Raw genomic sequence first — 144,179 nt, forward strand, 5'->3', positions numbered from 1 at the left:
TCCAAAAGAGTTGCAGAGGTACTACCTCCCCATCGCCCCTATGACTGTGCCATTAATTTGTTGCCGAATGCTAAGCTTCCCAAGAGCAGGTTGTACTCCCTGTCACGTCCTGAGACTCAGGCTATGGCAGAGTACATTCAGGAGAACTTTGCTAAGGGATTTATCAGACCTTCACAGTCTCCATTTGGGTCGGGGTTCTTCTTCGTGGGTAAAAAGGACGGTTCGTTGCGACCCTGCATCGACTTCAGGGAATTGAACCGTATCACGATTAAAAACTCATACCCACTGCCTCTCATTTCGGTCTTGTTTGACCAGCTTCGTACGGCCACCATTTTTTCTAAGATTGACCTACGCGGTGCGTACAATCTAATCCGAATAAGAGAGGGGGATGAATGGAAGACTGCCTTTAATACCCACTCAGGGCACTATGAATATTTGGTGATGCCTTTTGGGCTCTGTAATGCCCCGGCAGTCTTCCAGGACTTTATGAACGATGTGCTCAGGGAATATTTGGATAGATTCTTAGTTGTATACTTAGATGACATCCTAATCTTCTCCCATTCCCTGGAGGAACATCGGAAGCATGTACGCTTAGTCCTCCAGAAACTCAGAGACCACCGGCTTGGGGCGAAGCTGGAGAAGTGCGAATTTGAAGTTCAGCAAATCGCATTTCTAGGATATATTATCTCTCCAGAAGGTTTCCAAATGGAGGGTTCCAAGGTACAGGCAGTCCTGGATTGGGTGCAGCCCACTAGTTTGAAGGCGCTTCAGCATTTTCTGGGCTTTGCGAATTTTTATAGACGATTTATCGCTGGATTTTCGTCTATAGTGGCGCCCTTGGTGGCACTCACTAAGAAAGGGGCGGATGTTGCTCACTGGTCTTGTGAGGCCAAAGCGGCTTTTGCCCGTCTCAAAAGGGCATTTGTCTCGGCCAAGGTGCTGCGACACCCAGATCCAGAGCGTCCTTTTGTGGTGGAGGTGGATGCCTCTGAGATGGGTATTGGGGCAGTGCTCTCTCAGATGGGGGTGTCTGATAATCGCCTTCATCCCTGTGCTTACTTTTCCCGTAAATTTTCGCCTGCCGAGATGAATTATGACGTGGGTAACCAGGAATTGTTGGCTATTAAGGATGCACTCGAGGAGTGGAGACACTGGCTTGAGGGGGCTAAGTTTGTGGTCTCAATTCTCACCGACCATAAGAATTTGGCATATTTAGAGTCAGCGAAGCGCCTCAATGCCAGGCAGGCACGATGGGCTTTGTTTTTTGCTCGCTTTAATTTTTTGATAACATATCGCCCTGGGTCAAAAAACATCAAGGCTGATGCGCTCTCGCGGAGTTTTGCTCCAATCAAGGAGACCACCGAGGAGCCATTGCCCATTGTGTCCCCATCATGTATTAAAGTGGGCATTACCCAGGACCTCTTGTCATTAGTCCTTAGAGCACAGGAGCAGGCTCCTCCAGACCTTCCGGTAGGTCTTTTGTTTGTGCCTCCTAGGTTAAGACAGCGAGTGTTCCTGGAATTCCATGCCAAGAAGTCGGCAGGTCACCCGGGTATTGCCAGAACTCGGGAGTTGCTATCTAGGGCGGTGTGGTGGCCCTCGGTGGCTAGGGATGTGGATCAGTGGGTTCGGGCATGTGACATCTGTGCCCGAAATAAGACTCCTAGAGGGGTTCCTGTTGGCCCATTACATCCACTCTCTATTCCATCTAAGCCATGGACCCACATTTCAATGGATTTTGTGGTGGACTTGCCCAAATCCTCGGGGATGACAGCCATCTGGGTTGTCGTTGACAGGTTTTCGAAGATGGCGCACTTCGTTCCATTGGTTGGGCTGCCATCGGCCAGACGCCTGTCAGAATTATTTATGCTGCATGTTGTGCGCCTCCACGGGTTGCCACTTGATGTGGTCTCAGTTTGTGGCCAAAATCTGGAGGGCATTTTGTTCCGATCTCCAGATTTCTGTCAGCTTGTCGTCAGGCTACCATCCGCAGTCTAATGGGCAGACTGAAAGGGTGAACCAGTCCTTGGAGCAGTTCCTCAGGTGTTATGTCTCCAAGTGTCAGACTGACTGGGTTGCTCATCTGTCCATGGCGGAGTTTGCCTATAACAACGCGGCTCACTCTGCTACAGGGATCTCTCCCTTCCTTTGTGTGTATGGGCATCATCCTAAGGCCAATTCTTTTGACCCCCTGGACTCCACGCCTGGTGGTTCCTCTGTGGTTTCGGTCCTTAGAGGTATTTGGAGGAAAGTGAAGAAAGCCCTGGTGTCTGTGTCATTAGTGACCAAAAGGGTTTTTGATAAGCGGAAGAGACCCTGCAGCTTCAAATTAGGAGACTTCGTCTGGTTGTCTACCAAGAATTTGAAGTTGAGACAGCCATCTCATAAGTTAGGCCCCCGGTTCATCGGTCCTTATAAGATCACTAGGGTTATCAATCCGGTGGCATTTCAGTTAGATCTACCCCGTTCTTTGGGTATCAATAAAACATTTCATTGTTCCCTTTTAAAACGGGCGATTTGTAATCCTTCTTCCAGTGGAAGACCTTCCCCTCTTCTGATACGTGGCCAGAGGGAGTTTGTTGTTGAAAGGATTCTTGACTCCAAGATGGTTCGGGGTCGGCTGTCATTTTGGGTGCACTGGAAGGGGTATGGCCCGGAGGAGCGGTCGTGGGTGCGCAGTTGTGATCTTCATGCCCCCAGACTGTTACGCTCTTTCTTCTCGCAGTTCCCCGATAAACCCGGTGGTAGGGGTTCTTTGACCCCTCGTCAGAGGGGGGGGGGGGGTACTGTTAGGGTCTCCTGCTCTGTGCTGCCACGTCGTCATGGCAACCGGGAGACAAGTGCTAGCAGAGTATCCTGAGCGTAGCTGATACTCCGGTTCGGGTCTTTTGCTGTGCAGTGGTTACAGGCTCTGTGCACGGCAGGGGATCCGGTGCTGGTTTTTGTGCTCACAGTCTGTGAGGTCTGAGTGGGGCGTGGACAGCACCTACTATATAAACCCTCTTCTCAGGTTAGGCAGATGCTGCTGAATCTTTGTTGGTTAGTCAGTTCCTGAAAGCTAGCTAGTACTGTGTAAACTTTGTATTTGTTTGTTGCTTACTGCAAATAGGCCTTGGGATTTGGTATTACACTCTGCCAATCCAGACCTAGCAGTAAGACTGGAGTCAGTTGTTTAACCTGCTGGGGTTCTTTTGCTACTCTGTGAACCTAGCAAGTTTGCGGCTGTATTCTCAGACTTGCCTGCCAAAATCCTTTCTCACTGTGCAAGGTGTTCAGGTGTTAGTTTAGTGGCAGTAAACTGAACCAGTGCACTGCAAGTGAAGACTAGGATTGTGGAGACTCTCCTTGTGTCTATTATTCCATCTCTGACCAAGGAGTTTACTGCCACACCCGTTGGTAACCCTTTAGGGTTTTGCTGTTGCCCTTAGCAACAGCATTTCGGGTTCTCTACGTATTAAATCACAACATCTCGCTTCTTTCCATCTGAGCATTCCTAATACTAGGGAGACACCCAGTTTCTTAGCCTTTGGGCTTCTCTGTTCACTTTGTGTTTATTTTGTTACCCTATCACCTTCTGTGTATGTAATGTCATATTCCCCAGTCTGTCTGTGAGTTCATTTGTTTTGCATCCCTCTCCGTTCAGACACCAGTACATTCCTGCTGGCACTGGTGTGCATAACATATTCAGCAGCCTAATACTCCTGTTGAAATTTTGTGGGAATATGGAGCATACCCCTCAAAATACTTTGCAACAGGTGGTCGATCAGGTGCAAGTCCTGACTCGACAATTTAATGATTTGTCCATTAAAATGCACACCTCGCAGGCCGCTGGCGGAGCTCCCGCAGCAGCAGTACCTTCAGGGGTTAAGGAGCCGAAAGTAAATCTCCCGGATCGTTTTTCTGGAGATCGCTCGCAGTTCTTTTGTTTCAAGGAGAGCTGCAAGCTATATTTCCAGCTTAGGCCTCAGTCTTCTGGGTCGGAGATTCAGCGGGTGGGCATAGTGATTTCCTTGCTACAAGGAGACCCACAGGTCTGGGCATATGAGTTGCAGCCTGACTGTCCGTCGCTTAAAAGTGTTGATGCTTTTTTATGGCACTGGGCATGTTGTATGATGACCCTGACAAGACGGCCTCAGCCGAGGCTCAGATTTCGATCCTTAAGCAAGGGTGAAGGCCAGTTGAGGTTTATTGTACGGAGTTTCGGAGGTTGGCCCATGATACCCAGTGGAATGACCCAGCCCTGAGACACCAGTACCGAAGAGGTCTTTCTAACCAGTTAAAAGACCAACTGGTACAATATCCCTTGCCTGATAGCTTGGATCAGCTCATGCAGTTATCCATTCGGGTGGATAGACGGCTGAGAGAGCGCAGGCTTGAAAGGGAGACCGAGGTTTCCTTCTTTTCCAAGGGAACCTCAGACTCTGAGGAATTTTCCGAGGAGCCTATGCAGATTGGGGCTACCCGCCTCTCCTCGCGTGAGAAGACGCGGAGGAGACAGCAGGGGTTATGTTTGTACTGTGGGAATAAAGGTCATGTGGTAGTATCATGCCCAGAAAAGCCGGAAAACTTCAGGGCCTGAGGGTGATGGGAAATATCCTGTCAGGCCAGAAGTCAGAATTTCCCAAGAAGACTTTTATCATTCCGGTGACCTTGAAGATCCTCGGTCAAACTGTCAAGACTGAGGCCTTTGTGGACAGTGGGGCCGACGGGGTTTTTATGGACCGCCAATTCGCCCTGAAACACTCTGTTCCCTTAGTACCCTTGGCATCGGAAATTGAGATTTGTGGGTTAAACGGGGAACCATTATCCCAGGGTAAAATTACCTCTTGCACTAGCCAGATTTCTTTGTTTATTGGAGCCACACACTCTGAAAAATTGTCCTTTTATGTGACTGTCTGTACTTTTGCCCCATTGGTGTTGGGGTTACCCTGGTTAAGGGCCCACAATCCTCAATTTGACTGGGTCTCTGGGGAGATTCTTAGTTGGGGTACTGATTGTTTCAGGAGTTGCTTGAGCCTTCCAGTCAGGCTTTCGCAGCTAAGTTTGCCAGGATTGCCAGAATGTTATGCAGATTTTGCGGACGTGTTCTCCAAAAGAGTTGCAGAGGTACTACCTCCCCATCGCCCCTATGACTGTGCCATTAATTTGTTGCCGAATGCTAAGCTTCCCAAGAGCAGGTTGTACTCCCTGTCACGTCCTGAGACTCAGGCTATGGCAGAGTACATTCAGGAGAACTTTGCTAAGGGATTTATCAGACCTTCACAGTCTCCATTTGGGTCGGGGTTCTTCTTCGTGGGTAAAAAGGACGGTTCGTTGCGACCCTGCATCGACTTCAGGGAATTGAACCGTATCACGATTAAAAACTCATACCCACTGCCTCTCATTTCGGTCTTGTTTGACCAGCTTCGTACGGCCACCATTTTTTCTAAGATTGACCTACGCGGTGCGTACAATCTAATCCGAATAAGAGAGGGGGATGAATGGAAGACTGCCTTTAATACCCACTCAGGGCACTATGAATATTTGGTGATGCCTTTTGGGCTCTGTAATGCCCCGGCAGTCTTCCAGGACTTTATGAACGATGTGCTCAGGGAATATTTGGATAGATTCTTAGTTGTATACTTAGATGACATCCTAATCTTCTCCCATTCCCTGGAGGAACATCGGAAGCATGTACGCTTAGTCCTCCAGAAACTCAGAGACCACCGGCTTGGGGCGAAGCTGGAGAAGTGCGAATTTGAAGTTCAGCAAATCGCATTTCTAGGATATATTATCTCTCCAGAAGGTTTCCAAATGGAGGGTTCCAAGGTACAGGCAGTCCTGGATTGGGTGCAGCCCACTAGTTTGAAGGCGCTTCAGCATTTTCTGGGCTTTGCGAATTTTTATAGACGATTTATCGCTGGATTTTCGTCTATAGTGGCGCCCTTGGTGGCACTCACTAAGAAAGGGGCGGATGTTGCTCACTGGTCTTGTGAGGCCAAAGCGGCTTTTGCCCGTCTCAAAAGGGCATTTGTCTCGGCCAAGGTGCTGCGACACCCAGATCCAGAGCGTCCTTTTGTGGTGGAGGTGGATGCCTCTGAGATGGGTATTGGGGCAGTGCTCTCTCAGATGGGGGTGTCTGATAATCGCCTTCATCCCTGTGCTTACTTTTCCCGTAAATTTTCGCCTGCCGAGATGAATTATGACGTGGGTAACCAGGAATTGTTGGCTATTAAGGATGCACTCGAGGAGTGGAGACACTGGCTTGAGGGGGCTAAGTTTGTGGTCTCAATTCTCACCGACCATAAGAATTTGGCATATTTAGAGTCAGCGAAGCGCCTCAATGCCAGGCAGGCACGATGGGCTTTGTTTTTTGCTCGCTTTAATTTTTTGATAACATATCGCCCTGGGTCAAAAAACATCAAGGCTGATGCGCTCTCGCGGAGTTTTGCTCCAATCAAGGAGACCACCGAGGAGCCATTGCCCATTGTGTCCCCATCATGTATTAAAGTGGGCATTACCCAGGACCTCTTGTCATTAGTCCTTAGAGCACAGGAGCAGGCTCCTCCAGACCTTCCGGTAGGTCTTTTGTTTGTGCCTCCTAGGTTAAGACAGCGAGTGTTCCTGGAATTCCATGCCAAGAAGTCGGCAGGTCACCCGGGTATTGCCAGAACTCGGGAGTTGCTATCTAGGGCGGTGTGGTGGCCCTCGGTGGCTAGGGATGTGGATCAGTGGGTTCGGGCATGTGACATCTGTGCCCGAAATAAGACTCCTAGAGGGGTTCCTGTTGGCCCATTACATCCACTCTCTATTCCATCTAAGCCATGGACCCACATTTCAATGGATTTTGTGGTGGACTTGCCCAAATCCTCGGGGATGACAGCCATCTGGGTTGTCGTTGACAGGTTTTCGAAGATGGCGCACTTCGTTCCATTGGTTGGGCTGCCATCGGCCAGACGCCTGTCAGAATTATTTATGCTGCATGTTGTGCGCCTCCACGGGTTGCCACTTGATGTGGTCTCAGTTTGTGGCCAAAATCTGGAGGGCATTTTGTTCCGATCTCCAGATTTCTGTCAGCTTGTCGTCAGGCTACCATCCGCAGTCTAATGGGCAGACTGAAAGGGTGAACCAGTCCTTGGAGCAGTTCCTCAGGTGTTATGTCTCCAAGTGTCAGACTGACTGGGTTGCTCATCTGTCCATGGCGGAGTTTGCCTATAACAACGCGGCTCACTCTGCTACAGGGATCTCTCCCTTCCTTTGTGTGTATGGGCATCATCCTAAGGCCAATTCTTTTGACCCCCTGGACTCCACGCCTGGTGGTTCCTCTGTGGTTTCGGTCCTTAGAGGTATTTGGAGGAAAGTGAAGAAAGCCCTGGTGTCTGTGTCATTAGTGACCAAAAGGGTTTTTGATAAGCGGAAGAGACCCTGCAGCTTCAAATTAGGAGACTTCGTCTGGTTGTCTACCAAGAATTTGAAGTTGAGACAGCCATCTCATAAGTTAGGCCCCCGGTTCATCGGTCCTTATAAGATCACTAGGGTTATCAATCCGGTGGCATTTCAGTTAGATCTACCCCGTTCTTTGGGTATCAATAAAACATTTCATTGTTCCCTTTTAAAACGGGCGATTTGTAATCCTTCTTCCAGTGGAAGACCTTCCCCTCTTCTGATACGTGGCCAGAGGGAGTTTGTTGTTGAAAGGATTCTTGACTCCAAGATGGTTCGGGGTCGGCTGTCATTTTGGGTGCACTGGAAGGGGTATGGCCCGGAGGAGCGGTCGTGGGTGCGCAGTTGTGATCTTCATGCCCCCAGACTGTTACGCTCTTTCTTCTCGCAGTTCCCCGATAAACCCGGTGGTAGGGGTTCTTTGACCCCTCGTCAGAGGGGGGGGGGGGGGGTACTGTTAGGGTCTCCTGCTCTGTGCTGCCACGTCGTCATGGCAACCGGGAGACAAGTGCTAGCAGAGTATCCTGAGCGTAGCTGATACTCCGGTTCGGGTCTTTTGCTGTGCAGTGGTTACAGGCTCTGTGCACGGCAGGGGATCCGGTGCTGGTTTTTGTGCTCACAGTCTGTGAGGTCTGAGTGGGGCGTGGACAGCACCTACTATATAAACCCTCTTCTCAGGTTAGGCAGATGCTGCTGAATCTTTGTTGGTTAGTCAGTTCCTGAAAGCTAGCTAGTACTGTGTAAACTTTGTATTTGTTTGTTGCTTACTGCAAATAGGCCTTGGGATTTGGTATTACACTCTGCCAATCCAGACCTAGCAGTAAGACTGGAGTCAGTTGTTTAACCTGCTGGGGTTCTTTTGCTACTCTGTGAACCTAGCAAGTTTGCGGCTGTATTCTCAGACTTGCCTGCCAAAATCCTTTCTCACTGTGCAAGGTGTTCAGGTGTTAGTTTAGTGGCAGTAAACTGAACCAGTGCACTGCAAGTGAAGACTAGGATTGTGGAGACTCTCCTTGTGTCTATTATTCCATCTCTGACCAAGGAGTTTACTGCCACACCCGTTGGTAACCCTTTAGGGTTTTGCTGTTGCCCTTAGCAACAGCATTTCGGGTTCTCTACGTATTAAATCACAACATCTCGCTTCTTTCCATCTGAGCATTCCTAATACTAGGGAGACACCCAGTTTCTTAGCCTTTGGGCTTCTCTGTTCACTTTGTGTTTATTTTGTTACCCTATCACCTTCTGTGTATGTAATGTCATATTCCCCAGTCTGTCTGTGAGTTCATTTGTTTTGCATCCCTCTCCGTTCAGACACCAGTACATTCCTGCTGGCACTGGTGTGCATAACAGTCCCTGTATAATTGAAAAGGGGTTCTATATAACCCCTGTCTCCTATAAGGGTGTGGATTATTGGGTCGACCTTAAAAAGGTCCACATTGTCTAGGTCAACCCTCGAAAGGTCGACATGCGCAAGGTTTACATGGTAAAAATGTTGACATTGACAAAAGGTAAACACAGGAAAGCTCAACACAGGAAAATGACAACATGACTTTTTTTTTAATTTCTTTGGAATGTCCTTTACTCTGTAAAATGACCAGGAACCCCAATTAGAGCACCACATCCCTTTTGCATGGCTTACTTTGCTTGCCATGCTGCGGGCAGGTTACTATTCCCAATCATAGTCCACGTGGATGATAAAGTATGAAGAGGTTGAAAAATGGAAAAAAATGGAAAAAAACTCATGTCGACCATATAATGTGTGTTATGGCGACCTTTTGACCATGTCGACATATCATTACAGACCCCTCCTATACTTACAAAATATAAATATAAAAAACAATAATACCACTGCTCAACAGCCATTTTGCCTCTAACATCATACATATACAGGAAACCACCGCACTCACCATACCCAGGAATGGGGTGCACACCTGCACTCACCAAACCCACATTGCTTAAACAATATTATCCTATTATACCAAAAGCCCACCCCCTACTAGGCTAATTTACTTTAAACCTGTGTCAGCTGCTTCCTTGGTGGTAATTTAGAAGGTGTTGGTGTCTGTTTCACTTTTAAAAGCCATTAGTTAGTTGGCAGATGAGCTTTATACCTTGAAGCATATTTTCAATTTGATTTAGAGATGAGCAGGTTCGGTTCTCAGAGAACCGAACCCTACCGGACTTTGCCTTCCGAGGCTGGATCCGAGCCAGGCTCGGATTTTTCCTCTTGACTCAGAAACCCGAACGCGGCAAAACGTCATCATCCCGCTGTCGGATTCTCGCGGGATTTGGATTCCATATAAGGAGCCGCACATCCCCGCCATTTTCACTCCAGTCTCGGAGAGTGTATAGAGAGGACGTGTCCTCAGTGTTCAGTGTCTGTGTGTTGGGGCGGGAAAGTGGGGTGGCAAGTGTTGTGCTGCACAGTCCATTCCAGTGTAGTCACTCAGTGCTGCATCAGTCCAGGCAGTCACAGTGTTGGTGTTCTCTGCTGCCATATATCCAGTGTAGCTGTAAAGTGGTGCTGTGTTGTGCAGACCAGTGGTAGTGTCCTGTGTCATCAGTTATTCCAGTGACGATATATGCTGCTGCTATATCTCCACTGCTGCAGTATAACAATTATAACAACCTGTTGGGCTGCATCAGACCAGTGGTAGTGTCCTGTGTCATCAGTAATTCCAGTGACGATATACGCTGCTGCTATATGTCCACTGCTGCAGTATAACAATTATAACAACCTGTTGGGCTGCATCAGACCAGTGGTAGTGTCCTGTGTCATCAGTAATTCCAGTGACGATATATGCTGCTGCTATATGTCCACTGCTGCAGTATAATAATTAGAACAACAATGTGTTGTGCTGCATCAGACCAGTGGTAGTGTCCTGTGTCATCAGTAATTCCAGTCATTCCTGTGATGCATATTGTCTCATATAGGTTCACTACGATATGCCGGTGGCCGGGCTCCCGGCGACCAGCATACCGGCGCCGGGAGCCCGACCGCTGGCTTACCGACAGTGTGGCGAGCGCAAATGAGCCCCTTGCGGGCTCGCTGTGCTCGCCATGCTACGGGCACGGTGGCGCGCTACGCGCGCCACACTATTTATTCTCCCTCCAGGGGGGTCGTGGACCCCCACAAGGGAGAATAAGTGTCGGTATGCCGGCTGTCGGGCTCCCAGCGCCGGTATGCTGGTTGCCAGGAGCCCGACCGCCAGCATACTGAAGACCACCCGTCTCATATAACTCCCCCCAAAAAATGGAGAACAAACATTTTGAGGAGGAAATAGGAAAAGATCAAGAAGAACCACTTCCTCCTAGTGTTGAAGCTGCTGCCACTAGCAGTGACATAGACGATGAAATGCCATCAACGTCATCTGCCAAGGCCGATGCCCAATGTGATAGTAGAGAGCGTGTAAAATCCAAAAAGCCAAAGTTCAGTAAAAAGATAAATTTAAATAGTCTGAGGATAAACGTAAACTTGCCAATATGCCATTTACGACACAGAGTGGCAAGGAACGGCTGAGGCCCTGGCCTATGGTCATGGCTAGTGGTTCAGCTTCACATGACGATGGAAGCCCTCATCCTCCCGTTAGAAAAATGAAAAGAGTTAAGCTGGTATCACAAATCCCCAAGCAGAGTCCAAGTGTGTCGGCGGTTGCGATGCCTGACCTTCCCAACACTGGATGGGAAGAGGTGGCTCCTTCCACTATTTGCACGCCCCCTGCAAGTGCTGGAAGGAGCACCCACAGTCCAGTTCCTGATATTCAATTGAAGATGTCACTGTTGAAGTACACCAGGACGAGGATATGGGTGTTGCTGGTGCTGAGGAGGAAGTTGACGATGAAGATTCTGATGGTGATGTGGTTTGTTTAAGTCAGGCACCGGGGGAGGCACCTGTTGTCCTTGGGACGAAGAAGCCCATTGTGATGCCTGAGCAAACTACCAAAAAAGCCACCTCTTCGGTGTGGAATTATTTTTCCACAAATCCGGACAACAGGTGTCAAGCAATCTGTTGCCTCTGTCAATCTGTAATAAGTAGGGGTAAGGATGTTAACTACCTAGGAACATCCTCCCTTATACGTCACCTGCTTCGCATTCATCAGAAGTCACTGTCAAGTTCAGAAACTTTGGGTAAGAGCGTAAGCAGTCCACTGACACCTAAATCCCTTCTTCCTCCTGCACCGAAGCTCCTGCAAGCCACACCACCAACTCCCTCAACGTCAACTTCCTCCTCAGTCAGGAACGTCCATAGTCCTGCAGGCCATGTCACTGTCAAGCAGTGCCGTAACTAGACATTTTAGCGCTGTGTGCAAGAAACAGCATCCGCGCCCCCCCCCCCCATGTTAGTTATGGACATAAAAAATAGGGGTGAGGCTTCATGGAGCATCCATTAGTCACATAACTCCGCATGGTAGCACCCGTTACTCACACTACACTGCACAGTAGCGTCTGTTACTCACATCACTCTGCATGGTATCACCCATTAGTCACATTAAACCTCATGGTAGAGTACATTAGTCACGTTACGCAGCATGGTAGTTTCCATTAGTCACGTTACGCAGAGTGATGGCGTCCATTAGGGGCAATACACAGTGCGATAGCTTCGGTCAATTTCATTGCACAGCACTGTAACGTCCGTCGGCCACATTACACAGCACGGCAGTGTCCGTCGCCACATTATACAGTACAGTAGCGTTCATCGGCCACATTATACAGCGCGGTAGCATCCATCGGCCACATTGCACAGCATCTGTCGGCCACATTACACAGCACGGTAGCATCCATCGGCCACATTATACAGCACGGCAGCGTCCGTCGGCCACATAACACAGCACGGCAGCATCCGTCGGCCACATTACACAGCACGGCAGCATCCGTCGGCCACATTACACAGCACGGCAGCATCCGTCTGCCACATTACACAGCACGGCAGCATTCGTCCGCCACATTACACAGCACGGCAGCATCCGTCAGCCACATTACACAGCACGGCAGCATCCGTCGGCCACATTACACAGCACGGTCGCATCCATCGGCCACATTATACAGTACGGCAGCGTCCATCGGCCACATAACACAGCACGGCAGCATTCGTCGGCCACATTACACAGCACGGCAGCATCTGTCGGCCACATTACACAGCACGACAGCATCCGTCGGCCACATTACACAGCACGGCAGCATCCGTCGGCCACATTACACAGCACGGTAGCGTCCATCAGTCACATTACACAGCCAGCAGCATCCGATAGTCACAGACAGCAGTACTCAATGTGTGTGTGTATACACACACACACACACACACACACACACACAAACATACAAACACATTAGATTAATCTATGTGCAGTTTTTGGAGTGTTTTGGGTTTTGTTTTACAAATCTTTCCACTGTATTGTACACAGTGATTTGTTTTAAAAATCACTGAGACACATTCCAGGGATGAGTAAGATAGACTGGCCTTGTGGTTAATGTTATTTAGTTTACTGCCCGAAACAGTAATAAACACATAATGGACAGTAAATAATACCTACATGATAAGAGTCTGCACAGGGACAGATAGGAGGAGAGAGACTTCACTCCTGTGAAGCCAGCAGCAGCCGTCTATGAGATGAGTCATCTCCAGTACCCGGCAGTGTTTGCACAGTGCTAGAGCAGGAGGAGGGGGGCGGACTGAGCAGAGGGGGACTGAGTGTGGGGAGAGAGCTGCGCCGCTGCCTGCTGTGACTAATGTAATGTATATTAGCAGCGCTGCCTCCGGCAGGGAAGGTGCCGGGCACAGCGCTACTAATATTACATTACACTACAGCGGGCAGTGCTGTAGCTGGTGAGGAGAAATTAGTGTGGAGCGGATGGTGCGCCTACAGCCTAACTGCGCTGTGTGCGAAGCCCCCTTCGCACACACGTAGTTACGGCACTGCTGTCAAGACTGAGGAGTCCTCTCCTAACCGGGATTCCTCCGTAGGATCCTTGAGTGTTATGCCTGCTGTTGCTGCCGCTGATGTTGTTGCTGCTGGTAGTCGATCGTCACCCCAGAGGGGAAGTCGGAAGACCACTTGTACTACTTCCAGTAAGCAATTCACTTTCCAACAGTCCTTTGTGAGGAAGATGAAATATGACAGCAGTCATCCTTTTGCAAAGCGGATAACTGAGGCCTTGACAGCTATGTTGGTGTTAGAGGTGCATCCAGTATCCACCATTAGTTCAGAGTCACTTAAAGATTTGATGGAGATAGTGTGTCCCCGGTATCAAATCCCATCTAGGTTCCACTTCTCTAGGCAGGCGATACCGAGAATGTACACAGACGTCAGAAAAAGAGTCACCAGTGTCCTAAAAAATGCGGTTGTATCCAGTGTCCACTTAACCACTGACATGTGGATGAGTGGAACAGGGCAGACTAAGGACTATATGACTGAAACAGCCCACTGGGTAGATGTATGGCCTCCAGCAGCGGCACCAGTAGCAGCATCTTGCAAATACCAACTCGTTCATAGGCAGGCTACGCTATGTATCACCGCTTTCCATAAGAGGCACACAGCTGACAACCTCTTACGGAAACTGAGGAACATCATCGCAGAATGGCTTACCCCAATTGGACTCTCCTGGGGTTTGTGATATCGGACAATGCCACCAATATTGTGCGTGCATTACATCTGGGCAAATTCCAGCATGTCCCATGTTTTGCACATACAATTAATTTGGTGGTGCAGAATTTTTTTAAAAATAAGAGGAGTGTGCAGGAGATGCTGTCAGTGGCCCGAAAAATTGCGGGCCACTTTCGGCATTCTGCCACTGCGTGCCGAAGACTGGAGCACCAGCAAACACTTCTGAACCTGCCCCACCATCAACTGAAGCAAGAGGTGGTAATGAGGTGGAATTCAACACTCTATATGCTTCAGAGGATGGAGGAGCAGCAAAAGGCTATTCAAGCCTATACATCCAACTACGATATAGGCAAAGGAGGGGTAATGCACCTGACTCAAGTGCAGTGGAGAATGATTTCCGTCTTGTGCAAGGTTCTCCAACCCTTCGAACTTGCCACACGTGAAGTCAGTTCAGACACTGCCAGCTTGAGTCAGGTCATTCCCCTCATCGGGCTTTTGCAGAAGCAGCTGGATAAATTGAAGGAGGAGCTAAGACAGAGCGATTCCGCAAAGTTTGTGGGACTTGTGGATGGAGCCCTTCATTCGCTTTGCCAGGATTCAAGGGTGGTCAATCTGTTGAAATCAGAGCACTACATTTTGGCCACCGTGCTCGATCCTAGGTTTAAAGCCTGCGTTGTATCTTTCCAGCAGACACAAGTGTGCAGAGGTGCAAAGACCTGCTGGTTAGTTAATTGTCAACTCAAGCGGAACGTGACCTGTCAACAGCTCCACCTTCAATTTCTCCTGCCACTATGGCTGCAAGGAAAAGGATAAGATTTCCTAGCCCACCCACTGGCGGTGATGCAGGGAAGTCAGGAGCGAAAGCTGACATCTGGTCCGGACTGAAGGACCTGCCAACGATTACTGACATGTCTACTGTCACTGCATATGATTCTGTCACCATTGAAAGAATGGTGGAAGATTATATGAGTGACCACATCCAAGAAGGCATGTCAGACATTCCGTACGTATACTGGCAGGAAAAAGATGCAATTTGGAGGCCATTGCACAAACTGGCTTTATTTTACCTAAGTTTCCCCCCCCCCCCCTCCAGTGTGTACTCCGAAAGAGTGTTTAGTGCAGCTGGTAACCTTGTCAGTGATCAGCGTAGGAGGTTACTTCCACTAAATGTGGAGAAGATAATGTTCATCAAAATTAATTATAAAGTCCTCCGGGAAGACCTTGACTAGCACTTGCCTCCAGAAAATACACAGGGACCTGTGATGGTGGATTCCAGTGGGGACGAATTAATACTCAGTGAGGAGGATGTACACGGTGAAAGGGGTGAGGAATCGGAGGATGATGATGAGGTGGACATCTTGCCTCTGTAGAGCCAGTTTGTGCAAGGAGAGATTGATTGCTTCTTTTTTGGTGGGGGCCCAAAGAAACCAGTCATTTCAGCCACAGTCATGTGGCAGACCCTGTTGCTGAAATTATTGGTTTGTTAAAGTCTGCATGTCCTGTTTATACAATATAAGGGTGGGTGGGAGGGCTCAAGGATAATTCCATCTTGCACCTCTTTTTCTTCTTTGCATCATGTGCTGTTTAGGGACTAATTTTTTAAAGTGCCATCCTGTCTGTAACTGCAGTGCCACTCTTAGATGGGCCAGGTGTTTGTGCCGCACAATTGTGTCACTTAGCTTGGTCATCCAGCTACCTCATAGCACCTCTTTTTCTTCTTTGCATCATGTGTGGTTTGGGGCTATTTTTTTAAATCTGTCATCCTGTCTGCCACTGCAGTGCCACTCCTAGATGGGCCAGGTGTTTGTGCCACACACGTGTCGTTTAGCTTAGTCTAGCCTAAAAACAATATTGTGAGGTGTGAGGTGTTCAGAATAGACTGGAAATGAGTGGAAATGATTGTTATTGAGCTTAATAATACTGTAGGAGCAAAATTACCCCCAAATTCTGTGATTTTAGCTGTTTTTATGTGTTTTGTTTTTCAAAAATCATCCAGATCCAAAACCAAACCAAAACTCAAAAGGGTGGTTTTGGCAAAACAAAGCCAAAACCAAAACACGAAAATGGAATTAGAACCAAAACCAAAACACAAAACACGAAAAGTGCCCGCCGCACATCTCTAATTTGACTCTGATGTGATAGCAGTGGCCAGGTTTTTAAAAGTCTAGATGATAGAGTAGGACTTGCAGTGAGATGGGATCCTTTGATGTTGGGTTGCATGCTTAAATACATTGTACAATTCATGAACTAAAACCCCACTATTTATTAAGTAATTTATTTATGTACTGATGTATTGAGGTGAGTGACCTTACTAAGGCGAGAGCTAGGCTCTCGGTATTAAATATATATATATATATATATATATATATATATATATAGTACTGTGCAAAATTATAGCCAATGTCATTAAGAACTATCTACAGCATAAAAAAGAACAAGGAGTCCTGGAATGATGATATGGCCCCCACAGAGCCCTGATCTAAACATCATCGAGTAGAACTAAGCACACCATCAAATTACCAAAAATGTTTTCAGAGCTATGTGCCTCATAGAGAAGGGCTGTCTGTTCCTGTACCTCAAATGTGTGCCAGTGAATTTTTGGTAGTGCAGTGTTCATAGTTGTTGTGATGGCATGAAGCCATCTCACATCTGGTCTTCCGCTTTCTTGTTGGCCTTCAGCTTTTCCAAGTATAATGTCTTTCTCTAGGGATCCTGTTCTTTGTATGATGGATCCAAAGTAGGAAAGGTGTTAGGGAACTCCACCCCTGTGTATGTGAGACCCCTATAGCCAGTGAGAGGATCTTTTGCCAATAACAGCTGCTCCTGTTTCTTTAGAGCTATATGCGCTCATCGGTACTTGAGATGCCACCTTGACTTAAACCTAGGGGCTCATACAATAGGCTGGAGACCACGAGGTAATAAGCCTGGAGTGTAGCAGCTGGCAAGGCAATAGTTAATTGCAGGCAGACTTTATACAAGAATGATAACTGCAGACAGGCTTGACAATATATGGTTACTGAAGATTGCAGGACCGAATATGCACTTGTTATAGGAAATTATAACTGAAGGGATTAGATATTTGTTGCAGCAAGTGAACACAGCCAAGCAATGGTTAACTGCTGGAGAAACAAACAGGTGCTGGGTCTGTAATGATTGAAAGTAGAGTACTGGCAGCATGACCCTAGTTGCAGAGAGACTAGCTGAATGGATATTGTGACTAGGCTGCAGTCTGCAACGATAGACAGGATGCAAAATCAGTGACTGGCCTGTGGCTGAAATACAGGTTCAGATGTTTCAGAGACACACTAGTTTGCTGCAGCCTTGTGACTACAGGCATGGTTGGAGTAGATGTACTATGAACCAGAGCTGGCAGGATATAATCACAGAGACTTGACAGGAGCCCAGACTTGGATCTGGACCAGACATAAGAGTAACTGGAGGGACATTGCAAGACAATAACATGGAGCAGGTGTAGACACAGGATGGCAGTTACAGGGCAGGATCCAGCAAGGCATGGGTGCACGACTGGCAGGGACAACACACAAAGGACTGAGGCAGGATACAACAATGCAGGTAAACAGAGGCAGGGAACCAGGACTTATGAACAGACAGACTGGGAACAGTACAGGGTACAGTGACCATGTGATGAACTCACTAGTTGCAGGAACTATGTAATATCACCAGCAGGACAGAACTGACCAGATCCAACAAGGCATGGGTGCAGGACTGGCAGGAACAACACTCAAAGGACTGAGGCAGGATACAGGGATGCAGGTAAACAGAGGCAGGGAACCAGGACTCAGGAACAGACAGACTGGGAACAGTACAGGGTACAGTGACCACGCAATGAGCTCACTAGGTGCAGAAACTAGGTAAGATCACCGGCAGGGCAGAACTGACCAGAATCCCTTAAGAAAGGGAGAAAAACTAATCACAGGAGTCATGTAATGAGCAATTCCACACAGGTGTGCTGCTGCACATAGCAGCCAGCATCCTACTTGCTAGGAGACAGACAGAAATACAATACCGCTGACAGTGAGCACTTCATTGTACTGGTCTGTCAGAGTCACATGTGGGGGTTGCATGAATAATACCTCCATAAACTATTACTGCAGCAATTGCTGAGGCTGAGTATAACTGGCCATAAAGTTCTCATAACCCATTGTAATCAAGCAGCTTTCAACAGTTTTTCTATTACTGTTAGGAGAGGAGTCAGTGTCTGTGCTAACAATTATGGTGTCATTATATATCATATTACGGTATACATGCTTGTTTTGTACCACACTCTGTAGTATAATGCAGATTATTGCTATTCCAACACAGGGATGAGCTCAGTGGCAGATTATGCTGCATTATTAGCACTTGGTACAGTTTAGCATTAATGTGCACAGTGAAATCACATCTGAATAAATGCAGTATAGGAAATGTGTTTGCATTCGCTGTTATAGGAAGGCGAGCATTATGCCTGATTTTCCAATGAATTCGGTATCCATAAATTAGTCAAGATCACTAAGGGGAAGATGTACTAAGCCTTGGAGAGTGATAAAGTGTGGAGAGATAAAGTAACATCCAATCAACTCCTTATTTACATGTTACAGGCTGTGTTTGAAAAATGACATTTACAGTAGGAGCTGATTGGTTGGTAGTTTATTTCTCTCCACTTTATCACTCTCCAAGGCTTAGTACATCTGCCCTCTAGAGTTGAAGAAGATACAGACACACCTCTTAGGAAAATTAGCTTTCAATAATTTTTTTGTCAAAGTGATTAGAAAATCCATTTGCCCTAACCCCTTGGCCCAATCTTATAAGGTTTCAACTTCTTCTTGCAGACTGGTTTTTTAATTCAATGTTAAGCAGTTGTTATTAAAATATAACATTTAACACTACAAAAGTAATTAGTGGTCCAAGACCATAAGATGAAGACCCTGATTGTCTCTTTAAAAACAAATAAACGAAATAATGGTCCTTAACCTTTTTGGGTTCAACATTTCTGTACTTCACGGATTGCCTTGTGTGTAATTCCTTCACTCTATGAAAAACTAAACACGATATTTGGAGAAATATAAAAGGCATTCTGGACAGTGAGTAGTGTGATCTATAGACAGTGGATAAATTCTGTTATTTTATTATGATATTTCTGGACTCTGCATAATGTATTTTCAAGTCTTGTAATTATCATAAGAGCCATATGGTGGCACTGTGTCACCTTTCTGAGGATTAGTGATTACTGGCAAACATGGGAAGCTTCTTGAATTAAAGATTTGGAATAGAGAATACAATTTTATATTGTTCATCATTTCTAGATTTCTTATGATAGATTATTATTCTTTGTACAAACCAGCAGTCAGTGAACATATTTAGTAGTAAATAATAGTTTGCAAAGCAGCCATTTTGCATATTTTATAAGTGGCAGACATTTTTAGTTGGTAATAATTAATGTATGTGTTGCCATTTTTAAACAGTTTTTGATGAGTTTAGTATTACTTGATACCCTGGGCACACCATGTTTAATTAATGAGCAAGTTTTGCTCATTAATAAACCAGCATGGTCCACATTAACCAGCATGGTCCACATTAAGCCTGATGAAGTCACATCAAAATTGATTGCTGAGATGATATGCATAGGTAATTATGTATGACCTGATGGCTTTCTGCTGTAGTAACTCACAAAGTGGAAAGCTGCTCAATCAGATTGTAATGTCACTCAGGTGCTAAAAGGGGAGGGGTAATTCTGTGTAGGAAAAAAACTGTGTTCCCTAATGCACACCGAGTGAATAATATTTCTACATAATAATAGTCAGATAATACGGAGATCTTAGTTGCGTATATCTGCAGATATAGGGTTAAGCCCCCAGGCCGATCGACAAGGCTTCTCCGTCACTGGGGGTCCCTAATACTAGGTATGGGCCGGGGGTGCAGGACCCCACGATGTCGGCACAGGTCAGCCACCCCAGGTCAGCACACAGGTGAAAATTAATAAGGGTTAATAAGAAGCACAGAAGTGCTATGTAAGTGGTGTGATTAAAATAATGTATACATAGTGATAGGAAAAATAATAAGTGTTAATAAAGTGTTAGGGTGTGCCGACCTGAAGCAGCCCAGCCATACCGACACAGGGGCCACCGCACCCCACACCCACCCCATAAATAATTACAAATATATCTGGGTTAAATTCCCAGTGTAAGGCCAATCAGATTGTAATGTCACTCAGGTGCTAAAAGGGGAGGGGTAATTCTGTGTAGGAAAAAAACTGTGTTCCCTAATGCACACCGAGTGAATAATATTTCTACATAATAATAGTCAGATAATACACAGAATTACCCCTCCCCTTTTAGCACCTGAGTGACATTACAATCTGATTGAGCAGCTTTCCACTTTGTGTATTGTATATAGAGAGGCATAAATGGGTCAGCATTAGGAGGGATTGCTGACTCCAGAAGTGCCATAGGGGAAGCCAGGGGTATTCCCAGGTAAGCTGGCTCTCAGAGGCTGTAGGTGCCATTACCATGTGGCCTTACACTGGGAATTTAACCCAGATATATTTGTAATTATTTATGGGGTGGGTGTGGGGTGCGGTGGCCCCTGTGTCGGTATGGCTGGGCTGCTTCAGGTCGGCACACCCTAACACTTTATTAACACTTATTATTTTTCCTATCACTATGTATACATTATTTTAATCACACCACTTACATAGCACTTCTGTGCTTCTTATTAACCCTTATTAATTTTCACCTGTGTGCTGACCTGGGGTGGCTGACCTGTGCCGACATCGTGGGGTCCTGCACCCCCGGCCCATACCTAGTATTAGGGACCCCCAGTGACGGAGAAGCCTTGTCGATCGGCCTGGGGGCTTAACCCTATATCTGCAGATATACGCAACTAAGATCTCCGTATTATCTGACTATTATTATGTAGAAATATTATTCACTCGTGTGCATTAGGGAACACAGTTTTTTTCCTACACAGAATTACCCCTCCCCTTTTAGCACCTGAGTGACATTACAATCTGATTGAGCAGCTTTCCACTTTGTGTATTGTATATAGAGAGGCATAAATGGGTCAGCATTAGGAGGGATTGCTGACTCCAGAAGTGCCATAGGGGAAGCCAGGGGTATTCCCAGGTAAGCTGGCTCTCAGAGGCTGTAGGTGCCATTACCATGTGGCCTTACACTGGGAATTTAACCCAGATATATTTGTAATTATTTATGGGGTGGGTGTGGGGTGCGGTGGCCCCTGTGTCGGTATGGCTGGGCTGCTTCAGGTCGGCACACCCTAACACTTTATTAACACTTATTATTTTTCCTATCACTATGTATACATTATTTTAATCACACCACTTACATAGCACTTCTGTGCTTCTTATTAACCCTTATTAATTTTCACCTGTGTGCTGACCTGGGGTGGCTGACCTGTGCCGACATCGTGGGGTCCTGCACCCCCGGCCCATACCTAGTATTAGGGACCCCCAGTGACGGAGAAGCCTTGTCGATCGGACTGGGGGCTTAACCCTATATCTGCAGATATACGCAACTAAGATCTCCGTATTATCTGACTATTATTATGTAGAAATATTATTCACTCGGTGTGCATTAGGGAACACAGTTTTTTTCCTACACAGAATTACCCCTCCCCTTTTAGCACCTGAGTGACATTACAATCTGATTGAGCAGCTTTCCACTTTGTGTATTGTATATAGAGAGGCATAAATGGGTCAGCATTAGGAGGGATTGCTGACTCCAGAAGTGCCATAGGGGAAGCCAGGGGTATTCCCAGGTAAGCTGGCTCTCAGAGGCTGTAGGTGCCATTACCATGTGGCCTTACACTGGGAATTTAACCCAGATATATTTGTAATTATTTATGGGGTGGGTGTGGGGTGCGGTGGCCCCTGTGTCGGTATGGCTGGGCTGCTTCAGGTCGGCACACCCTAACACTTTATTAACACTTATTATTTTTCCTATCACTATGTATACATTATTTTAATCACACCACTTACATAGCACTTCTGTGCTTCTTATTAACCCTTATTAATTTTCACCTGTGTGCTGACCTGGGGTGGCTGACCTGTGCCGACATCGTGGGGTCCTGCACCCCCGGCCCATACCTAGTATTAGGGACCCCCAGTGACGGAGAAGCCTTGTCGATCGGCCTGGGGGCTTAACCCTATATCTGCAGATATACGCAACTAAGATCTCCGTATTATCTGACTATTATTATGTAGAAATATTATTCACTCGGTGTGCATTAGGGAACACAGTTTTTTTCCTACACAGAATTACCCCTCCCCTTTTAGCACCTGAGTGACATTACAATCTGATTGAGCAGCTTTCCACTTTGTGTATTGTATATAGAGAGGCATAAATGGGTCAGCATTAGGAGGGATTGCTGACTCCAGAAGTGCCATAGGGGAAGCCAGGGGTATTCCCAGGTAAGCTGGCTCTCAGAGGCTGTAGGTGCCATTACCATGTGGCCTTACACTGGGAATTTAACCCAGATATATTTGTAATTATTTATGGGGTGGGTGTGGGGTGCGGTGGCCCCTGTGTCGGTATGGCTGGGCTGCTTCAGGTCGGCACACCCTAACACTTTATTAACACTTATTATTTTTCCTATCACTATGTATACATTATTTTAATCACACCACTTACATAGCACTTCTGTGCTTCTTATTAACCCTTATTAATTTTCACCTGTGTGCTGACCTGGGGTGGCTGACCTGTGCCGACATCGTGGGGTCCTGCACCCCCGGCCCATACCTAGTATTAGGGACCCCCAGTGACGGAGAAGCCTTGTCGATCGGCCTGGGGGCTTAACCCTATATCTGCAGATATACGCAACTAAGATCTCCGTATTATCTGACTATTATTATGTAGAAATATTATTCACTCGGTGTGCATTAGGGAACACAGTTTTTTTCCTACACAGAATTACCCCTCCCCTTTTAGCACCTGAGTGACATTACAATCTGATTGAGCAGCTTTCCACTTTGTGTATTGTATATAGAGAGGCATAAATGGGTCAGCATTAGGAGGGATTGCTGACTCCAGAAGTGCCATAGGGGAAGTCAGGGGTATTCCCAGGTAAGCTGGCTCTCAGAGGCTGTAGGTGCCATTACCATGTGGCCTTACACTGGGAATTTAACCCAGATATATTTGTAATTATTTATGGGGTGGGTGTGGGGTGCGGTGGCCCCTGTGTCGGTATGGCTGGGCTGCTTCAGGTCGGCACACCCTAACACTTTATTAACACTTATTATTTTTCCTATCACTATGTATACATTATTTTAATCACACCACTTACATAGCACTTCTGTGCTTCTTATTAACCCTTATTAATTTTCACCTGTGTGCTGACCTGGGGTGGCTGACCTGTGCCGACATCGTGGGGTCCTGCACCCCCGGCCCATACCTAGTATTAGGGACCCCCAGTGACGGAGAAGCCTTGTCGATCGGCCTGGGGGCTTAACCCTATATCTGCAGATATACGCAACTAAGATCTCCGTATTATCTGACTATTATTATGTAGAAATATTATTCACTCGGTGTGCATTAGGGAACACAGTTTTTTTCCTACACAGAATTACCCCTCCCCTTTTAGCACCTGAGTGACATTACAATCTGATTGAGCAGCTTTCCACTTTGTGTATTGTATATAGAGAGGCATAAATGGGTCAGCATTAGGAGGGATTGCTGACTCCAGAAGTGCCATAGGGGAAGCCAGGGGTATTCCCAGGTAAGCTGGCTCTCAGAGGCTGTAGGTGCCATTACCATGTGGCCTTACACTGGGAATTTAACCCAGATATATTTGTAATTATTTATGGGGTGGGTGTGGGGTGCGGTGGCCCCTGTGTCGGTATGGCTGGGCTGCTTCAGGTCGGCACACCCTAACACTTTATTAACACTTATTATTTTTCCTATCACTATGTATACATTATTTTAATCACACCACTTACATAGCACTTCTGTGCTTCTTATTAACCCTTATTAATTTTCACCTGTGTGCTGACCTGGGGTGGCTGACCTGTGCCGACATCGTGGGGTCCTGCACCCCCGGCCCATACCTAGTATTAGGGACCCCCAGTGACGGAGAAGCCTTGTCGATCGGCCTGGGGGCTTAACCCTATATCTGCAGATATACGCAACTAAGATCTCCGTATTATCTGACTATTATTATGTAATAATATTATTCACTCGGTGTGCATTAGGGAACACAGTTTTTTTCCTACACAGAATTACCCCTCCCCTTTTAGCACCTGAGTGACATTACAATCTGATTGAGCAGCTTTCCCCTTTGTGTATTGTAAATAGAGAGGCATAAATGGGTCAGCATTAGGAGGGATTGCTGACTCCAGAAGTGCCATAGGGGAAGCCAGGGGTATTCCCAGGTAAGCTGGCTCTCAGAGGCTGTAGGTGCCATTACCATGTGGCCTTACACTGGGAATTTAACCCAGATATATTTGTAATTATTTATGGGGTGGGTGTGGGGTGCGGTGGCCCCTGTGTCGGTATGGCTGGGCTGCTTCAGGTCGGCACACCCTAACACTTTATTAACACTTATTATTTTTCCTATCACTATGTATACATTATTTTAATCACACCACTTACATAGCACTTCTGTGCTTCTTATTAACCCTTATTAATTTTCACCTGTGTGCTGACCTGGGGTGGCTGACCTGTGCCGACATCGTGGGGTCCTGCACCCCCGGCCCATACCTAGTATTAGGGACCCCCAGTGACGGAGAAGCCTTGTCGATCGGCCTGGGGGCTTAACCCTATATCTGCAGATATACGCAACTAAGATCTCCGTATTATCTGACTATTATTATGTAGAAATATTATTCACTCGGTGTGCATTAGGGAACACAGTTTTTTTCCTACACAGAATTACCCCTCCCCTTTTAGCACCTGAGTGACATTACAATCTGATTGAGCAGCTTTCCACTTTGTGTATTGTATATAGAGAGGCATAAATGGGTCAGCATTAGGAGGGATTGCTGACTCCAGAAGTGCCATAGGGGAAGCCAGGGGTATTCCCAGGTAAGCTGGCTCTCAGAGGCTGTAGGTGCCATTACCATGTGGCCTTACACTGGGAATTTAACCCAGATATATTTGTAATTATTTATGGGGTGGGAGTGGGGTGCGGTGGCCCCTGTGTCGGTATGGCTGGGCTGCTTCAGGTCGGCACACCCTAACACTTTATTAACACTTATTATTTTTCCTATCACTATGTATACATTATTTTAATCACACCACTTACATAGCACTTCTGTGCTTCTTATTAACCCTTATTAATTTTCACCTGTGTGCTGACCTGGGGTGGCTGACCTGTGCCGACATCGTGGGGTCCTGCACCCCCGGCCCATACCTAGTATTAGGGACCCCCAGTGACGGAGAAGCCTTGTCGATCGGCCTGGGGGCTTAACCCTATATCTGCAGATATACGCAACTAAGATCTCCGTATTATCTGATTATTATTATGTAGAAATATTATTCACTCGGTGTGCATTAGGGAACACAGTTTTTTTCCTACACAGAATTACCCCTCCCCTTTTAGCACCTGAGTGACATTACAATCTGATTGAGCAGCTTTCCACTTTGTGTATTGTATATAGAGAGGCATAAATGGGTCAGCATTAGGAGGGATTGCTGACTCCAGAAGTGCCATAGGGGAAGCCAGGGGTATTCCCAGGTAAGCTGGCTCTCAGAGGCTGTAGATGCCATTACCATGTGGCCTTACACTGGGAATTTAACCCAGATATATTTGTAATTATTTATGGGGTGGGTGTGGGGTGCGGTGGCCCCTGTGTCGGTATGGCTGGGCTGCTTCAGGTCGGCACACCCTAACACTTTATTAACACTTATTATTTTTCCTATCACTATGTATACATTATTTTAATCACACCACTTACATAGCACTTCTGTGCTTCTTATTAACCCTTATTAATTTTCACCTGTGTGCTGACCTGGGGTGGCTGACCTGTGCCGACATCGTGGGGTCCTGCACCCCCGGCCCATACCTAGTATTAGGGACCCCCAGTGACGGAGAAGCCTTGTCGATCGGCCTGGGGGCTTAACCCTATATCTGCAGATATACGCAACTAAGATCTCCGTATTATCTGACTATTATTATGTAGAAATATTATTCACTCGGTGTGCATTAGGGAACACAGTTTTTTTCCTACACAGAATTGCCCCTCCCCTTTTAGCACCTGAGTGACATTACAATCTGATTGAGCAGCTTTCCACTTTGTGTATTGTATATAGAGAGGCATAAATGGGTCAGCATTAGGAGGGATTGCTGACTCCAGAAGTGCCATAGGGGAAGCCAGGGGTATTCCCAGGTAAGCTGGCTCTCAGAGGCTGTAGGTGCCATTACCATGTGGCCTTACACTGGGAATTTAACCCAGATATATTTGTAATTATTTATGGGGTGGGTGTGGGGTGCGGTGGCCCCTGTGTCGGTATGGCTGGGCTGCTTCAGGTCGGCACACCCTAACACTTTATTAACACTTATTATTTTTCCTATCACTATGTATACATTATTTTAATCACACCACTTACATAGCACTTCTGTGCTTCTTATTAACCCTTATTAATTTTCACCTGTGTGCTGACCTGGGGTGGCTGACCTGTGCCGACATCGTGGGGTCCTGCACCCCCGGCCCATACCTAGTATTAGGGACCCCCAGTGACGGAGAAGCCTTGTCGATCGGCCTGGGGGCTTAACCCTATATCTGCAGATATACGCAACTAAGATCTCCGTATTATCTGATTATTATTATGTAGAAATATTATTCACTCGGTGTGCATTAGGGAACACAGTTTTTTTCCTACACAGAATTACCCCTCCCCTTTTAGCACCTGAGTGACATTACAATCTGATTGAGCAGCTTTCCACTTTGTGTATTGTATATAGAGAGGCATAAATGGGTCAGCATTAGGAGGGATTGCTGACTCCAGAAGTGCCATAGGGGAAGCCAGGGGTATTCCCAGGTAAGCTGGCTCTCAGAGGCTGTAGATGCCATTACCATGTGGCCTTACACTGGGAATTTAACCCAGATATATTTGTAATTATTTATGGGGTGGGTGTGGGGTGCGGTGGCCCCTGTGTCGGTATGGCTGGGCTGCTTCAGGTCGGCACACCCTAACACTTTATTAACACTTATTATTTTTCCTATCACTATGTATACATTATTTTAATCACACCACTTACATAGCACTTCTGTGCTTCTTATTAACCCTTATTAATTTTCACCTGTGTGCTGACCTGGGGTGGCTGACCTGTGCCGACATCGTGGGGTCCTGCACCCCCGGCCCATACCTAGTATTAGGGACCCCCAGTGACGGAGAAGCCTTGTCGAACGGCCTGGGGGCTTAACCCTATATCTGCAGATATACGCAACTAAGATCTCCGTATTATCTGACTATTATTATGTAGAAATATTATTCACTCGGTGTGCATTAGGGAACACAGTTTTTTTCCTACACAGAATTACCCCTCCCCTTTTAGCACCTGAGTGACATTACAATCTGATTGAGCAGCTTTCCACTTTGTGTATTGTATATAGAGAGGCATAAATGGGTCAGCATTAGGAGGGATTGCTGACTCCAGAAGTGCCATAGGGGAAGCCAGGGGTATTCCCAGGTAAGCTGGCTCTCAGAGGCTGTAGGTGCCATTACCATGTGGCCTTACACTGGGAATTTAACCCAGATATATTTGTAATTATTTATGGGGTGGGTGTGGGGTGCGGTGGCCCCTGTGTCGGTATGGCTGGGCTGCTTCAGGTCGGCACACCCTAACACTTTATTAACACTTATTATTTTTCCTATCACTATGTATACATTATTTTAATCACACCACTTACATAGCACTTCTGTGCTTCTTATTAACCCTTATTAATTTTCACCTGTGTGCTGACCTGGGGTGGCTGACCTGTGCCGACATCGTGGGGTCCTGCACCCCCGGCCCATTCCTAGTATTAGGGACCCCCAGTGACGGAGAAGCCTTGTCGATCGGCCTGGGGGCTTAACCCTATATCTGCAGATATACGCAACTAAGATCTCCGTATTATCTGACTATTATTATGTAGAAATATTATTCACTCGGTGTGCATTAGGGAACACAGTTTTTTTCCTACACAGAATTACCCCTCCCCTTTTAGCACCTGAGTGACATTACAATCTGATTGAGCAGCTTTCCACTTTGTGTATTGTATATAGAGAGGCATAAATGGGTCAGCATTAGGAGGGATTGCTGACTCCAGAAGTGCCATAGGGGAAGCCAGGGGTATTCCCAGGTAAGCTGGCTCTCAGAGGCTGTAGGTGCCATTACCATGTGGCCTTACACTGGGAATTTAACCCAGATATATTTGTAATTATTTATGGGGTGGGTGTGGGGTGCGGTGGCCCCTGTGTCGGTATGGCTGGGCTGCTTCAGGTCGGCACACCCTAACACTTTATTAACACTTATTATTTTTCCTATCACTATGTATACATTATTTTAATCACACCACTTACATAGCACTTCTGTGCTTCTTATTAACCCTTATTAATTTTCACCTGTGTGCTGACCTGCGGTGGCTGACCTGTGCCGACATCGTGGGGTCCTGCACCCCCGGCCCATACCTAGTATTAGGGACCCCCAGTGACGGAGAAGCCTTGTCGATCGGCCTGGGGGCTTAACCCTATATCTGCAGATATACGCAACTAAGATCTCCGTATTATCTGACTATTATTATGTAGAAATATTATTCACTCGGTGTGCATTAGGGAACACAGTTTTTTTCCTACACAGAATTACCCCTCCCCTTTTAGCACCTGAGTGACATTACAATCTGATTGAGCAGCTTTCCACTTTGTGTATTGTATATAGAGAGGCATAAATGGGTCAGCATTAGGAGGGATTGCTGACTCCAGAAGTGCCATAGGGGAAGCCAGGGGTATTCCCAGGTAAGCTGGCTCTCAGAGGCTGTAGGTGCCATTACCATGTGGCCTTACACTGGGAATTTAACCCAGATATATTTGTAATTATTTATGGGGTGGGTGTGGGGTGCGGTGGCCCCTGTGTCGGTATGGCTGGGCTGCTTCAGGTCGGCACACCCTAACACTTTATTAACACTTATTATTTTTCCTATCACTATGTATACATTATTTTAATCACACCACTTACATAGCACTTCTGTGCTTCTTATTAACCCTTATTAATGTTCACCTGTGTGCTGACCTGGGGTGGCTGACCTGTGCCGACATCGTGGGGTCCTGCACCCCCGGCCCATACCTAGTATTAGGGACCCCCAGTGACGGAGAAGCCTTGTCGATCGGCCTGGGGGCTTAACCCTATATCTGCAGATATACGCAACTAAGATCTCCGTATTATCTGACTATTATTATGTAGAAATATTATTCACTCGGTGTGCATTAGGGAACACAGTTTTTTTCCTACACAGAATTACCCCTCCCCTTTTAGCACCTGAGTGACATTACAATCTGATTGAGCAGCTTTCCACTTTGTGTATTGTATATAGAGAGGCATAAATGGGTCAGCATTAGGAGGGATTGCTGACTCCAGAAGTGCCATAGGGGAAGCCAGGGGTATTCCCAGGTAAGCTGGCTCTCAGAGGCTGTAGGTGCCATTACCATGTGGCCTTACACTGGGAATTTAACCCAGATATATTTGTAATTATTTATGGGGTGGGTGTGGGGTGCGGTGGCCCCTGTGTCGGTATGGCTGGGCTGCTTCAGGTCGGCACACCCTAACACTTTATTAACACTTATTATTTTTCCTATCACTATGTATACATTATTTTAATCACACCACTTACATAGCACTTCTGTGCTTCTTATTAACCCTTATTAATGTTCACCTGTGTGCTGACCTGGGGTGGCTGACCTGTGCCGACATCGTGGGGTCCTGCACCCCCGGCCCATACCTAGTATTAGGGACCCCCAGTGACGGAGAAGCCTTGTCGATCGGCCTGGGGGCTTAACCCTATATCTGCAGATATACGCAACTAAGATCTCCGTATTATCTGACTATTATTATGTAGAAATATTATTCACTCGGTGTGCATTAGGGAACACAGTTTTTTTCCTACACAGAATTACCCCTCCCCTTTTAGCACCTGAGTGACATTACAATCTGATTGAGCAGCTTTCCACTTTGTGTATTGTATATAGAGAGGCATAAATGGGTCAGCATTAGGAGGGATTGCTGACTCCAGAAGTGCCATAGGGGAAGCCAGGGGTATTCCCAGGTAAGCTGGCTCTCAGAGGCTGTAGGTGCCATTACCATGTGGCCTTACACTGGGAATTTAACCCAGATATATTTGTAATTATTTATGGGGTGGGTGTGGGGTGCGGTGGCCCCTGTGTCGGTATGGCTGGGCTGCTTCAGGTCGGCACACCCTAACACTTTATTAACACTTATTATTTTTCCTATCACTATGTATACATTATTTTAATCACACCACTTACATAGCACTTCTGTGCTTCTTATTAACCCTTATTAATTTTCACCTGTGTGCTGACCTGGGGTGGCTGACCTGTGCCGACATCGTGGGGTCCTGCACCCCCGGCCCATACCTAGTATTAGGGACCCCCAGTGACGGAGAAGCCTTGTCGATCGGCCTGGGGGCTTAACCCTATATCTGCAGATATACGCAACTAAGATCTCCGTATTATCTGACTATTATTATGTAGAAATATTATTCACTCGGTGTGCATTAGGGAACACAGTTTTTTTCCTACACAGAATTACCCCTCCCCTTTTAGCACCTGAGTGACATTACAATCTGATTGAGCAGCTTTCCACTTTGTGTATTGTATATAGAGAGGCATAAATGGGTCAGCATTAGGAGGGATTGCTGACTCCAGAAGTGCCATAGGGGAAGCCAGGGGTATTCCCAGGTAAGCTGGCTCTCAGAGGCTGTAGGTGCCATTACCATGTGGCCTTACACTGGGAATTTAACCCAGATATATTTGTAATTATTTATGGGGTGGGTGTGGGGTGCGGTGGCCCCTGTGTCGGTATGGCTGGGCTGCTTCAGGTCGGCACACCCTAACACTTTATTAACACTTATTATTTTTCCTATCACTATGTATACATTATTTTAATCACACCACTTACATAGCACTTCTGTGCTTCTTATTAACCCTTATTAATTTTCACCTGTGTGCTGACCTGGGGTGGCTGACCTGTGCCGACATCGTGGGGTCCTGCACCCCCGGCCCATACCTAGTATTAGGGACCCCCAGTGACGGAGAAGCCTTGTCGATCGGCCTGGGGGCTTAACCCTATATCTGCAGATATACGCAACTAAGATCTCCGTATTATCTGACTATTATTATGTAGAAATATTATTCACTCGGTGTGCATTAGGGAACACAGTTTTTTTCCTACACAGAATTACCCCTCCCCTTTTAGCACCTGAGTGACATTACAATCTGATTGAGCAGCTTTCCACTTTGTGTATTGTATATAGAGAGGCATAAATGGGTCAGCATTAGGAGGGATTGCTGACTCCAGAAGTGCCATAGGGGAAGCCAGGGGTATTCCCAGGTAAGCTGGCTCTCAGAGGCTGTAGGTGCCATTACCATGTGGCCTTACACTGGGAATTTAACCCAGATATATTTGTAATTATTTATGGGGTGGGTGTGGGGTGCGGTGGCCCCTGTGTCGGTATGGCTGGGCTGCTTCAGGTCGGCACACCCTAACACTTTATTAACACTTATTATTTTTCCTATCACTATGTATACATTATTTTAATCACACCACTTACATAGCACTTCTGTGCTTCTTATTAACCCTTATTAATTTTCACCTGTGTGCTGACCTGGGGTGGCTGACCTGTGCCGACATCGTGGGGTCCTGCACCCCCGGCCCATACCTAGTATTAGGGACCCCCAGTGACGGAGAAGCCTTGTCGATCGGCCTGGGGGCTTAACCCTATATCTGCAGATATACGCAACTAAGATCTCCGTATTATCTGACTATTATTATGTAGAAATATTATTCACTCGGTGTGCATTAGGGAACACAGTTTTTTTCCTGCTGTAGTAACTCAACAGACTTTGTGAACACTATTATCAGATATGCATCTTTTAATCTATCATAAGTAGATGCATAACTCCATCCTTTGTCTATTAACCTGATCAAATATAATACATTATGTTATATCCCATTTTTCTATATTTCTGAACATCCATGAGGGTTTTGGAGTAAACTAATTATTTGAAAGAAGTTGGTAAAGAAAATCCCAGGATTTGTTGCCATTTAAGCCTGTATATTTGTTTCATTTGAACAGGACCAATTCACCATCTTGTATGAGTCACTGGGAGATATTCTAATTAACTGCACTAGAGGCACCTTTTTCTTTATCTTTAGAGTGGTACCTGGTTTACAGCAGGTTTTTGTAAAATAGTGGATGCCACCATGTGTTGGGATAAGCAAAGTGCACCTTTAAGAAATGATTTATATATTTATTTATACACTTGGATGGCGCAGCATTTTGTGTTGCACTTTACAATTTGGGAAATACATTAGTCAAACTAAACTGGGTAATAACAGACATACATAGATATAAAAAGATATGTCTTTAGACCCTCATGTTTTGGTTTTGCTAAAATCCACCCTAAGTGTTATTTTGTTTTTGTTTGTTTTTTCAGTTTTGGCACAACCACCCTCAAGTGTTTAGGTTCAGATTTGGATTTGGTTTTTAATTCTTGAAAATTAATAGAAACAGCTAAAATAATGCAATTTGGATTTATTTTTGTTCTTACAGTATTATTAACTTCAATAATATTAATTTCTAGTATTTCCAGTCAATTTTGACTACTTTAGAGCTCACAATATTGTTCACTAATATTTGCCAAAAGTTGCAGCAAGCTGACAGGCTAAATGAAGCAACAAAGCAGCGGCACAAAGTTCAAACACACAGAAGTGACTTTAAACGAATATAGCACATCTATAAAACTTTGTGGCACAGCAGCAGCAGACAGGATGGCAGATTAATAACTTATACGACCCCATAGAATGTTTCCATTAATCAAGAAGAGGGCTCAATTCAGTACAGGGAAATGGAGATGAAGTATGTAGTGGCAAGCAGGTAAAGCATTGATTGGTTTGTTGATTATTAATTAACTGAAATAGATTAATTAATACATTTAAAAATAAGGAAATAAAAGAATACAATGTTTATAGCCAAGGATTTCTGACGACGACAACAACAAGGGTTGAAACTTGGAGAAGTCAAGAAAATGAATAGTTGTACTGCAGAGCTGAAAACTCCAAATCAGCCTTTCTTACACTAACAAATATTAGGAGCCAACCTGCTGGCCATACTACAGTACTTCCCCTCCTTCCTAATTATGTAACACCAACCTGTAGTACATATATGAGGTGCACTAGAGAGTCTGAGTATGAGGGATTATACCATGTATTCTCCTAAATCTAGTCCACAAGAAGAGAGATTTCCAGTTTATCCATGATCTACAAGCTTGCAAGCATTTCTGTTGACTGTTGAGAATAATTTCTCTTGTGCATAATACTGAATAATACTGAATATGCTCCATAATTCTGCTTATTTGATTTTTTTTTTTGTGAGACACCCCATTATTTCTGGTTAAAAATGCGTTGCAAATTAGTAATGTATTAGAGCAATAACCAATAAAAATGTTTATTTATGGAAAAAAAGTCAGCACTTCTCCCACAAAACAGTATTATGCAATTATTATGTTTTCTAATTAATGTATTATAAGCTGCCAGTCAAGCACACAAAAGACAACATAAGAATAAAGCATGAGCATGACAAGAATGAAGCATGATAAAGGATCAACTTGCGAGAGACAGAAGATCATCACCAATGCCCCCCAAATATACAGCCCATAATGAAAAGAAAAGTGGTGCACGATGGTGCATGATGGAATTATCCTTGGAAACTTCCACCCACCCATGCAAAGTTTTACAAATCTAGCACTTCAGAAATAGGAATTGATACTTTTGTGGCTGATGTGCTTGGTTTGTTTGGTCCCCCACAAAACAAGCTACCAATGGCTTAAGGTGTCTATCTCATTTGGAACATGTCAGACTCATCATCACCCTCCTCAGTGTTGTTAATATCATCATCATTATCACACCATATTAGCTCATCCCCAAACAAATCCACAGTTATAAAAGTTTCTGTTTGTTCTAATTGGCAGCATATAGCATTTGTAATTCATTTTAATGAACATTCCTTTATCCACATTTTTTGGGGAAGTAGCATGCTACGTTGATCGCTTGCATGGTTCCCGGCTTTGCTAAAGATTCTTTCTGAATACACACTGGAAGTAGGGCAGCTTAAATACACTAAAGTGAGTTTGTACAAGGGGCTACAAATTGCCTTTTTTTCCTCCCAGTATTCAAAGGGCCAGCCTATTGGTGCTTATTGTATCAGATAGAGTCACAGCGGTAGAGTGGTCAATATTTGTGGGTAATTCTTTTAAGCCTGATCAGATGTCATAATTTTGTTTCTCTCTGATTCACTAAGTTGATGCATCGGGTGGTCTTCTGTTTGCCGGCGGTCGGGCTCCCGGCGCTCAGTATACCGGCGCCGGGAGCCCGACAGCCGGCATACCGACAATTATTTTCCCTCGTGGGGGTCCACGACCCCCATAGAGGGAGAATAAAATAGTGTGGCGCGCGTAGCGCGCCACCGTGCCCGTAGCGTGGCGAGCGCAGCGAGCCCGCAAGGGGCTCATTTGCGCTCGCCAAGCTGTCGGTAAGCCGGCGGTCGGGCTCCCGGCGCCGGGATGCTGGTCGCCGGGAGCCCGACCGCCGGCCAGCCGTAGTGAACCCGATGCATCATCATCACAACCACCAGTGGGTCCCTTTGGAAAAGGTCAGGTTTTTCCTGGCTGCAAATGGAGCAGGAGAAGCTGAAGCAGGAGCCGTCATCGTGTCATGTACCCCTCAAGCTGACAACTCTTTGCATCTCTTAAGATCTGGGTCATTTGGAAAGAGAGATGTTGCATATGTTGCCAAAATATAATGATCCAATGTCAGCTTGGTTTACAAGCTCAACATACTTAGCGAAATCACTTTGCTTTATCTCTTCCTTCAGCTTCTATAGTTGCTTTTCCAGTAGTTTAATGAGGGGAATCACCTGAATCATCTGAATCACCTGGTTACAATTTGAAATGGCTTCAGTAGCTTGCATAAAACCGAGAGTATTCTCCACTGTGCTGGACTAAGGTAACATGTCCCCGATTTCCCTATCTCATGCTCTGATATATACGGTTAGATGGCTTGTTGCTGTTCCTCCAGTCGCTGAACCAGATGGTTGGAATTCCATCTGGTTATTACCTCTTGCTTCAGTTGGTGACAGGGCAAATGGAACTTTTCTTGCCACCACTGCAATCTTCTACATGCTATTGCTGAATGCCAATAATGTCCAGAAATTTTTCAGGCCATAGATAGCATATCCTGCATACACATGTCATTTTTTTAGGGAACTCTAAACCACTAAGTTTATTGTGTGTGCAAAATGTTGTGCCCACTCATAATGCTCATACAATGTTACTTGCATTAGCGGAAATGACAAATCCTGAGTAGAGTTGTAGAGGGGTAAGCCATTTTGCAATCACATCCCTGAGTTTATCCATCAGATCGGCACTGGTATGGCTCTTAGTGAAGCCAGTGATACAGAGACTAGCCTTCCTGTAAATGAGCTGATATTGTGTGTTAGATACTGCCGCTGCTGCTGAAGGCAATACACCCACCCAGTGAGCTGTCACAGTCATCTAATCTTTAATTTGACCAGTACTACTTGTTCACATATCTGTAGTTAATTGGATAGTGGGTACAATGTCATTTTCTAGGCCAAGAATTCGTTTTTTTTTATAACCTCCTAATACAGGCAAGGAATTGCTGTTCTGGTAAAATGGAATTGAGATGGAATTTGGCACCAGGGACACATGACCTCAACTAATTGTTTAAAACCAGATGCATTGATGGCAGATATTAAATGTAAATCTAATGCTCTCAGAGCCATAATGGCATCAGCAATCCACTATGCAACAGGATGGCGACTGTCATACTTCCTCTTGCAACCTCTTGTTTTACGGTCAGTTGTTGTTTGAAACTACTAGTCTTCTTTGTTTCTTTTTGGGATGAAGAGTCACCCCCAGCAGCAACAGCAATTTAACTCTCTCTGCACATGTGAGTGCAGTGCACATGGTTATGCCCATATCTAACAAATTTGCTGCTGTGATCAGGTCTGAATTAGGCCCTATGTGTAGTGTAGATTCTATTGTTGTGCAGATTCTAATGTAACAGGTACAATAGCAATACAAAGAAACCTATATAAATTTACTTTTTACTATGTAATTAGGAAGCAAGCAATGCAAATAATAGTAAAATGAACCAAGCAAGGAAAATATTAGATACAGAAATAGGTAAAAAGGAGAGTTGCAGACAGAGGTAGATTGGCCAAATATCTCTTTTCCAAATAGGTTGGTGGCCTAAAGGTGCATACACACGGTGCGATATGCACTTAACTTTCCATACTATTTTGACTATATAGTCAAAATCGTAAGGAAAGTTTGTGCATATTGCACCATGTGTACACAGCATGCGATGCCGATGCACGGTCCCGCGGGATCGGCATCACAAGAAAAGATAGACTGTGCAGGCAGCCCAAGATTGACTATATTGGCGTGGCCGGGCTCCGGATCCATCGAATAGTCAATGTTGGGCAGTGCGGCGCATCGCACCATGTGTACACAGCATTAAATAGTTAAATAAATATTTCCATTTCCACAGGGGGTGGTGGGCAGGCATTAGTTAGTCTTGATTGGATTTTATTATGAGAGTGAAGGGTGTATTGTTCTTAATGATGTAAATTAGGGTAAAAGGGATGTTTTGCTAAGACAGATAGAGAGGTAATCAGAGCATAATGAACATGAATAGAATTAATTGATGATGTGGCATAAATAATAGTAAAAAGGGAGTTAATGATTATAAAGGGATTACAAATGTTGAAAATACCAGTAACATTGATGCTGAAGTTGTTAATGATGAGGGCATAATATTATATGGCTGTCACAAAACTGCTCTTTTATATATGAGTTACTAGGATGCACTTTGCTTTGTTTTAGTCACTGTGACATTCTCTGTATAGAATATCAGTCACCAGGATATGTCCAGTATTGCATAGTGGTCAATGGGATACTCTCTGAATAAAGTGTCAGTTACTAGGATGCTTTCTGTATGGGATGCTTTCTGCAATGCATGGTGGTCACTGGGATGCTTTCTATATTATATGTCATTAGGATACTCCTAGTTTTAGGTAAAGGTACGCAGATGCAATGAGATTTATTTTTTGCGCTGATGGGGAAATAATATTGGAACCCTGCCTACTTTGTGTTGACACATTTACACTTATTTGGTCCTGCCCACAAGGGTGAACTTTCATCATTTATTCCAGGGCTTTGAATTCCTAATCCCCCCTGATAGCAGAGTATAAGAGGTGCTGACAACAAAACTTGTCATTGCTATAAAAATTAAATACAATAATAATTTGTCTTCTTTTTCAACTTTGCAGAGACATGTCCTTGTTTTTTTATACTGATCAAGGGCATAGTATCATTACTATATTTCCATTTGATTCATATAATTCACTGTTCCAGATCTTAGTCTGGGATCTGGTCAGGATTCCATCAGTCAAAATACCGACGCCGGGATCCCGACACTACTCAGAATGGCAACACCGGCATCCCGATGAGGTCACCTGCCCTGTGCCAGAATCCCGAACAAGCAAGTACCATGACACTGGAGAAGTAAGCCGCAGGGAATTTAGGTTTAAGCTGCGTGGGGAGGGTTACAGTTAGGCTGCGGACTGGGGGGGGGGGTTAGGTTTAGGCTGCGGTGAGGTGGGGTTAGTGTTATGCACCCCCCAACCCGGTGGGTTAGTGTTAGGCAGCAGTGGGGGGGTTAAGTTTAGGCTGGGGGAAGGGGGGGGAGGTTAAAGCACCACCACGGAGTGTTAGGGTTAGGCTGCGGGGAGGGGGAGGTTAGGTTCAGGCTGTGGGGAGGGAGGGTTAGCGTTAGGAGAACATTTGGGGACGGTATTCTGATCATCAGGATGTCATGGTCGGTATTCTGACCACCAGTATTCTCTACCCAACCCCTTAGTCCGTATACCCTTATAACTGTTTTTGAAATGAGCCTTTAAAATATAATTATATTAAAGAAATATTTTCATAATACATAAAACCTTGACATAAACACAGTATTTAATATCAAATCTTCTAAATATTAAATATAGAATAATTTGATTCCAACTGCCAATATGCACAAAACAGAAGAAAAAAAAAAAATATATATATATATATACGATATAAGCAACAAATGGCTGAGAAGCATAGACTTACTGAAAAAATAGGATTTTAATACCTACCGGTAAATCCTTTTCTCTTAGTCCGTAGAGGATGCTGGGGATGCTTCAAGAACCATGGGGTATAGACGGGATCCGCAGGAGACATGGGCACACTATAAGACTTTGAATGGGTGTGAACTGGCTCCTCCCTCTATGCCCCTCCTCCAGACTCCAGTTATAGGAACTGTGCCCAGGGAGATGGACATTTCGAGGAAAAGGATTTATTTAATAATTTTAAAAAACTAAGGTGAGATACATACCAGCTCACACCACTAACATGCCGTACAACATGGCATTCAACAACAACGCATGCAATGGCATGACCAACAACACTCACAGATTAAACGTGAACAAACAGGATGTCTCGGCGCTGGTTGCCAGGTATAGGAGGTGCACATAAATTACCATAAAGGAACACACTGATTAATAGCAGCTGTTACAAAGGGAGAGTACTCTACCCTCAAAACACAAACTACACACACCAATATCAGCGCTTATTAAAAAGATATGTACCTTTATTAATTTAAAAGAAAAAAATATTTCAATAGTAATTAATAACAAATCTCATCGTACGTGCCGGTCTGTCCTGCAAAGCATATAATAAAGTGCAATTTGAATTCCAAGCCATATTATTAATGGTTAATATGCAAGCTTTTCCAGTTCAACTAATTAGTTAGTCTCCTGACTTTTTATAATTAGAAAGAGTTAGCAGAGCAGTGATTAATGTCACTGTTAGTGGCTGACTATTTTCAACAGCCGTCAGAGGTAATGTTAGTGGTTAGTACAGCATGCTGTTTCTAATATTTTGGTTTAAAAAACAGTAACAGTGATCCTCACTGATATATAGATGAAAACACCTGCTTATTCCCATGTAATGGTGTCTCCCGGCTCCTGGTGCTTTAATTATCCCATTATAGGTGCCATATCTGGAGTGTCCAAAAAGAGGTGAAGGTGCTTGCAGGAAGTTGGAAATTCAGACCGGTACCGGACGAGTGGTGATAGCCTCTTACGCGTTTCTCCGCCTTTAGCAAGTTCAGCGGCTTCCTCAGAGAAGTATGGCTCTAACTCTCCGTGGTCCTGTTTAAATAGCGGACATTCTCCCGCCTGCAGGAGTGCATCACATCTCATTCCCACGCCTCATTTCTGAGTGGAACGCATGCGCCTGCATACTGCGGCGTCCTCGTGACCTCTCTAGATCACGTGCCTGCTTCTCACGTCTCGACTTCGACTGTGACGTTGCTTTACTAGGCTTCCTGGATGTGTTTCTCACAGCTTCCAAATTAGGACTTAATGTAATCAGAGTCTGCTCATTACTTTGGGTCTTATAAACGTAAATAAATATATTCACACGGACCGGAGATTCATATTCCATACATTAAAATTCATTCTTATAAAATAATATTAGACATAAATAGATAATTATATATACAATTAAGATAAGAATATAAACATATCTATGTGCACTCAGATAAATATATATACATATAAACTTAAATGTATACAACCACTTCTTTAAGCAGTCGCCACTCAGATGTTTCCTACAAAGAGAAAACAAGTTGTTCTCATCCATCTAAATCTGTCTATATTATATTTTTGCGTAGACACAGCTAATATACCTATTAGAGACAATTAGATCATTATTTTAATTGTTGTTATTATTATTATTATTATTCCCTTATTATGTCTTTACTAGAAAAAGCCAACATTCGATAACTTATAATTTATCTATGGCCAAGTGAACACACATCCCATGTCTGCATACAGATATATATACACAGTCTCATGGAAGGGAGGGAAAAGGTGAGGTGGAAACAAGGGAAGAGGAGGGAGGGGAAAAAAGGGGGGAGGGGGAATGGGGGGTAAAGGGAAAGGAGGGGGGGGAGGGAGGAAAAAGAATGGGTCGGGGGTGTGAAAAGGGACATCACTATTATAAAGCTAACTACTAGGGAGGGGAGAGTAATATATTATTGAAGCATCATAGATGCTCATACCAAAACCCACATATAAATAAAACACATCTTATGTGCCAAAGCTTACAATACCACATATATCTATAAGGTACAATATTATAAAGGTAGATACTACGTCTAAACGTGTTCAGCATGTCACAATCATAGAGAAAAACACAATCATAGAAAGGAACACATTTATGGACATGTTCTAGGCTAATTTTCAGCAGGATTAACATATAAAAGAAAAGAAATAGGGGAGAGGAACCAGCATTTTATCAATAGAATAATCTATATGGTATGTATAAAAAAAGGGGGGGGGGAGGTATAAACACAGTTCCTTTCTATGATTGTGTTTTTCTCTATGATTGTGACATGCTCATAGGCGTGCGCAGCACATTTTATTAGGGGGTGCACCGTCGGAGGGGTGTGTCTAGCACCGCCTTTTGGGCGTGTCTAGCACCATCTATTGACGGTCAACGCAATATAAAATATCCACCCTTGTACCAATCCTAATAAAGCAGATACATTGTCAGATGTGCACCAAACAAACACCCCTGATGGCACTCACTGCAATTACACTGCTCCTCCTCAGCCTGGTCTGGCTCCCCCTCTCTTTCTTCTGCAAGCTGCAGCAGCTTACTTAAAAGTCACTCACTCACTGACAGTCGCAGACTAGTACTGCTGCGAGTGACGTGTCAATGTTGCTGCTGACCGCCTGCCAGTATTGAATTTGTTTTCCTAAGAGGAACACTGGCTGCATTCTGATCCTCATCAGTGGCTGGCGTTGGCATAGCATAGAAGGAGAGAGGTGGGCATGTGGCGGGTGGGCGTGCGAGCAGCATGACGTAATCACATCACAACACGCTGTTTTTGTACATGGAGGTGGAGCCGGGAGTTTGGAAACCGGTGGCAGTGGCACCCTTGATTAACCCAGGCGTCCGGTCAGTAATACAGTCCTGACAGGGTGTAGCGCAGAAGAGACCGTAATCAGCTTGCTCGGCGATCGCTGCATCAGGCATGTGAGATTGGGGTGCCAGACATTAGGGGGTGCCAGTGCGCACCAGGCACCCCCCCTGCGCACACCTAAGGACATGCTGAACACGTTTAGACGTAGTATCTACCTTTATAATACTGTACCTTATAGATATATGTGGTATTGTAAGCTTTGGCACATAAGATGTGTTTTATTTATATGTGGGTTTTGGTATGAGCATCTATGATGCTTCAATAATATATTAGTCTCCCCTCCCTAGTAGTTAGCTTTATAATAGTGATGTCCCTTTTCACACACCCCACCCATTCTTTTTCCTCCCTTCCCCCCTCCTCCTTTCCCTCCCCCCCCCCCCTTTCCCACTCCCCCCCTTTTTTCCCCTCCCTCCTCTTCCCTTGTTTCCACCTCAGCTTTTCCCTCCCTTCCATGAGACTGTGTATATATATCTGTATGCAGACATGGGATGTGTGTTCACTTGGCCATAGATAAATTATAAGTTATCGAATGTTGGCTTTTTCTAGTAAAGACATAATAAGGGAATAATAATAATAATAACAACAATTAAAATAACGATCTAATAGGTATATTAGCTGTGTCTACGCAAAAATATAATATAGAAAGATTTAGATGGATGAGAACAACTTGTTTTCTCTTTGTAGGAAACATCTGAGTGGCGACTGCTTAAAGAAGTGGTTGTATACATTTAAGTTTATATGTATATATATTTATCTGAGTACACATAGATATGTTTATATTCTTATCTTAATTGTATATATAATTATCTATTTATGCCTAATATTATTTTATAAGAATTAATTTTAATGTATGGAATATGAATCTCCGGTCAGTGTGAATATATTTATTTACGTTTATAAGACCCAAAGTAATGAGCAGACTCTGATTACATTAAGTCCTAATTTGGAAGCTGTGAGAAACACATCCAGGAAGCCTAGTAAAGCAACGTCACAGTCGAAGTCGAGACGTGAGAAGCAGGCACGTGATCTAGAGAGGTCACGAGTATGCCGTAGTACGCAGGCGCATGCGTTCCACTCAGAAACGAGGCTTGGGAATGAGATGTGATGCACTCCTGCAGGCGGGAGATGTCCGCTATTTAAACAGGACCACGGAGAGATAGAGCCATACTTCTCTGAGGAAGCCGCTGAACTTGCTAAAGGCGGAGAAACGCGTAAGAGGCTATCACCACTCGTCCGGTACCGGTCTGAATTTCCAACTTCCTGCAAGCACCTTCACCTCTGTTTGGACACTCCAGATATGGCACCTATAATGGGATAATTAAAGCACCAGGAGCCGGGAGACACCATTACATGGGACTAAAGGAATAAGCAGGTTTTTTCATCTATATATCAGTGAAGATCACTGTTACTGTTTTTTAAACCAAAATATTAGAAACAGCATGCTGTACTAACCTATAACATTACCTCTGATGACTGTTGAAAATAGTCAGCCACTAATAGTGACATTAATCACTGCTCTGCTAACTCTTTCTAATTATAAAAAGCCAAGAGACTAACTAATTAGTTGAACTGGAAAAGCTTGCGTATTAACCATTAATAATACGGCTTGGAATTAAAATTGCACTTTATTATATGCTTTGCAGGACTGACCGGCACGTACAATGAGATTTGTTATTAATTACTATTGAAATAATTTTTTCTTTTAAATTAATAAAGGTACATATCTTTTTAATAAGCGCTGATATTGGTGTGAACACTCACAGATTGACTGAACTCAACGCAACATGAGCGTAACTATAACTGCAGATACACCGCACTGGGACGGGAGCCCAACATCCTCTACGGACTAAGAGAAAAGGATTTACCAGTAGGTATTAAAATCCTATTTTCTCATACGTCCTAGAGGATGCTGGGGATGCTTCAAGAACCATGGGGTTTATACCAAAGTTCTAGAACGGGCGGGAGAGTGCGGATGACTCTGCAGCACCGATTAACCAAACTAAAGGTCCTCCTCAGCCAGGGTATCAAACTTGTAAAACCTCGCAAAGGTGTTTGAACCCGACCAAGTAGCAGCACGGCAAAGTTGTAACGCCGAGACTCCCCGGGAAGCCGCCCAAGATGAGCCCACCTTTCTGGTAGAATGGGCTTTCACCGATTTCGGTAACGGCAATCCTGCCGTAGAATGAGCCTGCTGAAACGTATTACAAATCCAGCGTGCTATAGTCTGCTTAGAAACAGGAGCACCAATCTTGTTGGGAGCCCACAGGACAAACAGAGCCTCTGGTTTCCTAATCTGTGCCGTTCTGGCGACATAGATCTTCAAAGCTCTGACCACATCGAGAGACTTTGACTCTGCCAAGACGTCAGTAGCCACTGGCACCACAATTGGCTGGTTAACATGAAATGATGAAACCACTTTTGGCAGAAATTGCTGACGAGTTGTCAACTCCGCTCTATCAGCATGGAAAATCATATAGGGGCTTATGTGAGACAAAGCCGCCAATTCAGACACCAGCCTTGCAGACGCCAAGGCCAACAACATGACCACTTTCCAAGTAACAAAATTTTAACTCAACCTTGCGCAAAGGTTTAAAACAATGTGATTGCAAGAATTGCAACACCACATTAAGGTCCCATGGTGCCACTGGGGGCAAAAAGGGAGGTTGGAAGTGCAGCACGCCTTTTACGAAGGTCTGAACTTCTGGAAGGGAGGCCAATTCTTTTTGAAAAAAGATCGACAAGTACGAATTCTGTAATTTAATAGAGCCTAACTTTAGGCCCGTATCCACACCTGCTTGTAGGAAATGGTGCAAACGCCCCAGGTGAAATTCTTCCGTAGGAGCCTTCTTGGATTCACACCAAGACACATATTTTCTCCAAATACGGTGGTAATGCTTTGCCGTTACTTCTTTCCTAGCCTGAAGAAGTGTAGAAATGACTTCACTGGGAATACCCTTTCGGGCTAGGATTTGGCGTTCAACCGACACGCCGTGAAATGCAGCCGCGGTAAGTCCTGATACACGCACGGCCCCTGTTGCAACAGGTCCTCCCAAAGAGGAAGGGGCCAGGGATCTTCTACGAGCAACTCCTGAAGATCCGGATACCAGGCCCTTTTCGGCCAATCTGGAACAATGAGGATCGCCTGAACCCTTGTTCATCTTATAATTTTTATCACCTTTGGAATGAGTGGAAGTGGAGGGAACACATAGACTGACTGAAACACCCACGGTGTCACTAGGGCATCCACCGCTATCGCCTGAGGGTCCCTTGACCTGGAACAATATCTCTGAAGTTTCTTGTTGAGACGGGACGCCATCATGTCCACTTGAGGAACTCCCCAATGACATGTCACTTCTGCAAAGACCTCTTGATGAAGACCCCACTCTCCGGGATGGTGATCTTGTCTGCTGAGGAAGTCTGCTTCCCAGTTGTCCACTCCTGGAATGAAGACCGCTGCCAGAGCGTTGGCATGTCTTTCCGCCCAGCGAAGAATCTTCGTGGCCTCGGCCATCGCCGCTCTGCTCTTTGTTCCGCCTTGGCGGTTTATGTACGCCACTGCTGTCACGTTGTCTGACTGAATCAAGACCGGCAGACCTCGAAGAAGATGTTCTGCTTGCAGTATGCCATTGTGGATGGCTCTTCATTCCAGAATGTTTATGTGTAGACAAGCTTCCTGGCTTGACCACTTTCCCTGAAAGAGTTTTCCCTGTGTGACTGCTCCCCAGCCTCGGAAGCTTGCATCCGTGGTAACCAGGATCCAATCCTGAATCCCGAACCTGCGTCCCTCCAGAAGGTGAGAACGGTGCAGCCACCACAGAAGGGAAATTATGGTCCTGGGAGACAGAATTATTTTCCGATGTATGTCCAGGTGAGACCCGGACCACTGGTCCAGCAAGTTCCACTGAAACTCCCTGGCATGGAACCTGCCAAACGGAATGGCCTCGTAGGCCGCCACCATCTTCCCCAGCAACCGAGTGCAGTGAAGAACTGACACCTTTGACGGTTTCAGAATCTGTTTTACCATGTTCTGTATTTCCAGAGCTTTTTCCACTGGAAGAAAAACTCTCTGCAATTCTGTATCCAGAATCATACCCAGGAACGACAGCCGTGTCGTTGGAGCCAACTGTGATTTTGGCAAATTTAGGAGCCAACCGCGTTGTTGTAGAATCGTCAGTGAAAGAGCAACATTCTTCAACAATTGCTTCTTGGACCTCGCCTTTATGAGGAGATCGTCCAAGTACGGGATAATTGTGATTCCCTGCTTGCGCAGGAGAACCATAATTTCCGCCATTACTTTGGTGAACATCCTCGGAGCTGTGGACAGACCAAACGGCAACGTCTGAAATTGGTAATGACAATCCTGCAGAGCAAATCTCAGGTAAGCCTGATGTGGAGGATATATGGCGACATGTAAGTAGGCATCTTTTATGTCGACCGACACCATAAAATCCCCCTCCTCCAGACTGGAGATCACTGCTCATAGAGACTCCATCTTGAACTTGAAATGTTTCAGAAAGAAATTGAGGGATTTTAGGTTTAGAATCGGTCTGACTGAGCCATCCGGCTTCGGGACCACGAACAGGCTCGAATAAAAACCTACCCCCGTTGAGACGGGGGTACCGTGACAATCACTTGATTTTGACACAACTTTAGTATCGCAGCGCTTACTATCTCCCTTTCTGGAAGAGAATCTGGAAAGGCCGGTTTGAAAAATCGGTGAGGGAGCACGTCTTGAAACTCTATCTTGTACCCTTGGGATACTATGTCTACTATCCAAGGATCCAGGTCCGAGTGCAGCTAGACCTGACTGAAGAGTTTGAGATGTGTCCCCACTGGAGCGGACTCCCGCAGAGGAGCCCCAGCGTCATGCAGTGGATTTGGCAGAAGCCGGAGAGGACTTCTGCTCCTGGGAACTTGCCACAGCCTGTGACCTTTTTCCCCATCCTCTTCCCCTCGCAGCAAGGAAGGAGGACCCACGTCCTCTTTTGAATTTATTGGGCCGAAAGGACTGCATCTGATAGTGAGGCGATTTCTTCTGCTCTGCAGGGACATAAGGTAAAAATTAAGACTTACCCGCTGTAGCCGTAGACACCAGGTCAGTGAGGCCGTCGCCAAACAAGACCCTACCGTTAAACGGAAGAGACTCCATCGCCTTCTTAGAGTCATCATCAGCATTCCATTGATGTATCCACGGGATGCGGTCAACATCCCACTCGACGGGATCCCAGCGGTCGAAATACCGATGCCAGAATCCCGACCGCCACAATCCCGACATATTCTCCCTCCGTGGGTGTCCACGACACCCATAGAAGCAGAATATAATAGTGTGCCGAGCGTAGCGAGGCACCGTGCCCGCAAGGGGCTGCGTTCCGCTCGCCACCCCTGACGGGATTGTGTGGTCGGGATTCCAGCGTCGGTATTTCGACCGCCGGGATCCCGTCCAGCGGGATTACGTACTGATCCCGTATCCACAACGCTCTCCTTGCTGAGACTGCCATGGCATTAACCCTTGAACCCAAAAGGCCAATATCTCTTACAGCTTCTTTTAAATATGCTGCAGCGTCCCTTATGTGACCCAGAGTCAAAAGCACACTATCCCTGTCTAGGTAATCTACCTCAGATGACAAGTTATCTGCCCACCGTTCAATAGCGCTACTCACCCATGCCGCAGCAATGGCAGGCCTGAGTAGCAACCCCGTAGTGACATAAATATATGTCAGTGTATTTTCCTGCTTACGATCCGCAGGATCCTTTAGGGCTGCCGTGTCAGGAGACGGAAGCACCACCTTTTTGGATAGACGCGATAAAGCTTTGTCTACCGTGGGGATTGACTCCCACCTTTCCCTGTCCCCAGAAGGGAACGGATATGCCACTGGAATTCTTTTGGGAACAAGTATCCTTTTGTCAGGATTTTCCCAAGCTTTTTCAAAAAGTGCGTTCAGCTTATGAGAGGGAGGAAACGTTACCTCAGGTTTCTTTCCTTTATACATACAGACCCTAGTATCAGGAAAAGTGGGGTCCTCAGTGATATGTAAAACATCTTTTATTGCCACAATCATGTACTCAATACTCTTAGCAAGTTTTGGATGTAATCTGGCATCACTATAGTCGACACTGGAATCAGAGTCCGTGTCGGTATCTGTATCTGGGTAAACGGCCGTTTCTGTGACCCCGAAGGAGCCTGGGCCTGTGACAAAGCATCTTCCATGGATTTCCTCAATGTCTGGTTCTTAGACTCAGATTTATCAAATCTCTTAGCTAACTTAGTCACATTTGCGTTTAAAACACTTAACATATTCACCCAATCATCTGTCGGCGGTGCCGACACTGCCACTCTCACAGAATTGTATGTCCCCACACCAGCCTCCTCCTGGGAAGAGAATTCAGCCTCAGACATGTCGACACACACACACACGTACCGACACAACCACACTGGGGCTATAAGAGACAGACCCACACTAAAGCCTGCCAGAGAGACACAGGGAGAGTTCTGCCAGCTCACACCCAGCGCATATCCCGGTACTGAGGCCAGTAATAAGACTGCCCAGACCTGCTAGCGCTTTTTTATATACAATAAATCACCACATTTTTAGCACCCCCCCCCCCGTTTTGCACCCTGTTACTTGGACAGCGTGGAGGTCAGGGCCAGCGTCTCCGCAGCCTTCTGTGAAGAGAATAAATGGCGCTGGTCAGAGACGTGCGGGCTAAGCCCCGCCCACTACATGGCGCGCTTCAGTCCCACTCAGAATCTTTATACTGGCGGGGGTCCCTTAACTAGTGCCTGGGCACTGTTAACTTCTATGCCAGTGCTGTCTGAGGTCTCCCCATGCTGCCCAGGTGCCCCCCCCCTGCGCCCTGCACCCTGCAGTGCCATGATCTGTGTGGGATCATGGCGGCAGCGCGGCCGCTGCGTGGTACCTCAGACGCGTCTTCTGCAGTCTTCTGTTCTTCTCATACTCACCCGGCTTCAATCTTCTGGCTCTGTGAGAAGAGGTGACGGCGTGGCTCCGGGAACAAGCAGCCAGGCGTACCAAGTGATCGAACCCTCTGGAGCTAATGGTGTCCAGTAGCCTAAGAAGCAGAGCCCTTGAACTTTTAAGAAGTAGGTCTGCTTCTCTCCCCTCAGCCCCACGAGGCAGGGAGCCTGTTGCCAGCAGGTCTCCCTGAAAATAACAAACCTAAAAAAGTATTTCCCTGAGAAACTCTGGAGAGCTCCTCAGTGTGCATCCAGTCTCACTGGGCACAGAATCTGACTGGAGTTTGGAGGAGGGGCATAGAGGGAGGAGCCAGTTCACACCCATTCAAAGTCTTATAGTGTCCTCATGTCTCCTGCGGATCCCGTCTATACCCCATGGTTCTTGAAGCATCCCCAGCATCCTCTTGCACATATGAGAAAAAATTATGGTGAAGGGTCATGCGCTTCACATGGAGGATGGACGGTACAGGGATATGTAAAGATGCACTACTGCTCTGGAAGTGTAGCTGACTCGTGTAACAGTGGTACAGGTTGAGTATCCCATATCCAGATATTCCGAAATACGGAATATTCCGAAATACGGACTTTTTTGAGTGAGAGTGAGATAGTGAAACCTTTGTTTTTTGATGGCTCAATGTACACAAACTTTGTTTAATACACAAAGTTATTAAAAATATTGTATTAAATGACCTTCAGGCTGTGTGTATAAGGTATATATGAAACATAAATGAATTGTGTGAATGTACACACACTTTGTTTAATGCATAAAGTTATAAAAAATATTGGCTAAAATTACCTTCAGGCTGTGTGTATAAGGTGTATTTGTAACATAAATGCATTCTGTGCTTAGATTTAGGTCCCATCACCATGATATCTCATTATGGTATGCAATTATTCCAAAATACGGAAAAATCCGATATCCAAATTACCTCTGGTCCCAAGCATTTTGGATAAGGGAGACTCAACCTGTATAAATATTTACAAATCCTGTGTACTAGATACATGGGGTGAGCCTACTTGTTGCAAATAATCTTGTATAATAAAATTAGATTGATTGACTGATTATATAGAACTACACTAGATTTTATTCATGAGTTTAATACTACAAAATACATTTTTAAGTTGTGTAGTACTCACTTTGTTCCCAATTTTTTTTTAACCAGTGTTCAGGTGTTTATGAGACATATGAATTTTATTGGCAGCAATGAGCCAAAGCAAATTCTAGTAACTGTGCAGAAATCTTATTCTCTTTCAGCTTTAAAAGTAGTTTGGCAGAGTTGTTTGTGTGTTTTTTTTATTTTACTAAATTTTTCATACATTTACTTGTATGTTAATGTTAAAATCTTTACCCATGTTTTCTTTACAGAAGGAATATACCAACACAGTGTAAATGAAAACAATATACCCTGTTTCTCTATTTGAAAATTAACTCTTTGATGGAAGCATAAACACTAAACATACATGGCAGGCTATTAACAAATATAATATACTAGCTGAATATCTGTGCTTCACTACGGAATTTCAAGTATATGCCAATCTTTGTCAGGCTGCACCTCTGGGCGGGCCTTCCCTGGATTGATGCTGCTAAAAGGCTGGCGCTGAGAAGAATAATCCACCTCCTTCTCTGACCAGTCCTGCCTCTGATGCTGCCCTGCTCAGTGCTGTAAATGCTGGGACGACAGGCCAAACTCCACCCGCTGTATGTTAAATATGTAAGGTTTGCAGGGATAGGCTGACTCTATTCCAAAGGGCCCCAGGTCCCTTCTCGCTGTCCTTAGGGCTCCTCCTTGGAGGTAGAAAGGTACAGATTTTTGCATATCACTTAAGGTCACTTGGAGGTCACCCCTCCATGACTTAGTATCGCCGGCATCATGCATTCTTTATAGCCCCGGCTGAGTGGGCTTTCTTAACTCTCCTCTGTGAAGGGGGAATTCCCAATAATCATCTCACCCATTTTAACCCCTTTGTGGGTGGAATTTTGAAAAATCCTTTCTTAGTGGGTGCCTATGTCACAAAAGCAAGCTACTGACAAATACATAGACAAATATATAGACTATGTCCGGTGAATGTGATTTACTGTAGGCATCATCAGTTTTCAGTGCAGAAATTAAACTTATTTTTTTTACACACTGAGATTTTTAACGATATAAAATGATGGAGAGGGGTAATATTTAAGGGTTTTTCTTGTAGTGCGGAGAGCTATCAATTTTAGGTGTTATGCTTCTAATGAGATCATTTGCACCTAAATGTTGCACTTTTGCAGAGAAAGCCATACTTGGTGATTTTATATTTTGTGTTTTCATTATTTTTTAATTTATTTTTATTACCAGCTATTTATATAGCGCACACATATTCCGCAGCGCTTTACAGGGAGAATGTTTGGCCATATACATCAGTCCCTGCCCCAGTGGAGATTACAATCTATATTCCCTACCACATGTACACGCACACACATTCACGCTAGGGTTAATTTTGTTTTGATCCAATTAACTTTCCAGTATATTTTTGGATTGTGGTAGGAAACCAGAGTACCCGGAGGAAACCCACGCAAGTACGGGGAGAATATACAAACTCCACACAGTTAGAACCATGGTGGGAATCAAACCCATGACCTCAGTGCTGTGAGGCAGTAATGCTAACCATTACACCATATGTACTGCCAAATGGGGCAACCTTTGTCTCCTCTGCAGCACAGGCACCATATGCCACTGGCTGGCCTTCTGCTTCTTTGAATGTCATCTGTGGAGGTCTATTGGTGTACGCTAGAGCCTCTCCTCCCTGCTGCTTAGGTGGAGTTCCTTTGCTGCATTGAACTGGCATCAAAATGCATTGAACTGCATTCGCTGGCATCTCTGGCTCACAATTCTCAGCAGCAGCTTCATTTTAAGGGCGGCCAGATCCTGGGCCTCTGGATCTGTTCAAGCCAGGACCAACACTATATTCTAGCTGGCCGGTATCCTCTGGACTCCAAAAGCATAGACTCCTCACTTGAGTATTGACCCTGACAGGTACCCACTATTTGACAAGTTATGGAACTGTGCTTTAGAGTCTTCATTAAACCCTACAGGATGTTCTGTTGTTTTGTTTGGCCCCAGAAGGCTAGATGCGACGACGCTGCAAAAGTCATGGGCTGCCAACACAGATCATGGTAAGTGGGGTGCCAAAACATCATTAGCAGTATATAAATGAATATGCCCCTAAGACATGTAAGAACTTTGTTATCGTATTAAGCTGGGAGGAGATATAGCCACACAACACTATGGGGCTTATTTATCATTAAATATTTGTGGGACATTCACCAAAAACAGCCATTTGCAAATGTTTAGTATCCCCTAGGTGTACTATAGAGAGACAGATGTCAGAAATATCTGCTGCGGTCCCTCCATTCCTGGCGGCATTTGCAGCACAGATGGACCAAGCAGATCTTTGTCACGATAGGAAAACACTCCAGATAGCATTACCCTAAGGTGGCCTATGTCATTAACCTAAAGAAGCCAACCATTCTTCTGGGAGGTCCGCTGTTTTGTAGTGTAGCGAAGAGAGAGTCATATTGTTTCTTTTGCGCTTTGTTGCAGCTGGATACATACGAAATGACATGGCCTTGCTTAACAGATTTTGAGGCTTCCCAGAAAAGGACAGGATTGTCCTAATGAGCAATATTATTATCGATGAACACCCGAGTGAAATGTAAAAGACCTATCCGATGGGTGGAAAAGTCTCCAGATATCCGATAACTGTAGTCCCATGGTGAATTTATTAAGTGCATTCCATGAGGAAGAATGCAAAGATGATGGGACCGGGGACTTGTCTAATACCGGATCCTTGACAGTTTTAAAATCCCCCCTGATGATCATAGAGAACATCTCACGTTGCTGTAACAGAATGGCCAATTGATTCAGAAATTCTGATACCTGGGTATTAGGGGCATCGATGTTTATGATAGTGTAAGGAGTGTCTCTAATTTTAACGTCTATCAATATGTATCTACCAGTTGGATCTAGAACTGTATACTACACAGTGTAAGAGAGGCTTTGTGAAAAGAGAACAGCAATGCCTCTTGTTTTATTATTATAAGAGACTGAAAGACAATTACCAAGCCATCCCGCCCTAAGGGATGAACCGTCACCAGCCCTCCAGTGAGTTTCTTGTAAAAATATAAAGTCTGGGTCAAATCTTTTAAGTTGAGTGATTACTTTTCAATATTTAATGGGAGAATTAAGTCCCCCCACATTTCATGAAATACATTTGACTGAGTCAGTTGGAGAAGAGTAGGGTAATGATTGTACGTTATGCGCTATTACCCAATCCCAGTTTTAATTTCGCAATATTTGTTGATAGGTATACTAAGCAAACGGTGGGACCCCCCCATCCCAGCGAGTGGGGGACAACCCTCTGAACACATCCAGGACTCAATTTTCCCAATCCTTATATGTCATAGTACAAAGGCATAGTAATAAAAAAGGAAGTTCACATCTCTGAATGTACAATACAAAATAATGTGTATGAAAAAGTGCTTTAATGATTTTTTCAAATTACTGTATTACTTAACCAGAAAACAATATGGAGGGTTTCAGTGGGAGCACTGAAACCAACCAGATATGTCATCAGAAAACAAACAACAAACTAACCTCTAGGGGAGGGGCCATTAAAGTGATACATCATAAAAAAAAGAATTTACAACCCTCAGAGATTAGGTGACCTAGTAGAGGGGGAATCTGGTGAGCTCAGGGGGGTAGAAGAAGGTAAAAAATGTTTACAAGCATCATCAGGGTCATCAAACATTTGCGTACACCCATTGTTTGTGACTCGCAATTTGGCTGGGTACAAAAGTACAAAGTAATTTAACTAGAAATTTGCAGACTGATGAGAAAGCCTTGCGTTTTTGGGTAACTATTGCCGAAAAGTCTTGGAATACCAAGATACGTTATCATCAGTGGCCAGTTGCCCAAGTTTTTTATGTGCTCTTAGTATCATTTCATTAGTCCTGAAATAAAAATAACGGACCACCACTGGTCTGGGTCGGGAGTTAGTACCTTCTCTTTCCAGCCCCACCCTATGCACCCATTCTATTTGTGGAAATTCCACTGTGTGAGGAATATGTAAAGCACGGGCCAATTTGGAGGTTAGAAATTCTCCCAAGGCAGAGGGTTTCACATGCTTCGGGATACCAATGAATCACAGATAGTTTCTGCGATTTCTGTTTTCAAGATCATCTAATTTATTTCATTTTTAATATTACAAAAGGAGGAATATAAATCCTGTAATAGCAACCACTAATGAGCAAAATAGCTCTCTATGTGATTCAAACAAGATATCAAGTACTCCTCAGATATATTATAAAGTTAGGCACTGGGTGGCAATGTTTGACCAATAAACTATAAAAAGGTAATGGGGGTAATTCCGACCCATTCGCACATAGCGGTTTGTTGCTGCAGTGCGAACGGGTCCGGAATGCGCATGCGTGGCGGCCACAGTGCGCGAAGTTGCCCGGCGACGGGGGTCGCCAGGTTACTTTTGCGTCCTACGATGGAAGTGGTCGCAGAGCCGACCGCAAAGAAGATTGACAGAAAGAAGGAGTACCTGGGCGGATCCGGACCGTTGGAGACCGTTTTTGGGGAGTGGTAAGGAAAACACAGGCGTGTCCAGCAGAACGGAGGGCTGATGTCTGACGTCAAAGCTGGCCCCAGCATCGCAGAGATCGTTGCACAGGGTAAGTATGTTAGAGGCCTTGTCTACTTTTGCTTGAATTATTTTTAGCTTAGCAGGGCTGCACAAGCGATCGCAGCCCTGCTAAGCTAAAATACACTCCCCCATAGGCGTGTACTAGTTGATCGTAGCAGCAAAAAGTTGCTGGCTGTGATCAACTCGGAATGACCACCAATATCACAGCTGGCAAAAAAATAATTAAGTATAAATGGTAAAGGTACTGTCTCAATAACTAATGGCATATCCCTATGTAGGTCCTGAAATCAGAGCAATATTATGCCTAGTGATAAACATATGGTTTGAATGTGAGCACACTAATTCAATAGGGGAAATTACAGATAAACACTAAACAGTAGGCAAAGGGGATACAATAGGTTGTAAAGTGTTACACAGAACACGTGTGCGATAGCTTATAAAGATATAGACTGTTAAAGTACAGTCTTAATAACTGTAAGGATACCTTAATATATATCCTGAAATCAGAACAGTATTATGAAAGAGGTAAACACAGTGAAAAACATATGGCTCAAGTGTGAGCACGCTGATTCAACTGTAATAGGAGGAGTTACAGACAAACACTAAACAGTAACCAGTGGATATATGGTAGGATATAGAGTGTCACACAGTATACATGTGTGATGGCTTATAAGAATTGTAATGCAACATGAAAAAATTGTTCAATGGCGTGTAGTCCCGGTGGGGTGGTGAAAAACACAAGTTTATGTAGATCGGTACAATACCAACAAAAAAAAAACATTTTCCCCAGAGTATTGATCCAGGTATTGATATAGGAACTGCTTCCGTCACATATGGAGCAGGGCAGTCAGTGTAGCTTACCTCAGGCTGTAAAGTTGTGTAGCGGACCTTAAATAATAGGTTGGGAAGAGAGTGGAAGTAAGGTAAACTAGAGACGGGCTATGTAAAACAAAGATAGGAGTATGGATAGGGTATTTGTGACACACGAGGGAGGAAGAGAAGGACAAACAGTGTCAATGATGAGGCAGGGTGCCAAATTGCCCAATACACAGTCAGTAGGGTAATTCTTCATCCTCTCCTGGGGACAGCAGTGTCCAGGGATCAGGGAGCAGGACAATATGGAACAGGGACAGAAAGGGCTGAAAGAAGGCTCTGTTTTGCCTGTAGAGAAGAGATAAATGCTCCAGTGCTCCCCCGCTGGGATCCTGGTATGGGCAGGCAGGAATGTCCAGGAGAAGGCACAAGTCAGACTGCAGAGCAAGGATGAGGATTTAATTAACCCTGCCGTTAAGTTCATGGTGGGTGCAGGTGGAAGGGTCTGGGAGGAGTCACCACCTTGCAGGCAGAGAGGGGACAGCAGCTCCAGTTATTCACCATTTGGAGTTAGGCAGGTACAAGTAGGAGCATGCAGGAGGCTCACCACGGCCGGCGGAGAGGAGACATCTGCTCCAGCGTTACTATCGCTGACTGAGAACACTCACATCCAGAGCAGAGTTAGTCAGGAGGAGGTCAACTCAGGACCCGCCGACTATGGGTACAGCCTGGCTGGGAGGGAACGTTTGTGGCAAATGCAATAGCCACTGGGAGGACACACGGAGCTGGCAGGAGGACACACGGAGCCGCGGCACCTCAGCCTCTTCAATCTCAAGCACAGTCAGGTCATTAGCAGCCGCCAGGAGGAAGCATGGAGCCAAGGCCACATTAGCCCCGCCGATTACCAATCCATGGACCACTGTGTTTCATCGGGCAGCCACCGCCCAGAAGTCGGGAGGTAACAAGGGCCAAAGGGCAAGTATTGCAGCTCTGGTGGACCAGAATGAGTAAGGCAGCATCAGGTATGGCAATGGAGACACCACAAGAAGTAAGTCGCTCCTCACGCGGTAACCCTGTTTCAAGCAAGACTCCGGGGAATGGGGTTCTGCAGTCACCACCCACACAAAAAGGATAGCAATCAGTTCCCCACAATGTGAGGAGATTATTCCTGTAGGTAGATTGTGTGTGAGCAGGCTCTAAATGGATGGAGGGCAGTAGTTAGAGCCTGTGTATCAGAGCTCTGTTAAAACGTGGCCATCTTGGATGCGCCACCCTCCGGAAGTATATACTGACAATTAACTTGTCAATTACAATTAAGTGTGCAGAGATCCGTGAGGAGCTATTTTATAGCATTGTATTAAACCGAGCTACAATCAAAATCAAAGGCATAATCCTCTTCCTTAAACCCCTCATGTAAATTGCCAATTAAAGGTTCACAGAACTTTTTATAAGAGAATGAACCATACACAGAAATATCATTAATTCCTTCAGTAAAAAGAAAAAGAAGTGAATCTGTCTTCACACTTGGCCAAGTACATACTGCAGACATGTGACAAATTGATACTTATATTCTTTTAATAAGAAGAGGAATGCAGTTTTGGAGGCAGAATCACAAACACTCCCAGTATTTATGTATTTCTTAATCAAGTGTTTAATCTATTGATACTGTAATTTAATGTCTAATTTTGAGAGAGACCTGTGGCAAGTAATCCACGGAAAAAAGTGCAGTAATGGTACCTACTGCCAACATTAAATTTTTAAGCATATTTAAATGTTGTTATTATTATTATCATGAAAAAAGTAGGTTAATACCGTGCTAGAAAGTATATAGCTGCTCCGATTTGAAATTGGTTAGAAAGAGTGATATGGGAGCGCTAGTGAGTATTAAATATACCTGCAAAGTAAAAACAAATTATTTAAAACAATTACTTAGCATTGAAAAATGCTGCTGATGTATTGCAGAACGTTTACACTCTTTTTTGAATGTTTGGTTGTCACGAACCGGTCTCTTACCTTTGCGGGTTCTGGGGTTCATCCGTTGCCAGTGCGGTTGCTCGCGGTGCTGTGCGCCCGTGTGGGGACGCGGCGTGATCGGTGGCACAGGTAATGCAGAATCTGGGAACTGTGAGTGCGGGGACCAAATGGCCTAAGGCACTGCGGTGTGTCTGCTGTATAGGAGGTGGCCATGTTGGAGACCAAATAGGTAATACAGAGCACTTGTGAAAACACCTGTGGGCAGGTGTAAGCCAATCCCATGCTTGTGCTGCCTTTAAGTAGGCTGGGATTATGTTACTCTGGGCCAGTGCTTTGTTGTATCAACGCTGTGCTCTAGCTCTGAGCTCTCTCCGTGCATTCCTGTGTGATTCCCGTGGTCCAGATATCGCCTCCGTTCCCAGAGGTCCGTCTGCAGCCTTCACTGCTGAAAGATCCACCGGCTCTCCGCTGTGCTGTCATTTAATTGCTCACCTACTGGAAACAGTTGAATTCCCAGAGTCTTGCATGAGGTTACCTTGTCGGCCTACCATTCAAAGTTTGGAGGATTCCATTTCCCTCAGCTGTTCGTTTGTTCAACTCTGCATTTAACCCATTCATCACCTTGTCATCTACTACAGTTTCACAGTGATCTCCGGAACCCGCAAGTAACCCAATTCAGTACTTTATATTTTCTATGTTGTCATAACAAGGATAATTCTTCACAGTCTGTCATTTAACTCTTTACTGGAATTGTTAATTTCAATAAATATATGGAACGGAACTTTCTTTGTCCTCCCTGCTTTCTTCATACCCCAGCACCTACACCTGTGGTTGGTCCCGGGTTAACGGATTCACAAAAACACCCGGACCTGACAGTAAGCACTGGCCACATGGATCCGTCAAGTGACCAATTCGCAGGAGGCGGTGCTACGTCAGATATCCTTTCCCGTCTGGAAAACCAGGAGTCTATACAGACACAAATAGTGCAGTTTATGCAAACTTTGGCAGACCGTTTAGAGACTCTTCATACGGCTATTAAAACGTCTCAAGTCCAGATTCCAACTCCGGTTGTCCCAGTAACCACTACAGCTTCTCCTGTGACGCTGCCTACGTCCCGCTTGCAGTTACCCTCTCCGAGTAAGTTTGACGGAACTCCAAAACTTTGCAGAGGATTCCTGAATCAATGCGAGATCCAGTTCGAACTGTTATCCGCTAGTTTCCCATCAGCTCGTTCTAAGGTTGCATATATTATTGCCCTCCTCTCCGGTCAGGCTCTGGAGTGGGCATCACCATTATGGGAAAGAGGTGATCCTATCCTCTCTAATTACAAGGAGTTCGTATCATCCTTCCGGAGAATCTTTGACGAACCAGGCAGGACCACCTCAGCATCTTTGGAGATTCTCCGTCTACGTCAAAGCTTACGTCCTGTCTGTCAATATATTATTCAGTTTCGCACGTTGTCTTCAGAGTTAAACTGGAATGAGGAGGCCCTGATCGCCGCGTTTTGGAATGGACTTTCAGAGAGAATCAAGGATGATTTAACTATCCGGGATGTGCCAACTAAACTGGATGAATTGATTTCTCTCTGTAACAAACTTGACCTACGTTACAGGGAGCGAAGTTTAGAGAAATCCAGGGCAGAGCGATCCAGTCCACGTTATCATCCTTGGCCTCGACAAGATTCTTCATCACAGTCTCCGGTAACGACAGAAGAACCTATGCAGATTGGGCGCTCTCGCCTCACAGAGGAGGAACGACTTCGTCGTCGACAGGGTAACCTCTGCATGTACTGTGGGTCCTCCGAACATTTAGTTAAATTCTGCAAACTCCGACCGGGAAACTCTCGCCTCCTAGCTTATTCAAGAGAGGTTAAGCTAGGAGTTACTTTAGAATCACGTTCTGGGAAAGAGCCAACCTTGTCCATTAAATTAGAAGTTCCAAGTTCTACAGTGAAAGTTTCAGCTCTCCTAGATTCCGGGGCAGCCGAGAACTTCATCTCCTCAGCCTTTGTCATACGGTCTAAAGTTCAAACCATGCCTCTGGAAGCAGCAGTTGCTGTTACAGCAGTGGATGGAAGTCGAATTCCAGATGGTATAATTACTCATCGAACCGTATGTCTCAAGATGAAAGTTGGTGTGCTCCATTCCGAATACCTCTCCTTCTACGTGATTCCCAAAGCCTCTCAAGATGTGATACTTGGTTTACCTTGGCTGCAGAAACATAATCCTCAACTTAATTGGCAAACCATGGAAGTCCTTTCGTGGGGTAAATCTTGTACCAAGGACTGTGTAGCTTCAATTGTACCTCTCCGGTCAATTAGCCTTCTCGATCTACCTCCGGTGTATCAATCCTTTGCGGATGTTTCCAGTAAACAAGCAGCAGACTCTCTACCTCCTCATCGCGAATGGGACTGCCCAGTCGTCCTGGTTCCGGGCAAAACCCCTCCTAGGGGACAAATTTATCCGCTATCCATCCCAGAGACGCAAGCTATCCGAGATTGGTCCACTCCTACAACTCTCAAGGGGATTCAGCGATTTCTTGGCTTTGCTAATTTCTATAGGAGATTCATTAAGAATTATTCTATGTCAGCTGCTCCCATCACAGCCCTAACTCGCAAGGGAGCAAATCCTATGAACTGGTCTTCAGAAGCAATCAAAGCCTTCTCTGATTTAAAACAAGCCTTTGTGTCAGCCCCCATTCTTCGACAGCCTGATTTGAATCGTCCCTTTCTACTAGAGGTGGGTGCATCTACAGAAGCAGTAGGAGCTGTGTTGTCACAAGTCTTTGAAGATAAAAAAGTCCATCCCTGCGGATATTTCTCCCGAAAGTTCCTCACGGCCGAGCGTAATTATGCAATCGGCGAGCAAGAATTACTTGCCATCAAGTTGGCATTCGAGGAGTGGAGATACCTTCTAGAAGGAGCACAACATCGCATTACAGTATATACTGATCATAAGAATCTTCTATATCTGCAGTCAGCTCAGTGCTTAAATCCACGACAAGCTCGATGGGCGCTTTTCTTCACACGATTTAATTTCAAGCTCACCTATCGTCCAGGATCTCAAAACAAAAAGGCAGATGCCCTTTCTCGGTCCTTTGCTTCTTCTGAATTAAATGATGCTACCATGAATCAAGCCATTGTGAATCCTACGTCCTTTTTAATGACTCGAACCTCTCCAGTTCCTCCGCCTGGCAAGACCTTTGTCGCCACAAGTCTTCGAAAACGGCTGCTTACCTGGGCTCACTCCTCTGCCTTCATGGGTCATCCTGGCGTTCTAAAGACTCTCAAGTTTATTCAACAGTCTTATTGGTGGCCACGTCTCAAAGCCGATGTCCAAGAGTTTATTGCAGCATGTCCTAAATGTGCCCAACATAAGAGTCCAAGAAGTTCTCCACCAGGTTTATTACATCCATTATCCATACCCAAACAACCATGGACTCATATCTCAATGGATTTCGTGACCGATCTACCTCCATCAAAAGGGCGAAATACCATTTGGGTGATAGTGGATCAATTTTCGAAAATGGCACATTTCATTCCATTAACTGGGTTACCATCAGCCCCTTTATTAGCCAGATTGTTCATCTCTGAAATCTTCAAGTTACATGGCCTTCCTCGAGAGATCATCTCTGATCGGGGAACACAGTTTGTGGCCAAGTTTTGGAGGTCGCTTTGTTCATCTTTAAATGTCAAGTTGAACTTTTCTTCTGCATATCATCCTCAGACAGATGGACGAACTGAGAGAGTAAACCAAGACCTTGAAACATTTCTCCGGCTATATATATCGTCCTCACAGGATGACTGGGTTGACTACCTTCCATTGGCAGAATTTGCTCATAATAATCTCTTCCATTCGTCTTCAGAATCTACGCCCTTTTATATTAACTTCGGCTTTCATCCTCGTGTGCCAGAGTTCCATCCATTGCCAGCCCTAGAGGTTCCAGCAGCAGATCAAGAGCTTCAACGTCTATCCAGAATCTGGAGTTGTGTGCGTAAGTCGTTGGTCAAAACTTCCGCTCGTTATAAATCTTTTGCAGATAGAAAACGTAAAGCTGTACCGAATTACAAGGTGGGAGACCAAGTTTGGATTTCTACGCGCAATCTCAGGTTCAAAGTTCCTTCTAAGAAATTTGCTCCCAAGTTTATTGGTCCATTTCCCATTGTAAAAGTACTCAACCCTGTGTCATACAAAGTCAAGTTGCCACCGTCTTTGAGAATTCCTAACGCCTTTCATACATCTTTACTGAAGCCTTTGATTCTCAATAAGTTCCATACTACCCAGTCCAAATCTCCTAAAGTTCACTCTTTGCAGAATGAGGAATTTGAAGTTAAAGAGATTGTGGACTCACGTTCCCGATATGGACGTTTACAGTTTCTGGTCGACTGGAAGGGTTACGGTCCGGAGGAGAGATCCTGGGTTTTCTCTGAAGATGTTCATGCTCCAAGACTGGTACAGAAATACTTCTCCAAAAATCCTGATAAGGTTCAAAGGTGTTCGGAGACCACCCGTAGAAGAGGGCGTACTGTCACGAACCGGTCTCTTACCTTTGCGGGTTCTGGGGTTCATCCGTTGCCAGTGCGGTTGCTCGCGGTGCTGTGCGCCCGTGTGGGGACGCGGCGTGATCGGTGGCACAGGTAATGCAGAATCTGGGAACTGTGAGTGCGGGGACCAAATGGCCTAAGGCACTGCGGTGTGTCTGCTGTATAGGAGGTGGCCATGTTGGAGACCAAATAGGTAATACAGAGCACTTGTGAAAACACCTGTGGGCAGGTGTAAGCCAATCCCGTGCTTGTGCTGCCTTTAAGTAGGCTGGGATTATGTTACTCTGGGCCAGTGCTTTGTTGTATCAACGCTGTGCTCTAGCTCTGAGCTCTCTCCGTGCATTCCTGTGTGATTCCCGTGGTCCAGATATCGCCTCCGTTCCCAGAGGTCCGTCTGCAGCCTTCACTGCTGAAAGATCCACCGGCTCTCCGCTGTGCTGTCAGTTAATTGCTCACCTACTGGAAACAGTTGAATTCCCAGAGTCTTGCATGAGGTTACCTTGTCGGCCTACCATTCAAAGTTTGGAGGATTCCATTTCCCTCAGCTGTTCGTTTGTTCAACTCTGCATTTAACCCATTCATCACCTTGTCATCTACTACAGTTTCATAGTGATCTCCGGAACCCGCAAGTAACCCAATTCAGTACTTTATATTTTCTATGTTGTCATAGCAAGGATAATTCTTCACAGTCTGTCATTTAACTCTTTACTGGAATTGTTAATTTCAATAAATATATGGAACGGAACTTTCTTTGTCCTCCCTGCTTTCTTCATACCCCAGCACCTACACCTGTGGTTGGTCCCGGGTTAACGGATTCACAAAAACACCCGGACCTGACATTGGTTGGGATACCGGACGGCCGGTATGGAGGTTGCTGGTGTCAGAGTTTCTGTGTCTTTTGCGGGCGGGGAGGTGGAGTCCCTATCTATCTAGCCCTATCCTACCTTCCTTCCCTGCGACACTGGTTACTCGTCCTGGCAGTCGTTCTCCATTCCTGGCGTGTTTCACAAAACCGGAAGTGATCGCTCCGTGACTTCCGGTTTGGCGTACGTCTGGTTTCCCAGCATCCAACGCGTTTCGTGACTGGGCACTTCGTCAAGGATGATTGTTGTTCCTGTTTGGATAGGCTTTTTATATGGTAGTCCTCATAAAAACTTTATTGACAAAAACGGAAGTCCTTACCGGAAGTGACTTCATAAAACAGCGGGTAGCACACGTTCTATTACTTTGCAGTGTATTTAATAGGTAAAAAATGAAGTGTATGTGGAAAATTATGAAAATGTATATGAAGATAATTTTCTTGTGGATTATTGACTTATTCTTTTGAAGGTGAAGGTTTTTTTTATCTCAAGAAATAAAAACTTTCATTTATAAAAAAACTTTCAGTTCTATGTCTATATTCAAACCTTGTGGTGTCATTGTTGCCAGTTCATATATCCACTTGGTGCAGGAAAAGAGGGGTTTGTGTTCCTGGAACACTGGGCGGACTTCTCAGTCAGGCGCCATCTCTTTTATCGTGATGGATTGCACCTGACTGAAGAGGGGGCAGCGGTGCTGGGGGGGAAGGATGGTTAGAAGGTTGGAGCAGATTTTAAACTAGGAGCCGGGGGGGAGGGTTTAGCTAGAAACTACGGGTCATGCAGTGAGAATAGTGGGGGTGGCGGTAGTAAACGAAATGGGGGAGAAGTTGGGGGGAGGATAAGAGCAGGCGGTAACTTTACTAACTTTAGTATTAAAAGAGATTTTACCAAAGCACTAACCAGTGACGATTACAGGTCATCATTGCTACATAAGGTGAAAGATGTCCCTAACGCAAGGGGAAATACTTATCTTAGTTGTATGTATGTAAACGCCAGAAGCATTACTGGTAACAAGGGCGAACTAGAAATATTTGCAGCAAGCAAACAGTATGATATTATAGGCATTACTGAAACTTGGTGGGACGAATCTCATGATTGGACAGTCAATCTAGAGGGCTATACGCTGTTTAGGAGAGACAGACTAAATAAAAAGGGTGGAGGGGTGTGTCTTTACGTAAAGCCGTTTTTAAAACCTGATATACGGGAAGATATTCAGGAGGGGACTGTAGACACTGTGGAGACATTATGGGTAGAAATTGCATGCGGTGAAAAAGGAATAAAAAAGTTAGTATTGGGTGTATGCTATAGGCTGCCTGGTATTAACGTATCTGATGAGGAATTGTTACTAAAGCAAATTGAAATAGCAGCAGGAGTAGGAGACATAGTAGTGATGGGAGATTTTAACTATCCAGAGATAAACTGGAAAAAACGATTCATGTTTTTATTGCTAGGGGCAATATGTTTTTAAACACACTAAATGATAACTACTTAGTTCAACTAATTGAGGAACCTACCAGGTACAATGCAATCTTAGACCTGGTATTAACAAATAATGGGGATTTGGTATCAGGTATTATAGTAGGGGAACCCATAGGAAACAGTGACAACAATATGGTCACATACAATATCGGTTTTCATAAACAGTCCTATACTGGCTCAACTAGGACTCTAAACTTTAGCAAAGCAAATTTTGAAATGATGAGGGTATTTTTCAGGGATATTGAATGGGAAGGTTTGTTTCTAGGAAAAAATACTACGGAGAAATGGGAGGTACTAAAATTCCTGCTAGCTAAAAATACTCTCAAATGTATTCCTACGAGCAGCAAAAAAAGGAATAAAAATCATAAACCGATGTGGCTTAACAAAAAGATAAAGGAACTTAGGGGCAAGAAAAGGCGACCATTTAAAAAATACAAATCTGACGGGGAAGCAGAGTCATTTCAGCACTATAAGGACTGTAACAAAATATGCAAAAAGGAAATAAGAGCGGCTAAAGTAGAAACTGAAAAACTAGTAGCAAAGGAAAGCAAAGTGAATCCCAAAAAAATCATTAAATACATTAATAGCAAGAGATTAAAGAAGGAGAGTATAGGCCCTGTAAAAGACAAGTTGGGAGTCTTAAGCAAAAATTATAATGACATAGCGGACACACTAAATGAGTTTTTTTTCAACAGTATTTACTAGAGAGGACCCAATTCAGGGACTAACACATAATCTCAATAATGAGAATATCCCATTGATAGGTACTTATTTAAGCGAGGAAGTAGTCTGTGACCGATTAAAACATTTAAAGATTAATAAGTCACCGGGTCCCGATGGTAATCACCCAAGGGTTCTAATGGAGCTTCACTCTGAACTTGCAAAACCGCTATTTTTGATCTTTAAGGATTCAACAATATCAGGTATGGTTCCCAAAGACTGGCGTATAGCGGAAGTAGTGCCTATATTCAAAAAGGGGAGTAAAGCTGAACCAGGTAATTATAGACCAGTTAGTCTTACATCTATAGCGGGGAAAGTATTGGAAGGTATTCTAAGAGATAGTATTCAGAAGTTCCTTGAAGTCAATAAGGTCATTAAAAGGAATCAACATGGGTTTATGAAGGACAGATCCTTTCAAACCAACTTACTTGGCTTTTATGAAACAGTAAGCACAAACCTAGATCAGGGTAAAGAGGTGGATGTAATCTTTTTAGACTTTGCCAAAGCTTTCGACACTGTACCACACATGAGACTTATCTACAAGCTACAAGAAATAGGGCTAGGAAGCACAATATGCACTTGGGTCAAAAATTGGTTAGATATTAGGGAGCAGCGTGTTGTGGTTAATGGATCTTTTTCAAATTGGACTGAAGTGCTAAGTGGTGTGCCGCAAGGCTCAGTATTAGGACTGCTATTGTTCAATATTTTCATAAATGACCTAACAGAAGGTCTAGAGAGCATGGTGTCAATTTTTGCAGATGATACCAAATTGTGTAAAGTTATAAATGCGTAGGGGGATGCTGAGTCGCTTCAGAATGACTTAGTTAAATTAGAAGCTTGGGCAGCGAAATGGAGAATGCGCTTCAATAGAGACAAGTGTAAGGTAATGCACTGTGGTAACAAGAACAAAAATAACACCTACATACTAAATGGGGTAAAATTAGGGGATTCTGTACTGGAAAAGGAATTAGGTGTCCTCATAGATAGCAAACTAAGCAGTAGTACCCAAAGTAGGACTGCAGCAAAGAAGTCTAATAAGATAGTAGCATGCATAAAACGTGGAATTGATGCTAGGGACGAGAGTGTTATACTCCCGTTATATAAATCACTTGTGAGGCCACACCTTGAATACTGTGTACAATTCTGGGCACCATACTACAAAAAGGATATCCTGGAGCTAGAAAAGGTTCAGAGGCGGGCGACCAAACTAATTAAGGGTATGGAGACGCTGGAATACGAGGAAAGGCTTGCAAGACTATGCATGTTTACACTGGAAAAGAGGAGACTAAGAGGGGACATGATCAACATCTACAAATATATAAGGGGACAATACGAAGATCTTGCGCAGGACCTGTTTTTTGTTAGATCAACACAGAGAACACATGGACACTCGCTCAGGTTAGAGGAGAGGAGATTCCGCACAATACGGTGTAAAGGCTTTTTTACGGTAAGGACGATACGTGTTTGGAATTCCCTGCCTGAGGGAGTTGTAATGGCAGACTCAGTCAATGGGATCAGTACTAAATCCCGCTGTATGGGATCCTGGCGGTCGAAATACCGAAGCCGGAATCCCGACCACACAATCCCGACTGGGGTGGCTAGCGGAACGTGGCCCCTTGTGGGCTCGCTTCGCTCACCACGCTGTGGGCATGGTGCCTCGCTATGCTCGGCACACTATTATATTCTCCCTCTATGGGTGTCGTGGACACCCACGGAGGGAGAACATGTTAGGATTGTGCTGGTCGGGATTCCGGCGTCGGTATTTCGACCGCCGGGATCCCGTCCAGCGGGATCTTGACCGCCTCCCCAGTCAACACCTTCAATAATGGGTTAGATAAATTCCTAATGGATAAGGATATCCAGGGTTATGGTGCATAGTCACGCACTATAGTTATTATAAAAAAGAGGGATAAAACGTAACAGCAGTCATCAACATCAGTCAAAATTTTATACCAAATAATCCTGCATAGGAGACCACAAATAGGTTGAACTCGATGGACTATTGTCTTTTTTCAACCTTAGATACTATGTTAATATGTATACCCATGCCCCTCTTTCAAATGAGGGTAACCACAAGTGAGTGCTAGGAAGTGGGCACCTGAACCTGAATAACGGTTCAAATAGCAAAGGATTCAGAGCTGGATTATAGGAGGGGCAACAAGGGCGGTTGTCCCGGGGCCCTCACAGAACCCTGCTTTTTAAATTGGAAAAGTCTCCTGCAGCCGCTGAGGAGCTCTGTATACAGTCAACAGCACACGCCGGCGGCTCAGTCAGTGTCTCTGATATTTTCTTTCACTATCCCGCGAGACACTGACTGAGACGCCGGCGCGCGCTGCTGTCACCAGCCAGGCTGATGCTGCTCCATGGCGTCCAGTGAGTGAGTGTGTGTGTGTGTGTGTGTGTGTGTGTGTGTGTGTGTGTGTACGTACGTGCATGAGGGTGGGGGTGTCTTTGTCAGTAACTTGTGCAAGTGTTAGAGCTGGGGGTATCTTTGGCAGCAGTTGGTGTGTGTGTGTGTGTGTGTGTGTGTGTGTGCTGGGGGGCATTGGCGTTTCTATAATGGATGCAATGTGTGCGGTGCACACGGGCCCCTGGGTCCAAGGGGACCCCACACCGCACACATTGCACCCATTATATACTTACCTTACCGGAGTCCAGCGGCGGGTGCAGTGTTCACGGCGGAAATTGCCACCAAAATGGCCTCCGCACATGCGCGGTATCCAAATTGGTCTCCGGATCATGGCGGGCGCCATGTTTTCGGAGACCTGCGCATGCGCAGTAAACTCCGGCACAATGCCGGAGTCTACAACACCATTCAGAGGAGGGGGCCCACCCGGAGGTGCACACGGGCCCCCTCCTCTGTAGAAACGCCCTTGCTGGGGGTGTATCATTAGCAGCAATTGGTGTGTGTGTGTGTGTGTGTGTGTGTGTGTGTGTGTGTGTGTGTGTGTGTGTGTGTGTGCGTGTATATGTGCTGGCGGGGGGAGAGTATCTTTTGCAGCAAGTTATGTGCGTGTGTTTGCACTGCGAGTGTCTTTAGCAGCAACTTGTATGTGTGTGTGTGTGTGTGTGTGTGTGTGTGTGTGTGTGTGTGTGTGTGTGTGTTTATGCCCAGGGGTGGTGTGTCATTGCCAGCAATTTTAGTAGTGGGGGCCCACGTGTTTGTTGCCCGGCGCCCCCACTTGCCTTAATCCAGCCCTGCGCGGAATTATGTTTTCTGGAAAGTAGCAGTCAGTGAGAATAGGTACAGTATGTGCAGCTTTAAAATGGTGTTAAAAGATTCATTTTTCAGACATGTCAACATAACTCATTTCATCAGGAGGGTATTTGTTTTGATTATTTTTTTACCCTTACTTTTGGGCTACATTAACCTTAGCTCACTTAATGAGCTGATCTAAAAAAGCATTTTACATCAATGAATTGACTGAGGCTAGATAATTCAATCAAAAAGTAAATGGGAAAAGCTGGAGTAGACAAATGTATCCCTAAAGAAATAGGTTATGTTGATATGTCTGTAAGCAGAAAACCGGTTAAGCAGTAAATTACAAGTCCAGACACTTTTTTATTTATTTACCAAAGCTCTGCAAAGGCTGCTAATACATTTCCCCTTTAAGCAGCATGGAAGAACCTCAACAAACTACCCTCAAGCCATGAAAATATTTACAGATTGTTAGAGACTCAGCTGAGTTTTGTGTCCTTGTGAATAACTCATTATCTGGAAACTAAAGAAGAAAGATAAAAAAATATCTTTACTGCATTCTTAATGTGACATGTTCTTACACATAATTTATATGGAATAATAAAACATGCCCAGGTGAGTGTTTTTATCCTGTGTTTGAGAGTTGTAAATGTGGGCACAGGAAATGTTAGCCACCTGATTGTGGTCTGCTGCTGTTTATCATCATGTACAGTGCTAAATGATGGAGAACAGATTCCCTACCAGCTTTCTTAGGCCTTTGGAAAGTATTATTTTGTGAGAACGGCACCATTTCTTGTATTTGCACATTTACACTTTGGAAGTCATGAGTTCAACAGCAGGTGTTATGAGATGATAATAACCATAGAAAAGAGTCATGTTGCTTAAATGTTTGGATTTAAATGCAGGAAATCGTAAAAACCATGTTGTTTTCATAACACCTTGTTACTCGCAAAGCGTGATATAATAAAAGACACAAAGTAAAACTGAATGGCGTTGCTTAGAAGATTGCTTAAAGTGGCAAGGGCAGCATTAGCAAAAAATAACAACTCTAGGGATAACGAGAAAGCACAGGGAACGATAATAGCTTGATTGTTATCATTACCACCTAGCAATCCCAATTATTTTGTAACCTTTGCCGAAAACATAATAAAATGAGGGCTTATATTTAGCAGGAATATATATAATTCAATTACCCCTAACTAGACCTTCCTATGCTCATTTCAGTGTTTCAGTAGGATTTCAAAAAAGATTTGTGATCACCTGAATTCATAGTTTGATGCCCTTTGTTCTAATGTATAATGCATAGTTGCCTACTTTTGAAAATTAGTTTAATGGAGATTATAGTTGGTAGCAGAATGTTTGCGCAGCGCGCTGTTCAGGGAGCATGTCATGCTCCACCCATATGGGCGTATCTATTGCCACTAAGGGGTGTGTCCTGCTGTGGCAGGTGAAAACTATAGTACTAAATGCAGCATGCTCTGGAAAAAAAAAATGAAATAAACTCTGCACTTTGGGCCAGACTTAGAAACATAGAAATATAGAATTTGACGGCAGATAAGAACCACTTGGCCAATCTAGTCTGCCCCTTTTTTTTATCCTTTAGGTAATCTCAACCCTTTGTGAACCTTAATTCTTTGTAAGGATATTCATATGCCCATCCCAAGCATGTTTAAATTGCTCTACAGTCTTAGCCTCTACCACCTCTGATGGGAGGCTATTCAATTTAAACACTACCCTTTCTGTAAAGTAATTTTTCCTTAAATTTCCCCTGAACCTCCCCCCCTCCAGTTTCAGTGTATGTCCTCGAGTTCTAATACTTCTCTTCTTTTGAAGAATGTTTCCCTCCTGAACTTTGATAAAAACCCTTGGTATATTTGAAAGTTTCTATCATGTCCCCCCTTTCCCTTCTCTCCTCCACACTATACATGTTAAGATCTTATAGCCTTTCCGGGTAAGTTTTGTGATGTAGGCCATGCACCATTTTAGTTGCCCTTCTTTGTACACTCTCTAGTGTATTTATATCATTCTGGATATATGGTCTCCAGAACTGGACACAGTATTCAAGATGAGGCCGTACCAATGACCTATACAGTGGCATTATTACTTCTTTTTTCCTGCTACTGATTCCTCTCTCTATGCAACTAAGCATCTGACTTGCCTTTCTCATTGCTTTGTTGCATTGCTTTCCTGCCTTTAAGTCACTTGAAATAGTGACTCGCAATGAATGTATAGTTAATAATTAACATATAGGTGATAACTAATATATGTGTGAATAAATAAATTTAAAACAGTTGACTAAAAAAAAAATATATAGGTATAGAAGGGCTGCAGCCTATTTGCTATATTTGCTATTTGTCTATAAAAAGAAAAGCAAAAAAATAATAATAATATTAATAATAATACAAATTAGCATTGCCCAAACCTAATAATAAAAAGTAATATCAAATGCTATAGAGATAAATAAAAATTACTATAACTAAACACAAAAGGTGTATGTCTTGTAGCTTAAAACAAATTGTTTAATGCTACATACACATAATCATATAAAACCTGGTCAGTTACTGTACTAACTAAAACAGGGTTAACCAGTTGAGTAGTTGTACAACGTAACTAATACCCCTTTTCCACTAGCTTTAAAAACACGGGTAAATGCGCCGGGGAGCGCATTTACCCGTGTTTTTTCCTAGTGGAAAAGGGTCCCCCTGCAAAATCCCGGATCAAGTGATCCGGGAATCCTACCCGGGTAGCTTGCCAGGTTGAACACGTGTTCAACTCGGTAAGCTGTGTAGTTTGAACGGGAGCCATGTCGATGCGACACGGCTCCTGTTCACAGTGTATGGAAGGGCGGCGCTGGGAGATCATGTGATCTCCCAGCGCCGCCCCTGCCACATCACTAGCGGCGTCACCACCCCGGTAATATGCCAGGTTGGTGAGCGCTGTGGGAAAGGGGGTTGTAGCATGGGTCGCAGCCGCGTCAGGCTCCCGGCTGCGACCCGTGCTACAGATGGAAAAGGGGTATAAATGTAACTCATGTATCAGTCTATACTCTATAGTATAGTGACATACTGTTCTGATACTTTTAATGTCTCATAGAGAAAATAAAGTATCAAAGATGAATTACCAGTCCAGGAGAACATGGGAAAATCCAGGTGGTCTAATCGATCCTGGGAGCCCCTTCAATTGTGTTTATATAGCATACAAGCACTAGGATAAGAAATGTCCCATTGATGCAGGATTTTTTCCAGCACCACTGAATAAATCAGATTTTTTTAGATGCCAATTTCAATACACATTTAGAGGGGATAACCTTACCCAGTCAGAGTGGACAGCGGGAGCCGCCAAATTGTGAGTGTGTGCAGGCAGGTAGTGCAGCACTAATATATGGAAGTAGCCCTGCAGCCTTACCCCACTGGAGTAGACAGTAAGAGTAGATAAGTGACTGCTGGTGGGTGAAACTGTTTCAGCAGTGCAGCACTTACTGTATGCTTGATTAGTGTTCTAAAGAGATATACTGTAAAGGAGAAGCAGTTAGCTTCCAGACGCATGGGATCCCAGCGGTCAATATACCAACGCCGGGATCCCGAAGGAGGATGCAATGCCAACAGCGGTCGTGATGCTGGCGTCACATTACCAACAGCCGGCATCCTGATCATCCTCACAGTGGGACGTGCTGGTGTCCTGCCATGGGGGTAGGGAGGTTATGTTTAAGAAGGAGAAGGGGGGTTAAGGTTAGTGAGCAAGGATGGGAAGATTAGGGACTGGAGAGGGATGGTTAGGCACCTAGGAGGGGAGGTTAGGTTTAGGCATTAAGCGGGGAGGGTTAGGTTTAAGCAGCAGGGCAGGGATGGTTAGGGTTAGACACCAATAGAGGAGAGTTAGGGTTAGGCAACACTGTGGAGGGTTAGGGTTAGGCACCCAGAGGGGAGGGTTAGGGAATGTAAAAGGTGAGGGTTAGGAGGCTGAATTGGGGGCTGTCGGGATTATGATGGATGGGATGCCGCTGTTGGTATACTGACAGCCGGCACCCCGTCCTTTGGCAAATCATACTGAACCCCTTAAAAAGCATAAATTGTGACCGCTGGTGTTCTCAGTCTCTGGTCCTCTACACTACAGTTGCTCACTCTGTAGGTGAAGATAGCATCCCCTAGCAGTAGTTTTTTTTAAATCTGGAGTCTTTGGCAACTGATGAATAAACACACAACTTACCTTCTCCTTCCTGGCCAGGTTACTATCCTCCTCTATCCTGCTTGCTCCCTCAGTCAGGGTCAGACTCTGCATCGCCAGATCCACCTTCGTCAACCCTGCTGTCACCCCAGCCACAGCTACAGTCTCTGACTTGATGAGTCAGTGTTTGGGGGACATTATTCATTTGAGTTCAATCCCCTAGGTGTGAAGCTGCTGAAGATGTCGGGCTCTGGCTGGTCTACTCTCGCTGTTGCTTTGGTACAGATACAGGGAGAAGGACAAGTGCTGGAGCCAGGACAGGGCTTCTGGGCAAGGACATTGCATAATAGTGGCCAGCCCCTTATGTATCGGGGGTGACATCCATGGACAGCGTCCCAACCCCATCGCATCTGAATTCGTACAGGCACTTTCTGAATTTATAATCAATTTATTTAAATACACTCCACATAGAGCACAGTTCCTGCAGCTCCTACTGGTGGTACTGTTCCACCCACTAATTACCAGAAATATAAAAGAACTTATAAAGGAGCGCCGAAACAAAGATATACAATCAAATAGGTTTATAATCAATTTATTTAAATACACTCCACATAGAGCACAAAGATAAAATTCATAAAATGTGCAAATGCTTCAATCCCATGCCTTTATTACCAAATAACCGTCCATTAGGGTTTCCCTGAGTAACAATCCATAGGTCTGCTTGTGACCAGTTTGTATCAGCTGTGTAATATTTGGACACACTGGTCCCTTTAGTATAGATTTTCACAGTCTCTGTGGTACCACATTAATTGTATGTCCAGAGCGGGGGAGAGGGGGAGAGCGCTGTGTAAGAAGATGAACACAGCGGTATGCTACGACCCCTTTTACAAGCTCCTTCCCGGCCGTAGTATGAATTGCTGGATACTCACGGCCGCCGCAGCTCCTAGTTACACGGGAAGCGGGCCTCCTTAGCCAGGTCCCGCTTCAGCTGTATCCCCGGTCAAACGGCTCACCGGCCTGCCACAGGTCACAAGATGAGATGCAGTAGCTAAAGGCAACAGGATCAGTCAAAAGTGCCCTCCTTACGCGTTTCTCCGCAAATAGGGCAAGCGGTTTCGTCAGAGGAATAACGTAGCTGCAGTGTTGGATCATTTTATAGCAGGATTAGCCAATCATTCTGCTAATTAACTTAATTAAACTCAGATGTTTTTACTCGGCATGTGTGACTTATTAGTGTATCCACCCAACACATACAATTCTCACTACCAAAAACAAGCATTTATCCATTGCATCATTTCTTAACAATAATTATCAGTTAATAATCATTATTTTCCATAGTTTTAATAGTTTTTAATAGTTTTTTGGTGGTATATATCTACAACAGTTTCTAAAAGAAACATATATTTAAAAGATAATAAAATTCTTAGTACTGACCAGGAGACTAAAACTACTCAAAATACAGATACTCTCTACTATATATTAACGAATCCCTCCACAAATCTAGTACAGCCTCAATAGCTCAGAGTATAGAAAAAGAAATACCCTAAGGTATTGCTACTCCCAGGCGCTTGATGCGAGGTTCCCCACAGCAGCTATATATATAAGGGGTTGGTCAGACCCCTAACAATGTAAACAAATAAAGAAGATATTAGCGCTTGTTGGTCACAAATGCAAGGGTGTGTCACAATTAAATCACAATTTATTAAAGTAATATAGATCTAGGTATATTTTCTAAAAACTTAAATGCAATGCACAATAGTGGTTAATACCACATAAAAACACTGAGAAAAGGTAGATAGTGTTACTCCCATTGTTGTATCATCCTATTCAGGAACTTATCAGAGAATGGACCTGTTCCTATAAGAGTCCCCTTGGTTAATAAGGTTCAGTGTCCTATCCGTGGGTTTATAGTTACCACCAACGTCTCTCGAGGTAATTAGGCGAATCTGCGTCCGCAAAAGTGCTGTTCCTCGGCGGGTGGTGGATATTGACTTTCCACGGTAAAATAGGAATGTCCTTGTAAATCCAGTAGGAATATCCAACGAGGGCTTGGTCCAGGTCCAGTAGTTCCAAAAGGTGAGGGAGTAGACACTAGCAGGCAGGTCTCACCGACGCGTTTCGTTGCAATACAAGCAACTTTTTCAAGGTTGAAAAAGTTGCTTGTATTGCAACGAAACGCGTCACAAGGACATTCCTATTTTACCGTGGAAAGTCAATATCCACCACCCGCCGAGGAACAGCACTTTTGCGGACGCAGATTCGCCTAATTACCTCGAGAGACGTTGGTGGTAACTATAAACCCACGGATAGGACACTGAACCTTATTAACCAAGGGGACTCTTATAGGAACAGGTCCATTCTCTGATAAGTTCCTGAATAGAATGATACAACAATGGGAGTAACACTATCTACCTTTTCTCAGTGTTTTTATGTGGTATTAACCACTATTGTGCATTGCATTTAAGTTTTTAGAAAATATACCTAGATCTATATTACTTTAATAAATTGTGATTTAATTGTGACACACCCTTGCATTTGTGACCAACAAGCGCTAATATCTTCTTTATTTGTCAATAGCTCAGAGGGTTTTTCCGCTGCACAAAGCACCAGGGGTAGTGGGTTCAAATCTATACAAGAACCATCCTTTAACATATCGTTTGTTATATAATACGATCAGTGCTTAAAGTGGTCCTGGAGAGGTGGTGGAACTCACTCATCATCGCCAGCTTACCCACCCCCCCATGTCCTCCAAACCCCCTTCCCCGTGTGCTAGGTGGGGAGCTACCCTGAAATGGTGTCTTGCCACTGCCGGATTTGCAACCAACTAGGGTTGGTGTGTAGAACACATATGAGACATGTTGCACTTAATATCTTGAAAAAATTTAGTTATATAGGTACTAAAATACACACTAGCAACACAAATAATTTAAGCGTAATAACATGGGGGGTAATTCCAAGTTGATCGCAGCAGGAAATTTTTTAGCAGTTGGGCAAAACCATGTGCACTGCAGGGGGGGTTGATATAACATTTGCAGAGAGTTAGATTTGGGTGGGTTATTTTGTTTCTGTGCAGGGTAAATACTGGCTGCTTTATTTTCACACTGCAATTTAGATTTCAGTTTGAACACACCACACCCAAATCTATCTCTCTCTGCACGTTATATCTGCCTCCCCTGCAGTGCACATGGTTTTGCCCAATTGCTATCAAAAATCCTGCTGCGATCAACTTGGAATTACCCCCATGGTGTTAATCATCAATACACATGGAATGAATACCATGTGCACATGTAAACACACTGTTGTGTATAGGAAATTGAAAGTGAATAGCCGGGGGCCTGGGGGGCTATGATAGTGTGTAATACATTCTAGATGCTTTTTAACACCCCTTTCACCAGCTGCGATTACAATATTAGGTCTCTTAAAAAGAAGAAAAAAAATCTATGCCACGCAATTATTTTTCTGCCACCCGTTCCTGTTTTTTTTATTGGGTATCCAAGTCTTCGTCACTTAATGTTTGTTTTTTTTGGCAACCCCTACTGTATGTATACCCTGTGTTTGGGTCTTTTCTTACCTGTTTGGTGGTTTCTTTGCATCGGGAGAGTCTCCCTGTGCAGACAATGTCTTGAGATGGTATTCAGTATACATATAGGAGATGTGTCCCGGAAGCCACCTGTTTGCATAGGAATAGTATTGTCATCTTAATATAATAAAGGTTTAACTAAATATTGTTTGGGGCAGGGTAAAGGTGAACTTTCCTGATCAAACATGCTGGAGACACCATCCTCCTACAGCTTTCCCCTGCGTTTCCCCAGAGAAATCCCTGCCTCCCTGCGTCTCTCCAGCACTATCCCTCCATGTATCTACCCCAGCGTCATCCCTGCCTCCCTGTGTCTCTCCAGCACTATCCCTCCCTGTATCTACCCCAGCATCATCCCTGCCTCCCTGCGTCTCTCCAGCACTATCCCTCCCTGTATCTACCCCAGCGTCATCCCTGCCTCCCTGCGTCTCTCCAGCACTATCCCTCCCTGTATCTACCCCAGCGTCATCCCTGCCTCCCTGCGTCTCTCCAGCACTATCCCTCCGTGTATCTACCCCAGCGTCATCCCTGCCTCCCTGCGTCTCTCCAGCACTATCCCTCCGTGTATCTACCCCAGTGTCATCCCTGCCTCCCTGCGTCTCTCCAGCACTATCCCTCCGTGTATCTACCCCAGAGCCATCCCTGCCTCCCTGTGTCTCTCCAGCACCATCCCTCCCTGTATCTACCCCAGCACCATCCCTGCCTCCCTGTGTCTCTCCAGCACTATCCCTCCCTGTATCTACCCCAGCGTCATCCCTGCGTCTCTCCAGCACTATCCCTCCGTGTATCTACCCCAGAGCCATCCCTGCCTCCCTGTGTCTCTCCAGCACTATCCCTCCCTGTATCTACCCCAGCGTCATCCCTGCCTCCCTGCGTCTCTCCAGCACTATCCCTCCCTGTATCTACCCCAGCGCCATCCCTGCCTCCCTGCGTCTCTCCAGCACCATCCCTCCCTGTATCTACCCCAGCGTCATCCCTGCCTCCCTGCGTCTCTCCAGCACTATCCCTCCGTGTATCTACCCCAGAGCCATCCCTGCCTCCCTGTGTCTCTCCAGCACTATCCCTCCCTGTATCTACCCCAGCGTCATCCCTGCCTCCCTGCGTCTCTCCAGCACTATCCCTCCCTGTATCTACCCAAGCGCCATCCCTGCCTCCCTGTGTCTCTCCAGCACCATCCCTCCCTGTATCTACCCCAGCACCATCCCTGCCTCCCTGTGTCTCTCCAGCACCATCCCTCCATGTATCTACCCCAGCGTCATCCCTGCCTCCCTGCGTCTCTCCAGCACTATCCCTCCATGTATCTACCCCAGCGTCATCCCTGCCTCCCTGCGTCTCTCCAGCACTATCCCTCTGTGTATCTACCCCAGAGCCATCCCTGCCTCCCTGCGTCTCTCCAGCACTATCCCTCCGTGTATCTACCCCAGAGCCATCCCTGCCTCCCTGTGTCTCTCCAGCACTATCCCTCCCTGTATCTACCCCAGCGTCATCCCTGCCTCCCTGCGTCTCTCCAGCACTATCCCTCCCTGTATCTACCCAAGCGCCATCCCTGCCTCCCTGTGTCTCTCCAGCACCATCCCTCCCTGTATCTACCCCAGCACCATCCCTGCCTCCCTGCGTCTCTCCAGCACTATCCCTCCCTGTATCTACCCCAGCGTCATCCCTGCCTCCCTGCGTCTCTCCAGCACTATCCCTCCGTGTATCTACCCCAGAGCCATCCCTGCCTCCCTGTGTCTCTCCAGCACTATCCCTCCCTGTATCTACCCCAGCGTCATCCCTGCCTCCCTGCGTCTCTCCAGCACTATCCCTCCCTGTATCTACCCAAGCGCCATCCCTGCCTCCCTGTGTCTCTCCAGCACCATCCCTCCATGTATCTACCCCAGCACCATCCCTGCCTCCCTGCGTCTCTCCAGCACTATCCCTCCCTGTATCTACCCCAGCGTCATCCCTGCCTCCCTGCGTCTCTCCAGCACTATCCCTCCGTGTATCTACCCCAGCGTCATCCCTGCCTCCCTGCGTCTCTCCAGCACTATCCCTCCGTGTATCTACCCCAGCGTCATCCCTGCCTCCCTGCGTCTCTCCAGCACTATCCCTCCGTGTATCTACCCCAGAGCCATCCCTGCCTCCCTGTGTCTCTCCAGCACCATCCCTCCCTGTATCTACCCCAGCACCATCCCTGCCTCCCTGTGTCTCTCCAGCACTATCCCTCCCTGTATCTACCCCAGCGTCATCCCTGCGTCTCTCCAGCACTATCCCTCCGTGTATCTACCCCAGAGCCATCCCTGCCTCCCTGTGTCTCTCCAGCACTATCCCTCCCTGTATCTACCCCAGCGTCATCCCTGCCTCCCTGCGTCTCTCCAGCACTATCCCTCCCTGTATCTACCCCAGCGCCATCCCTGCCTCCCTGCGTCTCTCCAGCACTATCCCTCCCTGTATCTACCCCAGCGTCATCCCTGCCTCCCTGCGTCTCTCCAGCACTATCCCTCCGTGTATCTACCCCAGAGCCATCCCTGCCTCCCTGTGTCTCTCCAGCACTATCCCTCCCTGTATCTACCCCAGCGTCATCCCTGCCTCCCTGCGTCTCTCCAGCACTATCCCTCCCTGTATCTACCCAAGCGCCATCCCTGCCTCCCTGTGTCTCTCCAGCACCATCCCTCCCTGTATCTACCCCAGCACCATCCCTGCCTCCCTGTGTCTCTCCAGCACCATCCCTCCATGTATCTACCCCAGCGTCATCCCTGCCTCCCTGCGTCTCTCCAGCACTATCCCTCCATGTATCTACCCCAGCGTCATCCCTGCCTCCCTGCGTCTCTCCAGCACTATCCCTCTGTGTATCTACCCCAGAGCCATCCCTGCCTCCCTGCGTCTCTCCAGCACTATCCCTCCGTGTATCTACCCCAGAGCCATCCCTGCCTCCCTGCGTCTCTCCAGCACTATCCCTCCGTGTATCTACCCCAGAGCCATCCCTGCCTCCCTGCGTCTCTCCAGTACTATCCCTCCATGTATCTACCCCAGCGTCATCCCTGCCTCCCTGCGTCTCTCCAGCACTATCCCTCCCTGTTACTACCCCAGCGCCATCCCTGCCTCCCTGTGTCTCTCCAGCACTATCCCTCCCTGTTTCTACCCCAGTACCATCCCTGCCTCCCTGCGTCTCTCCAGCACTATCCCTCCGTGTATCTACCCCAGAGCCATCCCTGCCTCCCTGTGTCTCTCCAGCACTATCCCTCCATGTATCTACCCCAGCGTCATCCCTGCCTCCCTGCGTCTCTCCAGCACTATCCCTCCATGTATCTACCCCAGCGTCATCCCTGCCTCCCTGCGTCTCTCCAGCACTATCCCTCCGTGTATCTACCCCAGAGCCATCCCTGCCTCCCTGCGTCTCTCCAGCACTATCCCTCCGTGTATCTACCCCAGCGTCATCCCTGCCTCCCTGCGTCTCTCCAGCACTATCCCTCCGTGTATCTACCCCAGAGCCATCCCTGCCTCCCTGTGTCTCTCCAGCACTATCCCTCCATGTATCTACCCCAGCGTCATCCCTGCCTCCCTGCGTCTCTCCAGCACTATCCCTCCATGTATCTACCCCAGCGCCATCCCTGCGTCTCTCCAGCACTATCCCTCCCTGTTACTACCCCAGCGCCATCCCTGCCTCCCTGTGTCTCTCCAGCACCATCCCTCCCTACCCCAGTGCCATCCCTGCCTCCCTGTGTCTCTCCAGCACCATCCCTCCCTGTATCTACCCCAGCACCATCCCTGCCTCCCTGTGTCTCTCCAGCACCATCTCTCCCTGTATCTACCCAGTGCCATGCCTGCCTCCCTGCGTCTCTCCAGCACCATCTCTCCCTTTGTCTCTTCAACGCCATCCCTCCCTGTATGTACCCTGCACCATCCCTGCGTCCCTCCAGCATTCCCTCCCTGTATCTACCCCAGCACCATCCCTGCCTCCCTGCGTCTCTCCAGCACTATCCCTCCGTGTATCTACCCCAGAGCCATCCCTGCCTCCCTGTGTCTGTCCAGCACTATCCCTCCATGTATCTACCCCAGCGTCATCCCTGCCTCCCTGCATCTCTCCAGCACTATCCCTCCATGTATCTACCCCAGCGTCATCCCTGCCTCCCTGCGTCTCTCCAGCACTATCCCTCCGTGTATCTACCCCAGAGCCATCCCTGCCTCCCTGTGTCTCTCCAGCACTATCCCTCCATGTATCTACCCCAGCGCCATCCCTGCCTCCTTGCGTCTCTCCAGCACTATCCCTCCCTGTATCTACCCCAGAGCCATCCCTGCCTCCCTGTGTCTCTCCAGCACTATCCCTCCATGTATCTACCCCAGCGCCATCCCTGCGTCTCTCCAGCACTATCCCTCCCTGTATCTACCCCAGCGCCATCCCTGCCTCCCTGTGTCTCTCCAGCACCATCCCTCTCTACCCCAGCACCATCCCTGCCTCCCTGTGTCTCTCCAGCACCATCCCTCCCTGTATCTACCCCAGCACCATCCCTGCCTCCCTGTGTCTCTCCAGCACCATCTCTCCCTGTATCTACCCAGCGCCATGCCTGCCTCTCTGCGTCTCTCCAGCACCATCTCTCCCTTTGTCTCTTCAACGCCATCCCTCCCTGTATGTACCCAGCACCATCCCTGCGTCACTCCAGCATTCCCTCCCTCTGCCTATTCATCACCATCCCTCCCTGTATCTACCCAGCACCATCCCCACCGCCCTGCATCTCTCCAGCATCTTCCCTCCCTGTCTCTACAATACCATCCCTCCCTTTATCTACCCAGCGCCATCCCTGAGTCTCTCCAGCACCATCCCTCCCTCTGTCTCTTCACCGCCATCCCTCCCTGTATCTACCCAGCACCATCCCCGCCTCCCTGCGTCTCTCCAGCACCTTCCCTCCCTCTGTCTCTTCAATGCCATCCCTCCCTGTATCTACCCAGCGCCATCCCTGCCTTCATCTCTCCAGCACCTTCCCTCCCTCTGTCTCTTCAATGCCATCCCTCCCTGTATCTACCCAGCGCCATCCCTGCCTTCATCTCTCCAGCACCTTCCCTCCCTCTGTCTCTTCAATGCCATCCCTCCCTGTATCTACCCAGCGCCATCCCTGCCTTCATCTCTCCAGCACCTTCCCTCCCTCTGTCTCTTCAATGCCATCCCTCCCTGTATCTACCCAGCGCCATCCCTGCCTTCATCTCTCCAGCACCTTCCCTCCCTCTGTCTCTTCAATGCCATCCCTCCCTGTATCTACCCAGCGCCATCCCTGCCTTCATCTCTCCAGCGCCATCCTATTAATTACACCCCAAAGCACCCACACCCTCATTTATTAATTACACCCCAAAGCACCCACATTCCACATTCATTAATAACACCCCAGAGCACCCACACCATCATTTATTAATAAAAACCCCAGAGCACCCACACCCACATTCACTAATTACACCCCTAGCAATTCTCAATGACTAGTAACAACACCCCCCTCCCCCCAAAAAAAAAAAACCAACAACAACCCAAACCTCAGAATACTTTTTAGACATATGTGATATAAATAGCACACCCCCTCTCCCCCCCCCCCCCACACACACACACACCTCCTCCAGCATTCACCCACTGTTGCTAACCTGTGGGCTGCTGTGTGCACCTCCCACAGCCAGCAACAGAGTGGGCTCAGCTGCATGTAAGGTAGGGCTGGCCGAGTACTCCTATCTGTGTGCCCGCTCCTAATATGTGCAGCGACGGCATGCTTACCGCCTTGTAAGTCCAGCAGCAGGGATCTAGCATCGACCCCAGCAGCAGCTCCTCTGCTGCTCTCTGTGCGGCGTGTGTGGCGCAGCGCTGGGAACAAGGCAGACATCCCTCCGTGATGTCACCGCGTCTCATTCCCAGCCTGCCATCGGATGGGGGAGGCGGGCCATGTCACTGTAGTGCCGCCCGCCTCCCTCGTCTATTTAAATATGCAGCGCGGCGCATCACCAGCAGTAGCTGCTCGGGTATAAGCAGGGGAAGGTGGGCTGGCGGAGGCGGAACGGTTACGCCTCCAGAAGGAGGTGACGGAACGCAGTTCCGCCCCGTTCCGGCCCACTTTAACCCCTGAATACGATAATTCAATACTATATATTAACGAATCCCTCCACAGGTCCAGTGCAGCCTCAATGGCTCAGAGTGTTCTTCCACTGCACGCAGCACCAGGGATAGTGGGTTCAAATCTACACAAGAACCATCCTTTAACATATCGTTTGTTACATAATACGATAGTTCAATACCATATACAATACTATATATTAACCAATCCCTCCACAAATCCAGTGCAGCCTCAATAGCTCAGAGGGTTTTTCCACTGCACGCAGCACCAGGGGTAGTGGGTTCAAATCTAAACAAGAACCATCCTTTATACACAGAGATATTTATCCATTAATCTTATGTCATGATGAATCCATAACATCCCACTAATTATGATTAAATTATAATTTTTATATAAATTTATTTTATCTACACTTATTGAAGAAATAACTATAGGTACTTTTCTAGAGGAGTTTTTCGTAAGGCTAAAAATATCAAGAACTTCATCTCTCCTAGTTTTTTTCAGGGACAGAAGAATGATCTGTCAATATCGGCAACCAAAAATTGGTTAACTCCTTTGAGAGGTTGTTATAAATGTGGTAGAAAGAATTGTCTTACTTGCAATTTCATAATAAATAGAAGTATGAGCTTTAAATCTATGAATTTGGGTCTTACATTTGATATAGAGACTGTTATTAATTGCCAACAGACATATGTTATATATTTAATAAGTTGTAGATGTGGGAAACAATATGTGGGTAGGACCACCAGGAGTTTGAATAGTATTGTATATGGTATTGAACTATCGTATTATGTAACAAACGATATGTTAAAGGATGGTTCTTGTGTAGATTTGAACCCACTATCCCTGGTGCTATGTGCAGCGGAAAAACCCACTGAGCTATTGAGGCTGTACTAGACTTGTGGAGGGATTCGTTAATATATAGTAGAGAGTATCTGTATTTTGAGTAGTTTTAGTCTCCTGGTCAGTACTAAGAATTTTATTATCTTTTAAATATATGTTTCTTTTAGAAACTGTTGTAGATATATACCACCAAAAAACTATTAAAAACTATTAAAACTATGGAAAATAATGATTATTAACTGATAATTATTGTTAAGAAATGATGCAATGGATAAATGCTTGTTTTTGGTAGTGAGAATTGTATGTGTTGGGTGGATACACTAATAAGTCACACATGCCGAGTAAAAACATCTGAGTGTAATTAAGTTAATTAGCAGAATGATTGGCTAATCCTGCTATAAAATGATCCAACACTGCAGCTACGTTATTCCTCTGACGAAACCGCTTGCCCTATTTGCAGAGAAACGCGTAAGGAGGGCACTTTTGACTGATCCTGTTGCCTTTAGCTACTGCATCTCATCTTGTGACCTGTGGCAGGCCGGCGAGCCGTTTGACCGGGGATACAGCTGAAGCGGGACCTGGCTAAGGAGGCCCGCTCCCCGTGTAACTAGGAGCTGCGGCGGCCGTGAGTATCCAGCAATTCATACTACGGCCGGGAAGGAGCTTGTAAAAGGGGTCGTAGCATACCGCTGTGTTCATCTTCTTACACAGCGCTCTCCCCCTCTTCCCCGCTCTGGACATACAATTAATGTGGTACCACAGAGACTGTGAAAATCTATACTAAAGGGACCAGTGTGTCCAAATACTACACAGCTGATACAAACTGGTCACAAGCAGACCTATGGATTGTTACTCAGGGAAACCCTAATGGACGGTTATTTGGTAATAAAGGCATGGGATTGAAGCATTTGCACATTTTATGAATTTTATCTTTGTGCTCTATGTGGAGTGTATTTAAATAAATTGATTATAAACCTATTTGATTGTATATATTTGTTTCGGCGCTCCTTTATAAGTTCTTTTATATTTCTGGTAATTAGTGGGTGGAACAGTACCACCAGTAGGAGCTGCAGGAACTTGGTATCAATTAAAACAGTTCATTTTAATAGATTTTTTGGTGGTTATATAAGCGCTGTGTGTTTATGTATTAATATTGTGACTTTCTGAATTTGTTATAGGGCAGTGGTGAATCCGGAGAAATTTGTGTAACTTCTCGGGTCAGCAGGAGACTCTGCTGTGCAGTGGGAGTCTCCTGCAGGATGCATGAGGTAGGCAACTATGGTATAATGCCTGATCACCTAGACAAGTAGACCTACTTTTATTTTTGTCTGTAATTTACAGGATGGAGCAACATGGTTTTAATAGCAAAAGGTATTTATATAACTTGACTCCCAAATACCATTGACTTTCAAAACCAAAAACCTAGAAATGTCAACTTTATACTTAAAATTGTGGGAGGAGAAATACAAATTATTCTTTATCTGTGCCTGTATGTTTTATTAAGGACTGAGGTGTGTGCAATCATTTTAACCAGTGCTCAGTGAAAAAAAAGTGCCTGAGAGGAAGTAAGACTTTATCCCCTACCCCATAAGGTTACAATGAGGCAAGGAACTACATACACAGTATTAGAACAGATACCATTTATGTGCTACATATTAGATTGGACACCAGATATGTTTCTGCATATTAGAAATAGCACCAAGTAAAGTTCACCATATATGTGGCACCAGAATATGGCAATCCCCTCCCCCATAACACCTCCTACCTGTGCACTACTGCTACCCACTGTATAGCAGCCCAGCCACAGCTGCACATCATGCAGGGAGAAGAATGGCAAAAATAATCTCAGTGCACAGGAAAAAACAGTTCTGTGGAATTTAAGAAGAAGCTGGGGGGAGCATGAACATCTAAAGATTTTACCTAACATCTTTCGTCAAGGCAAAACTCCTTCCCGTTAACTAGGTACTTAATAGATAAATAGTATTTCATAGAACCTGATTCGCCTCTTATTTCTCCTGATGGTCAATTGAGATGGCAGGATAAGGACATCTGCATGAGGAAAAATTATTAGGAACCAAAGGTTTTAGGAGAGAGGCATGAAAGACTGTGGGAATCTTGAGTGTGTACAGATGCTTCAACCCGAATGCCACTGGGTTAATAACTTGTAAAATTTGGAATAGACTAATGAATTTAGGAGTAAGTTTCAAGGTAAACGCTTTCAATCATAGATGTTTAGTTGAACCCTGTCTCCTGGTTTACAATGGAGCTTCCCTTCTCTTCCTGTCAGAGAACTTGTAGTGATTTATATACTGTATATTACTTTTCACTTCATTCCAAATATTGACAAAGTGTTTACGATGACACAGACTGCCGGGAGGGGCACTGACTGGCAGGCAGGAAATTCAGGAAAAGGCAGGTTAGAACTGATTCTGGATATAGAAAGGGAAACGATCTGGTTATTATGAGTGAATTCAGCCCAATCGTATTGGGTGTCAGAAAATTCTGATACATTTTTGGTTTTGGTTTACCCATTTGGTTTGTCCATTACTCTGAGAATGGTAAACTGAGCAGAAGATTAATCTAACATTAAAGCACTTGCAAAGAGATTTCCAGAATGTTCTTTTAATAAATCGAGTAGAGACTTGTGGGCAGTACAGGGAAATGGAGGCGGTGTGTGTATGTAGTGGAAGGCAGGTAAAGGATTGATTTATTAATATAAATGATTAAGAAAATTTAAGATGATTGATACGTTAATTTAGATGATTTTGATTCTGAAAATTTTAATTTAGGCTGAATTGGACTGCAGTAGCTTTGCTGAAACTATTCATTTTCTTGGCTTCCCTTAAACACTTGACACTGGGAATCCTTGGCTATTAATATTGTATTAATTAATTTAAATGATTTTGATGCAGAAAATTTAAGATAGGGAGAGACTGTTTTAATTTTCTTGGCTTCTCTTTGATTTCAAACCTTGTCAGGAATAAGTGGCTATTAACATTATAACATTATATTATTTTAAATGATTTTGATTCTGAAAATGTAAGAGAGAGAGAGAGGCTGATTTGGAGTTATCAGCTCTGCTGCAACTAATCATTTTCTAATTGTAATCTCTTCTGGTTAAAAATGTGTTGCAGATTAGTAATGTGTTAGAACAATAACCAATAAAAATGTTTTTCTATGCAAAATACACCCCATTATGAAAAGAAAAGTGGTGCAAGATGGACTTGTCCATGGGCCTTCCCACATCTGGCTCTATAGTGAATCAGGATAAGTGTGAAGCTTTTTGGATGGGGGAGGGAGGCAAGGAGTTCTGCCTTCCGGACAGCTTCCCCAAGGCCAGTCATCAAATTAAGATCTTAGGCATCCAATTCGATCACGGTGATTATGCCACAGCAAATTGGGATAAGAGTTTGGAGGGTGCTGCCAAGAAGGTGGAGGCCTGGAGAAAATGCAAGGTTTCTTTGAAGGAAAGGGTTGACTTGTGTAAGACTTATCTGATTCCAATATTTTTATATGTCAGTTATGTGTGTTTTTTTGCAGCAATTAAGGTGGTCTAAAATATGTTTCTTCTTCTTCATGTTGTTATGGGAGAACTATATCAACATGGAAAAGAGAGGCATAACCTACAAACTGAGGGAGGAAGGGGGACTCAGGATGATAAATCCTGTGGTCTTCATAACAACCTTTTTGAAAATGAATTTTGGAGGTCTCTTTTTAGGGACCCCCCTCGGTGGGTAGCTGGTTTCAGGAAATGGGGATCCCCTTTCTATGGAGCATGGCTGGATGGAGGTCGTTTGAAAAGTCTTCGGGCTAGAAAGGGCTACCTCCCGATCTACGTGATTCAGTGCCTGAAGGTTATAGGACAGTGGGGCTTGGGAGTGGGGGAGCTAAGAGATCTCGGGAGGAGAGAGTTGGAAAGAGAATCTTGCAATCCCATTTTCATGTTCCGCAGGCTTGAGGGATTGTCCAGGTGATGTTTGTTCAGCGGGTATCTCTCTGTTCAATTCAAAAAGAATTACGCTAAAATTCAGGGACATTGCCTGGCTCTCCTTTCAAGGGAAGCTCCATGTTGGGGGAAACGTAAGAATAAGAAGTTCCAGTGAACGCGGGTGTCCGTGGGAGGAATGTCTGGGAGAAGAAGAGACCATGGACCACTTCTTGCTGTGGTGTCCCTTTAACATAGAAATTTATGTGGAGGTTTCGAAAGCATTAGGTATCCATTGCCTATCGGGGCTTAGTTACCCGGAATGGGTTTCTTCAAATGGTATGAGTCTTTTGAGTTGAGGACTATTATTTTAGTTAGTTTAGCGGTCAGGTACCACATATGGAATGCACAGTGTCAGGTTTCTCTAAGAGGCAAAGTCCTTCCCTGTAGAGAGGTGGTGGCTTTAATTCTGCATGAGGTGAGATGGATGATGGAGTTGGAGAGGGGGAGGTTAGACATTGTCAACTGGTCCCGTTTATGGTGCCAGTGGAAGCCCCCTCAGTGGGTGGCAGATAACTTCCCTCTCTTCAGCCTTTGGCTAAGCTTTCTTTCACTAACATCTGTTTCTTTAGATTTTGGTATGGTTTGTTTTGTGAAATGGTTTGCATGCATCTGAAGGGCTACAAAAATCCCTTATTCTTTTTTGTTAAATGTCGGTAGTCCTGGTTTGAGTGAAGGATGGGGGGACTGTGTGGGAGAGTGGATGGAGCATGGATGGGGGTGAATGGGGAGGGATGTTTGGTGGTGGAGGGAGTATGAATGGGTGTGAGTTTGAGTTTGTCTGGGCTCCTGTAAGATAAGGGACAGGAAGATGATGGTTTAAAGGTTGTAAGACGGAACTCCTTTGAGTAAAGAATTTTTTTTTTTGACTTGGTTTGGAACTAACGCAGAAATAAATGTAGAAAGGTTCTGTGATCATTAGAGATAATTATCTATCACATCATTGCAAGTTTTTTTTTTTTTCTTTGTTGATTATGTATTTTTAATTAATTTAATGTAAAAATGTATATATGTATAATTTAATACAAATTTTATAATAAAAACATTCCCACCCACCCTTATGTTATATATTAAAAAAGGACATGCACAGTTTAACAAACAAAGCACTTCAGCGACAGGGACTGCCACTTTTGTAGAAGTGCTTGGTTTTTTTGTGCCACCACAAAACATATTTTTGGAAGGACTACCTCTGATCATTAATGAGGTGGTTGATGAAGAGGTTGCATGTGATGGTCCAAACTGTTGGTAGCTGATACTGGACTGTATGATATTACTTTACAGGATTTTGTACTGTTTTCAAATTTTGATAAATAATTTGCATGAACTCACTGCAAATAACATAACAGGTGTCACGATCCGGGTATCTGGACGCCATTACCTGCCGTTTAGGTTTCTTCTGAGACTGGCCCAGCGTTCCAAATCCGGATCTCATCTGTGTCAACACTCTGCACATCCCTCCTGTCATTCTGAGACACTACCACAGCGGCGCCATGTTTGAATCCAACATGGCGTCTCCCGTCCTCCGCGGCCTCCGCCGCCGTTACTGTGTTATTGCTGCAGGTTCTCAGAATCATGTATCATGCCTGCCGCGGCCTCTGCTGCCCTCCAAGTGTCTCAGCATATAACTGTCATCTGGCGTCTCCTGTCCTCCGCGGCCGGCGCCGCCATTATCATTATGTTTGCACATTTCATTTCAAACCAGTTTTCCCTCCAGGTTCCAGCATGGGCGCAGCCATGTTGGATTTGATCACATGCTCCAATTCCTCCAATCCACCGTCTCTGGAATCTGTATAATTGCCCAGCCAATGCCTGCATAGTAGCAGGTATAAGTATCCTGTGTCTGGGCCAGATAGAGGTCAGTGCTTTGAATGTCATACCTTGTTCCAGTCTCTCTCTCCTGTGGCTTGTTTTTCCAAGTTCCAGTTCCTGTCTCCAGCATCCACAAAGAGACCCGCACCTGCTTTCCATCTTGCAGTGCAGCCTGACTCTACAGCCTTCCGTGGCTGTCCAGTTTCCAGCTATCTACTATCTGCTTCCAAGCAGCCAGCTTTCTACTGATTCCAGCTTCTACCAAACACCGGTGCTGATCCAGCGGATCCTATCTTACCAGCAGTATCCACTACCACCGATAACCATCTTTCAGCTATTCTGTTTCTACGCTCCCTAGCATCTCACATCATTCACTCTGTGTTTTATCACCTGGCTGATTCCATTCAGCATCCACTCTGCATTTCATCACCTGGCTGATTCCACTCAGCATCCACTCCGTGTCTTACCACCTGGCTGGTTCCATCCAGCTGATACAGCAGCATACTCAAGTTACAGATTCACCTGCTACAACTACTGGCATGTTCCTTGGCTATTTCTACAACTACAACCAGGCCTGGTAAGGTGATTCCATCAAAGGACTTTTACATCTGTTCTAAACCTACCAGTGCTCTGAGAAACCTTCTATGGTTATGTATTCCAGGAACTGTGTTATTTGCCACTGTCTTTGCTAAACTTGAATACTGCTTGTTATCACACGGAGTCTGTTAATAAACTTTTATTTTGAATTTTAAACTGGTTGTCATGGTCACACCTTCGGGTAATCATTCTGCACTTACATGTCCAGGGGTCTGATTAAACCTCCCAGGTTTAATTTCATCTCAGCCCTACAACTGAGGCTTCCTCTCGTCAGCCTAAACCCTCAGTTGTGACAGTAAGCACTGACCATATGAATCCAGCCGGAGACCAGGATCAAGCGGCTAGACCTATGCAAGAACTGGCAGCCAGACTCGAACATCAGGAGGCTGCACAACGTCACATCATCCGCTGTCTCCAGGATTTCTCTACTCGGCTGGATGGGATTCAGACGACCCTCCGTGGACCTGACACGTCTGATGCGTCCACCACAGTGACTCCAGCTGTAACCCCACCCACCTTACCCATTTCCATACCACGTCTTCATCTTCCAACGCCAGCAAAATTTGACGGATCTCCAAAGTTCTGCAGGGGCTTTCTCAACCAATGCGGAATCCATTTTGAGCTTCAACCTGGCAACTTCCCCAGTGACCATACCAAAGTTGCTTATATTATTTCTCTCCTCAGTGGCTCAGCCCTTGATTGGGCATCACCGTTATGGGAGAAGTCTGATCCCCTGCTGTCCTCCTATACTGACTTTATAGCATCCTTCAGGCGCATCTTCGACGAGCCGGGCCGGGTTTCCTCTGCTTCATCTGAGATTCTCCGTCTACGCCAGGGAACACGTACTGTGGGACAGTATCTTATACAGTTCAAAATCCTGGCATCTGAACTGGCCTGGAACGACGAGGCCCTGTATGCTGCATTCTGGCATAGCTTGTCAGAACGCATTAAAGATGAGTTAGCTACCAGAGACTTACCTTCTAAGTTGGATGAGCTAATTTCACTATGCACGAAGGTTGATCTACGGTTCAGAGAGAGAGCAACCGAGCGAGGAAGATCATCCGTTCCTAAATCTTCTGCTCCTCCTCCTCGTCAACCATCTCCATCCAAGGATGAGCCTATGCAAATTGGTCGTTCCCGTCTATCTCCCGCTGAGTGCCGAAGACGCCTCTCCGAGTCTCTATGTCTCTACTGTGCAGCTCCGTCGCACACTATCAACGCCTGTCCCAAACGTTCGGGACTCCAGATCCTAGCTCGCCAAGGAGAGGGCCGGCTAGGAGTAATGATCTCCTCTCCATCTCCTCATGATTGTAACCTCCCAGTGTCGCTCCAAATTGCTCAACGTTACAGGAACGTCATTGCCCTCCTTGATTCCGGAGCAGCTGGGAATTTCATAACCGAAGCTTATGTTAAACGGTGGTCCCTACCCACCGAGAGACTGTCCTCGTCCATCTCTTTGACTGCCGTGGATGGCAGCAAGATTTTTGACGCAGTCATTTCCTTAAGAACTCTTCCAGTTCGTCTGAGAGTGGGAGTTCTTCATTCTGAGTATATTTCTTTTCTAGTGATTCCAAGAGCCACACATCCAGTGGTTTTAGGCCTTCCATGGCTCCGTCTCCACAACCCATCGATTGACTGGACGACTACGCAAATACTGGCATGGGGTCCCTCCTGTGCTGAGACTTGTTTAGCCAAAGTTCTTCCTGTTTGTTCTTCCTTCCCCAGGTCATCTGATGTTCCACCTCCTCCATATCAAGACTTCACGGACGTGTTCAGTAAAGCCTCTGCTGATATCCTTCCTCCTCATAGAGAATGGGACTGCCCAATCGACCTCATTCCAGGGAAGGTTCCACCGCGAGGCCGAACTTATCCGTTGTCTCTGCCTGAGACACACTCCATGGAAGAGTACATCAAAGAGAACCTGGCGAAGGGTTTCATCCGACCATCTTCTTCTCCAGCCGGCGCAGGCTTCTTCTTCGTTAAGAAGAAAGACGGTGGTCTGCGTCCGTGCATCGACTACAGAGGTCTGAACGACATTACTGTCAAGAACCGATACCCTTTACCCCTGATTACAGAGCTCTTTGATAGAGTTAGTGGTGCAACCATTTTCACAAAGCTGGACTTGAGGGGTGCCTACAATCTCATCCGAATCCGTGAGGGTGACGAGTGGAAGACCGCCTTTAACACCCGTGACGGACATTATGAGTACCTCGTCATGCCCTTCGGATTGAGCAACGCTCCAGCAGTCTTCCAGCACTTCGTGAATGAGATCTTCAGGGACATCTTATACCGCCATGTCGTGGTTTATCTAGATGACATCCTCATCTTTGCTAATAATCTAGAAGATCATCGTTTCTGGGTAAAGGAGGTCCTTTCCCGTCTCCGTGTCAACCACCTCTATTGTAAATTGGAGAAGTGTATGTTTGAAGTTAAAACCATTCCGTTTCTAGGTTACATTGTGTCCGGTTCCGGACTAGAGATGGATCCTGAGAAACTCCAAGCAATCCAGAATTGGCCTATACCCTTAACCCTCAAAGGGGTCCAGAGGTTCTTAGGGTTCGCCAATTATTATAGAAAGTTTATACGAGACTTTTCCACCATTGTGGCGCCTATCACTGCATTTACCAAGAAAGGTGCTAATCCGTCCAAGTGGTCCGAAGAAGCTACGCAGGCCTTTCACCTTCTGAAGGAACGGTTCATCTCTGCACCAGTTCTGAAACAGCCCGACACCGACTCTCCTTTTATCTTAGAGGTAGATGCCTCCTCCGTTGGAGTAGGAGCGGTGTTATCCCAGAGGGCCAAAGATGGACATCTACATCCTTGCAGTTTCTTCTCCCGGAAGTTCTCCCCAGCTGAGCGCAACTATGCCATTGGCGATCAGGAGTTGCTAGCCATCAAGCTCGCTCTGGAGGAGTGGAGATACCTGTTGGAGGGAGCTTCTCATTCAATCACCATACTTACCGACCACAAAAATCTTTTATATCTCAAAGGTGCACAATGTCTGAACCCTCGTCAGGCCAGATGGGCACTTTTCTTCTCTAGGTTTGACTTTAAACTCCAGTTCTGTCCGGGTTCTGAGAATCGTAAGGCCGATGCCCTTTCCCGCTCATGGGAGCAAGAAAATGAGTCCGAGTCTGCAGACAAGCATCCTATTATTAATCCGTTGGCATTCTCCACGGTAGGGATGGACTCTACGCCCCCGCCAGGGAAAAGTTTTGTTAAACCAGTTCTAAGGAAGAAGCTCATGCATTGGGCCCACACTTCCCGCTTTGCTGGACATACAGGCATTCAGAAAACCCTGGAGTTTATCTCTAGGTCCTACTGGTGGCCAACTCTGAAGAAGGACGTTATGGAATTTATTGCCTCCTGCCCAAAGTGTGCCCAACACAAAGTCTCCCGCCAGTCGCCTGCGGGGCAACTGGTTCCATTATCTGTTCCCCGTCGACCATGGACCCATTTGTCGATGGACTTTGTTACCGATCTACCTATCTGCAACAAGTTTAATACCATCTGGGTGGTAGTTGACCGGTTCACCAAGATGGCACATTTCATCCCTCTCACCGGTCTTCCGTCAGCTTCCAAGTTGGCTCAAGTGTTTATACAAGAGATCTTCCGACTTCACGGTCTTCCTGAAGAGATTATCTCCGATCGTGGAGTACAATTTGTAGCCAAATTTTGGCGAAGTTTGTGTCAAGCCCTCCAAGTCAAGTTAAAGTTTTCCACAGCTTACCATCCTCAGACCAATGGTCAAACCGAGAGGGTGAATCAGGACTTGGAGGCCTTCCTTCGTATATATGTGTCTTCCTCTCAAGATGACTGGGTTCAACTCCTTCCTTGGGCCGAGTTCAGCCACAACAATCAATACCATTCCTCATCTTCTTCGACACCATTCTCCATTAATTATGGATTCCACCCTAAAGTCCCAGAATTTCAACCGCTTCCCGCAACTTCTGTTCCAGCAGTGGATGTCACCTTGCGTCAGTTTTCAAATAACTGGAAGAACGTCCGCGCAGCCCTGCTTAAAGCCTCATCCAGGTATAAGAAGTTTGCCGATAGGAAGCGTAGAGCGGTTCCTGCTCTCAAGGTGGGTGATCGTGTGTGGTTGTCCACGAAGAATTTGAGGTTGAGAGTTCCCAGCATGAAATTTGCACCTCGCTACATCGGTCCCTTCAAGATTGAACAAGTCATCAATCCTGTTGCCTACAGATTACAGTTACCACCCTTCTTGAAAATACCCAGGACATTTCATGTTTCCTTGTTGAAACCGCTGATCCTGAATCGGTTTCATTCCGCACTTCCTCCAGCTCCCAAAGTTCAGACTCAACGGGGAGTCGAGTACGAGGTGGCCAAGATTTTGGACTCACGTTTCCGTTACGGTCAGTTACAGTATCTCATTGACTGGAAGGGCTATGATCCTGAAGAACGCTCTTGGACCAATGCCTCAGACGTCCATGCTCCTGCCTTGGTCCGAAATTTCCACTCAAAGTTTCCTTTAAAGCCTAAGAAGTGTCCTGGGGCCACTCCTAAAGCGGGGGGTGCTGTCACGATCCGGGTATCTGGACGCCATTACCTGCCGTTTAGGTGTCTTCTGAGACTGGCCCAGCGTTCCAAATCCGGATCTCATCTGTGTCAACACTCTGCACATCCCTCCTGTCATTCTGAGACACTACCACAGCGGCGCCATGTTTGAATCCAACATGGCGTCTCCCGTCCTCCGCGGCCTCCGCCGCCGTTACTGTGTTATTGCTGCAGGTTCTCAGAATCATGTATCATGCCTGCCGCGGCCTCTGCTGCCCTCCAAGTGTCTCAGCATATAACTGTCATCTGGCGTCTCCTGTCCTCCGCGGCCGGCGCCGCCATTATCATTATGTTTGCACATTTCATTTCAAACCAGTTTTCCCTCCAGGTTCCAGCATGGGCGCAGCCATGTTGGATTTGATCACATGCTCCAATTCCTCCAATCCAGTCTCTGGAATCTGCATAATTGCCCAGCCAATGCCTGCATAGCAGCAGGTATAAGTATCCTGTGTCTGGGCCAGATAGAGGTCAGTGCTTTGAATGTCATACCTTGTTCCAGTCTCTCTCTCCTGTGGCTTGTTTTTCCAAGTTCCAGTTCCTGTCTCCAGCATCCACAAAGAGACCCGCACCTGCTTTCCATCTTGCAGTGCAGCCTGACTCTACAGCCTTCCGTGGCTGCCCAGTTTCCAGCTATCTACTATCTGCTTCCAAGCAGCCAGCTTTCTACTGATTCCAGCTTCTACCAAACACCGGTGCTGATCCAGCGGATCCTATCTTACCAGCAGTATCCACTACCACCGGTAACCATCTTTCAGCTATTCTGTTTCTACGCTCCCTAGCATCTCACATCATTCACTCTATGTTTTATCACCTGGCTGATTCCATTCAGCATCCACTCTGCATTTCATCACCTGGCTGATTCCACTCAGCATCCACTCCGTGTCTTACCACCTGGCTGGTTCCATCCAGCTGATACAGCAGCATACTCAAGTTACAGATTCACCTGCTACAACTACTGGCATGTTCCTTGGCTATTTCTACAACTACAACCAGGCCTGGTAAGGTGATTCCATCAAAGGACTTTTACATCTGTTCTAAACCTACCAGTGCTCTGAGAAACCTTCTATGGTTATGTATTCCAGGAACTGTGTTATTTGCCACTGTCTTTGCTAAACTTGAATACTGCTTGTTATCACACGGAGTCTGTTAATAAACTTTTATTTTGAATTTTAAACTGGTTGTCATGGTCACACCTTCGGGTAATCATTCTGCACTTACATGTCCAGGGGTCTGATTAAACCTCCCAGGTTTAATTTCATCTCAGCCCTACAACTGAGGCTTCCTCTCGTCAGCCTAAACCCTCAGTTGTGACAACAGGTGCTTAGATGGTTAACATTCTTACCTCTACTAACTTTGGCTTAACAAATGGTACACATGCCGCCAATGAAATGTTGTCAAGATTTGGGTAAAAATATTTCCACACATAAGAAGTGGATTTTTTTGAACTATTGCCTAGGCATGGCAATGGCCTTCTTTTTATCACAGGCAAGAACTGCAGCCACTGGTGAATGACTTACACAAACAACATCCTCATCATCAACATCCTCATTAGCATCAGTTATTAAACAAATATATGCCTCATCATGTTACACTTACACACTTGCATCCTCAATTTTTATGTCACCATCTTTTCATGCACTGCTCATCCCCACATTTGCAGAAGGTGCAGAAATGGTGGAATGAGGCTTTACTATGAGTCATTTGTCAGACTCACACATAGCTGGACACTCCTAGACTCTTCTCAGGGATTTGCTAACACACAGTTTGTGCTTCAGCCTTAGTGTTCTTTTTTTTTTTGGGGGGGGGGGGGGGGGGGGGGCACTGATATTTCTGTTTAAAAGGTGACACCTCTACCTCTTTTCTTTAATATTGTGAAAATTTAGATTTCAGGAGCCCTTTCTTAAACATTGTGACCTCTGGACCACCTTTAGAAGATGTTGAAGTACTATCATGACTGGCAGCAGCCACAGCACTAGTACTGGGTTGCTGCATCTGCTCTTTTATTAACTGACTCGTATGAACTCACAATGCTATTAGTAACAGTGCTTGAAATACATTTTATTTTTTGAACTTTGTGATTCACAGTGCTATTAGTAATGGTGGAAACTACTGAATGTTATTTTATTTATGATAATTTGCATAATACTGACAGTCACAGTGCTGCAGCCCACAGCGCTTCACTGATGCTACTGACACTGCAGCCCACAGCCTTTTACTGATAACACTAACACAGTCACAGACAGTGCTGCAGCCCACAGCACTAGTTCACTGATGATGATGATGATGATGACACTGACACAGTAGCCCACAACCCTTGATCTTGACAATCACACTGCAGCTCACAGCCCTTCACTGACGACAGTCTGACACTGACACAGTCACAGATAGTGCTGCATCCAACAGATCTAGTTCACTGAAGACACTGAGAGTGTTGTAGCCCACAACCCTTAGGGGGAGATGTATTAAGCCTTGAAAAGTGATACATTTCACAGTGATAAAGTACCAGCCAATCAGCTCACAACTGTCATGTCACAGTCTGGGTTAAAAAATGGTTGGTTGGTACTTTATCACCATGCAGTTTATCCCTTTTCAAGGCTTACTACATCTGGCCCTACATCACAGTAACACTGCAGCCTGCCAGTTACATAAAAGCAACAGCAATAGCACTTATATGGTAATGCAGCAGAATATTTCATGCTTCCTGCTGCATTACTGATCCGAAATGTGTCCTGGGATGCAGTGTTGGATCATCTGCAACACCATCAACTGGCTGCATAACCATGGGATCGTGCAAGCCGGCCGCCATGGTTGCTACCTAAAGGCTGTCACGCCTGAGCATTGAGGCTGCCCTGGGGAAGCCCCAGGCATAGGGGTTGACATGTAAGTGAACCTGGGTGGCAGTATAGGATTCCTGAACATGCAGGGTACCGTTAGCACAGGTGCCTGAAGCCATGACCAAAATGACAGATGAGTAAAAGTCAAGTTCTTTATTATACACACAGTTCAGACAATCACAACGGCAGTTGGTGAGAGGTTCAACACTCAGCAGTAGGATTCACAGTCTTAACATAGTAGCACAGTTCCTCAAATACGGTAGTAGCAAGTATGCTGTTTGGTATAGTATGACATCAATATGGCACAGTCTTGGAAGACACTGAGATGGTATAGTCCATAGAAGTAAACAGCTAACCACTGTACTTGATGAGATGAGCCGATACTGACCAGAAGATGATACACTGCAATCAGTAGTCGATGATGGAGCACCGAAGTAGGCTGAGAGCAGGAGGACTGCCGAGGATGCTGAGTGGAACTGGAAAAGATGGTGAGAACTTATGGGAACACACCGATGGTAACAGAGTTTGATACTGGGACACCGATGATGACAGAGTTCGATGTTAGGACACCAATGGTATCCTGAGGGCTATGTGGGAACACCACTGGTAACTGGAAACGATGTGGGAACACCACTGGTAACAGGAGGCAATTTTGGAACACCGCTGGAGTCAAGCAGCACCACAGGATAGAAACTGGTGCAGGTCTCTTTAAATGGGACAAGATCACCTGAGCTGGAATACCTGGAGACAGCAAGCAAGAACAATCACAGATTGCAGAGACATCCAACACTGGGTTAGACAACCATAGCACTGACAAACAGGAAGCCTTGGTTCAGGATACTTATACCTACTGGGAAGCACAGATTGGCTGGGCAATTAGAGAGGATACTGTGTGCAGCAGATTGGCTGTGGAAAATAATGTTATTAGCCCAAACATGGCTGGAGGGAAAGTCTGTTTGTAAACAGCATGCTGAAGCTTATAGTAATGGCAGCGGCGGACACCGCAGAGAGCAGGAGACACCATCTGCTAGGACAGGAGGGGCATGCTGGATAGCTGTCATGTCAGCATCACCGGGATCGCTGAGGAGAGACTGTGGGGATGGCATGTACCACGCTGCACGCAGACAGCGCAGATGGCATTCAGGCTTAGAGCGAAGGGACAGTCTGAGAAGGCACTTGGATGGTAACTTGGATTGTGACAGTGGCCAGGAAATCTCTGTCCTCTGATGGAGACCCTGGTCTCTTCCCTCCCCTGCAACGGTGGTGGCATGCCTCCATTTTAAGAAACTGAGGCCATCACCACACCTCCCCATCCCAAATGGCATCAGACTGCCAATCACTTACAGCCTGATGCTGTAGTGCATCTGTCGTTGCAGCCCCAGTCGCGCATGCACAGAACTTGTCCTGCACATGCATAAAGTACCAGCAGTCTGTACTTTGCGATGGACAAAGCACCTTCATCCACATCAGAATCCCCTCATATGTACACAATTGCTATGTGAAAAAGGGCAAGCACTCAAAACCACCATAAATATATGCATGCTATATGAAAAATCTAACAAAAGTGTCCAGGAGTTCAAATGGGAAACTGATGTATAAATGGAAAAAGAAGAGAGTGGAGCCCAAGGGCGTAAGTTCAAACCAGATGCCTGGAGGCAAATTAGACAATGGTGTGCCCTCCCACCCCCCACACACACATACAGTCACATATGTGCACATACACAGCCACAAACTTAGCCACATATGCAGACAGCCAAATATGCACACAGTTATATATACACACAAACAGCCACTTATCCAGACTACTAGATAGTAATATATACACCCACACATACTAATATATGCAACCACACACACATGACCCTGTATACGCCCACACAGCCTAATATACACATGCGCACACACACACAGCTCCATATATATATATATATATATATATATACACAGTAATATATATATATAAATATACGCACAACCCCATAAACATACATACATACATACATACATACATACACACCACCCATATATACTGTACACGCACACATGCAAACACACACACACACACACACACACACACACACACACACACACACACACACACACACAGCCCATATATACATCACAGTCAGTGATCCAAACACTATAGCCACTGCTGCCACTCCTCACCTATAGTGGACATTAATTAAATAGGCATCTTCTGGGAGCAGCCATCCGACTCCAAGACAGCGTGGGCCACTGAAGGGAATGGGGAGAGAACTGGCGGGAGTGCAGCAGCTACATACAGCACCGCTGCTGCTCATAACACTACACAGTAAGTAGATGGTGCATAGAGGCTGGAGCTCACAAGAGGCAATGGTGAAGAAGTAGCCTTGTACCATATAGGGCCTTTTAGTCTAAAGGCATGGATAATCGCAAGAAAGGTATATGGTAAACCTGGGTGTGAACACCTCTCTCCCAATAGCCAGATAATGGAAAATCAGGCCAAGTCAGTTCTCATAGGTAACTCCCTTAACATCCAATGCTTTTCAACTCATAGGCTTCCTCAGGGTGTAAGAAAGTGGTTCATGTACAACATATTTATAGTGTGTATAATTACCACACCCACTTCCTGTCACTGAGTGAGTGGGAATTCAATTAAATTCACTAAAAACATATAAAAACATATGAAACAAGCATAGAATATAGCTCCTCTCTTTGTAGGTGTAAATTAGAGATGAGCGGGTTCGGTTTCTTTGAATCCGAACCCGCACGAACTTCACTTTTTTTTTCACGGGTCCGAGCGACTCGGATCTTCCCGCCTTGCTCGGTTAACCCGAGCGCGCCCGAACGTCATCATGACGCTGTCGGATTCTCGCGAGACTCGGATTCTATATAAGGAGCCGCGCGTCGCCGCCATTTTCACACGTGCATTGAGATTGATAGGGAGAGGACGTGGCTGGCGTCCTCTCCATCTAGATTAGATTTAGAAGAGAGAGAGAGATTGCTGTGATACTGTAGATTAGAAGAGAGTGCAGAGTGCAGACAGAGTTTAGTGACTGACGACCACAGTGACCAGTGACCACCAGAGACAGTGCAGTTGTTTGTTTTATTTAATATATCCGTTCTCTGCCTGAAAAAAACGATACACAGTCACACAGTGACTCAGTCTGTGTGCACTGCTCAGCCCAGTGTGCTGCACATCAATGTATTGTATATAAAGCTTATAATTGTGGGGGAGACTGGGGAGCACTGCAGGTTGTTATAGCAGGAGCCAGGAGTACATGATAAATAATATTATATTAAAATTAAACAGTGCACACTTTTGCTGCAGGAGTGCCACTGCCAGTGTGACTAGTGGTGACCAGTGCCTGACCACCAGTATATTAGTAGTATTGTATACTATCTCTTTATCAACCAGTCTATATTAGCAGCAGACACAGTACAGTGCGGTAGTTCACGGCTGTGGCTACCTCTGTGTCGGCACTCGGCAGGCAGTCCGTCCATCCATAATTGTATTATATACCACCTAACCGTGGTTTTTTTTTTCTTTCTTTATACCGTCGTCATAGTCATACTAGTTGTTACGAGTATACTACTATCTCTTTATCAACCAGTGTACAGTGCGGTAGTTCACGGCTGTGGCTACCTCTGTGTCGGAACTCGGCAGGCAGTCCGTCCATCCATAATTGTATTATAATATATACCACCTAACCGTGGTTTTTTTTTCGTTCTTTATACCGTCGTCATACTAGTTGTTACGAGTATACTACTATCTCTTTATCAACCAGTGTACAGTGCGGTAGTTCACGGCTGTGGCTACCTCTGTGTCGGAACTCGGCAGGCAGTCCGTCCATCCATAATTGTATTATAATATATACCACCTAACCGTGGTTTTTTTTTCGTTCTTTATACCGTCGTCATACTAGTTGTTACGAGTATACTACTATCTCTTTATCAACCAGTGTACAGTGCGGTAGTTCACGGCTGTGGCTACCTCTGTGTCGGCACTCGGCAGGCAGTCCGTCCAACCATAATTGTATTATATACCACCTAACCGTGGTTTTTTTTTCATTCTTTATACCGTCGTCATACTAGTTGTTACGAGTATACTACTATCTCTTTATCAACCAGTGTACAGTGCGGTAGTTCACGGCTGTGGCTACCTCTGTGTCGGCACTCGGCAGGCAGTCCGTCCAACCATAATTGTATTATATACCACCTAACCGTGGTTTTTTTTTCATTCTTTATACCGTCGTCATACTAGTTGTTACGAGTATACTACTATCTCTTTATCAACCAGTGTACAGTGCGGTAGTTCACGGCTGTGGCTACCTCTGTGTCGGCACTCGGCAGCCCGTCCATAATTGTATATACCAGTGACCTAACCGTGGTTTTTTTTTCTTTCTTTATACATACATACTAGTTACGAGTATACTATCTCTTTATCAACCAGTCTATATATTAGCAGCAGACACAGTACAGTGCGGTAGTTCACGGCTGTGGCTACCTCTGTGTCGGCACTCGGCAGCCCGTCCATAATTGTATATACCACCTAACCGTGGTTTTTTTTTCTTTCTTTATACATACATACTAGTTACGAGTATACTATCTCTTTATCAACCAGTCTATATATTAGCAGCAGACACAGTACAGTGCGGTAGTTCACGGCTGTGGCTACCTCTGTGTCGGCACTCCGCAGCCCGTCCATAATTGTATATACCAGTGACCTAACCGTGGTTTTTTTTTCTTTCTTTATACATACATACTAGTTACGAGTATACTATCTCTTTATCAACCAGTCTATATATTAGCAGCAGACACAGTACAGTGCGGTAGTTCACGGCTGTGGCTACCTCTGTGTCGGCACTCGGCAGCCCGTCCATAATTGTATATACCAGTGACCTAACCGTGGTTTTTTTTTCTTTCTTTATACATACATACTAGTTACGAGTATACTATCTCTTTATCAACCAGTCTATATATTAGCAGCAGACACAGTACAGTGCGGTAGTTCACGGCTGTGGCTACCTCTGTGTCGGCACTCGGCAGCCCGTCCATAATTGTATATACCAGTGACCTAACCGTGGTTTTTTTTTCTTTCTTTATACATACATACTAGTTACGAGTATACTATCTCTTTATCAACCAGTCTATATATTAGCAGCAGACACAGTACAGTGCGGTAGTTCACGGCTGTGGCTACCTCTGTGTCGGCACTCGGCAGCCCGTCCATAATTGTATACTAGTATCCAATCCATCCATCTGCATTGTTTACCTGAGGTGCCTTTTAGTTGTGCCTATTAAAATATGGAGAACAAAAATGTTGAGGTTCCAAAATTAGGGAAAGATCAAGATCCACTTCCACCTCGTGCTGAAGCTGCTGCCACTAGTCATGGCCGAGACGATGAAATGCCAGCAACGTCGTCTGCCAAGGCCGATGCCCAATGGCATAGTACAGAGCATGTCAAAACCAAAACACCAAATATCAGTAAAAAAAGGACTCCAAAACCTAAAATAAAATTGTCGGAGGAGAAGCGTAAACTTGCCAATATGCCATTTACCACACGGAGTGGCAAGGAACGGCTGAGGCCCTGGCCTATGTTCATGGCTAGTGGTTCAGCTTCACATGAGGATGGAAGCACTCAGCCTCTCGCTAGAAAACTGAAAAGACTCAAGCTGGCAAAAGCACCGCAAAGAACTGTGCGTTCTTTGAAATCCCAAATCCACAAGGAGAGTCCAATTGTGTCGGTTGCGATGCCTGACCTTCCCAACACTGGACGTGAAGAGCATGCGCCTTCCACCATTTGCACGCCCCCTGCAAGTGCTGGAAGGAGCACCCGCAGTCCAGTTCCTGATAGTCAGATTGAAGATGTCAGTGTTGAAGTACACCAGGATGAGGAGGATATGGGTGTTGCTGGCGCTGGGGAGGAAATTGACCAGGAGGATTCTGATGGTGAGGTGGTTTGTTTAAGTCAGGCACCCGGGGAGACACCTGTTGTCCGTGGGAGGAATATGGCCGTTGACATGCCAGGTGAAAATACCAAAAAAATCAGCTCTTCGGTGTGGAGGTATTTCACCAGAAATGCGGACAACAGGTGTCAAGCCGTGTGTTCCCTTTGTCAAGCTGTAATAAGTAGGGGTAAGGACGTTAACCACCTCGGAACATCCTCCCTTATACGTCACCTGCAGCGCATTCATAATAAGTCAGTGACAAGTTCAAAAACTTTGGGTGACAGCGGAAGCAGTCCACTGACCAGTAAATCCCTTCCTCTTGTAACCAAGCTCACGCAAACCACCCCACCAACTCCCTCAGTGTCAATTTCCTCCTTCCCCAGGAATGCCAATAGTCCTGCAGGCCATGTCACTGGCAAGTCTGACGAGTCCTCTCCTGCCTGGGATTCCTCCGATGCATCCTTGCGTGTAACGCCTACTGCTGCTGGCGCTGCTGTTGTTGCCGCTGGGAGTCGATGGTCATCCCAGAGGGGAAGTCGTAAGCCCACTTGTACTACTTCCAGTAAGCAATTGACTGTTCAACAGTCCTTTGCGAGGAAGATGAAATATCACAGCAGTCATCCTACTGCAAAGCGGATAACTGAGTCCTTGACAACTATGTTGGTGTTAGACGTGCGTCCGGTATCCGCCGTTAGTTCACAGGGAACTAGACAATTTATTGAGGCAGTGTGCCCCCGTTACCAAATACCATCTAGGTTCCACTTCTCTAGGCAGGCGATACCGAGAATGTACACAGACGTCAGAAAAAGACTCACCAGTCTCCTAAAAAATGCAGTTGTACCCAATGTCCACTTAACCACGGACATGTGGACAAGTGGAGCAGGGCAGGGTCAGGACTATATGACTGTGACTGCCCACTGGGTAGATGTATGGACTCCCGCCGCAAGAACAGCAGCGGCGGCACCAGTAGCAGCATCTCGCAAACGCCAACTCTTTCCTAGGCAGGCTACGCTTTGTATCACCGCTTTCCAGAATACGCACACAGCTGAAAACCTCTTACGGCAACTGAGGAAGATCATCGCGGAATGGCTTACCCCAATTGGACTCTCCTGTGGATTTGTGGCATCGGACAACGCCAGCAATATTGTGTGTGCATTAAATATGGGCAAATTCCAGCACGTCCCATGTTTTGCACATACCTTGAATTTGGTGGTGCAGAATTTTTTAAAAAACGACAGGGGCGTGCAAGAGATGCTGTCGGTGGCCAGAAAAATTGCGGGACACTTTCGGCGTACAGGCACCACGTACAGAAGACTGGAGCACCACCAAAAACTACTGAACCTGCCCTGCCATCATCTGAAGCAAGAAGTGGTAACGAGGTGGAATTCAACCCTCTATATGCTTCAGAGGTTGGAGGAGCAGCAAAAGGCCATTCAAGCCTATACAATTGAGCACGATATAGGAGATGGAATGCACCTGTCTCAAGTGCAGTGGAGAATGATTTCAACGTTGTGCAAGGTTCTGATGCCCTTTGAACTTGCCACACGTGAAGTCAGTTCAGACACTGCCAGCCTGAGTCAGGTCATTCCCCTCATCAGGCTTTTGCAGAAGAAGCTGGAGGCATTGAAGAAGGAGCTAAAAGGGAGCGATTCCGCTAGGCATGTGGGACTTGTGGATGCAGCCCTTAATTCGCTTAACAAGGATTCACGGGTGGTCAATCTGTTGAAATCAGAGCACTACATTTTGGCCACCGTGCTCGATCCTAGATTTAAAGCCTACCTTGGATCTCTCTTTCCGGCAGACACAGGTCTGCTGGGGTTGAAAGACCTGCTGGTGACAAAATTGTCAAGTCAAGCGGAACGCGACCTGTCAACATCTCCTCCTTCACATTCTCCCGCAACTGGGGGTGCGAGGAAAAGGCTCAGAATTCCGAGCCCACCCGCTGGCGGTGATGCAGGGAGGTCTGGAGCGACTGCTGATGCTGACATCTGGTCCGGACTGAAGGACCTGACAACGATTACGGACATGTCGTCTACTGTCACTGCATATGATTCTCTCAACATTGATAGAATGGTGGAGGATTATATGAGTGACCGCATCCAAGTAGGCACGTCACACAGTCCGTACTTATACTGGCAGGAAAAAGAGGCAATTTGGAGGCCCTTGCACAAACTGGCTTTATTCTACCTAAGTTGCCCTCCCACAAGTGTGTACTCCGAAAGAGTGTTTAGTGCCGCCGCTCACCTTGTCAGCAATCGGCGTACGAGGTTACATCCAGAAAATGTGGAGAAGATGATGTTCATTAAAATGAATTATAATCAATTCCTCCGCGGAGGCATTGACCAGCAGCAATTGCCTCCACAAAGTACACAGGGAGCTGAGATGGTGGATTCCAGTGGGGACGAATTGATAATCTGTGAGGAGGGGGATGTACACGGTGATATATCGGAGGGTGAAGATGAGGTGGACATCTTGCCTCTGTAGAGCCAGTTTGTGCAAGGAGAGATTAATTGCTTCTTTTTTGGGGGGGGTCCAAACCAACCCGTCATATCAGTCACAGTCGTGTGGCAGACCCTGTCACTGAAATGATGGGTTGGTTAAAGTGTGCATGTCCTGTTTTGTTTATACAACATAAGGGTGGGTGGGAGGGCCCAAGGATAATTCCATCTTGCACCTCTTTTTTCTTTTCTTTTTCTTTGCATCATGTGCTGATTGGGGAGGGTTTTTTGGAAGGGACATCCTGCGTGACACTGCAGTGCCACTCCTAAATGGGCCCGGTGTTTGTGTCGGCCACTAGGGTCGCTAATCTTACTCACACAGTCAGCTACCTCATTGCGCCTCTTTTTTTCTTTGCGTCATGTGCTGTTTGGGGAGGGTTTTTTGGAAGGGACATCCTGCGTGACACTGCAGTGCCACTCCTAGATGGGCCCGGTGTTTGTGTCGGCCACTAGGGTCGCTAATCTTACTCACACAGCTACCTCATTGCGCCTCTTTTTTTCTTTGCGTCATGTGCTGTTTGGGGAGGGTTTTTTGGAAGGGACATCCTGCGTGACACTGCAGTGCCACTCCTAGATGGGCCCGGTGTTTGTGTCGGCCACTAGGGTCGCTAATCTTACTCACACAGTCAGCTACCTCATTGCGCCTCTTTTTTTCTTTGCGTCATGTGCTGTTTGGGGAGGGTTTTTTGGAAGGGCCATCCTGCGTGACACTGCAGTGCCACTCCTAGATGGGCCCGGTGTTTGTGTCGGCCACTAGGGTCGCTAATCTTACTCACACAGTCAGCTACCTCATTGCGCCTCTTTTTTTCTTTGCGTCATGTGCTGTTTGGGGAGGGTTTTTTGGAAGGGACATCCTGCGTGACACTGCAGTGCCACTCCTAGATGGGCCCGGTGTTTGTGTCGGCCACTAGGGTCGCTTATCTTACTCACACAGCGACCTCGGTGCAAATTTTAGGACTAAAAATAATATTGTGAGGTGTGAGGTATTCAGAATAGACTGAAAATGAGTGTAAATTATGGTTTTTGAGGTTAATAATACTTTGGGATCAAAATGACCCCCAAATTCTATGATTTAAGCTGTTTTTTAGTGTTTTTGGAAAAAAACACCCGAATCCAAAACACACCCGAATCCGACAAAAATAATTCGGTGAGGTTTTGCCAAAACGCGTTCGAACCCAAAACACGGCCGCGGAACCGAACCCAAAACCAAAACACAAAACCCGAAAAATTTCAGGCGCTCATCTCTAGTGTAAATATCCATATCACTCATAATATATCAAAGTGAGAGGAGGTATCTGCCTACTACTTCCGCTGAAGTGGAGACTAAAAGGAGACCAATTCTAATTATATCCCTCTCCCTTTGTTCAATAATAAGGAAATAGATGGAGCTGGACAGGAGGGAATACTTAAACTAGTTTGGCTTATGTCGAGCGTGTAATACACCTTTGTGATGTACATGCCGTTAATACCAGAAGTTCGGGGTGCCTGTGCATTCCAACTGCTGTGGAACGCACCCGACTTCCGCCGGAAGGTAACCACATTGTAGGATGTGTTACAGCCCTCTGTGACTTTGTTATGAGGTGGAACACACATATGACCATGCATTCCACCCGTACGATGTGTGCATTCCATCATGTGCACTCCCACTACTGAGGAAAGCTCCCGACTTATGCCGGGAGTGCAGCGGACACATGTTGCAAGAATTCCTGGTGGAATGCATATACACCATGCATTCCACATGTATAAAAACATATAGATGTTCTCAAACAATAATGAATACATTTAAATATGGGAGGTTTTAAAAGGAGAGAGATGATAATGGGGAGAAAAAGGGATATTTATTCACACAGATATAAATAAATCTGGGTATTAATTAACTGGTATAGGTATAGTCCCTATGGACTTGATATTGATGGTTGTACCTGAAAACCGGTGGAGACTGTTGGATTATATACTTTACAGAGACCATTTTATCTAAAAATCACTATGAAGTCCTGATGGATCTAGTGTATTAGCTTCATAGATAAATTTAATTTCTGTTTTAGACAAACTGGCTACTACATCTTTCATCTTTAATTTTCTTCCAATTTCTTAATACCTATTATTCTCCTAATCCCATTAAGAGAACTTCTGTGTTTTTCTTGAAAGTGTTTTGATAGGGAGTGGTTTTCAAAGCCTTTTTTTATGTTATGTAGATTCCCCCCCCCCCATCTTTCTCTAAATTTTCTGGCTGTTCTCCCAATATATTGGAAGCCACACTTGCACTCTACCACATAAATGCAGTTGTTGCTATTACACGTTATAAACTCTGATATAACAAATTAATTCTTATTGAAAGTCGAGACAAATTTTTATATTTTAGATTCTTGTGTGTTATGTGATCTGCATACTAAACATAGTCCGCATCTGTGAAATCCCTTTGTTTTGAAGCTCACAGATCTGTTGTATTGAATTGCACTTTTAACTAGTCTATCCTTGAGATTCCCAGTCTTCCTGTAAATAAATCCTGGTTTGTCTGGAAGGATTTCTTTTAGAATGGGGTCTTCGCTAAGGATGTTTGTGGAAAATATTTTCTTTTTTATACTGATTATTAAATGTAGCGATAAAGGGGATCTGAGGCTTATTTTGTTTTTTTCTTTCCTTTTCTATATAGAAGAAGATTGTCTTGAGGGATATCTTTCATATTTTGAATGATGTTATCCATCTTAACAGGGTCGTAACCTTTGTTTACAAATTTCTTCTTTAATTCTCAGCTTGTTCGATAAAGATTCCATCTTTCATACAATTACATCTTATTCTTTGGATTTGTCCTTTTATTATCTTTGCCATCCTTCTCGGAATCGTGGTGGCTTTCAATATTTATGTAACAATTACTATCCATTGGTTTTGAAAAAATGTTTATATTTAAGTTATTTCCCTTAACATAAATGTTCAAATCCAGGAAGTGAATTTCTTCTGTAATCAGGTTTATATTACATGGATTATTATTAATGATGTGACAAAAGATCTTTAAATCTTCTTCTTGACCTTCCCATACAAAAATATATTGTAAATGAATCAAATCCAAATGGGGATGTTCTTTGCATAGATGTTATTATGCCAAATAATTTTATCTTCCAACCCATTGCCATTCCTTGCATTTGTAAGTAATATTACCAAAATAAATTATTATTTAGAATTAATGAGATTCCATCATTTATGAGATCTTTTTTTTTTTTTTAATCTTTTCTCCTTTTGTGTCTTCATTTTCTTTTTGATCTTTTATTATCTAATACCTTTGATCTCTCCGTTGACGATTTTCTAAAAAAGCATTCCTATCCAGAACCTCAAATCAATTAAAAACTGGAAGGGACAGTGTATAAAATTCAGGCTTTTGTTGGGTTTGGCTAAATCTTCTTCTCGGAAGCCTTTGTTGGTGTCTATTTTTCCAAAAGGATCCTTCATAGATATCTTCTTGCCTCCATCTCTTCTCTTGTCTATAAGGCTGTTTCTTTTCATAAGGCCTGTTGAAAGTTCTCCTAGGTCTCTCTTGAGAGGTTTCTTAAAAGCGCCCTAGGTTTTTCCTGGAGTAGCCTTGATCATTTCGATCCCATCTTACAGTTTGATGCATGGGGTTCCTCTCTTTTCTCAGGGTTGGATAAATAGGACATGGTGAGTCATCTATATTTAACTGATGGTGTCCCTTCCTTGACTTCTCATCATGACATATACTAATATCTTCTAGATCCTGCTCTGTGCTCTCTATTCTTCTCTCAGATACTTTTTTGTTATTTTCAGAATAAGTTCTTTCTCTTTCTTTATGATTTTAGGTTCTAATTCTGCCTCTAGGTCTTTACACTCTTTTAGTCCTCTGAATGTCTCTAACAGTGATGTGAGATCCATAATTTCTTCCTCAATAATATTTGGATCTTTTTGCTTCTCTTTAGTGATTAAATTCATTAGAGAAAAAGAACAGGTGTCTAAAATCCTTTGCCATTATTTCTCAAATAAATCATTGTTCTTCTTAAAGGAAAAGGCTTTTTTTTTTTTTATCTTTAAGCCTCTGAGGACGATCTGATAGGTATCTCTCAATTGTTATTGCCTCCTACCAAATTTTACTTTCTTTGGTGAGTAGGTGTCCTATTTTACTGAAGATACTCTCTAGATCTTCATCCATTAGTGTAATGTTATCACTTTCATTGTTCTGATTTTTTACCATTTAAAAAACTGAATTAGCTAATATTTTTCTTTTCTCTCTGTATCCCAATATGGTGCTGCAGGAGATTAAGGGTGATAAGGTGACACATTTCAAACATGACAATGATAATTTCCTGTACTCCAAAAGTGGTTCTGCAGTATTCTAGACAAATACCAACAACCGTCAAAGAGATAGAATTATAGATACAGAATGTAGAATATGCACTTCCTATTGGGAAAAAAACAACCAATCAACAATACTTCATGTACAACAGATGAATTTTCCTGGTAGTCTAAATAGAACAGTTCTATAAGGCAGTGCCGTAACTAGACATTTTAGCGCTGTGTGCAAGAATAGTCATCAGCGCCCCCCCACCAAATTTAAAGCAGGGCCAGTGTGCGCTGTAGGCGCGCGCAGAAAATATAAGGGCATGGCTTCATGGGTAAGGGTCGTGGCCACAAAATAATACCAATTCATATTATGCTGTACAGTAGTCTCCATTATTCAAATTACGCCGCACAGTAGCGCCACTTACACACATTACACCCGGTAAAGCCCCATTTCACACATTATGGCAGGCAGAGCTCCCTTTTACACATTACGGCAGGTAGAGTACCCTTTTACACATTACGGCAGATAGGGGGGAGAGACACACAGTGGTACCTATGAGATGTTGGCTGGAGTGTAGGCAGCCATGGTGGTGGCGGGGATATGTCCCTGTGCTGGTGACGACTGTAGCTGCGGTACACTATGGAATCAGAGCTGCTGCCACCACTCCATCCTCCCGGCGTTCCCTTCTGGGAGGAGGCATGTCTCTGGCTTGGCCTGTATAGTGCAGGGACACTGCGCTGGTTCACCAGTCAAGGAGGAGGTGCGTTACGGAGCTGCAGCACACGGGACGGGGATACAGAGATAGTCTGCACACTGCTGCTGGCTATAATATATATCAATCGGCAGCAGCTGTGCATCTGGCAGAGGAGCCGGGCGCAACACTACTTTTATATGTTATAGCAGGCAGTGCTGCAGCTCGCCAATTGGGGTGGATGTGGATGGTGTGCCCACAGCGCAAATGTGCAGTTATTACTGCAAATCATGTCAATAAGATATATTCAAAGTTCCATTTAGGCAGCCCATATGGTGACATAAAAACGTCTCTCTCACTACAGAATATGGACAAAAGTTTCTCATTAACTAAATACCAGGGAAGTTCAATTTAAGCTCGCACTGATTATATATCAGTGCGAGCAGGAATTTACAGCTCTGTGTGAATGGAGCTGCCGGTAATAGATAAGAGCCTGACAGGTAATAGCTAACAGTGTGTGCTGGGTGCCAGCATAGAAACTCACACTGTGGCTATGTCTCCCAGCAAGAAATCGGACACTATAAGGGAGAAGGCAGAGTAGAGTGAGTGCTGTCTACTCATTACTTGAAGCAGCTAGAGACTCCTGAAGCATCTAGTGCTGGAGTGAAACTTCCACGATCACGAGAGAACAGACACTGCAGGACGGGAGGGAGGCAGACCATACACGGACAGGAAGCCTCAGCGCTGGCTGCGGCACTGACTCAGGGAAGGACTGCCGGAAGGAGCGCACTTTACATCAGACAGCGTTGCAGCAGGGGACAGTGGCGGTGCATGCAACCAAGGGTGGACCCGAGCGGTGTGCCCACATGACAAGTGCACTGTGGGCAAGGCACCGCTCGCCCACACTTAGTTACAGCCCTGCTATAAGGTACGTTGTTTCCTATTTCAGTGGTTCTTTTCTGTTGTATTGTTCACCTCAAAGTCACAAAAAGTGGTGCATATCAGTATGTAAAAACAAGCAACAACAGGTAATCAATCCAATTTACTGCATACCCTTATTAGGTATCGCATAGGCCAATATCATCACATATAAGAAAAAGCTTATTTCCTGTTAATTTTGGGTATATAGACTGAACGGTGTTGCACATTCACATACAATTCCATTTATTTGGTATTACTACATCACTCAGAAAAAAGCGCTATTATACATACAGATGGAGCCACACTAATCATTACTCCATCTGTGCCTGGGCGTGCCTACCGTCTCGTCCATGACGCGCATGCGCCCCATTTACTAGAATGGGAGCATCTCTGTGCACTCCCGGCATGACTAGGCATAATTTGGAGCCTTATTATGAGGCAATATGCTATCACTATGTCAATAATCACTATGTGAATGACAGCAAATAAGGACCACTTGACCCAAAATTTGACGGAAAATAAGGACCACTTAACCCATCTAATTTTAGTCATTCTGGGTAAGTTTTGTGATGTAGGCCATGCACCATTTTAGTTGCCTTTCTTTGTACAGTCTCTAATGTATTTATATCCTTCTGGAGAAATGGCCTCCAGAACTGAACACAGTATTGTAGATGAGGCCATTCCAATGAACTATACAGTGGCATTATTACTTCTTTATTTCTGCTGGTAATTCCTCTCCCTATGCACCCCAAGTTACAGAATTTTGAATTTTTTGGTGTTAAATTGTAGTTGCCACCTCTCTCAATCATTCCTCTGGTCTGCCTAGATCATCATTCATTTGTTTTACCGCTACTAATGAGTCAACATTGTTGCATAACTTTGTGTCATCTGCAAAGTAAGCATTACATTCAATAACATTTGCAATGTCACCAATAAATATATTAAAAAGCACTGGTCCAAGTACAGATCCCCGGGGTACTCCACTGGTAACATTTCCCTTCTGTGAATGCACTCCATTTACTATAACTCTGTTTTCTGTCCTGCAACCAAGATCTAATCCATTCAACCATTTTAGAATTCAATCCCAAGATTTCAAGTTTATTTAACAGTCTATGATTTGAGGCAGTGTAAAAAGCCTTACTAAAGTCTAGATAAGCTACACCTTCAGCTCTCCTTGATCTGTAACTTTTGTCACCAACTAAAAAAAAGTAAATTAGATTTGTTTTGCATGCTAAGCCCCCCCCCCCCCGAAAATCCATGTTGATTGAGATCCTGTAAATTGCTGGATTTTAGATTTCCTACATCTTTTTCTTTTAAGAGTGTGTCCATCAATTTTCCTAACAGTGATGTAAAGCTCAGTAGTCGGTAGTTGCTAGAATCTTCCTTGCTTCCACTTTTGTGCAGTGGGACTGCATTCACTCTTTTCCTGTTCTCTGGAATTACTCCTGTATGTGTCTGGTTGAATAATTATGATAATGGTGGTGCCAGAACCCCTTTAAGCTCTTTTAGTATGCTTGGATGTATTCCGTACTGGCCCCATTGATTTAGCCACATTCAGATTTGAGGATGGATGTGGATTGACATTCATAATGTCAAAACAGAAATACATCCACATTTTAAGAAACATAATTTTGATTAGAAAAATAAACTTTTTAAAGTATGATGTTAAAGAAATGATGAGAACAAAAATAGAAAATGGAGATATAACAACTGGAGAAGAGTAACATTTTTTTAATGATAACAGTTTTAATCCCATTACACACACTGTCAGTAATAGAATTCCGCTACAAAACAGGTTGTCTTGTATTCTTTCTCTTTTTAAAAATGATATTCAAGACCACCCAGAAGAGAACAAAGAAAAGTCAGCCATGTAGTATCTAAAAAGTTAAATAAAAAAACTTAAATAAAAGATATTAAATTAACTGACAGTAAACAGGAAAATAATGACAAAAAGGAAAAACGTTTAATCTTAGCTATAGAATCTTAACAGATACAGAGACAAGAGTCTATATCATATTAAAAAATGAAAGTAACAAAAAACTATTTCCAATCCAGGGATAGTGAATTAAATGCTAAGGGTCAGGACGTTATGGAAAAACTAAATTAAAAAACATTATATTTTTCCCACCTATATGAAAGTTGACTGTATTGAGTGTTTCAATAAATTAGTTGTGGATGAAATTGAGAAGATTCATAATAAATGTAAAACAAATAACATCACAAAAAAAGGTTTTGCTATCAAAACCTTAAAGAAGGACATTTCAATCATTAAGCCATCTAAAAATAAACAAAGAAGACTTTATAAATGAAATCCAGAAACAGCTCAATGTGGGTAATACTTAAACAAAATTATGAAATGACCTCACCACATGAATTGCAAATTCTGTATGCAATTTCCACAAAAGTTCTGGAATAAAATATTATTACCAAGTATATACCTACGGTTTATAAGGACCCTCTCCATTCACCTGGTAGGCCAACTGCCTCTATCTCCAATAGTCTTACTTCCAGTATATCAGTACTACCTATTAATTGTTACATAGTGAGTGCATATGTCAGTACTATGTATATACAATGTTTGATGAAAAAGACTGGAAGCAGTTTCATATTTCTTAGATAAACCTGAGATGAAGGCATAATTGAAAGAATTTATATTAGAAAGAACTGTTCATTTTAAGAAACAATTATTTTTAGTTTGATAGCTCTTTAGTCCTCCAGCAATAAGCATGGCCATGTCCCCAGTTATGTACATTTATTGATGGTTTTGTGGGAAGATCAAAAAAATTGGAACAATCCTACATGGGTAAACCTGGTGTGTTGGTTTAGGTACATTGATGACCTTCTTTTGTGCATTTTCATGGAATTGATCAATGTTTTAAATATATATAACATTAATGTTAAACTAATCTACTCTATATGTGGAGTAATTGTGAAATAGCCTTTCCAGACTAAAAAATCTATAGTAAAATTGAAACTGAGAATCACAAAAAGCTATACAGAAACATAGAATTTGACAGCAGATAAGAACCACTTGGCCCATCTAAACTAACATATAAGTAAACGTACACGCACACAAAGACGAGGGGTAACATAAAAGTAATGTATATTTTTGGATTGTGGGTGGAAACCGGAATACCTGGAGGAATCCCACGGAAACACAGACATAATATACAAACTCCACACAGGGCTGTGGTGGGAATCGAGCCCATTGCCTCAGTGCTGTGTGGCAGTAAAGCTAACCATTACACCATCTGTACTGGTAAGGTGTCGGCTATAGCCAATTAGATTGTAGCTACAGTGCCATTTTATAGACTGTACTAGAAAAAGGATAGCTAGAATCTGATTGGTTGCTATAGGCAACTTAATCAAAACAAGACCTGATCCATAAAAAAGGCATGCATCATTCCATATTCTATGATTGCAAAGAACAGTCCATCAAATTTGCATAAAATACACCCAAATCCCCCCAAAAGTATCCCTTTCCAAAAAGATAGTTCTCTCTGATGTCAAGGAGAGATTATACATGGCACTGTATTGATCTGCAAACCACATAGAACAGGTACCAAATTGTGCTTGGCAATTTCAGCAGGAAAAATAAAGTTTAAATACTCAACCGGTGAACTGCTGGAGAAAGCAGCCTGTGACCTCACTAAGAACGTACGGTCACGCTGTGCAGGAAAATATCATTTTCTCAGAAGCCCTTTCAATAACAATATGCCCATCTGTTTAAAAGAGAAAGACCTTAGAAATGATGAGGGGAGTCACAAGCATACCTCCCCCATCGAAAATAAAAATAAGTTGCCCTGAAATTTCTCTGTTTAGGAGTTCTTTCAAAAAGGTGATCTCAGACCACCAGAAGGCAATGTGAGATACAGACAGTTCGATAATTGGCTAATAAGAAAAGGGGAGGGGTGACCACACAACAAACATAATATTATATACAATGATAATACAGAAAGCTGCATTTCACTAATAGGTATTCACAATGATATAAAGATTGAGAGGTGACTGAGAGATGAGAATATTTAAATAGGAGCAAACATGGTTGCTATCCCTTGGGTGAAGATGTATCAAAGTCTGGAGAGAGACAAAGCAGAGAGAGACAAATTACCAATTAGCCTCCAACCATCATATTACAGGCTTTGTTTAAAAAATTACAGCTACAGTAGGAGCTGATTGGTTGGTACTCCATCTCTCTCCACTTCACCTCCAAGTTCCAATTCTTACATCAAAAGATTAAGTAAGGAGGTAATTGGTTGGAGAAGGAGTGGGTGGTGAAGGAAGGCTGCCAATGGAATATGGACTGAGGAGGGGAAGAAGACTGTCCATGAAGGAATTACCGGGTAGGTAAATTGAAATTGGGGAAGGACTGGGTGGGTGGAATGGGCATGGCAGGGGCCTGCATTGTGCAGAGAAAATCTGATGTTTCACCCTTCTCATGCTCTTCTTCTTGTTCTCCATTTTCTGCCTCTTAGGTGTCAGCATGTCTGTTACCTGTGACACAGCCAAATAAATTAAACAGATAATTATTAAAAACATATACATGAAGGAGGCTGGGAATATGTCTGCCATGTTCAACTATACTTTGGCCATTATAATGCCTGCACACATTTACAGTGTGCTGAGTTTATAATCAAATGCTCATGTTGTAGTTTGTGCTGTGGTATCTGGTGCACTGTATGCCAAAATTATAATACATTTATATCAATACAATTCCTCTTTTTTCTATTTTTCACAAAGAATGCTTAGTTTTTCACTATATTACTGTATTGTAGCAAACTTACGACAGCCAATCTGTTGCTGATGTGGTGGAAGAGCGCCAGCTACCTGCATTGAAGGCCACTACTTCTTCTGTCCAGTTGGATGATTTCACACTGGGATGTCAGCTTCCAGCAGATGAGCCTCTGCATTGCTCTGTATGCTTGGATTTTGGTGCAATTATTAACCACTAGAACCAACCTTCTGTTAGTGACTTCAGTTAGGATAGTAAGCTCCAGACAGCTGAAACTGGCAGTTCTCATTACGGCAGTGATAGTGGGGTATTAGTTTACATGATATATGCTGAATACTGTAGGATGGCTGTTTGAGATGCATGCATCCTCACACTGCAGCAGATCACATAATGGTCTCCAACAAAATGGCAGATATATGCAACAAATGGTATTATGAAATATGTATACTCTATTGTCTCCTTTGGTGTAGTGTCCTGTTTAACTCCTGCTGATATAGTCAACCTCATAAATGTAATTGCAATGTGTAGTGATACTTAATTTATTTATTTATTTATTAACAGTTTCTTATATAGCGCAGCATATTCCGTTGCGCTTTACAATTAGAACAACAGTAATAGAACAAAACTGGGTAAAAACAGACAGACATAGAGGTAGGAAGGCCCTGCTCGCAAGCTTACAATCTATAGGACTTAATAAAACAACTCTTAATGTTGCCCTATTTTGCTTTAGTTTATGTACTTTTACATAGCTTAGACAAAATTATTATACTCACTTAAATTGTATTTTCTACAAAATACTCTATGGCAGCCTTACAATTGTTTAGTAACCCATTACCAGGATAAAGACGGGAACTTCTAAAACAGAATACTCACAGCATATAGCATAGCATCTCCTGTTCCCTTCTGTCTTTCTGAGAGTTTCTCCTATTTGAATTTCTGGAAAAACACTGGGGGGGGGGTGGGGGTGGGGGCAACCTGTAAGCTGCAATAAAGTACTTTGAAGGTACAAATGAATTGAGAGTCTAACCTGTTTTTTTTTCTTCATCACTCCATGCCTTGGATGTACCCAAGCAGAATGCATAGAGGACTATAATAACCAATCATTAACTTTAAACAATATGCCTACACAAATGAAAAATGTGTTTTATTTCATTGCCCCTTAAAGAACCTGATTTCCAAGGTGGGTGTCCAAATATGTAAAGCATAGTAGCTTGTTAAAATATATATAGAGGACCATGCCATCGCTCAACAGATATCCCTCACTGACACCTGAGTCTACTTAGTACACAATACTGACACTGCCCTTGTCAAATGTGCCTTAAGAACATCATGTACTTTATGTCTCTCCTCATAGATGAAGACAGAAGGTTCTCTGATCCATTTTGAGATTGTGTGTTTAATTAATTCTGATGTTCTGTCTAAAGTTCTTGACTCTTGAAAGTATTGCTCTCACAAGATCTAGTGTATGCAATGTATCTTCTTTCTCATTTTTCGGTTGAGAGTAAATAGATGGCAATGTGAATTCTTGATTTATAAACTTAAGACACCACTCTTGGCATAAAAATTGGATTTGTTCTTAATATCACTTTGGTAAAATATTCAAACATCTTTCTCTAGCTCATTTAGCTTGCCATTCATTCACCCTTCTAGCCAAAGCGAATGCAACTAAGAAAATAACTTCTCAAGTAAAAAACCTTAAAAAAAACTCCTACAACGGTTTTGAAGGAGATGACATTAAGGCGTTCAACCTCCATGGAGCTGCACATAATTTACGCTGACAGAAATGTATGATTAAGAGCAGAGATTTGCACTTTCAAGATTGATAATGCTAACCCTTTAAGAAATCCATTGTAACACATCCAGGTACCTGTCATCAAGTTTGCTGGTCTCACCTCACTGCCATCTGTGGCCACATGCGGCATCCATTAGATCTGTGGTCATTTTTCTGTATACATGACTGGCATTCCACTCCCAGTGGGTTTAGCCATTCTGAACTATGGATGCTACCATCTTGGATGTGATCACATGACCCACTCTGTTACCCAAATTTCAGCAACTGGAAGACAAACATGTTTGCTTAAATCTATCAGCAGTTATTGCACACTATTTAAGCCATGAACCACTGATTGCACATTGACAATACAACTTCTCTAACTAGAAATCAGTACCTTGACTCCTGGTACTGATATACAATCCTGCATTTGACAAAGTCAAAGATGTAACCATCTTCACAAAATTAGGCCTCAGAGGTGCATACAACCTTATCAGAATTCACCTGTGCGACGAGTTGAAGACAGCCTTCATTATCTGGGATGCGCATTACAAGTACTTACCCTGTGGTCATTACAACACTCCTGCTGTATTCTAAAACTTTGTGAAAGAAATGTCTTGACTTGCTATATATCAGCGTGGTTGCGTACCTACTGTGGATGACATCCTCATTTTTCCAAGTATAGTGAGTATCATTGCAAAATATTTTAAGGAAGGTCATTTTTAAGACAAAACAACCTGTTCTTAAAAGCTGGAAAAAATGTGTGTTCAAGGTGGACTCTATTCCCTTCTTTGGGTATATCATCTGTGGCTCTGGATTGCAATTGGATCCAGAGAATTCAGGCTATTCTCAATCGGTCACAGGCTACCACTCTAAAAGCAGTACAGTGGTTCATAGGCTTTATTACTAATGCAAAGTCACACAGGGACATTCCACAGTAATATATGCAATTATTATTATTATAACAATTTCTTATATAGCACAGCATATTCCATTGTGCTTTACAATTAGAAACAGTGATAGAACAAACCTGGTAAAAACAGACAGACATAGAGGTAGGAAGGCTCTGCTCCCAAATTTATAATCTAAGGGGAGAATAGGCATTGATACACAAGGACAGGTGCTATCTATTACAAAGTAGTCCATCCAGACTGAAAAGGTATGATATAGTAACAAAGCAATGCTGGCCAGAGGTCAGGTGGATGTGAATTGAATAAAGACACAAAATGTTAGGTTATTTGTGTACTGTATAGAGGGGATGTACTTGAGTTGAATAGCTTATGCAGGCTATGTGGACAATTCCGGAATTTGATAAGCTTGCCTGAAGAAGTGAGTTTTCAGTGAATGCTTCAAGGTTTGGAGACCAGACAAGAGTCTTATTGTGTGTGGGAGGGCATTCCACAGAGTGGGTGCAGCTCGAAGACAGTCCTGCAATCGTTAATGGGAGAGAGTAATAAGTGTGGATGAGAGACGCAGATCTTGTGCAGAGTGGAGAGATCGGGTTCAGTGATATTTTGAGATAAGAGAAGAGATGTATGATGGTGTAGTTTGGTTAATAGTCTTGTGTGTAAGCAAAAGTATTTTATATTGACTATGTAGAAAACAGGTAACCAATAGAGGGACTTACAGAGCAGATGATCAGCTGATGAACATTTAGCAAAGATTAGCCTTGCAGCTGCATTCAGAATTGATTGTAGTGGTAAGAGTCTGTCATTGGTAAGACCAGTAAGGGGGTAATTGCAATAATAAATGCTGGCGATAATGAGTGCATGGATTAGAGTTTTTGCAGTGTCTTGTGAAAGGTATGGTCATATTTTTTTATATATCTTTTAGATATATGTAGCATGATTTTGAGAAAGATTGAATGTTTGGAACAAAGGACAGTTCGGAGTCAAGGATGACACCTAGGCAGTGAGCTTGTAGGGTAGGGTTGATTGTCAAGTTATCAACAGTGATAGAGACATCAGGTTGGTTACTACTTTTGGCCACTGGAAATATAATTAATTCTGTTTTAGAAATATTAAGTTTGAAGTGGCGAGATGACATCCAAGATGAAATGGCAAAATGCATTCAGTGACGCGGACCAAAATAGATGGTGACAAATCGGGAGGATAGGTAGATTTGAGTATTATCTGTGTATAGATGATACTGAAATCCAAAAGAACTGATTAGTTTACCAAGAGATGAGGTATAGATTGAGAAAAAGAAGAGGGCCTAAGACTTAGCCTTGTGATACTCCAACTAATAGAGGTAGTGAAGAGGAGGTGTATTCTGAGAAGCGAACACTGAAAGAGCAATTATCATAGGTAAGATGAGAACCAAGAAAGGGTTATGTCCTAAAGACCTAGGTATTGTAGTGCTTGTGTGAGAAGAGCGTGGTCAATAGTGTCAAATGCGGAAAAGAGATCTAGAAGAATAAGAATTGAGTAATGGCATTTAGACTTGATCTGGTCACTAGCAGTGACCAGATCATTCACTACTTTAGTCAGTCCTTTCTCATTGGAATGTTGGAAAAGAAAGCACGAATGAAGTGGGTCAAATAAATTGTGCAAGTTAAGAAAGTGTGTGAGGTGAATGTAGCAAATCTCTCAAGTAACTTGGAGGGGCATGGGAGCTGAGAGATGGGACAGTCGTTTGAGAGACAGTGTCAGAATTTAGGTTTTTTTCAGAATGGGAGTAATCACTGAATGCTTGAACAGTGATGAAAAGATACCAGTAGAGAGAGAAAGATTACAGATTTTAGTTAAGGTTAGGAGGAGTGCAGGAGACAGAGCTTTATTGATTTGTGATGGTGTATGATCTAGAGGAGAGGAAATAGAGTAAGAGGATGAGAAGATACTGATACTTCATTTTCATTTGTGGGATCAAAAGAAGAGAAGGTGGCAAAGGGTTCATGTAGGAAACTGAGCAGGTCACTGGCCTAGGAAGAGTATACCATTTCATTTTGGATCAAATCAATCTTGTCCTTGAAGTAGGCAGCAAGATTTTGCGCTTTGATAATAGCAGGGGGATTGAGTAAGGGTTAAGAAATGATTAAAGGTTATTAAAAAGTCGCTTGGGGTTAGAGGCTTGAGCAGAGTTGAGAAACTGCAAATATGTTTATTTGGCAGTGTGCACGGCATTACGATATGAGTGATAGTCTTATAAGTGAGAAAGTCGTTTTGAGTATGAGATTTATGCCACTGATGTTCTACTTTACGTGAGAGTTTTTGTAGGTGTCTTGTTAATTTAGAGTGCCACGGTTGACATCTAAGTCTACGTGGAGTGTGATGGGTAGCTGGAGCCACTTCATCAAGGGCTATTTCTAGAGTCTAATTCGGGTGTGATACAGCAATTTCAGGAGAAATTTATATAGAAATTGGTGACAGCAGTTATTGCAGAGAGGTAGAAAGTTCTAGAAAACTAATTGTGTTAATATTTCTGTGGGTTTCAGGAGGATTGGAGGACTTCAGTGACATTGAATTCAAAGTAATGGAGGAGAGCTGCAGGTGATTAAGTTATGATCAGGGAGAGGGAAAGGAGAGTAAATGAATTTAGAAACTGACCATAGTATGAGATCAAGGCAGTGGCCCTCCTGATGAGTAGTGTAGTCAGTCCACTGGGAAAGGCAGAGAGAGTGTTAGGCGCGGCGGCTTGCGCCAACGCCCGACCGTTGCTAAGCAACGGTCCCGGCACGTCACGTCCGCCGCTCCTCCTCCTGCTCCCCGCTCGGCACCTGGCAACGCCAGGACGCTGAGCTCTCTGAGCCGCCGGGTCCTTGGCAACGGGGACGCCACAGGCGGACCGCGTTCCCTGTTGCCATATAAGTAAATTATCACCTGGCAGCATGTGGTCGTGCAGCAGGGCAGCTGCACAACATTATCAATTTAGGTGCTCTTTAGTTATTGGTGCAGATACCTCTTATATTCTCCCTCAGTGCCTTACACTGACGCCGGTGATAGCTTCCTGTGAGCTGTTCCTGCTCTGGAGAATTCCTTGTTCAGTGTTCTGTTATCTGGTCTACCCTGTTCCAGTGGTCCTGAGTCCTGGAGTTCGGAAGCCGGTCATAGGAGTCCTTCCAGCCCTCCAGTCGATTGAAACTTGTGCCTGTTATCTCGGGGTTCCTGTTCACTTGTGGTTACCTTCCCGGTGTTGTGAGTAGAGGCTTCTGCCGCGTCTTGCGGCCAAGGCCGTAGTATTCTTTTGTTATATTTTTTTGCTGGTGTTTTTGCAGAGGTTTCCGCCCTAGCTGTCCTCCCCGGTACACGACGGTGCCGTGTAGGGTATGGACAGTTTTACCTTTGTTGTCCTTTTCCCTTGGCGGCAGTGCCACACATACGTTTTGTTTGAGTTTAGTAGTAGCCCCTAGCTCTGTTCTTTATTTAGTTAGAGGTCCCTTTGTTCTCGCCCCATCTCAGTTTACGCCTTGTCTCCAATTAAGACCGGGGGGCATCGGAGTTGGGCAGACTTAATCCGCCCTTCAAACGTGGCTGCCGTGGGCCCAAGAACACATAGTCTCGCAGGCGTAGACTGACCACGCGGGTGGAACAATGGAGTTAGGTTCCTAGGGGTTACTCTTGAACTCCGCTATTATTACAGCGTCATGTTTCTGTGCTCTTAACTAACTCACTCTGTATCTTACGTTCTGAGCACAGAGAACGTAACATTATCACCGGCCCAAAAAACAAACAACTAATTCCGATATTCTAATCAGGGGGGCCTTGAAATTCTGTCCTCATGAATCCGGCAGCATTAGGACAGAATCCCAGCCAGCTTTTGGCCAATCAGACTCAGGAACTCACTCAGATGGTGCAGGATCTTACCCTTCAGGTAAGGTCGCAGGAAGATCTTCTGCGAGCCTCCCCGGGTATGATTCCTGAACCAAAGATGCACCTTCCTGACCGCTTTTCGGGTAACCGAAAATATTTCTTTAATTTTAAGGAAGCCTGTAAACTTTATTTTCGTTTAAGGCTCTGGTCCTCAGGTACAGAGTCTCAGCGGGTGGGCATTGTGATGTCTTTGCTTCAAGGCAATCCACAAACCTGGGCTTTTGGGATGAAATCCGATGATGATGCAGCCTTGCTAACAGTAGATGCTTTCTTTAAGTCATTAGGCCTTTTGTATGATGACCCAGATAGGGAAGCGTCGGCTGAGAGCCACCTGCGTGCACTTAAACAGGGTAAAAATCCCGCAAAGGCATATTGTACAGAATTTCGCCGTTGGTCGAACGACTGTGGCTGGAATGATCCTGCCCTGCGCAGTCAGTTTTGCCTGTCTGAAGTAATCAAGGATAGTCTCCTTCAGTATCCAGCTCCGGAGACTTTAGATAAGCTCATGGAGCTTGCTATTAAGATTGATCGTCATCTCCGAGAGTGGAGGGCTGAAAGAGGAGCAAATTTCAGGTCTAGTCCATGTGTGTATGCTCTCCCTGAGGACGTAGAGGAGCCCATGCAAGTGGGTCTCTCCCGGCTGTCACCAGAAGGCTAAATTCAGGGCTCTGCTTATATTGTGGTGGCAAGGGACATGTTGCGCGTAACTGCCCAAATAAACAGGGAAACGCTCTGTCCAAGTGAATTGTGAGGGGGTTCACTTGGGTCTGCAGTTAATCTCCTCAAATTATTCCTTGTTAGTTCCTGTAAAAATTTCTTTTGGAAGTCTCAGTTCATTTGTTTCAGCCTTCATTGACAGCGGAGCTGCCGGGAACTTTATGGATCTTGCTTGGGAGTTCCGCAGCTTCAATTAGATAGACCTATCACAATGCACAGACTAGACGGTGGTCCACTCTCTAATGGGGTAATTACTCATCGGACCCCTCCAGTACAACTGACAGTGGGGGCCCTACATTCCGAAAAAATTGAGTTTTAGCTCACCCATTGTCCGGCTGTGCCTGTCATCTTAGGCCACCCCTGGCTTGCCCTTCATAGTCCCACCATAGATTGGCGGTCTGGGGAAATTTCCCGGTGGGGTTCCTTCTGTGTTAAAGAATGTATTTCTCGTCCAGTCCGAGTCGCGACTGTTTCTCCGGAACTCATACCTTCGGTATATCAGGATTTTGCTGATGGGTAACGCTGATATCCTGCCACTCCACCGGTCATATGACTGCGCCATAGACCTTGTCCCTGGTGCCACTCTGCCAAAAGGGAGACTTTATGCTTTATCTGGCCCCGAGACTAAGGCAATGGATGACTATGTATAGGAAATCCTGAAGAAGAGCTTTATTAGGCCCTCAAAATCTCCGTTAAGTGCAGGATTCTTTTTTGTTGAGAAAAAAGACGGATCTCTAAGACCGTGCATAGACTATCGGGCCTTGAATAAGATTTCTATTAAAAACACCTACCCCTTACCGCTGATTTCGGTGTTATTTGATAAGCTCCGCACTGCAGTTATTTTCTCCAAAATCGATCTCAGAGGAGCCTACAACCTCATCCGAATAAGATCTGGGGATGAGTGGAAGACGGCTTTCAGTACTCAGTCCGGACATTACGAATATCTTGTGATGCCGTTCGGGCTGTCTAATGCCCCTGCGGTATTTCAGGATCTTATTAACGATGTCCTCCGTGACTTTTTAGGGAAGTTCGTGGTCGTTTATTTGGATGACATTTTAATTTACTCTGAGTCTCCTGAACAGTATGTTGTCCATGTGCGGCAAGCGCTTCAAAGGTTGCGGGGAAACCATTTGTACGCTAAATTGGAGAAGTGTGATTTCCACATCACTGAGGTGTCCTTTTTAGGGTATATCATTTCTCCAAAGGGATTTTTTATGGAACCTAAGAAACTCCAGGCTATCCTAAGTTGGACGCAACCCACTAACTTGAAGGCTATCCAGCGGTTTTTGGGTTTTGCAAATTATTATAGGCGTTTTCTTCATGCCTTTTCAGATTTAGTTGCTCCTATTGTGGTGTTAACAACAAAAGGAGCAGATCCTTCCAACTGGACGCCTCAAGCCGAGTCTCCCTTCCGGGCCCTAAAACCGGCCTTTGTCTCAGCTCCAGTTCTCAGACACCCCAACCCTGATCTTCCCTTTATTGTCAAGGTGGACGCCTCAGAGGTTGGAGTGGGAGCCATTCTTTCTCAGGAAGACCCCAAGTCTCTGGTGTTACACCCTTGTGCCTTCATGTCCAGGAAATTCTCCTCTGCTGAATCCAACTATGATGTTGGTAATCGAGAGTTGCTGGCAGTCAAATGGGCTTTTGAGGAATGGAGGCACAGGCTTGAAGGAGCGAAGCACACCATTACGGTGTTCACTGACCACAAGAATCTACAGTATATTGAATCAGCAAAACGGCTATATGCTCGGCAGGCGCGTTGGGCGCTGTTTTTTACACGATTCAAGTTCATCATCCCCTACAGGCCTGGTTCTAAGAATACTAAGGCCGATGCCCTGTCACATTGTTTTCTTCCTGCTCACAATAACCACTCTTCCGCAACTCCTATTGTCTCAACGTCCTTCATCCGGGCCGGCCTCACACAGGATTTGTTCGCGCAACTTGTCCAGGTTCAGCAGCAGGCTCCCAGTGATACTCCTGTTGGTCGTCTCTTCGTTCCTGAGTGCTTGAGAGGCAGTGTCCTCGCAGAGTTTCATGATAGTAAGGTTGCTGGTCATCCTGGTATTGCTAAAACCTTGGAGTTAATCTCTCGCTCGGTGTGGTGGCCTAATCTTTCCAATGATGTTAGGGAATTTGTCCTTTCCTGTCAGGATTGTGCTAAGCACAAAGTGTCCCGATCCTTGCCGGTCGGGCAACTTATGCCTCTTGCAATTCCACTCAGGCCATGGTCACACATTTCCATGGATTTCGTGGTGGATCTTCCTCTTTCATCTGGGTTCCGGGTAATTTGGGTAGTTGTGGACCGTTTTAGCAAAATGGCCCACTTCATTGCTTTACCCCGATTACCCTCCACTCAAGTACTGGCAGTTCTGTTTCTCCGCCATGTCTTCAGGCTTCATGGTTTACCCGTGGATATAGTCTCTGACCGGGGACCACAGTTTATTGCCCGTTTTTGGAAGCGTTTTTGTGCCTCGTTAAACATGAAACTTTGTTTAACGTCTGGATACCATCCACAGTCTAACGGGCAGAATGAACGTGTGAATCAGTCACTAAAACAATATTTACGTCTTTATACTGCCAAACTTCAGAACAATTGGTCAGATTTTCTTCCTCTGGCTGAGTTCGCCTACAATAACGCTTGCCATTCCTCTACCAAGGAGTCTCCGTTCTTTTTGGTCCTGGGCTTTCACCCTAGAACCAATTCCTTTACTCCCCATTATCCAGCTTCTTCTTTGACCTTAACCTCCCGTCTCAGAGTTATTTGGAGAAAGGTACACCTTGCCCTTAAGAAGGCTGCTTTTCGGGAGAAATTTTTTTCTGATAGGTTCCGACGCTCATGCACATTTAAGGTAGGGGATAAGGTGTGGTTGTCAACCCGCAACATCAAGCTCCGACAACTCTCAGCTAGATTTGGACCCAGATTTATTGGATCATTCCTTATTGTCAAAAAAGTCAATCCAGTGGCTTATCGGCTATGGTTGCCAAAGTCACTTAAAATTTGCAACACTTTCCATTGTTCTCTACTGAAGCCATAAGTTCTTTCCAGGAGATTTCCTCAGAAAATTTTCCAGTGTAGACCTCCAGTGGATGTTCAGGGTCAACAAGAATTCCTAGTGGAGAAGGTCTTAGATTCTAAATTTTCTCGTGGTCAGCTCTATTTTTTGGTTCATTGGAAAGGGTACGGCCCAGAGGAAAGGTCTTGGGTCCTGGACAAGGATTTGCATGCCCCTAGGCTTAGGAGGTTGTTCTTTCAGGAATTTCCTCATAAACCTGGATATAGGGGTTCTTTAACCCCTCCTCGAAGGGGGGTACTGTTAGGCGTGGCGGCTCGCGCCAGCGCCTGACTGTTGCTAAGCAACGGTCCCAGCGCGTCACGTCCGCCGTGCCTCCTCCTGCTCCCTGCTCGGCGCCTGGCAACGCCAGGACGCTGAGCGTTCTGAGCTGCCGGGTCCTTGGCAGCGGGGACGCCACAGGCGGACCGCGTTCCCTGTTGCCATATAAGTAAATTATCACCTGGCAGCATGTGGTCGTGCAGCAGGGCAGCTGCACGACATTATCAATTTAGGTGCTCTTTAGTTATTGGTGCAGATACCTCTTATATTCTCCCTCAGTGCCTTACACTGATGCCGGTGATAGCTTCCCGTGAGCTGTTCCTGCTCTGGAGAATTCCTTGTTCAGTGTTCTGTTATCTGGTCTACCCTGTTCCAGTGGTCCTGAGTCCTGGAGTTCGGAAGCCGGTCATAGGAGTCCTTCCAGCCCTCCAGTCGATTGAAACCTGTGCCTGTTATCTCGGGGTTCTTGTTCACATGTGGTTACCTTCCCGGTGTTGTGAGTAGAGGCTTCTGCTGCGTCTTGCGGCCTAGGCCGTAGTATTCTTTTGTTATATTTTTTTGCTGGTGTTTTTGCGGAGGTTTCCGCCCTAGCTGTCCTCCCCGGTACACAACGGTGCCGTGTAGGGTGTGGACAGTTTTACCTTTGTTGTCCTTTTCCCTTGGCGGCAGTGCCACACATACGTTTTGTTTGAGTTTAGTAGTAGCCGCTAGCTCTGTTCTTTATTTAGTTAGAGGTCCCCTTGTTCTCGCCCCGTCTCAGTTTATGCCTTGTCTCCAATTAAGACCGGGGGGCATCGGAGCTGGGCAGACTTAATCCGCCCTTTAAACACGGCTGCCGTGGGCCCAAGAACACATAGTCTCGCAGGCCTAGACTGACCACGCGGGTGGAACAACGGAGTTAAGTTCCTTGGGGTTACTCTTGAACTCTGCTATTATTACAGCGTCACGTTTCTGTGCTCTTAACTAACTCACTCTATCTTACGTTCTGAGCACAGAGAACGTAAGGAGGTTAGAGAGAAAAGTTTGGAGGCATGAAGAGATAGTGGAATGTTAATTGAGATATTGAAATCACCCATGATGATGGTGGAGATGTCAGAGGATAGGAAGTAAGGGTGCCATGCAGAAAAATCTTCCAGAAATTGTTTGGGTTGCACAGTTGGGTGATAAATAGCTGCAACACACAGATAGAAATTATGTAAATGAGTGATGGAATCTGTGGTAGACCAGTGTATGTGAAAGATTGACATAGTAATATTCCAACCCCATCTCCATTACTGTTGCCAGGCGTTGGAAGTGTGTGACAGTGGAGACCACCATGTGACAGTGCTGCAGGGGAGGCAGTGTCTGATTGTGTGAGCCAAGTTTCTGTTATAGCCAGCAACTGCCGCAATTAACCATTGTTCCTAGAGGTGGATAATTCATCTGTCGGAGTAGGAGAAGTTCTCACCCAGAAAGCACCTGATGGCAAACCTCACCCATGCTGGTTCTTCTCTCAAAAATTCCAACCTGCTAAGAGAAACTATTCTGTTGGCTGATAAAGAGCTGCTTTCCATGAAATTAGCCCTATCTGTTGGAAGGAGCATGCTACCCTTTTACTATCTACAATGTACTCCAGATGTCTATAGTGCATAAACTCCTGTAAGGCTTGGTGATCCCTGTACTTCTCAAGCTTTGATAATCTAATATCAATAAACCACAAAACCAATGTTCTCTCTCTCTCTGTCCATGATTGAGGATGAAAATTGCTCAGTATTGAAGAGATATCCCATTCTAAATCCCCAGTGTGTGGCAGCAGTCACTCAGGTTTCCACCCCTCCTTAGGGGAAAACATTTATCTTTTCAAAGTTGTACAAAAAAACATCTTTATTGGGCACACTGCTACTGATTCACCAGACATACTGGGGTCCAAAAGACTCAGGAACTTATCCTCCAGCAGGATGTGAAGCAATCTGTCATAGCATGCACCAAATGCGCACAACATAAGATCCCCAGACAGTATCCAGTAGGACAACTACTACCTCTGTCCATTCTGAACATTCCCTGGATTCACATATCAATTGATTTAATTTCCAATCTGCTTCCTTCCAATAAATACACTACCATCTAGGTTGTAGAAGATTATTTCTCCAAAATGACTCATTGTGTACCACTCTGAGGACTCCCATCTGCCCCAGATCTGGTACAACTACTCATTTGGGAAATCTTCAGTCTCCATGGGTTGAGATCTGCATCCTTACTCCATGAGTTGAGATATGCATCCTTACTGCATCTGACGACGCAGAACCTATGCTGCACATGTGCAGTACGTATTTGGAGCATGCTCAATATATGAAACATCGGTACATTGCATACCTAAATTAGGTCCCCAGTCTGTTATGACAGATGATTGTTCACTGGTCACCATTAGTTAATATTTTAAATGTTGACATTGTGTCCACATTTCAACTGTCATCATTTTGACCCTGTTGACATTTCAAATTGTCTATATATTGAATGACTAAAGTATGACCATCTGTAAACTAAACTGTATACCTCACTATGGTGAGAAAACCCTGTTTTGACTTTAAACTATGTACAGTATCTGTCAACATTTTGTTTGTCTACATGTTGCTTGTCGACATATAGTCCGGTCGACATTTTGGTCTATTATCTAAAAATTGCAGTTTTATACAATGGATGCTTCACAAGTGGCTATATGAGAAGTCAGGCCCATGGCATATGCATAGCTCAGGGCCCTAGAAGATCTTAATCTACTGTAAAGCATAACTGCCTACCCTCCCTCATTCTGCAGGAGACTCCCTGAAGTAGCAGCAATCTCCCTGGCTCCCTGAATAGTCCATCAATATCCCTAATTGCACCTTATACCTATCATGTAGCTGTTACATTCTTGGGGAAAAAGAGAAATCAGAGATACATATATTCAAATGGGCTCATCAGTGCCATTCCATGCATTGGTTATATAGCACAATGATCCCTATGGTAAAATGCATTTTAAATAAGGTTTATCGTGGCCACTTACAGTATATGGAACCTCTAGTAAAACTCAATACGCAAATCCTGAAAAATATCAGTGTCTATTTTTCAACAAGTAGATCTTACTGACTTTGGGGCTCATTTACATTTGGATGTAAGCAGTGGTTGAAGTGGAAATTCTGAAGTGGAGGTATGGAAAAAGTAAAGGCTCAGTGCGCGCCGAAGGCGTGCGCCAAAAATAGGGGTGTGGCTTCATAGGGAAGGGGCGTGGCCACAAAATAGTACCAATTCACATTACATCACACAGTAATGTCCGATAGTCATATTACATCACACAGTAGTACCCCTTATACAAATTACACCAAGTAGAGCCCCCTATTCAACACAGGAAAAACAAACACAGGGGAAAAAAACTGATTCATGCCCTTTACATTATTTGTCATTTCTGCTCCTTATTGTAAGGCCTCTTACACATTATACCACACACCGTAATGCCCATTCCGCATTATTTCACACACTGTAATGCCCATTGCACACATTGCACCATACACTGTAATGCCCATTACACATTATGCCACATACAGTTATGCCCCTGATGCCATTTTACGCTCCACACACAATAATGTCCCTTACAAATTATGCCAACAGTAAGGCCTCTAATTATTTTTAAATTACCTGCTCGTTGCCAGAGGTCTCATGCTTGTTGCCAATGGTTTCATGCCCTGTGTTCTATGCTCGTTGCCAATGGTTTCATGCCCTGTGTTCTATGCTCGTTGCCAGCGGTTTCATGCTCGTTTCCAATGGCTTCATGCCCTGTGTTCCATGCTCGTTGCCAGCGGTTTCATGCTCGTTTCCAATGGTTTCATGCCCTGTGTTCCATGCTCGTTGCCAGCGGTTTCATGCTCGTTGCCAGGGGTCTCATGCTCGTTTCCAATGGTTTCATGCCCTGTGTTCCATGCTCATTGCCAGCTGTTTTATTCTCCCTGGTTGCCAGGGGTCTCATGCTCATTTCCAATGGTTTCATGCCCTGTGTTCCATGCTCGTTGCCAGCGGTTTCATGCTCGTTGCCAGGGGTCTCATGCTCGTTTCCAATGGTTTCATGCCCTGTGTTCCATGCTCATTGCCAGCTGTTTTATTCTCCTTGGATGTTCACAAAACTAATGTTTCCATGTTGGTCAAGGATACAAACTACAAAGTAAGGGTTCCAGCAGAATCAGACCATCCGTACCAACAGGGAAACGTTAATTTTGTGAACATCTTAGTTGTTAGATGAAAATGTGCTTTACTGCAGCAAGGCAGTCTGTCTTGCTGGAGGAGTCACCAGGTCTATGCTCTAACATATTAGCCGCTGAACACTAGCTTTATTTAATTGCTTTTCTGTGTACTTGCATCAATAGGGAACACTGCTTTTAAATGAACAAAGCTTATGTTACAGTGTTCATTGAAGCTGAACCCTCAAATTACCTATAGTTAACACTGTGAAAAAATAAACTGAACTGCTCCGGGGTATGAGAAGCCACTGCTCCCTCCACCCCGGGCGCACGTAACAGCTCTCCTTGTGTGACTGGGGTGACGGGAGCGGAGTACCCGGTCCCCAGCGCTTGGCACTTTTAATTTTTAGAAGCTTTAGTAAATGTAACCCTATGTGTACACTTATTACCGCACACCGTTTGCAAATCAATATCAGCTTTGCACTTTATTGCTTAAGAACTGAGGCAGACACTTATGCTGAAGCCAGTGGCGCACCCAGGGGGGGTTTCCGAGTACCCAGAAACCCCCCTCCACTAAAAAAAAAAAAAAAAAAAAAAAAAAATTTTTTTTTTTTTTTTTTTTTTTTTAAGCTGCATGAGTATTATTAATGACTGTCTAGCGTCCTCTGCAGCCTGCTGTCTTCCTGGTGGCACTTGCAATAAAAGTTTACTTTATTTTAATTATAGTACATATATATCCATGTGCCTACATATATACACATGTATATACATAAATGCAAATCCAAGGAAGAAGGCACTCTGGAGTCATCAATAATGGCAAAGTAGCAAATGTGTATTAAAGGTTCAGGTCGAGTACTTTCGGGGACAGCACCCCATCCTCAGGACCACACCACAACAGTACAATCATATACATACATACATACATATAAACACACACACACACACACATGATATATATATATACATGTGTATATATATGTGTACTGTATGTGTGTGTATATATATATATATATATATATATATGTATGCATGTTTAATATGCTATGTATATGGGTTCACTACGATCTCCCGGCGACCAGCATACCGGCGCCGGGAGGCCGGCCGCCGGCTTACCAACAGTGTGGCGAGCGCAAATGAGCCCCTTGCGGGCTCGCTGCGCTCGCCACGCTACGCGCGCCACACTATTCTATTCTCCCTCCAGGGGGGTCGTGGACCCCCACGAGGGAGAATAAGTGTCAGTATGCCGGCGGTCAGGCTCCCGGCGCCGGTATGCTGGTCGCCGGGAGCCCGACCGCTGGCATACTGAAGACCACCCGTGTATATGTATGTGTGTGTGTATGTATATATATATGTGTGTGTGTAGATATATATATATATATATATATATATATACACACACACACAGACACATTAGTTTTACGGACCCAGCATATACTGGGTCACCTCAGTCCCCACCCCCGTGATTGGCTCCGCCCAGTTCTGGAAACCCCCCCATGCAAATCCTGCGTTTGCCACTGGAAGCTACTTATATACAGCCCACCCACTCATTGCACTGGGACTGACTGCAAACACATATACTGTATACAAGCACTGCACACAGAGCAGCACTTTATATTTACATGCATGTCACAGCAGCACATAAACCCATAGTACAGTACCATTCAACAGCTCCAGGGTCAGGGACCGTGTGCAAAGCGCTGACACGCCTGACAGGCAGACTCATCCGGGACTCCCCGCAGACAGACTGCGCTGCATCACCCGCCAGTGACCTCTCTGTTACCCGGTTTAGTTACCGGGTAACGGTAACCACTACTTATTTTGGAATAGCAAACGCCTTCACAACGTGAGACACTTTGCAGACGGTCCCTTGAGCAGATGGATTCTGGGAGTTATAGTTTTGCCGTTCACAGGCACTGGCAATATTAACGAAGCAGTGATAACCCCTAATTCTGTCTGTTTCGCCGGTGAAAGGGGTTATGCTGCTTCCTGACAAGGAGAGAAGAACAGCTCTCCTGGCTGCAGCGCTCAGTGCCAAGCGCTGGGGACCGGGAACTCCGCTCCCGTTACCCCAGTCACACAAGGAGAGCTGTTACGTGCGCCCGGGGTGGAGGGAGCTACAGAGAGGAAGCAAGGAGTCCGAGGAGGAAGAGAGGAGCTGTAGAGAGGAAGTGAGCAGGACAATGGCTTCCAATGCAGCGGCGGGGGGAGGACGAACCACACGGGGGACTGGGAGCTCAATCCTTTGTGTCGGCCCTGCTCCGTGCTCGAAGTGGCGGTATACCATACCATTGTATACCGCCCCACTTCGAGCACTGGATGTAAGTCATTTTTATGACTTGCCTCTCCAATGTAGCAGTACTCGTCAGTGCTGATAGGTGTTACTTTCACAATCTCCCTGAAATGCTTTTTCAAAAGTAGGAAGTATGCTGTAGAGCAGTGCTATGATGTTGTTTAATCCAGAAATCCTCCAGCTCAATTGACATTTATCGTTCAGGGTGCTGGGGGAAACAAATGCTTTTTTTCTTGCTTAGAAATACCCCTCCCTTTCGAGCACCTGAATGATATCACTAAGCTAATTGAGCATCTACCAATATATATGTCAATTGACATTTTACCTACACCTCCTCCACATCCTGGTCATGTCCCCTCCTATTGCGCACTTTGGTTCTTGAAGCATACTTTGTAGCATATGATCAGTGAAGATGACATTTCTCTTTACTGTCTCGCTGTAGCATTGTACATTTTAAAAATTCCAGTCACCTCTCAAAATTAGTCTCTTTACAAGAGACTATGACCCAGAAAAAAAGAAAATGAAGAGTTGGGGGACATGTCCAAGCTTCAGAGTGTATTAGTATAGTAGCAACCAGCCATTCTCCACTCTTTTTATGAAGTCATACAGGAAGTAAACAGCCAGCTATTGGGAAATTTTACAGCAATGGATAGACAGCACCATCTACTGGGCATTAAAAAGATAGCACCAACAAGGTGACAAGAAATATATACAGCATTTTGTTTTCATTGTAATAGTAGATAATAATGCAGCATGTGAAGCCATCCACATAAATGAAGGGACACTGTGCTTGCTTTGAGGAAAAAGTACAAAAACAAATGAAATAATACAATATGAATATTTATTACTAAAAATGATTAATAACATATTTTCTTATAAAATTATCTCAAAGTGCAATTCATAAAACACACATATGTAATATCTGACAACTGCAGTTAGAGCATGAATTAGAATGGAATAGTCACCCCTTTGGAATTCTGGATTCCACAACCATGATGAAATGGTAATATAAAAGCTATGTGTCCTGTTCCTTGAATGTGACCTATTTGGAAAAGTTCAATCATGAGTTGGATCTGGTGGGTCCTGGCTGTATGTTGCTGTCCAGGCTAGGCAAATGTGGGGTCCTGGTATTGGCAGACGGCACTGCTGTGGCAAAGGGAGTCCCCAGTAGCCGGATTCACAGCTCCATTGGAATGGCCCAGAAATGCATATCCATACGTGGTAAAATGATGAGGTCTGGTCCAGGTCACATAAGTCAAAGATGGAATCCAAATGCAGGCTGTGGAAGATGTATGGTCCAATTGTGTCCAAGGGGCTGAATACAGTATTGTTTCCTTTCTTTTTGCACATGTGAAGCCATCCGCAGACATAAGTAGCACTCTCAAAGTGGAACTTAAATAAATAAGAAGCTGATTTTAATTCCTGTAAAATGGGAGTCCTATAGACTGATTAACTGTACATCAATTTTGTAAATGCAGCCATTGCTGACAGCTTATATTATAATTTGCTTAGAAGTGGATGATACTGTAATGTATGCACTGAGATTAAATAATAATGAGAATGCTCTGCTGTGACCAGTGTCGGACTGGGGCATGCAGGGCCCACCGGGGGAATGCAGTGGTAGGGGCCTATGGCCCTCATTCCAAGTTGTTCGCTCGCTAGCTGCTTTTAGCAGCATTGCACACGCTAAGCCTCCGCCCTCTGGCAGTGTATCTTAGTATAGCAGAATTGCGAACGAAATATTAGCAGAATTGCGAATAGAAAATTCTTAGCAGTTTCTGAGTAGCTCGAGACTTACTCCTACATTGCGATCAGTTCAGTCAGTTTCGTTCCTGGTTTGACGTCACAAACACACCCAGCGTTCAGCCAGACACTCCCCCGTTTCTCCAGCCACTCCCGCGTTTTTCCCTGAAACGCCTGCGTTTTTCCGCACACTCCCAGAAAACGGTCAGTTTCCGCCCAGAAACACCCACTTGCTGTCAATCACTCACCGATCAGCAGAACGATGAAAAAGCTTTGTTATGCCGTGAGTAAAATACCTAACTTTTGTGTAAAATAACTAAGCGCATGCGCTCTGCGAACCTTGCGCATGCGCAGTAATCAACTAATCGCAGTATAGCGAAAATCGGCAACGAGCGAACAACTCGGAATGACCCCCTATGTTAGGGGTGTGGTCAGTCTGCAGAGGGGGTGTGGCCTGCCACCTCATTGGTTTGACGAAACATTAGAGAGTGCAACGTCTGGGCCCCTTCATAAATATATACAATAAATTCAGCTGCTGCATGCATGATAATGTACAGATTAATAGCAGATTAATAACACTGTAGAAGATACACCATAGTACAGTATGAGGTAACATATGTATAATTTAAGTGCACAGTCTGGAACCTGATCCTTAGAGCAGGAGGTGGGCCCCCAGGCAGTGGGGCCCACCGGTGGTTTCTCCTGTACCCCTGTGGGCCAGTCCAACCCTGGCTGAGACTGAGTGGAGAATTTGTATATTTATACTTCTGTGTGTCCTGGGTTGTATATGACATGTATACTGGGGGTTATTCAGCTGGGATCGCTATTCTGGGGGGGTTTCAGCGCAGTTTCCTGATAATCGTGAAACTGCTCATGTGCAGGACCCAGCGATCGCATCACAGCATTGCGAATGCCTCTGCCTGATTGACAGGCAGAGGTGTTCGGGGGAGGGGCAGGGCGGCCAGCGTCCCCCCCAGAAATGGGGGCATGTTGTCCCTGTTTTCTGGGAGTGGCGAGGCCAAGGACTGCGTCCCGAGACACAGTTTCCTTGGCCTTGCAAGCCGCCTTGCGACTGCAAGCCTGAGTAAGCTTAGGCTTATTCAGCTTTTCGTCGCAGATGAACCGATGGTCGAGATGTTTGATACCAGGCTGCGACGCGGTCGCAGCTCTGCAATTGCAAATGCAGCAAGGAGGTGTGTATACACCTCCTACTGTATTTGCATTGCTATGGATCGCATTTGCAAAATTGCTGAAAGCAGTTTTGCAACTGCATTCTATACTGAATGACGACCACAGTCTATATTAGTGTAAAGAAATTGCATATTATGTGTGTACTGTATGTGTCAAAAGGTTTAGAGCACCCTAATTTTTCCAGTTTTTACTGAAATTTAAGAAATTCAGTTCCAGTGAAAACCCGAAATGGAACAACATTGAATGGTAAACTGCTAGAGGATAAAAAAAAGTTTAGGCTAGCCAAAACCAAAGAACAAAATACATTTTTCTAAGAAAAGGTAATGGGTTAAGACAGTTGTTCCCAAAAACAGTCCAGGTTTTAGGTAGAGATGTGCGCTGGACCAATGATTTGGATTTGGACTCATCAGCGGGATTTGGATTTGCCAAACAGCCGTGACGGGCTTTGGATTTGTATTTTTTTCAAAAATTGTCAAAAAAACTTCGAAATCACATAATGGGGGAGATTCAAATGTTTGAAAAGTCAGCTGGGTGTCTGTTTTTTCCGGTCTATTAGATAGGAAAAAACAGACTCCCAACTGACTTTTCAAACATTTGAATCTCCCCCAATGTTTGCCTTTTTTTTGTCGCTAGAGTATAATTAACCTCAATAACATTAATTTCCAGTCTGGCTGGTTACTTACTATGAGGCGACAGAGTAGTGGCACAAACAGACGGCAGTTTGTAGCATATCTATGAGACACTGCCACACAGCAGTGGAATAAATGAACGGTGGTGCAAGATGGAATTGTCCTTGAGCCCTCCCATCCACATTTATGTTGGATATTAAACAGGACATGCACAGTTTAACAAACCAATCATTTCAGCGACAAGGACTGCCACAGTTGTGGCTGAAATTATTGGTTTGTTTGGGCCCCTCAAAAAGCAAGCTACCCACTGCCTTAAAGCAACAGCTCTACAGTGTCTAGAAGATGTCATTGCCATTTCCATCCTCATCCTCACCCTCATCAGTATGTACATCCTCATCATCATCACATGATATTAATTCATCCCCGCTGGAATCCACCATTACAGATGTCTCTGTATTTCAATGTAATCGCTGGGAAAGGTCTTCCTCGTGAAATTTCCAGTTCATTTTGATGAACATCATCTTTTCCACATTTTGAGGAAGTAGCCTCCTACGCCGTTCACTCACAAGGTTCCCAGCTGTGCTGGAAACTCTGAGTACACACTGGAGGGTGAGCAGCTTAAGTAATACAAAGCCAGTTTGTACAAGGGCCTCCATATTGACATTTTTTCTTTCCAGTATACGAAGGGACTCTGTGACATGCCTACTTTTACGGTGTCGTGAAAATAATCCTCCACCATTCTTTGGATAGTGACCATGGTGGTCATTCCGAGTTGATCGCTCGTTGCCGATTTTCGCAGCGTAGAGTTCAAGTGAAAAAACGTCAATTCTGCGCATGCGCATGGTACGCAGCGTGCATGCGCTAAGTACTTTCACACAAAAGTTTGTAGTTTTACCCAAGCTCGAGCGACGTTTTTTCATCGCGCGAGTGATCGTAGTGTGATTGACAGGAAGTGGGTGTTTCTGGGCGGCAACTCGGCGTTTTCATGGAATGTGCTAAAAAACGCAGGCGTGCCAGGTAAAAACGCAGGAGTGGCTGGGGAAACGGGGGAGTGGCTGGCCGAACGCAGGGCGTGTTTGTGACGTCAAACCAGGAATTAAACGGACTGAGGTGATCGCAGTATAGGAGTAGGTCTGGAACTACTCAGAGACTGCAGGGAATTATTTAGTAGCAGTTCTGCTAATCTTTCGTTTGCTATTCTGCTAAGCTAAGATACACTCCCAGAGGGCGGCGGCCTAGCGTTTGCAATGCTGCTAAAAGCAGCTAGCGAGCGAACAACTCGGAATGAGGGCCCATATCAGATGGCGTTGTAGTAGAGGTGTCACTAATACTGACCAATTCATTTACAGCCGACCAGATGTCAAAATGTTGTTTTGACTGATCTGCATCCCCACTAGGTTCTTCTGGAAAATTTAGTTTTATCCTGGCTGTTTCGGAAGAAACTGGAGGAGACGTCACTTGAGCTGCTAACTTGCTCACCAGGAGCTCTTTGCATCTCTTTAGATCTGTGGGCCTAATTCAGACTTGATTATAGCCGTGCAAAATTTTGCACGGCTACGATCAGTTACTCAGACATGCGGGGGGACGCCCAGCACAGGGCTAGTCCGCCCCGCATGTCTGGCTCTGCCCCATCGCACAAGTACAAAAACATTGCACGGCGGCGATGCTTTTGTACTTGACGAGTAGTTCCCTGCCTGCGCAGCTCCTGCACGCTGGGAGGGAGCTAATCATCGCTGTCCAGGTCACAGCAGCTGCATGTGATGTCACGCAGCGGTCCTGGACCAACCCCGCGCGGTCCGGGCACGCGTGCGTTGCCCGGACCGCACCCCTAAACCAGCAGCCAAACACTGCTGCCCCCACCCCCTCCCGCCTCTGCCTGTCAATCAGGCTGAGGCAATCGCAGGGCTGAGACGGCCGTTGGCTGTCTGGCATGCGCAGGCACACTGCGGCGCCGGCACATGCGCAGTTCAGACCTGATCGGCTGCTGTGCGAAAACACACAGCAGCGATCAGGTCTGAATTAGGCCCTGTGTCAGTTGGAAAGAAAGACACAGCATACGACTTGAACCTAGCACCAAAATGTAGTGATCCGATTTCAAGATACTCGCAACCCTTGGATCCTGGCAAAGCGAAAAAAAGGACTTGATCTACAAGTCCGGCATATTTTGCAGATTCACCTTGTTTTATCTCCTTCAATTTCTCCCGTTGTTTTTCCAAAAGCCTAATTTGGGGTACCACCTGGCTCAACCTAGCAGTGTCGGAACTCACTTCACAGGTGGCTACTTCGAAAGGGTTTGAGTACCAGCTTGTCCCACACTGCCCCCCACACAGAAGTACAAAAGCATCGCACAGCGGTGATGCTTTTGCACTTCGGGAGTAGCTCCCGGCCAGTGCAGCTTTTGCGTGCAGGCCAGGAGCTACTAGTCACTGCCTGGGACGCAGCAGCTGCGTGTGATGTCACAAAACCACTGCGGCCCGCCCCCCACATGGTCCGGCCACTCCTGCGTTGGCCTGACCGCGCCCACAAAACGGCGGCCAAACACCACCGTGCCGCCCCCTCCCGCCTCTGCCTGTCAATCAGGCAGAGGCGATCGCTAGGCAATGACAGCCGTTGGCTGTCAGTCATGCGCCGGCGCACTGAGGCACGGCGCATGCGCACTTCTGTCATGATCACTGCGCTGCGATGAACGGCAGCGTGCAATCAGGTCAGAATGACCGCCAATGTAAACAGCAAAAATTTATTTTTATTTTTTTGGGGACGCAGCTTGTCCCACACTGCGTGGAGTCAGACCGCTTTCATACACGCATTGTGAATCCAGAGGGTGGGGCCTGCATAGTCACTGCAGTACCACTGTGTTGGACTTAGGGGACTGGTCACTGGACACAGTGACAGCACCAAAAAACCCACTAGCTGTGCTGGACACAATGACTGACAGCCCCTTTGATGTACACTACTGAGTGACAGATTCTTATGTACACTACTACACTGACCGACACAGCCCTGGGCCGTTATACCACTGACTGACACAGTCCCACAGACAGCCCCTGATGGACACTCTGACTGACAGCCCCACAACACAGCCCCTGATGGACGCTCTGACTGACAGCCCCACAGCACAGCCCCTGATGGATCCTCTGACAGCCTGCCCTTAAAAGACAAAGGCTGACAGCGCACAACACCAAAGCTCCTTGCAGCGTGGAAGCATGAAGGGAAATGGCACCGAGCCTTTATAGACTCGAAGTCTTGCGTGAATCCAACGCAGGATGATGACGTTCGGCTTCTTTTGCGATCCCGAGCCTGGCGGGAACTTTGCAAGCCGGGCTCGCAAACGGCTCGACAGGCTATGTTCGGAGCTATTTGGATTCCTGGGAATTCGAAACGCTCATCTTCAGTTTTAGGCTATCCCTGCTTGTGCACAGATGGTATAATCAAACTGACTGAGATACTAATTCAGTCACCAGTGCCTAAGCATCCTTAAAACCTGGACATTGGGTTGCCTTGGGGACCACATTTGGTAACCACTGGGTTAAGAACTTGCAGCTATTCTGCCAGAGAGAAAAAAAGGCTTGTATGGTGTAAGAATGCCAAATTGCTTTCTCACAAATATTTAAAATGCCCGCTCTAATATATATTGTAAACGCCTGCACCTCTTATTACCATATCCCATGAATGTGCGCTATACATCGCAAAACACTGCATCCCATAAGAGAAAACAATACACCCACACATTATCTGAGTTCCAAAGCTCATTGATGTATATATTTGTTATTTAAAGGATATGGATTCAATATATATTACAAAGTACAGTATACCTATAGTTACATGATTACAACTCACACAATAAGCAGTTAATACATAAAGTTACATACAGTTACATACAGTTACATGCCAGCGATACAATTACCATTCCCTCCAATGCATCTTATGTCTTCTTCTCTCTGTAAATAAATACAGGAACTGAACTGGCAGCAAGTCCATCATCCTCTGAGACAAAAAAAACCACAGAGCTACTGTGTGATCAATGTGTTATCTAGTTTCTGGGGGAGGGGTTCACGATGAGTCACCAGTCCCTTTGTATATGCTGAACAGGTTCAGCCTTGGGGATGTCCAAAGGGGCTGGCCTGAGTTTCCTGTTCATTACCTATTTGGAATATCTATTGTTCTAATATAAGTGATTTTAGCTTTTATACATTTAATCATAATTCCGTGTTGCAATGTCCTACAACTTAATAACAAGTATCAAATGAATCCACACATTAATCTGGTCGTTTCAATAGTAAACATGACCGGTCTATCTTGTTTCGTTCAAATAATACACATACATGACACCACTCCATCATATACAATTCTAAACCATCATGATGTCTGGCGCTTGATATTATTATAATTATGTACTGTATGAGATAAGTGTCGAATCCATCTCTGTGGCATGTCCGTGTAAATGCCTGTGTTGCCATATATTGCTGTGCTCGCTGCGCGTATTTGCAAGTATAGCGACTTATATGTGTGTAGTTTGTATGTTCTCTTTATGTAATTTTTTTTTTTTACTTCGACAGTCCACCCTTTGGCAGCAAACAATAACTGCCATCAATTATTAACATAAGAAAAAAATATTTCATACCATAATCGGTGACCTAGACACAAGTATGTATGCATTTTGCAAATCAGACACTTGACTATATTTGGAGAAGACAGGGAGGAGGACGAGACATCCTCTATATGCACTCGGCGGTCAAGGGACCACTGGTTGGGTGTGGGACAACATTCAACCTATAGAGTATGCTGGGACAGTGCTTTGGTCTATAATGTCTGATTTGCGACAAACATTTCACACATACATGTACCTACGTCTTTGTACACTGATGTTTGGATTCAATTGAGGTTCTGCTGGGTAGATGAAAAAGACACAAACAAATCGTGACAGTGACATATAAAATTTTCATGATCTACATATTCCTATCATTTTCTGAACATTGTTTCCATTTCTGGAACGTATGCTAAGTCTGTTTAATCTTTGAACAAGGGTTATAAGTAGTGTCCTTCCGAAATAACATAAACCTTCGGAGTTCGGGGAGAGCCACTCATAAACCTTTCTTCCACATATGTTAGTGAGCTCTTTATCTGCAGTGTGTGAATAGCCATTGTCTGACTGTTCCTGATTACCTCTGAACTCCATAACTACTAGACCGTTGATTTTTCTCTGACTTTAACAAACTGATCGGCTAATCCTGGGATCCTATAAGGAGATCACTCCTTCCTACAGAACCAGTTCCAGTCCCACACTCGACTCCTCATAAAAAAAAACCTTGCAAAAATAGAATATCCTGAAAGAAAATGTTTGTCAGCGGGAAAGAGAGAAAAGAGAAATAGAACAAAACAACTCTTGTTCATAACAAATCAATTACAATGACTGGTCTTTCTGCAGTCCTTTAGTACGCTCAGGTAGTGTCCAACAGTGCCGCCTCTCAGTCTTCACAGACACACAGTCTCTGGTGATACGAGGTTCTCTTTGCCTTGCTCTTTGGACACACAGTTCACTTGGAACACACAGGTCACTTTGCTCTCCACCTTGCTCTTTGAACACACAGTTCACTTTGCTCTCCACCTTGCTCTTTGAACACACAGTTCACTTGGAACACACAGTTCACTTTGAACACACAAACTCGATAAATGTGAGCAATAAACTACTTTGTCACGAGTTCTCTCCGGGTCAGCGACCTTCTTGCAGTGGGACGAGTGGACCCAAATCTCTCTTTCGGCGACCTTTAGTGCTGTCAACAAATCTTGGTATGGTCCTTCCCACCTGTCTATTAGGCAACCTGAGCGTAAGAACAATCACACAGTCTCTTGGTTCACAATCAAGACAGTTAGCATTTGGCATACCAGCAATCAACAGTTTCAAGTTCTTTTGTCAAGTTCTCAAATGCTGGCTCATCTCAATAAAGTACTGTACTGTCACCTCATTGGTGTATTTCTGATCATTGTGCGGATCAATCATGACATGAGGTTGTCTTCCAAAAACAACCCAAAAAGACACAAATACCAAAACAAAAACAAATTTCGAAGAGGGTGATTCGTCGAGTGAAGATCTGGGAGTGGTTCCGAAGCTACATAATACTAGTGGCAGTATCTATGATCACAATAGTACAATTTCAAGCTTTGCTCCTACTTCTAGGGGTACCATTATCTACACACAAATTTCTGCGCAATTTTTCTTTGCGGTAAACACAGCAGCATCCGTGGCGGCAGGAAATGCCTCTACCCAGTTTGAGAAAACATCAGTGCACACCAATACATAACAATAATTCCTAAAGGGTGTTAACTGTACAAAGTCGATTTGTATTTCCTGAAAAGATCCGTCTGCAGGAGGGATATGGGATGGCTCTGTTGGTAAGTAAGACAGGTCATTGCTCTCTTACCTGCATGAGAATAGAATCCTGGCGCACACCAGTAGACTCTCATCAGCCTGCACCTACCCTCTTTGCCTAGATGAGTCAGACCGTGTGCCACCTCAGCTAGACTTGGAAGGTATGCTCTGGGGGCTACTGGCTTACCGTGTCCACAGTCCTGAGGACTCCTGGCCATACCCCTTTGTCCTCCAGACTGCCTCTTCCTGCAGGGAACACACATTTTTTGTATCTTAATTTAACTATCATGTGTTTTCAGTGTAGAGTACCATGAGCATAACTCATAAAAAAAGAAAAAAGAAACATCTCTAGAGAAGAGAAAGAAGAAGAAAATGAAAAAGAAAATGTCAGGTTTGCCATTCACCAACAGACATATCAGTGTCTATACAAAATTTCCCTTCACCAGGTTTCCCATTCTCCACCCTTTGTGCATGACAAGTCATACTGCAGTAATACTGGTGTCATCGTGCTGTTGAGATATACTGGGTTCGGGGAGAACTCTGAACGACCTAGGCATGTGGAGTTTGAACTGTACTTGGGTCCATGTATTGTACCACCCTGTGTGAACGCAAAAGATGAAGAGGAAAACTGTAGAGAAACAGAATAGAGGTTGGTGACAGATGAGTTTCTAGAGGTGAAGAAGATTTTATGAAAATTTTGACAACTGGATTGGGCACTACGGGGAAGTGATTCTCTACTTGGTCTACTCCTTAAAAAATTTCTGTGTGTCTTATCTCTACTGGGACTATCCCAGCCATCAATCCAGTGTCCTGTCCATCCTAAGTTCATAGGGAACCCGGTATCTGTGAGTTAATTTCCTCTACCTGTGATGGACATGCATCTAGAACAGTGAAATGTAACAGTAGTAAATTGCATTTATTCTGTTCTTCCCATTATCCGAATCTGTGTTTTCTATATGGCTTATGATTCCTTACTATATGTCCCTTGGTCCCGTCTATGTGTTTAATAATGTGGCTTGTGTTTTCTGTCTAGGGGATCTATATTGACTATGTGTCCTACTACTCCTACAATCTCTGGCAAAATGCCCTTCCTTTCTACAAGTGTAACATATTATTGACCATTAGGGATCTGGGGTTTGGACTGATGGGTCTTTCCTGTATGTGCCAGTATACTTACCGTACTCAACCTCTCCACCTGTTGTTCTCTGTGCCTAACACTATTCTTGTGATGTTCAATAGCACACTATCTAAGATTAGCTACTGTGACCTTTCCAATTTTGCAAAGAAGTCTGCACCCTGACACACAATGCCTTATCGAGACCGTCCATTTGCACAGAGACAGCCACCTCCCATTTGCCGAATTAGTGTTTACCAGTGATCTTATCCAGATGGAGAGTTTTCTATTTCTGCAAAAGACAAAATCAAAAAAAAGTTTAACAAGCTTCTAGGTCATGCGAAGTATTTCATTCAATCCTTCTCATCCCGTATTAAGGGTCTGTACATGGTCCAACAAACATTTCCAAGCTCATCTTTACTAGGGGCATTACTAGGAATGAATACTTCTTATATGGTAACTGAAAGAAATACCCTGGGGTTACCTTGTCTCTGTCCGCTTTCCTACTGGCAAATACTAATGTGCGGACAGGTTTTTTCTCCATTTCTGACGTTACTTTCTTGATTTTTTTATTTATTTACTATATATGTACACGAATGATACCATACTTACCTGTTCCACTGGTCTCAGCCACTTCCCCCACAGGCTACTGCTCTTCTTTTACCGGTTGGATACTCCTCTGGGTGCATGAGAAATGTCTGAAAACAATCAGGTCACCTTCTCCTCCTAAATAAATCTTCAACATTCATTAGTACATATATAGGTTACAGTCATATTTTTCATATTTTTATTATTTTCTATAGTTTGTATGCTGGCCGTAACTGCTTCCACATCTACATAAGGCGGTGTACTTGCATTCTCTCTCTCTTTTTTTTGTTCCTACTTATTTATTGTTGCTACAAGTTCAAACAGTTCTTATATTT

This window comes from Pseudophryne corroboree, chromosome 4 (genome assembly GCF_028390025.1).
Source record: "Pseudophryne corroboree isolate aPseCor3 chromosome 4, aPseCor3.hap2, whole genome shotgun sequence".
In the NCBI taxonomy this organism is placed as follows: Eukaryota; Metazoa; Chordata; class Amphibia; order Anura; family Myobatrachidae; genus Pseudophryne; species Pseudophryne corroboree.